Source organism: Podarcis gaigeae (genome assembly GCF_964106915.1).
Source record: "Podarcis gaigeae genome assembly, chromosome: 8".
In the NCBI taxonomy this organism is placed as follows: Eukaryota; Metazoa; Chordata; class Lepidosauria; order Squamata; family Lacertidae; genus Podarcis; species Podarcis gaigeae.
The window spans coordinates 83896053-84022939 of record NC_139684.1 but is presented as its reverse complement, the minus strand read 5'-3'; the positions used below and the strand labels follow the sequence as shown (position 1 = coordinate 84022939).

General features: G+C 48.5%; 4 protein-coding genes across 7 annotated transcripts in view; 3 read left to right on the top strand and 1 right to left on the bottom strand.

Annotated features, from left to right (window-relative positions):
- Positions 1-5774: 5774 nt before the first annotated feature.
- Positions 5775-40018, top strand: LOC310851492 (gastric inhibitory polypeptide receptor-like). The gene is made up of 15 exons (XM_083753981.1): positions 5775-6096; positions 14692-14872; positions 17579-17678; positions 19376-19483; positions 22005-22126; positions 26393-26496; positions 29316-29472; positions 31683-31842; positions 32072-32132; positions 33567-33636; positions 34580-34668; positions 36106-36244; positions 36769-36810; positions 38504-39427; positions 39794-40018. The coding sequence occupies exons 2-14, from the start codon at positions 14816-14818 to the stop codon at positions 38831-38833; spliced, it is 1539 nt and encodes a 512-aa protein (XP_083610107.1). The 5' UTR covers positions 5775-6096; positions 14692-14815; the 3' UTR covers positions 38834-39427; positions 39794-40018.
- A 7429-nt stretch (positions 40019-47447) lies between these two features.
- FBXO46 (F-box protein 46) lies at positions 47448-71461 on the top strand. 3 transcript variants are annotated; one of them, XM_083753858.1, is made up of 3 exons: positions 47461-47576; positions 53928-54012; positions 65733-71461. In XM_083753858.1, exon 3 carries the CDS (start codon positions 65822-65824, stop codon positions 67832-67834), a length of 2013 nt encoding a protein of 670 aa, XP_083609984.1. In that variant the 5' UTR covers positions 47461-47576; positions 53928-54012; positions 65733-65821; the 3' UTR covers positions 67835-71461. The 3 variants fall into 3 exon arrangements, with proteins under 3 accessions (XP_083609985.1, XP_083609984.1, XP_083609983.1); XM_083753859.1 differs by lacking the exon at positions 53928-54012 and having other exon boundaries at positions 47448-47576; XM_083753857.1 differs by lacking the exon at positions 47461-47576 and having other exon boundaries at positions 53567-54012.
- A 9674-nt stretch (positions 71462-81135) lies between these two features.
- QPCTL (glutaminyl-peptide cyclotransferase like) lies at positions 81136-99572 on the top strand. Its single transcript, XM_083754097.1, has 7 exons — positions 81136-81411; positions 86505-86651; positions 87466-87753; positions 90344-90496; positions 92924-93023; positions 94975-95091; positions 98015-99572. The coding sequence occupies exons 1-7, from the start codon at positions 81169-81171 to the stop codon at positions 98158-98160; spliced, it is 1194 nt and encodes a 397-aa protein (XP_083610223.1). The 5' UTR covers positions 81136-81168; the 3' UTR covers positions 98161-99572.
- A 9629-nt stretch (positions 99573-109201) lies between these two features.
- The window catches only part of CCDC61 (coiled-coil domain containing 61), a 20381-nt gene continuing 2695 nt past the window's right edge, over positions 109202-126887 (bottom strand). For both annotated transcript variants that reach the window (XM_083753968.1, XM_083753969.1), the window contains 12 exons: positions 126599-126681; positions 125258-125418; positions 123884-124036; positions 122040-122256; positions 119804-119886; positions 119448-119689; positions 117470-117548; positions 117224-117351; positions 115300-115378; positions 113362-113428; positions 113133-113205; positions 109202-110456 (listed from right to left, as the gene is read on the bottom strand). In XM_083753968.1, the coding sequence (XP_083610094.1) occupies positions 110359-110456; positions 113133-113205; positions 113362-113428; positions 115300-115378; positions 117224-117351; positions 117470-117548; positions 119448-119689; positions 119804-119886; positions 122040-122256; positions 123884-124036; positions 125258-125418; positions 126599-126681 (1463 nt within the window). In that variant the 3' untranslated portion in view covers positions 109202-110358. The remainder of the gene's footprint in view (positions 110457-113132; positions 113206-113361; positions 113429-115299; positions 115379-117223; positions 117352-117469; positions 117549-119447; positions 119690-119803; positions 119887-122039; positions 122257-123883; positions 124037-125257; positions 125419-126598; positions 126682-126887) is intronic.

The following is a 126887-nucleotide window of genomic DNA, read 5'->3' as shown; positions in this document are numbered from 1 at the left end:
CTTCCGGGTCATGAGGCCAGCATGACTAAGCCGCTTCTGGCGAACCAGAGCAGCGCACGGAAACGCTGTTTACCTTCCCACCAGTGTGGTACCTACTTATCTACTTGCACTTTGACGTGCTTTCGAACTGCTAGGTTGGCAGGAGCAGGGACCGAGCAACGGGAGCTCACCCCGTCGTGGGGATTCGAACTGCTGACCTTCTGATCAGCAAGCCCTAAGCTCTGTGGTTTAACCCATAGCGCCACCCGCGTCCCTTACAATGTAGACGAGCCTGTACAGCAACTCTGTATGATAGGTCATTATTATTTTCTCACAAGGGAGAATGAGAAAAACTTATCTAGTGCCCACACAACTATCCACCAGAGGTCCTGACCACCTTCCCCACACATTCCCTTGCCATTTTTCCTGTTACTGTTATTATCCACCTGAGGGGTTTACCCGTTTCTCAGAAATTAAGTGCTGAGGGCTCAGTTCTGCATAGAAGTGAATTATTTCTACCCGGAACCTCAAACTTAATTGCCAAATGTTTAAGGGAGCGGGTTTGGTGGTTGTCTGGTAGAAATGATTTAATTTAAGCCCAAAGTGCAGACGTCATTCGACACAGGGGAGAAAAATTGTTCCACTTATATATTATCGTGTGAGCTTGGATTACGGTTCCGTGGGACTTTGCCCGAAGATGGTTTTCCAATCTGATTTGATGGTTTTCCGATCCGATTTGAAACATGCAAGCCTAGGAACAAACATCATGCTAAAACAAAGTAGTGTTTAATTTTGGTTTTTCTCCCTGATGAGGAAATTGCCCTGAGTGTTTCTAACCCAGTTTTGTCTCCTGGGACCCTTTCTGTTACTCCACAAAACTCCTGACATTTCCAAACCCGAGTCCGTAAATAGATGCGAAAGCATCTGCAATTTTGTCATTTTCTGTAAAAACCAGCCATTTTATTAATGTGTTTACGACTTGTGCTTCGCGTCGTTTACTCCCTCAAGAGTGTTCCCTGACTCTGCAGTTCTGCCGCCCGTCTTTAGGCTTCCCGTTCTGCTCCTTTGAGTTTCTTCCTTCTCAAACTTTCCTCAAAACGTGACGCTCATTTTCTGACTAGTATGCCACAGAGGTGGGAAACATTCATAGGCTGAATACATTGGAAGATGATTAAGAAACTTGTTCCGATCGTCGCAAAGAATCCTCGGAAGATCTTTTATTCCGGGGTGGGCGAAGCTACCTCAAAAGAAGCACAACGTGTGTCCCCCCCACACACCCTATACATCCCATTGACATAGTAGAGCAGGCATCCCCAACCTTCGGCCCTCCAGATGTTTTCGACTACAACTCCCATCATCCCTGACCACTGGTCCTGTTAGCTAGGGATCATGGGAATTGTAGTCCCAAAACATCTGGAGGGCCAAGGTTGCCTATGCCTGCTATAGAGTAACATCTGTGATCCCTGGGAGCTCTCCGGGGTCCTGCAGCTCCTGCTATCTTACACAGGCTGCTCAATTTCCTGCGATCTGCTGCTTGCTTGCTTGCATACATGTTCTGTTCACGAACCGTTACTCTGACTTTGTAGGCTTGATCCATCCTGGTATAAGGCACTTCGCTACTCTAGAACCCAGTGCAGAGCCCAGCATTATTACTTTAGAGTAAAGCTCTCTGGGTGGTGACTCCACCCTTCTCAGGACTTTTCTGTTTCTTGCACCCAACTGCCGGCCCTAGAGACCCAAAGCGAGAGAGGGAGGTTTCTCCATTCAGCAAACCCTTTCAAGGGCCAGCTCCTTTTCATCGTTGGTTGCCAGGTACTAATCCGCAGCAGTTCCTAGACAGATAAAGGGCCTGGGAAGTGCCTTTCAGACAGCCCTGAGAGCCAGTGTGGTGTAGTGGTTAAGAGCAGTAGTCTCGTAATCTGGTGAACCTGGTTCGCTTCCCCGCTCCTCCACATGCAGCTGCTGGGTGACCTTGGGCCAGTCACACTTCCTTGAAGTCTCTCAGCCCCACTCACCTCACAGAGTGTTTGTTGTGGGGGAGGAAGGGAAAGGAGAATGTTAGCCGCTTTGAGACTCCTTAAAGGGAGTGAAAGGCGGGTTATCAAATCCAAACTACTCCTCCTCCTCCTCCTCCTCCTCCTCCTCTTCTTCTTTTCTTCTTCTTCTTCTTCTTCTTCTTCTTCTTCTTCTTCTTCTTCTTCTTCTTCTTCCCTCTGGTAGCTAGGGATCACGGGAGTTGTAGGTGAAAACACAGGGCCGTCTTAGCCATAGAGGCTAGTGGCGCAGGGTGCCAGGGCACCAAATTCTGGAGGGCACCAGGGAAAAGGCAAAGGCTGGACGCGGCGCCTCCTGACATCAGCTTGCCACCCTTAGAATCATAGAATCGTAGAGTTGGAAGAGACCACAAGGGCCATCGAGTCCAACCCCCTGCCAAGCAGGAAACACCATCAGAGCACTCCTGACATATGGCTGTCAAGCCTCTGCTTAAAGACCTCCAAAGGAGACTCCACCACACTCCTGGGCAGCAAATTCCACTGTTGAACAGCTCTTACTGTCAGGAACTTCTTCCTAATGTTTAGGTGGAATCTTCTTTCTTGTAGTTTGGAGCCATTGCTCCGTGTCCGCTTCTCTGGAGCAGCAGAAAACAACCTTTCTCCCTCCTCTATGTGACATCCTTTTATATATTTGAACATGGCTATCATATCACCCCTTAACCTCCTCTTCTCCAGGCTAAACATGCCCAGCTCCCTTAGCCGTTCCTCATAAGGCATCGTTTCCAGGCCTTTGACCATTTTGGTTGCCCTCCTCTGGACACGTTCCAGTTTGTCAGTGTCCTTCTTGAACTGTGGTGCCCAGAACTGGACACAGTACTCCAGGTGAGGTCTGACCAGAGCAGAATACAGTGGCACTATTACTTCCCTTGATCTAGATGCTATACTCCTATTGAGGTAGCCCAGAATTGCATTGGCTTTTTTAGCTGCCGCGTCACACTGTTGGCTCATGTCAAGTTTATGGTCAACCAAGACTCCTAGATCCTTTTCACATGTACTGCTCTCAAGCCAGGTGTCACCCATCTTGTATTTGTGCCTCTCATTTTTTTTTTTTTTGCCCAAGTGCAATACTTTACATTTCTCCCTGTTAAAATTCATCTTGTTTGTTTTGAAGGTGAAGGTGTCTTCTTCTACTTGTCCCCGTGTCAGTTTCAGTTTATTGGTTAATTTATTGGTTAATTTTAGCTGCTGCGTCACACTGTTGGCTCATGTCAAGTTTGTGGTCAACCAAGACTCCTAGATCCTTTTCACATGTACTGCTCTCAAGCCAGGTGTCACCCATCTTGCCCGCCTCCACCATGCCGAATCAGTGCCATGCCCGGAGCCTCCACTTGCCATGGCCACCATGGCACAAAGCAGCCAGCTGAGCCAGGAGCCGCCATGCCTAGACTCCGCCTCTTCCTCGCTGGAGGAGCTGCCCTCCAGCTGCTGCCCGCCTCCTCCAGCCCCGGCAGCGCCGTCCTCCCTAAAAAAGGTTGGCAACTCTGGGAAAGGAGGGGCACCACACCGGACGGATCTTTGCACCAGGGTGCAGGATATGCTTAAGACGGACATGCCAAAACACAGATAACGTCAATATGCTCATGAGCCAGCTAACTCCTGAAGACAAAAAGACTTTTAATTTTGATGTTCGACAACTACACTGGGCAGAATATATGGGAAACAGAAGGGGAAGAAATGGAGGCAGTGAGAGATTTTACTTTCTTGGGCTCCACAATCACTGCAGATGGTGACAGCAGCCACGAAATTAAAAGATGCCTGCTTCTTGGGAGAAAAGCAATGACAAACCTAGACAGCATCTTAAGAAGCAGAGACATCACCTTGCCAACCAAGGTCCGTATAGTTAAAGCTATGGTTTTGCCAGTAGTGATGTATGGAAGTGAGAGTTGGACCATAAAGAAGACTGATCGCCAAAGAATGGATGCTTTTGAATTCTGGTGCTGGAGGAGACTCTTGAGAGTCCCATGGACTGCAAGAAGATCAAACCTCTCCATTCTGAAGGAAATCAGCCCTGAGTGCTCACTGGAAGGACAGATCCTGAAGCTGAGGCTCCAATACTTTGGCCACCTCATGAGAAGAGAAGACTCCCTGGACAAGACCCTGATGTTGGGAAAGATGGAGGGCGCAAGGAGAAGGGGACGACAGAGGACGAGATGGTTGGACAGTGTTCTTGAAGATACCAACATGAGCTTGACCAAACTGGGGGAGGCAGTGGAAGACAGGAGTGCCTGGCGTGCTCTGGTCCAGGGGGTCACGAAGAGTGACACGACTAAACAACAACAGCCAACCCCTTAGCCAACTTCGAAAGCTAAGGCTTAGGTCCTGGATAGCATTGCCAAAAAATTTAAACCATACTCTAATTTAAACATAGCCAGATCTTACTTACCCGAATTTTGCCAGTATCGCCCAGCCTCCTAGGCTGCCATCCATGCTAATGATCCTAATTTTGAGAGCACTCTGTCTGCCTAATTAAAAAGTGCCGTCTTTTCATGGTCATTATAGCTGGGCATCCCTTTAATGCCCCATTACAGTTATACACAATCAGACAACACTCATCATTGGGCAGCTGTTGGGGGGAAACTTCTATTTTAATTGCTGGTTTTGAATCTCTTCTGATGTGTTCTAATTACTGTTTTTAACTAGTTTGTTTTCATCACTCTGTATTTTATAATGATGTTTTTAAGTATCATAAGCCGCCTTCCATCCCAGCTTTGGAGGAAGGTGGAAGATAAGTACAGTGGTACCTCAGGTTAAGTACTTAATTCGTTCCGGAGGTCCGTTCTTAACCTGAAACTGTTCTTAACCTGAAGCACCACTTTAGCTAATGGGGCCTCCTGCAGCTGCTGCCGCACCACCGCTGCACGATTTCTGTTCTCATCCTGAAGCAAAGTTCTTAACCTGAGGTACTATTTCTGGGTTAGTGGAGTCTGTAACCTGAAGTGCCTGTAACCTGAAGCGTATGTAACCCGAGGTACCACTGTACATTAAATCGGTGTAACTTGCAATAATCACACAACCCTTCTGATAATCTTACAGATGTACCTCTTCTAAGACAAAGATAATATGGCGAGTGGCTTTAATAAAACCGTTTTCTCTTTGAATTGTTGTCTGCAGCTTAAAAAAAGGAGGGAAAATAAAACCCAAAATCCTGCCATTGTATCATTTAAATCAGGGGTCAGCAAACTTTTTCAGCAGGGGGCCGGCCCACTGTCCCTCACACCTTGTGAGGGGCCGGACAATATTTTGAAAAATAATAATAAATGAAGGAATTCCTATGCCCCACAAATAACCGAGAGATGCATTTTAAATAAAAGGACACATTCTACTTGTGTAAAAACACGCTGATTCCTGGACCATCCGCGGGCCGGATTGAGAAGGCGATTGGGCTGGATCCGGCCCCCGGGCCTTAGTTTCCCTACCCATGATTTAAATCGTTTTTGTGCACCGCTCTTAGGGAAACACTGCAAAAAAATAAAAATAAAAAACGTCGTTGCTATCTCCATAGGACTTTGAAGAGCGCCAAATGTTTTGTCACCATTTCCCCTGCTTTCTTTCTTTCTTTCTTTTTTATTTTCTCCCCCTGCCCTTTGCAAAGCAAACACCCCCAGCCTGCATCTCCAGCAATGGTAAACACAACAGAGAGCAATAAGGTTTTCCCTAGACGCCACCCATTCCCCCCCCCCTTCCACTGCTGCTGCCTCAAAGTTGCTGGACGAGGCCCAAATTGTGTGTGCATGTCTCCTCAATCCAACGCAGCTGTGGGAACAGCTTCCAAGGGGCACGGTGCGCAGTCAAGCCCTGGGGAGGGCATGGAGCACATCCCACGGTCCCCAGAGAGGAAGAGAAGTCGAGAGGAGCAGCCCACCTTTCTGCAATGATGCTTCTTCGCCCCCATGCTTTCCCTCCCAGCAGCTGTCTCCTCTCTCTCCCCGCTCTTGAATCACCCACTCCTCCTGCCTTGACAAGGCGCCTTTTAACTCCAGAGCATCAGCAGAGAGGACTGCCAGATGCGCTGGGCTGCGGCTGGATGGCACAGGAGCCAGGAAGCAATCGCTCACCTTAACAGGTAAACCTGTCCGCTTTTCATCCTAGTAAACAGAGAGGCGGTTTGGGTTTTCTGGGGTTTTCCTTCCAGCAACGGGGTCCCGGGACTCTTCTGCTTTCTTGTTCGCTCGTCTGGGATCCTTTAATTTAGAGAGGAGGCGACTGGAATAATAACACTGGGATGCATGGAGGCTAAATGTTGGAAGGTTCGGGACTGTTGCAGGAATTTATGTATCGGTTTTTTGGGGGGATTGCCCCTCCAGCAGATATCATGCACATGCAGCCCACTACCAAAACCAGCACAATCGCTTTTGGGACTTTTGTCATTTGTCCCCACAAAACACTTCATCGCAGTTTCTTCCTATCTATTCCAAGGGCCTTTGCTGCACGATACCAAATGTAAGAATTCACTGATAAATGTATCTATGTACTGGCTCACAGGGAAAACTTCAGAAATTCATATAGACCTGTGAGCTCAGCTGCTCAGCAGCCCCTCTGCCTGGGTGATAATCCCTGGCATCCTGATACCTGAGTGCCAGACAGGTAGCCAGTTCCAGAAAGAACAAACCCAGATGAAGACAAAAGGGTGTGATTAACTTGGCTGGGAAACAGGGAAATGTAAATATCTCTTTTGCTTCACTTGATGAGTGTTTGGTGGAGGGCAAGGAGAACCATGGGGCAGGGTCCAGGATGCTCAGATTACGGCCACCAGACCTCCCCTTTCATGATGTAACCGTGATGTATGAGTGATGTAGTTTGGGGGGGGTGTAACATGGGGATGAGCAGCTAATAAAAGTTTGGAGGCTCTTTTGTTTTGGGCTTCCATCTTGTTCCACCTTGTGGCAGGTGGGAGTCCTGCGGACAGTCTTCAATAAAGACCAAGCCTACTGGCTGCTGTTTTGCTCTGGTATTCCTGGCTGGTGTCCTTGTTTTTTTGTCCAAGGGAGCCCTCAGATTTCTCCGTTAACAGGACAAATAAAAGAAAGTTCTTCTTCGCTCAGTGCAGTGTTAAACTGTGGAACTCTCTGCCCCAGGAAGGAGCGAGGGACACTAATTAGGATAGCTTTAAAAGAGAATTAGACAAATTCATAGAGGAGAAAGCTAGCAGTGGCTATGAGCCACAAGGACGATGCAGTCAGAGGCAGAAATAGTTCTGAATACCAGTTGCTGGAGGGGAGAGGGCTTTGGGCTTGAATCCTGCCCTTGAAACCTCAATTACTTATTACTACTGCTTGTGGCGCTGTGGGTTAAACCACAGAGCCTAGGGCTTGCCGATCAGAAGGTCGGCGGTTCGAATCCCCGCAATGGGGTGAGCTCCCGTTGCTCGGTCCCTGCTCCTGCCAACCTAGCAGTTCGAAAGCACGTAAAAGTGCAAGTAGATAAATAGGTACCACTCCGGCGGGAAGGTAAACGGTGTTTCCGTGCTCTGCTCTGGTTTGCCAGAAGTGGCTTAGTCATGCTGCCCACATGACCCGGAAGCTGTACACCGGCTCCCTTGGCTAATAAAGTGAGATGAGCACCGGAACCCCAGAGTCGGTCACGACTGGACCTAATGGTCAGGGGTCCCTTTACCTTTACCTTACTGCTTGGTTCTCTTACATAAGGTTATCTTTAAAACTTTTTTGAGTTTCTGCCCTGTTTTGGGTTTGTTTGAAACGTTAAAACCTCAATTCTTATCACTACTGCTCGATTCTCTCAAATAGGGCTATGTTTAAAACTTGTCATTGAGGTTTGCATACCTTTTTTGTAAACTCAAGGAAGCATTTCCAGCCCGGCTCTTGGGCTTGTTTGATATCACTTAAAATCTTACAATTTCTTCATTTCCTTCTGAGGAAACTGATTAGTTCAGTGAAAGGAGTTTTGTAGCCGGCATCTCGTTAAGTTTCTGTTTAATTCTAGTTTATTTTTTTGTTATTCGATAGACGATTACTTCTCGTTTCAGGGATTTTCACAGGATTTTCTTTTGTTCTGTATAATTTCTTGGTTCTGTGGCTGTCTTTTTTTCACTGAATCCTGCCCTTGGCCTGATTCAGCATCCCCTCCTTCTGTTCTCATGTTAGTTCTTTGCTGTAGACCAATGTTTCCCAAACTTGTGTCTCTTAACTGTTTTTGGACCACAACTCCCATCACCTTTAGGTAGCAGGACCAGTGGTCAGGGGTGATGGGAAATGTAGTTCAAAAACAGCTGGAGACCCAAGTCTGCTCTAGACCAGCTTGGAACTGGGGTTTTTATAAAGGCCCTTTTGGCGTGGGGTTGCCAACTTTCTTGAAGCCAGCTGTTCCTATGCCTTGAACTGCAGCAACTTCATTTCACAGGTGGTAAGAGAGATTTGCTCTTCTCTGGGACGCGGGTGGCGCTGTGGGTTAAACCACAGAGTCTAGGGCTTGCTGATCAGAAGGTCGGCGGTTCGAATCCCCGCGACGGGGTGAGCTCCCGTTGCTCGGTCCCTGCTCCTGCCAACCTAGCAGTTCGAAAGCACATCAAAGTGCAAGTAGATAAATAGGTACCACTCTGGCGGGAAGGTAAACGGCGTTTCCGTGCGCTGCTCTGGTTCGCCAGAAGCGGCTTAGTCATGCTGGCCACATGACCCGGAAGCTGTACACCGGCTCCCTCGGCCAATAAAGCGAGATGAGCGCCGCAACCCTATGGCCTGAAAGGTTTCTGAAGATCTATTAGAGCAGGCATAGGCAAACTCAGCCCTCCAGATGTTTTTTGAGACTACAACTCCCATCATCCCTGACCACTGGTCCTGTTAGCTAGGGATGATGGGAGTTGTAGTCTCAAAACATCTGGAGGGCTGAGTTTGCCTATGCCTGGATTAGAGAAAGAAGAGGGTGGTTGTTGTTTTTTCCTGATTGTCAAGCAATCTTTTGTTTTGTGTGGCAGAGGAAATACAATTTTGGGAGGAGGGTGTGAAACTACCGCTGACTGGTTGCCAGGCGGAAGGTGCTTTGGGCAGCTTTCATGTTGCAAACTGTTGTCTAGCCCCTGAAGATTTCAAATAGGCACTGTATTGATAATGACAGGCGGACACAAGTTTCAAAACTCCTTTGGATAACAACCTTTGGTTGCTTTCCAGCTCTGAAATTCTATGATTTGATGAAAAAGCTGCAAGGATCAATTGGAACACAATACAGTAATGGAATCTTTGCTATGACCCTGACTTTGATCCTAGAATTTGGAAATAAGTCCTGTTGATTTCTGTGGGGCTTCTCATTATTGAAGGGGCAACCAAGGCGGTTTTTGGGTGGGGGTGTCAAAGGGAAGGCCACAACTTTTATTTATTTTTTAAAATTAATATATGGGAAATGCCTTTAACAGCAGCTGGTTCTGACAGTATAACGAACAGTGGAAGCTTTTCATAGAATATAAAAGGGACTTGGCTGAGATGGCAAAGTTTAGGTGTTTAATTGGAGAAAAATTATTACTGACATTTATTAAGGATTGGAAATTTCTTGTGGACTTTTTGTGTGAAGGAGAAAATGAAGATGAGAAAAATACTGGTTTATAGAAGGTAGAATGGATGGATCTTATGGACTGAATACTATATTTAGCTGCAGGACAGAGAGCTGGAAATCTTTTTCTCTTTCTCTTTTTTTCTCTTTCCTCTTTGGTCTTCCTTTTTCTTGTCTCTTTTCTGCCTTTGTTTTGTTTTTTGTAAACATTAAGTAGCTGTTTTATATCAGTATATTATAAAAATATTCTTTGTCATGTGCGTTCATTTTGAATGACCCACATATCTCCACCCACTACATTCATAAATATATATATAGAGAGAGAGAGAGAGAGAGAGAGAGATTCTGAGGGAGTTGTCATTTCATTATATTTTTATGAGATGGCCCACGATGTGCTCAGGATAACAGAAGCCACCCCTCCATATGACCTGCACTGAATCTCTGAATAACTGACAATGAATAAATGAAGAAGTAGCTTTTCACAGAATGAAGAAAAGCATTCCCATCAAAGAATATCTTTGTGAAGCCAACTGCTATTAAAGGCAGAGGAGCAGGAATAAGGAAAAAGAGTTGGCAACCCTGTGCGAGGGGAGCAGCGGTGTGTGCTTAAGGCTGAAAATACGCCAAATTTTCTCGCAAGCTAAGGCTTGCTCCTGAGTAAAACTGCTGAGGACACACAGGATCATTTCCCTTCCTTCTATTTGGTTCTGCAGATTATCTCCATGTAAAAGAAAGGGCACAGGGCTGTTTCTGATCCTTATAATATCCTGGTGTCTGGCCAGGCCGTCTCTCCTTCTTTTAATCAAATAAAAAGGTATTTTTATTTAGTTTATACATGAGGAGGAGCAGACAGACCAGGTCTGCGTCAGAAGCCTAGGGAGCGGGAAGGGAGAGAGAAGGATGAGGGAAGAGGGAAGAGGAGGTCTGTGGCAAAGTCCTGGTTTGGGACAAGAGAGTTTGACCTCCGAAGTTTCCTGATGGAGAATAGAAGGGAAGAAATGGAGGCAATGAGAGATTTTACTTTCTTGGGCTCCATGATCACTGCAGATGGTAACAGCAGCCACGAAATTCAAAGACGCCTGCTTCTTGGAAGAAAAACAATAACAAACCTAGACAGAATCTTAAAAAGCAGAGACATCACCTTGCCAACAAAGGTCCATATAGTTAAAGCGATGGTTTTGCCAGTAGTGATGTATGGAAGTGAGAGCTGGACCCTAAAGAAGGCTGATCGCCGAAGAATGGATGCTTTTGAATTCTGGTGCTGGAGGAGACTCTTGAGAGTCCCATGGACTGCAAGAAGATCAAACCTCTCCATTCTTGAGGAAATCAGCCCTGAGTGCTCACTGGCAGGACAGATCCTGTAGCTGAGGCTCCAAGACTTTGGCCACCTCATGAGAAGAGAAGACTCCCTGGAAAAGACCCTGATGTTGGGAAAGATGGAGGGCACAAGGAGAATGGACGACAGAGGACAAGATGGTGGGACAGTGTTCTTGAAGCTACCAGCATGAGTTTGACTAAACTGCGGGAGGCAGTGGAAGACAGGAGTGCCTGGCGTGCTCTGGTCCAGGGGGTCACAAAGAGTCGGACACGACTAAACGACTAAACAACAACAACAACATTTTCATCAGAGAAAGACAGGGTGTGACATCTCTGCATCTGGAAGCTTCTCCCGCCTTTTCATCTCCTGCACACATAGATGTCAAATGCACACATCTCACAGCTGTCAACTTTTCTCTTTACTTGCGAGGAATCCTATTCCTTTTTTCTTTTTCCTTTCTCCACCTGTGATGAGGCTGCATTTTAATATTTTAATGTTTCAGTATTTTAATTGTTGTATTTTAATCTTGTTTTCAACTTGTATTCATTCAACTTGTTTTTATTATTGCTTGTTAGCCACCCTGAGCCCGGCCTTGGCTGGGGAGGGCGGGGTATAAATAAAAATTATTATTATTATTATTCGGAATAAGGGAATCTCCCTTAAAAAAAGGCAAATGTTACAGCTATGACACATCTACATCAGTCAACAATGGCAACTTCTCTGCCAAGCCTACCTCACAGGGTCATTGTAAAGAAAAAAAATGTGTGAAGGAAGGGAACGTGTACAAGACCGTCAACAGATAAATGGAATGAAATAAAATTTTAGGGGTAAGCTGCCTTGAGTCCCTGTCATGAAAAAGGTGGGGAAGAAGAAGAAGAAGAAGAAGAAGAAGAAGAAGAAGAAGAAGAAGAAGAAGAAGAAACTGAGGGAATGATCAGGACCATACCAGCGAGTAAAATCTTATTGAACCTAGTGGGACTTACTTCTGAGTAAAATTGCTTGGGATTGCAGTATAAGGCTCCATTGACGATAATAAACAGTCCACAAGAAATGGCTGGCTGCTGAAACATTGCAATGAAATCATTTATCGTGGATTGGTGACATTTTCCTTCAAAATTACAAAATTCGTACGCCATCCTCACCAATTCCTTCATTTGCCACAGGTGTTTAGTTTTCAGGATAAACAGGACTCTCATTTTTTTTACACCTATGCACAGACACACTACTTGTTCTCCAAGACATGGAGGGGAGCAAGAAAAGGAAAAGCGGGACATCCTGGGGTCAAATCAGAAATTGGCATGGCTTCTGTAATTGCGGGACTGTCCCTGGAAAATAGGGACACTTGGAGGGTATGAGAGTAAGGCAGTCTCCGCAGGTGCCAGGGACAAACAGTGAGGCATTGAAAGATGGCACAGCTCTGGTTGTTGTTTAGTCGTGTCCGACTCTTCGTGACCCCCTGGACCAGAGCACGCCAGGCCCTCCTGTCTTCCACTGCCTCCCGCAGTTTGGTCAAACTCTTGCTGGTAGCTTCGAGGACACTGTCCAGCCATCTTGTCCTCTGTCGCCCCCTTCTCCTTGTGCCCTCCATCTTTCCCAACATCAGGGTCTTTTCCAGGGAGTCTTCTCTTCTCATGAGGTGGCCAAAGTATTGGAGCCTCAGCTTCAGGATCTGTCCTTCCAGTGAGCACTCAGGGCTGATTTCCTTCAGAATGGATCGGTTTGATCTTCTTGCAGTCCATGGGACTTTCAAGGGTCTCCTCCAGCACCATAATTCAAAAGCATCAATTCTTTGGCAATCAGCCTTCTTGATGGTCCAGCTCTCAATTCCATACATCACTGCTGGGAAAACCATAGCTTTAACTATATGGACCTTTGTTGGCAAGGTGATGTCTCTGCTTTTTAAGATGCTGTCTAGGTTTGTCATTGCTTTTCTCCCAAGAAGCAGGCGTCTTTTAATTTCGTGGCTGCTGTCACCATCTGCAGTGATCATGGCTCTGATATCGGTGGCCAAATAAGATTCAGTTTCCAGTCAAATCAGCTTCTGTACATGAAACTGGAATGTCAACTTGCCCTTTGCTTCAGGGAGCAAAATGTCTTGAACTTGCTCTGTTTGGAATTACGGGGAGAAGACGACACACGACCTGCCTTGTTGTCCCTTCCCTGTTTCCTCTGTCCTGCTCCTGTGCCCCTAATGTGCCCAGCCGGATGAGACCGGCCCCCTCCTGTTTTAAAGTGCATTGCGGAGAAGTGAGCATCGATTTCCAATTTTTACTTCCTCCTGACAGCTTTTAGCCAAGTAAACATCGCTGAGCGCGGAAACAAGACACTGACAGCTTGTGGATAAATGCCTGAGGGCTTCTTTCGCATCCTGAAAAGCAAAAGGAGGGAGGAAAAGCGGAGTGCGGCCCAGTGGTTAGAGCAGCCTTCTCCAGCCTGCTTTTGGCTGCTTGGGACCACAGCACACAGCCAAAGCTGGCGGAGAGCAACTGGTTGGAGGGAGTCGGTCTCTCAAGGCATCTCACTAAGAACACACTTTTGGCGGGTTCCCGTGAGAACCTTCCGGAACAGCAGCTGACAGAATGAGAAGTCTAGAGCCTATTTTTAGGGCACTTAGTTTTGAACATCCCTCTGTGGCCTAGGAATATAGGGGCAAGGGGACTCGGGCTGGAGGGAAGTGGATTAGCTGCAGAAAAGGACCCAAAAGGAGCCCAGATTTTGGGAACTGGCAATAGCAGCCTGCATAAACCTCTGCCCAACAGGGGAGTGTCGGTTAAATTCCAGGTGACTCATTTATTCTGATCTGTTTGCAGGGAGGTTAGACAAAGCTGAGTCAAGCAAGCATCATCCCACACTTTCTGGTGCATTTCCTTGTCGCTTGTTGTGTTGTTGTTTAGTCGTTTAGTCGTGTCCGACTCTTCATGACCCCATGGACCAGAGCACGCCAGGCACTCCTGTCTTCCACTGCCTCCCGCAGTTTGGTCAAACTCATGTTCACAGCTTTGAGAACTCTGTCCAACCATCTCGTCCTGTGTCGTCCCCTTCTCCTTGTGCCCTCCATCGTTCCCAACATCAGGGTCTTTTCGAGGGAGTCTTTTCTTCTCATGAGGTGGCCAAAGTACTGGAGCCTCAGCTTCAGGATCAGCCACTTCATCAGCTCTGGATCTACTTGTACTTGCCCTCCGCTCTTCCCCAGTAGCATGTTGGACGCCTTCCGACCTGAGGGGCTCATCTTCCAGCGTCATAACTTTTATATGCCTGTTGTCTTTGTCCATGGAGTTTTCTTGGCAGGGATACTGGAGTGGCTTGCCGGTTCCTCCTCCAGGTGGATCACGTTTGGTCAAAACTCTCCACTATGACCTATCCATCTTGGGTGGCCCTGCTCGGCATAGCTCATAGCTTCTCTGAGTTATTCAAGCCCCTTCACCACGGCAAGGCAGTGATCCATGAAGGGGTCCTTGTCGCTTACCTCGCCACAAAAAATATTTGGAGGGAGTCTGTTTGTTGAGCAAGAGCTCCACGTCAATGTGGATTGAGCATCCCGAATTTGCCAGTATGCAGTTGAATCTCATCTAGAAATCGGAGCTGTCAGGAAAGGCTCTGTGGTTTTTCTCTTTTAAATGTTTTTTTTAATTGACTTTTAATTTCAGGTAAGAAACCCTTACAAGGAACATGGAGCTTAGTAGTTCTACAGAGAAGAACGTAAAATGTTTAATAGACTATTTTATTTTAATATTCTGTTGAAAGCAGCCCAGGGTGGCTGGGGAAACCTAGTCAGATGGATGGAATATAAATAAATTATTATTATTATTATTATTATTATTATTATTATTATTTCACCCCCAGAACTCTTCCACCGAACGTGGGTCCAGTGTGGATGGAGGCGGACTTCTACTGCAGAAGGCTGCTAGCCAGAGGAGCCTGAGATGGATGTCCGTCACTGGCCTCGTGTCTGTTCCTCAGCCGAAGCATGCAGGGATCCCTTAATCTCTTCCTTTGGCTTGTCTTGCTCCAAAAGAACGCGGAGGTGAGGCTGGGGGCGAGGAGCAGGGTCTCACCCGCATCCTAAAACAGCCGACACTCGGGTTGCGAACATAATCCGTGCGGGGATGCACATTCGCAACCCTCAGCGGTGCGTCTGCACATGCACAGGTTGTGATTCGGTGCTTCTGCGCATGCGCAAAGCGCGATTTAGCACTTTTGCACATGCGCGACCGCCAAAACCCAGAAGTAACCCTGTTCCGGTACTTCTGGGTTTCGGCGGGTCCGTAACTCCAAAAAATGCATCTGTAAGCATCTGTAAACTGAGGTATGACTGTATCATAGACAGGGCCAAATTTAGGTTTGATGAGGCCCTAAGCTACTGAAGGTAATAATAAATAATAATAATAAATTTTTATTTATACCCTGCCCTTCCCGGTTTAAAAACCGGGCTCAGGGTGGCTCACAGCAAATATAAAACATTGATTAAAATGCGACTATAAAACAGCATAAAATACAGCATAAAACGCAGCATCAATATCAATAAAATTCAAAAATTCAGGGGTCATGGGGGGGGGTACAAAACAAAAAACCCGTCAGTAGACATCAAATGATCACCAGGGCTAACTGGCCAAGTTGGTCCTACTAGGGCCAGCAAGGAGACCAGGGAAGAATTTAAATGTGGGGTCCCAGAAAGGGTTTCTTCATAGAAGAGGACAGGGGGAAAGGGAATAGAGGATCAGGCTAATTCAAATTGAAAGCCAGGCAGTCCTGCAGGGCCCTAGTCTTGTAGGACAAAGCATTCCACCAGGTCGGAGCCATCACTGAAAAGGCCCTGGCCCTGGTGGAGTCTGGCTTCCTTGAGCCCCTTTAGATGTCCAGCTGTCCTTTGTCAACAACAAATGGCCACTGTTTTTTGTGTTGAATATATGCTACAGTACAGTCATACCTCATGTTACATTTGCTTTCTGATATGTTTTTTCAGGTTGCATCCCGCAGCGACCCGGAGGTATTGGAAAAGGTTACTTCCGGGTTTCACTGCTTGCGCATGCGCATAAAATGACTTCACGCGCATGCGCAGAAGTGGCGAATCACGACACACAGGCATGGGTTGCGTTCTATTCATGTTGCGAACGGGCCTCCAGAACAGATCCCGTTCGCAACCAGAGGTACCACTGTACAGGGTAATTTATGGGCCTAATGGGTATCTAAAGCCATTTGTGCATGTTGCCATGCAACATATTAAGTTGTGGGTGAACATATCAGATGACTCAGCGATTTTTCAAACAGCTCTTGTTTATTCACAGGCCAGAACAGAACTGAACTGAAGGGTTCAGCCAACCTGCTTATACAGAGCTCCACTAGAACGCAACAGTAACCATTTTCTATAACTATCCAATCACTGAACGTCACTTTCAATCCCTTATTTGCATATGTGGACCTGAGTGAAAACTATCTACAGTATCCCCCTGCTGGCCCAGGGTGAGAACTTCAGTACATAACACAATCAGTCCATGCAGAATGTAGGCACCCTATATAGGGAACGGAGCAAACCCGTGACATTTTAGGGAGCAGGCTATCAGGCGGGGCCCATGACTTACATCATAGGAACCTACACAACACAAAACACCGTTGCTGTATGTAGGTTTTATTTTATTTCTTTTTTATCTTATATTTTGGAAATGTACATCCAGGGTTTTTTCCCTCTTTAAATTTTTTTTGGGCCCCCAAGAGAGTGGGGCCCTAAGCTATAGCTTGTTTAGCTTCTACGTAAATCCGGCACTGATCGTAGAGTTGGGAGGGTTGCCTAATTCTTTCGGGCTTTGGAGCAACTTTGGGAATCTAAGAAACATGGGCCCCACAGAATCACCCAAATCACAGCAGGAAGGTGGCACCAACCCAAACAACAGGTAAAACAGAAACAAAACCTAATAAAGCACAGGCAGCCCCCCCCCGCCCCAAAGCCCTCAATTTATTTTTTTTAAATGAGAGGGGCAAGGTGGGGGAATGAACCTGCAGGTAAAGTACACACTAAGCAAAATAAATATACGTCCTGCTGCTGTTCAGTGGCCTGACACGCAAAAATGCAAGCAAAGCTTTTTCTTTGGTGTGGTGATGAAGCGATAGAAATTGCTTTCTCTGCTTGCTTTCTGTGGACCAGGCTGCAATTTCAAGGCTCAGGTGCAAGGCTTGCAATAATAATAATAATAATAATAAGTGGGCAACTAACCTAAGTAAACATCAGGCAACTTTGGGAAGAGCTATGTACTCTGGGAAGGGACGCGGGTGGGGCTGTGGGTTAAACCACAGAGCCCAGGACTTGCCAATCAGAAGGTCGGTGGTTCGAATCCCCGCGACGGGGTGAGCTCCTTTGGTCGGTCCCTGCTCCTGCCAACCTAGCAGTTTGAAAGCACGTCAAAGTGCAAGTAGATAAATAGGTACCGCTCCAGCAGGAAGGTAAATGGTGTTTCCATGCGCTGCTCTGGTTTGCCAGAAGCGGCTTAGTCCTGCTGGCCACATGACCCGGAAGCTGTACGCCGGCTCCCTCGGCCATTAAAGCGAGATGAGCGCCGCAACCCCAGAGTCGGCCACGACTGGACCTAATGGTCAGGGGTCCCTTTACCTTTACCTTTAAGTAATCTAACTAAACATCAGGCAACTTTTGGAAGAGCTATGTCCTCTGGACAAAACCTTTAGGTGACTAGCTGATATGTACCTGTTGTTGTTGTTTCATTTCCCTCCCCTGTCGCAGGCAAGCTCCACCGAAAACTCAGCCAAAGAGATGTTTGAGGCGTGGCAGCAGTACCAGGTAGCCTGCTATCGCAAGATCCTGGAGGACCCGCGTCCCACAAGTGAGAGAGAGAGCATGGGATCTTCTTCCCCTTTGGCCCGATCCAACGGAGTTTTTCTTATGCTCTTAGCAGTATAATGAAATCTCTTCCAAACCACTGCTTTATTGAGCATCTATCCTTGTTTGTTTGCACAGTGTCTGCAGAGAGGTTAAACAGCGTTGCGTCAAGTAATTGCTGTCCCATGTTGTAAATAAAAATTGCCCTTTTCCCTTATGGGGTATCCAAGAGCCCATAAAGAGTCCTTACATAGGTTCCCTATTGGTAGGAGAAGATAACAGAGGCCAACCAGAGAATATTGAAAAGCAAAGCAGCTAGTAAGCCTGATCTTTATTGATCTGTTGCAACAGGGTGCTCCCCTCACATGCAGGAGAGAGAAGGGACCCAGAAAAATGGCGCGCAAGGCCTTATAAAGACTTCTGAAATTGCCACCCTGTAGATCAAGACCATCCCCAGAAACATCATACATACATCACAGAAGGGGTGTAACCTAAGACCCCCCTCAGATACATCACACCTACATCACAGAAAAGGCAATCTAAAACAGAAATTTGAATATTGTTTTTCTCCTGTTGTTGCTTATCTCCTGTCTGGCAGGTTCCTTGATTGGATTGCCTGGGAAGCCTGGCCAGTCTTTTGTAGTGATAAATACTTATTTCCTGGGCCAGGTCACAGGCTCACACCCTATACATATCTTAAATGTGCCCTTAAGACAGGATTTGTGAGGAAAGAGACAATGGGGAGGTTTCCCACTTTGACCTTGCAGAGAAAACATTTGCTCAGTTTAGGAATCAAAATGGTTCCAGGTCGGTCTTCCTGTGCTGATCTATGGATGTGCTTGGTTGGTACATTTATGAACATTTCCATATATCTAAGACCATAAAATTCCTATCATACCCACGCTTTCCAGTTCATTCATTTTCCGTATTGCAAAAAGTCTGTTGTGGGGGGCGGGGGGAGAAAAGGATCTGTTATCCAAGGTTGCTGATGAAAGGTGTTGCATGATCAAAGCTGATGAGATACAATCTGATCATGCAACCTGAATTTGACAACATGTGATTGAATCTCCAATAATAGGCACAGCTTTGAAATGTCCCAACTTGCCCAGCCTCCCACCCTCCCTCTCTTTCATCCTGCCTTCTCCAGGAATCCATAATTTTTTAAGTTCAAATGTCACCAAGAAGCGGTATCTTGCAAGTGAAATTTCTTGTGCAAGGCTGTTTGGCCAGTACGCCGAAATTTGCCCAACTTTTCCCGAGAATGGCGTTTCACTTTATTTATTTCTGTTTCGTTTGCTTACTAAATTTGCGTTAACGCCCTTCATCCGTCAATTCCGGGGCGGTTCGCGACACAAAAACACAAAATAAAAAACACGGAATACATAATATAAACCAAAAACAACAAGAAACAAACAAACAAAAAACCCTTTCCCCCGACCCCCTCTCACAAACACATTTCAAAGTGTATAGGTTGGGTGTTTTCCGATACCTGATTTACTTGTTAATGTTCACATACATGGCTCCCCAACAACTGACATTCGGAAGGTAGACTTCTCCTGAAGGCAGAAGCTCTATTATGCCACCATGACCAGCAGTCATTGAGAGATCCCCTTCTTCCTGCTGTTGCTCTGTCCCTTGGCTTAATCCCCCTTTCAAAAGCGTTGAACGACCTCCTCCCCCTTTGCTCTGCCCTTCTTCCAGGTCTGGTGTGCAACCGTACATTTGACATGTACGCCTGCTGGGGCGATGCTCTTCCGAACACCTCTGCCAAGGTCCCTTGCCCCTGGTACCTGCCTTGGCACCAGCAAGGTAAGTAGCTAAAAAAGCCAATGCAATTCTGGGCTGCATCAATAGGAGTATAGCATCTAGATCAAGGGAAGTAATAGTGCCACTGTATTCTGCTCTGGTCAGACCTCACCTGGAGTACTGTGTTCAGTTCTGGACACCACAGTTCAAGAAGGACACTGACAAATTGGAACGTGTCCAGAGGAGGGCAACCAAAATGGTCAAAGGCCTGGAAACGATGTCTTATGAGGAACGGCTAAGGGAGCTGGGCATGTTTAGCCTGGAGAAGAGGAGGTTAAGGGGTGATATGATAGCCATGTTCAAATATATAAAAGGATTTCACATAGAGGAGGGAGAAAGGTTGTTTTCTGCTGCTCCAGAGACGTGGACACGGAGCAATGGTTCCAAACTACAAGAAAGAAGATTCCACCTAAACATTAGGAAGAACTTCCTGACAGTAAGAGCTGTTTGACAGTGGAATTTGCTGCCCAGGAGTGTGGTGGAGTCTCCTTCTTTGGAGGTCTTTAAGCAGAGGCTTGACAACCATATGTCAGGAGTGCTCTGATGGTTCCTGCTTGGCAGGGGGTTGGACTCGATGGCCCTTGTGGTCTCTTCCAACTCTATGAGTCTATGATTCTAGATGCAAAGGCACCCAATACGGTTCATTCATCTTTTAAGTCTTGGAATCAATTTGATTCCTTCCCCCTGTTCCTTTTTCCTTTCTCCTCCTGTGATGGAACTCCTATTTGGGGACTTCCCTGGCTTTTTTCTGGCCCATGTAGGACCAGTCTGGATAGTTAGCCTTGGTGAAGACTTGACGTTTTCATCCCCAAAAAAGTTTTTGATTTGAGTTTCCATTGAAATGAGGCTGCATTTTAATGTTTTAATGTTGTATTTTAATCTTGTTTTTAAGTTGTATTTCAATCAATTTGTTTTTATATCGGGTGTTAGCCACCCTGAGCCCGGTCTTGGCTGGAGAGAGTGGGGTATAAATAAATTTGTTGTTGTTGTTGTTGTTGTTGTTGTTGTTGTTAAGTCTGGGCCCCCAGACTGGTTCCCTTCCAATTCTATGATTCTATATAACAACAGCAACAACAACAACAGCAAACAGCAACAGCAACAGCAGCAACAACATTTATTTATTTATTTATTTATTTATTTATTTATACATACATACATACATACATACATACATACCTCAGACATCTCTGGTCGGCTCCCAACAGAATATTAAAAACACGATGAAACATTGAACATTAAAAACAGGGTTGCCTTCAGATGTCTTCTAAAAGTCAGATACAGTGGTACCCTGGCTGTCGAACTTAATCCGTTCTGGGGGTCTGTTTGACTCCCGGAACTGTTCGAAAACCAAGGTGCGACTTCTGATTGGCTGCAGGAGCTTCCTGCACCCAATTGGAAGCCGTGTCGGACATTTGGCTTCCAAAGAACGTTCGAAAACCGGAACACTTACTTCCATGTTTTCGGCTTTTGAGAGCCAAAGTGTACAAGTACCAAGGCGTTCGAGAACCAAGGTACGACTGTAGTTTTTTATTTCCTTGACATCTGGTGGTAGGGTGTTCCACGGGGCGGGCACCACCACCGAGAAGGCCCTCTCTGCCTGGTTCCCTGTAGCTTTGCTTCTCGCAGGGAAGGAACCGCCAGAAGGCCCTCAGAGCTGGACCTCGGTGTCTGGGCTGAATGATGGAGGTGGAGACGCTCCTTCAGGTATACTGGGCCTTTGGGGCCGTTTAGGGCTTTAAATGTCAGCACCAATGATTCTTCTGAGCACAGCAGAATGGAATACAACTATTAAATCAAATTGTATTGTCATGGATATACGTTACAGTGGTGCCCCACAAGACGAACGCCTCGGAAGACGAAAAACTCGCTAGACGAAGGAGTTTTTCGTTTTCTTAGACGCTTCGCAAGATGCATCTCCCTATGGGCTTGCTTCGCAAAATGAAGCTTGCCCCGCAAGCTCCGGGGATAGCGGGGAAGCGCAGCGCGTCTTCCCCGCTGTCCCCGGACCTCTTTTGAAGCAAGGGGCGGCGGGGAGAAGACCGCTTCTCCCCGTTGCCAGCCCCGCAATCTCCGGGGACAGAGGGGAAGGTGCGCGCGCCTTCCCCTCTCTCCCCGGACCCCTTTTGAACCAAGGGGCGGCAACGGGGAGAAGCGATTCTCCCCGCTGCCCCTTCCCTTGCTTTAAAACAGGTCCGCGCCTTCCCCTCTGTCCCCGGAGATTGCAGGGCAAGCAACGGGGAGAAGCAATCTTCTCCCTGCCGCCCCTTGCTTTAAACAGGTCCGGGGCCGCGCGCCTTCCCCTCTGTCCCCGGACGGTCTCCATAGGAACGCATGGATTGATTTTCAATGCATTCCTATGGGAAACCGTGCTTCACAAGACGAAAAACTCGCAAGAAGAAAAAACTTGCGGAACGAATTAATTTCGTCTTGCGAGGCACCACTGTATTCGTATTTTTATTATTATAATCAAACCATCTGTATCTTCTTGCTGCCTCTTCTTCCTTCCCCAAAACGTCCTCTGCAGTTCGAGGTGGCTTTGTGTTCCAGAAATGCGGCCCAGACGGACAATGGGTGGTTGATGAGTCAGGCCACCCATGGCGAGATCACTCTCAGTGCGAAGCCGTCGACAAAGAGCTCCCCTTCCAGGTAAACTCATTGCACCACAAACTCCACATCTGAAAAGCAGGGAGGAGGGAAAGAAGAGACCTTCCTTAATAAGAGTCGCTCTGAATTCTTAATCCATATTTAATGCGTTTGTGCTTTAAATGTTCAGTCTTTGGTTTCCCCCCCCCCAAAATTTTTTTTTCACAATATTATAAACAAACAAACACACAAAACAGACAAACATAAATCATAGCCTTATTCAAAATTACAGTTCTTAACTTTGTTAAGTGACTTCCTCGCTTCCCCTTGGTTGAATTTCATTGCATGTCCTTTTAATGGTTTTCCAAATCCCAATTTTTATGAGATTTAACTTAAACATCCTTAGATCTTCATCTTATGGAATTAAACATATTAATTCATCACTTAACATAAAGAAAATCCGAAGCCCATTAAGTATCTGCAAGCTGTTTTCCGTTACTTTAACTTAACAAATTTAACTAAATAATCATTAAATTTATTCCACTCTTCCTGATACTCCTCCTCCTTCTGGTCGCGGACTCTTCAGGTTAGGTCGGCTAGCTCCGAAAAATCCATCATCTTCATCTGCCATTCTTCTATTGTTGGTAATTCTTGGGTTTTCCACTTTTTAGCTAACAAAATACGAGCAGCAGTTGTGGCATACAAAAATAATTTAACATCTTTCTTGGGCAATTCCAAACCTGTTATTCCAAGAAGAAAGGCCTCTGGTTTCTTTATAAATGTATATTTCAACATTTTTTTCAATTCATTATAAATCTTTTCCCAGAAGTCTTTCACCTTGGGACATGTCCAAAAATGTTCAGTCTTTGGATAGCATTGCTACTGAGGGCTGCTGCAAGCCATAATCCATCTCACGAGTAGATTAATCGACAAAAACTTAACTAAAGATATCTCCTACCAGTGTACAAAACTTTCTGGATGCTGTGAATATTGTGGACTTGAATTTTGATGATGATGAGTTATACGGACAGATTAATGCTTTTGGTGTGTGTGTGTGTGTGTGTGTGTAATATAATTAATATAATATAATATAATATAATATAATATAATATAATATAATATAATATAGTTTAGGGAAGCTTTTAATGTTTAACAGACCACTGTATTTTAATATTTTGTTGAAAGCTGCCCAGAGTGGCTGGGGAGACCCAGCCAGATGGGCGGGGTATAAATAAATTATTATTATTAATATAATATAATATAATATAATATAATATAATATAATATAATATAATATACAGTGGTGCCCCGCAAGACGAATGCCTCGCAAGACGGAAAACCCGCTAGACGAAAGGGTTTTCCGTTTTGGAGGTGCTTCGCAAAACGAATTTCCTATGGGCTTGCTTCGCAAGACGAAAATGTATTGCAAGTTCCTGCAGGTTTTTTTCCCTCCCCCCCCTTTTTCTAAGCCGCTAAGCCACTTATCTGCTTATCCGCTAAGCCAATAAGCCGCTAAAAGCCGCTAATAGCGCTAATAGCGCTAAGCCGCTAAGCCGTCAATGGGCTTGCTTCGCAAGACGAAAAAACCGCTAGACGAAGAGACTCGTGGAACGGATTCTTTTCGTCTTGCGAGGCACCACTGTAATATAATAATATATTACTTGAGAGTTCATTTGTCTCCTGTACAAGATGAGGAAGGGATTGTTTCATACCCTTAAAACTGTGTTAATTTTTTAAAAAAACCTTTAAAAAGATTAATTGACTAAAGTTATCAAATTATGCGTGACGCAGGCAAAATTTAATCCACTGGTGTTTTTTTCCAGATTGCAGTATAAAATGTAATTCTGTTGGGGGTCTGGTGTTTGACCATAGTAGAAAATTGGGAGAAGAGGAAAGAAGGAATTAAATATGCCTTTCCTTCTAACAAACGGCATCAGTTTTCATCCATTAAACTCTCAGTGATCTTCCACTTTCATCCCCACCTCAAAAAAAGGCAGCTGCACTGAGGTTTTGATTTACACGATAACGTATTTCCATGTACCTGCTGCACCGAGAAAAGGTAGATATTCAATTAGCTAAAAAGCCTTGAATCGCTGGACGGATCTTTTTCCCTTTTGCAAATGAATAATGGCACATATCAGGATTTTGAGAATCATTTTGCCATCAAATTGGAGGTAACTCTGGGCAAACTCTAGGCTTTTTGGATGCAGAAGCATACCCTCTGATATTTCTCTGATGAAAATAGGGATGTCAATAATAATAATAATAATAATAATAATAATAATAATGGTAATAGCCTGCCCATGTGACTGGGTTGCTCCAGCCACTCTGGGTGGCTTCCAACATAATAAAACGTTAAACATTTAAACCTTCCCTATACAGGGCTGCCGTCAGATGTCTTCTAAAGATTGTACAGTTACTTATCTCCTTGGCTTGAGGGTCGCATAACTCCATACCCTCCAACATTCCTCCGATGAAAATAGTGATGTCCTAAGGGAAAGGACGCGGGTGGCGCTGTGGGTTAAACCACAGAGCCTAGGACTTGCCGGTCAGAAGGTCGGTGGTTCGAATCCCCACAACGGGGTGAGCTCCTGTTGCTCGGTCCCTGCTCCTGCCAACCTAGCAGTTCGAAAGCACGTCAAAGTAGATAAATAGGTACCGCTCTGGCAGGAAGGTAAACGGCGTTTCCGTGTGCTGTGCTGGCTCGCCAGAGGAGCTTTGTCACGCTGGCCACGTGACCCGGAAGTGTCTGCGGACAGCGCTGGCTCCCGGCCTCTAGAGTGAGATGAGTGCACAACCCTAGAGTCTGTCAAGACTGGCCCGTACGGGCAGAGGTACCTTTACCTTTAAGGGAAAGGACGTGGATGGCGCTGTGGGATGCGGGTGGCTCTGTGGGTTAAACCACAGAGCCTAGGATTTACCGATCAGAAGGTTGGCGGTTCAAATCCCCGCGACGGGGTGAGCTCCCATTGCTCGGTCCCTGCTCCTGCCAACCTAGCAGTTCGAAAGCACCTCAAAGTCCAAGTAGATAAATAGGTACCGCTCCGGCGGGAAGGTAAACGGCGTTTCCGTGCGCTGCACTGGTTCTGGTTAATAATAATAATAATAAGAAGAAGAATAAGAAGAAGAAGAAGAATTGCTTGTTTGTTTGTTTACACCCCGGCCATCTGGCTGGGTTTCCCCAGCCACTCTGGGCGGCTTCCAACAGGATATTAAAAACACAATAACACATCAAACATGGAAACTTCCCTAAACAAGGCTGCCTTCAGATGTCTTCTAAAAGCCAGAAACAGTGGACGCTCGGGTTGCGAATGTGATCCATGCAGGATTCACATCCGCAACCCGCAGTGGTGCGTCTGCGCATGCGTGGGTTGCGATGCGGCGTTTCTGCGCATGCGTGACTGCTGAAACCCGGAAGTAACTCGTTCCGGTACTTCCGGGTTTCGGCGGTCCGTAACCCAAAAAAACGCAACCTGAAGTGTCTGTAACCCGAGGTATGACTGTAGTTGTTTATTTCCTTGAAATCTGGTGGGAGGGTGTTCCACAGGGCGGGTGCCACCACCGAGAAGGCCCTCTGCCTGGCTCCCTGCAATCTCACTTCTTCTTTTTTTATATATATAGAATATTTATTAAGATTTTCAATAATAATACAATGAAAAAGAAAAAGAAAAAATACAAAAATTACAAAAATAAAAATAATTAAAAACACACAGAGTTTCCATTACTTATTTTCCTTTATTTCCCAGACCTCCTCATACCTCCCTTTTTTGTATTCCAATTCAGATTGTTAGTTCAGCAAATCCTTACCATTAAATTTTTACCTATTTCTAAACCTTTTTTTTTCATATTCTCTTAAGCATTACAGCTGGAAGCCACTTAATTTCTATCCAACATCATTCTAACGTTCATTAATTTTGCAATATTTCTGTAAATAGTCTTTAAATTTCTTCCAATCTTCTTCCGCCGACTCTTCTCCCTGGTCTCGGATTCTGCCAGTCATTTCTGCCAATCCCATATAGTCCATCACCTTCATATGCCACCCTGTAACCTCACTTCTTGCAGGGATGGAACTGCCAGAAGGCCCTCGGAGCTGGACCTCAGTGTCCAGGTGGAACGATGGGGGTGGAGATGCTCCTTCAGGTATACTGGGTCTTTGAGGCCGTTTAGGGCTTTCAAGGTCAGCACCAACACTTTAAACACTCTTTCCTCCCAGACCTTTTGCTGATTAGCCTATTAATAGTATTGCTTTTCCTGTGTCACTTTCAACCTGTGGTGGAGGTGCCCTTTTCCGCTGAGGTGTATTCCAGCTGTGTTCCTGTTTCTCCCCAGAAACATTTGTGGATTCTGGAGCAGTTCCGACTGATGTACACAGTGGGATACTCCCTTTCGTTGGTGGCTCTGCTTGCGGCCTTCATCCTCTTGGCAGCTTTCAGGTATTGAGAAAGACGACAAGGGGCACTGCCATCCCCCAGGTAGCACGCAGGAAAAACGAGAGGTATTTAAAGATGTGGGTGTGTGGTTTGATTAATCACACCTGCCAAGAGAGGCTTCCACTAAGGCAGGGGTCAGCAAACTTTTTCAGCAGGGGGCCAGTCCACTGTCCCTCAGACCTTGTGGGGGGCCGGACTATATTTTGAAGAGGGGAAAAAATGAATGAATTTCTATGCCCAGATGCATTTTAAATAAAAGGACACATTCTACTCACGTAAAAAGACCAGGTGTAAAGGTACCCCTGACCATTAGGTCCAATCGTGAACAACTCTGGGGTTGTGGCACTCATCTCGCTTTACTGGCCGAGGGAGCCGGTGTTTGTCCACAGACAGCTTCCGAGTCATGTGGCCAGCATGACTAAGCCGTTTCTAGTGAACCAGTGCAGGGCACGGAAACGCCGTTTACCTTCCCGCTGGAGTGGTACCTATTTATCTACTTGCACTTTGACGTGCTTTTGAACTGCTAGGTTGGCAGGAGCTGGGACTGAGCAACGGGAGCTCACTCTGTTGCGGGGATTCGAACCGCCGACCTTCTGATCCCAGAGATGCATTTTAAATAAAAGCACACATTCTACTCATGTAAAAACACTAGGCAGGCCCCACAAATAACCCAGAGATGCATTTGAAAGAAAAGGACACATTCTACTCATGTAAAAACATGCTGATTCCCGGACCGTCTGCGGGCTGCATTTAGAATACGATTGGGCTGGATCTGGCCCCCGGGCCTTAGTTTGCCTACCCATGCATTAAGGGATGTCCCTTAGAGCAGAGTAGTGCAACAGCTCCCCCTGCTGACTATTAAAAAGTTAACCACACAGTGCACATCAATGCACTTTGGTGTGGTTCAGTAAACACTAGTGCAAGGATGGGATGTGTGGGGTTCATAAACCCACCTTATATCGAATGTATGTGACTATATTATTATATGAGCACTGTTCCACAGCATTTGATATTTTCATTTACATACATTCATTTGATATAAGATGGTTTTATGAAGCAATTCTATACGGGCTGGCAAAGAATTCTACAAAACAGTAGTCAATATCCGGAATCACTATTCAGTGTCAAACATCATATTTGCAGAATACACAAAGCTTCACAGCTTGTCTTTCATCGTTCAAAGTCTGGTACCTCGCTTCATTTAAAGATTTTCAGAGACTTTGAGGCTAAAGATTCCATTTTGGACTTGTTATGGTTTGAAAGAATTCTATAAAGATTGTCTATGCGTATATACATGGTCATCGTGTTGCCTAGACATTGCTGATGTTCTCTCTGCAACACAGGGGTTTGTTTGGTAACTCCTGCAGCCAAGCTGGTGCCAAACATATTGCTCTGCTTTCCTTTGGACCACATCAGCCAGGCCGTTTCCTGTCGTCTTGGCAACCCAGGACCTCCATACACACTGCCCAGACTCATAGAATCATAGAGTTGGAAGAGACCACAAGGGCCATCGAGTCCAACCCCCTGCCAAGCAGGAAACACCATCAGAGCACTCCTGACATATGGTTGTCAAGCCTCTGCTTAAAGACCTCCAAAGAAGGAGACTCCACCACACTCCTTGGCAGCAAATTCCACTGTTGAACAGCTCTTACTGTCAGGAAGTTCTTCCTAATGTTTAGGTGGAATCTTCTTTCTTGTAGTTTGGAACCATTGCTCCGTGTCCGCTTCTCTGGAGCAGCAGAAAACAACCTTTCTCCCTCCTCTATGTGACATCCTTTTATATATTTGAACATGGCTATCATATCACCCCTTAACCTCCTCTTCTCCAGGCTAAACATGCCCAGCTCCCTTAGCCGTTCCTCATAAGGCATCGTTTCCAGGCCTTTGACCATTTTGGTTGCCCTCCTCTGGACACGTTCCAGTTTGTCAGTGTCCTTCTTGAACTGAGGTGCCCAGAACTGGACACAGAACTCTAGGTGAGGTCTGACCAGAGCAGAATACAGTGGCACTATTACTTCCCTTGATCTAGATGCTATACTCCTATTGATGCAGCCCAGAATTGCATTGGCTTTTTTAGCTGCCGCGTCACACTGTTGGCTCATGTCAAGTTTGTGGTCAACCAAGACTCCTAGATCCTTTTCACATGTACTGCTCTCAAGCCAGGTGTCACCCATCTTGTATTTGTGCCTCTCATTTTTTTTGCCCAAGTGCAATACTTTACATTTCTCCCTGTTTAAATTCATCTTGTTTGTTTTGGCAATCAACTTGATTCCCCCCCTTTCTTTTTTCCTTTCTTCTCCTGTGAAGAGACTGCATCTTAATGTTTTAATGTTGTATTTTAATCTTATTTTTTAAGTTGTATTTTAATCAACTTGTTTTTATTACTGGTTGTTAGCCACCCTGAGACAGGTCTTGGCTGGGGAGGGCAGGGTATAAATAAAATTTATTATTCCAGTGGTACCTCAGGTTACATACACTTCAGGTTACAGACTCCGCTAACCCAGAAATAGTGCTTCAGGTAAAGAACTTTGCTTCAGGATGAGAACAGAAATCGTGCTCCGGCGGCGCGGCGGCAGCAGGAGGCCCCATTAGCTAAAGTGGTGCTTCAGGTTAAGAACAGTTTCAGGTTAAGAACAGACCTCTGGAACGAATTAAGTACTTAACCCGAGGTACCACTGTATGAATAAAACAAAAACAACTAGTGCAAGAATTAGCTTTGGTTTCCGTTAAAACCCTGTCTAGCCGTCTTGCATCCTGGCTCGAGGTGCAGATATGGGGCACAACTGAGTTCTCCCTGCCCATTGTTCTCTGCCCACTTCCAGGAAACTCCGTTGCATCCGCAATTACATCCACATGAATCTCTTCGCATCCTTCATGCTGCGGGCCGTCTCCATCCTCACCCGAGACACCTTCCTGCAGCTGCACTTCCCCAAGGACTTCCAGGACGAAGGGGACCTCTCGCACCTTCCTCTGGGACAGGTATCATTGCAATTGCAGTTTGAGGGAGGGTAGGTGGGAGGGCTCCAGCCGGGATCAGAGGGGGAGCGTGGGCGTAGTGTTGGGAGATCCTGGACAGACAAAAGAAATTAATTCTTCAAGCAAGGCATAATAATAATAATAATAATAATAATAATAATAATAATAATAATTTATTTATACCTCACCCATCTGGCTGGGTTTCCCCAGCCACTCTGGGCGGCTCCCAACAGAATATTAAAATACAATAACCTATTAAACATTAAAAGCTTCCCTAAACAGGGCTGCCTTCAGATGTCTTCTAACAGTCTGGTAGTTATTTTTCTTTTTGACATCTGGTGGGAGGGCGTTCCACAAGGCAGGTGCCACTACCGAGAAGGCCCTCTGCCTGGTTCCCTGTAGCTTGGCTTCTCGCAGCGAGGGAACCACCAGAAGGTGGTCGGAGCTGGACCTCAGTGTCCGGGCAGAATGATGGAGGTGGAGATGTTCCATAAACTATGGAACTTACTCCTGCAGAAGGCGGTTGCTGGAAATCGAGGGAGGGGAGAGGGCGCATAGATCCTGCTGATAGTTTTATCCCGGGCATCTGTTTGTGAGAATTGGATGCTGGACTAAATCGGCCATTGCGTGCCTCTCAACTGTCCCAATTTAAGTGGGACATCCCAGAATTACTGTCAGGCCGCTGCCAGCGACTCCCATGGCCAGTTGCCCAGGAACGGAGAAAGACAATGAAATAATAATAATAATAATAATAATAATAATAATAATAATATCAATTTTTATTTATACCCCACCCTTCCCAGTTCAAAAACCGGGCTCAGGGCGGCTAACAACAAATTTAAAACACTTAATTATAAAAGCAGCATAAAATATAGTATAAAAACATGAATAACAATAAAACTCAAAAATCAATCTAGGGGAAATAAGATAATTCCCAGGGCTAGCTGGCTGAATTGGTCCTACTTGGGCCAGCGAGGAGGCCAGGGGAGAATTAGCTGTGGGGTCTCAGAGCGCATGATCTTCATAAAAGGGGAGGGGGAAGGAAGAGAAGGGAAATAAAAGATCAGGCTGAATTCAAATTAAAGGCCAGGCAGAATAGCTCTGTCTTACAGGCCCGCCAGAAGGAGGTCAAATCCTGAAGGGCCCTAGTCTCATGTTCCTTACCGTCTGCTTTTTATTCAGTATTTACAGAGAGAGTTTATAGAACCCAGCCCCTTGGATAATGGTGTTGTCCCAGGTGATTCTCCACCCCTCGCCTCTCCCACTTCCTCAATCGTCAGTCTCATCGTCTCCCCTATGGGTGCTGATAAGTGCCCCTCTGCCTTTGAGCTCTTTTCTCTCCTACTTTCAAGGCTCGCTGGGTTCTGGGAGAGGGAGGAAGTCTGGAATGCTTTCTAAAGACACTTCCTCTTCCTCCTCTCTCATTATCTCCCAACTTTCCACCTCATCTGCCTCTGAGCTGTGACCTCCCTCAAACCCCTGTTGTAAATCTAAACTGTCTTCCTCTTCCTGGAAGGGTCAGGATGGGGTCTCCACCATTCCTCCTCTGCTCTTCTTGTTGTTTAGTCATTTAGTTGTGTCCGACTCTTCATGACCCCCTGGACCAGAGCATGCCAGGCACTCCTGTCTTCCATTGCCTCCCGTAGTTCTATCAAACTCACATTGGTATCTTCAAGAACACTATCCAGCCATCTTGTCCTCTGTCGTCCCCTTCTCTTTGTGCCCTCCGTCTTTCCCAACATCAGGGTCTTTTCCAGGGAGTCTTCTCCTCTCATGAGGTGGCCAAAGTCTTGGAGCCTCAGCTTCACGATCTGTCCTTCCAGTGAGCACTCAGGGCTGATTTCCTTCAGAATGGAGAGGTTTGATCTTCTTGCAGTCCATGGGACTCTCAAGAGTCTCCTCCAGCACCAGAATTCAAAAGCATCCATTCTTTGGCGATCAGCCTTCTTTATGGTCCAGCTCTCACTTCCATGCATCACTACTGGGAAAACCATAGCTTTAACTATACGGACCTTTGTTGGCAAGGTGATGTCTCTGCTTTTTAATATGCTGTCTAGGTTTGTCATTGCTTTTCTCAGTCCCTGATAATTACAGAAGCTATTTCGGGCTTCTGATTGCATCCCAAAATGTCCAGCTTTGGTGCGAATCGGCCAGCTCCCACTAGAGCTCCGGACCAAAAAAACGAGCGTTCAGATTCTCCTCTTCCTTTTCAGGCTGTGGTCGGCTGCCGGCTGGCACAGATCTTAACCCAATACTGCGTCTGTGCAAACTACTACTGGCTCCTGGTAGAAGGCCTCTATCTACACAACCTACTAGGACCAATGGCCTTTTCGGAAGAAAGCTATTTCTCAGGCTACCTGCTCATCGGATGGGGTGAGTTAGCTGCCCAGCACGAAGTCCTGACGAGAAAAGAGACATTGGGAGAACGTTGGTGGTTGCGAACATTGCGGGAGAGCTTAATTCTGTGGCTGGGATGCTCAGTAATGGAGGCAACAGTGCTCAAAGCTACCTGTAAAACGAAAGGGAATCATGAGAGGTAGAAGGCAATTGTACCCATTATCCAGATACGTTAGTTGAGTCTTCTTAATTATGTCTCTTGCAGGGGCACCAATCCTTTTTGTCATCCCTTGGGTGATTGTGAGATACTTCTATGAAAACAATGAGTAAGTACCTGGGCCAAAAAAATCTTCTACTTCACATCTGATGTATATTTTTCTTAGGGTTATAAAACAGCTTAGGTTGCACTTCTAGAGTAGTGGCTACTGTATTTATCATGCCAGACTTCCTAGTGGAACTTCAACGGTCGAAACCAGTTTACAGGATTGTCAGAGGGTAAAACAGGGGGAGGGAGAGGAAAGCTGTGCTTGTTCTGTAAACTCCTTGGAAAAAGGGTGGTATAAAATTGCTGTCAACGACTTAAAGGTAAAGGGACCCCTGACCACTAGGTCCAGTCATGGCCGACTCTGGGGTTGTGGCGCTCATCTCGCTTTACTGGCCGAGGGAGCCGGCGTACAGCTTCTGGGTCATGTGGCCAGCATGACTAAGCCGCTTCTGGCGAACCAGAGCAGCGCATGGAAACGCTGTTTACCTTCCCGCCGGAGCAGTACCTATTTATCTACCATATTTTTCACTCTATAGGACACAAAAATTGAGGGGAAATGTGTGTGCGTCCTATGGAGTGAATGCAGGCTCCTTGGCTTCAGCGATAGCAACACGAAGCCTCTGAAGCGCAGAGGGTGCGCTCCCTCCGCGCTCCACAGGCTTTGCATTGCTTTCGCTGAAGCCTGGAGAGCGAGAGTGGTCGGTGCGCACCGACCCCTCTCGCTCTCCAGGCTTCAGGGATAGCAGCGCGCAGCCCCTCCGGCAGGGAGAGGCTGCACGTGGCTATGGCTTCTTTAGCCCTGCGCAGCCCCTCCCGGCAGGGAGAGGTTGTGTGGGGCTAAAGAGGAAGCCAAAACTTGTGCCATAGCCGCGCGCAACCCCTCCAGCAGGGAGAGGTTCTGCGCAGCCTGTACGCTGCTCTTTGGGGCTGGGGGGGAAATAAGATTTTCACAAATAATAATGATGATGATGATGATGATGGTGATGATCTAGGCACTGACCCCAACCCCAGCTTGCTTAGCCTCAGCAAGTTGAGGGTCCCAGGCACCTTCAGACCATCCTCTTAGACCAAGGTTCCACCTGCCATTGTCTCTCTGGCTCCACCTAACGTTGGGCTCCCTGTCTTCTGCCTTGCCAGTCCCAATCAGAACCACCCACCATGGACAATAGCTGGGTTATTGTTGTAAGACAACCCCCATTTAAAGCCCAGCTCAGTCGGTAGAGCAGGAGACTTTTAATCCCAGGGTTGTGGGTTTGAATCCCACGCTGGGCAATAGCTTCTGGAATTGCAGGAGGTTGGACAACATGACCCTCATGGTCCCTTTCCAACTTCACAAGGCTGTGATTTAAGGCACTTGGCTTCATCCAAAGAATCCTGGGAGACGTAGTTTGTTAAGGGTACTGGGAATTGTAGCACTGTAAATGGTAGACGGGGGTTGTCATCCCTCCTTCGACCTGCTGACCCCTTTTTAATTGCTCCCTACCTCCTTCTACAGATGCTGGGAGAGAAACGACAACATGGGCTATTGGTGGATCATCCGTTGCCCGATTCTGCTAGCAATCTTTGTAAGTTGCCAAGGAACAGAGAAACTGCCTTATACGCTTTCAGAGCATTGGTGCCTCTCAGTAGGTTAGAAGGATTTACAGTGGTACCTCAGGTTACAGACGCTTCAGGTTACAGACTCCGCTAACCCAGAAATAGTACCTCAGGTTAAGAACTTTGCTTCAGGATGAGAACAGAAATCATGCTCTGGTGGTGCGGCGGCAGCGGGAGGCCCCATTAGCTAAAGTGGTCTTCAGGTTAAGAACAGTTTCAGGTTAAGAACGGACCTCCAGAATGAATTAAGTTCTTAGCCTGAGGTACCACTGGGCGTTTCCACGCGTCCCTTGAAAACACCCCATTTTGTGCACTGTTCAAGGGGGAAAAGCAGCGGAAATCTGATACGAGGCAAGCAATCCAAACACATATTAAGGAGGAAGTGTCATGTGAGTGTATCAAATATCCTTTTTGCACTACAGTGGTACCTCGGGTTACAGACGCTTCAAGTTACAGACTCTGCTAACCCAGAAGTATTACCTTGGGTTAAGAACTTTGCTTCAGGATGAGAACAGAAATTGTGCTCCGATGGCACGGCAGCAGCGGGAGGCCCCATTAGCTAAAATGGTACCTCAGGTTAAGAACAGTTTCAGGTTAAGAACGGACCTCCAGAATGAATTAAGTTCTTAACCGAAGGTACCACTGTACTAGCATAGGAGAAACGTTGGGGTTTTTTGCCCTGGGACATCAGATATATGAACAGAACAGAGGGAATGTCATGTGGTTCTTAAACCCCCAGCCCCAATGAAGGAACACGCAGGCTAAAAAACAATTTTTGAGGACGTGCCCATTGTCTAATGTCGATGTGCCTGTGGCATCGATGACATCGGTGGCAGACATCAGAGGGGTGACACGGCTGGATTGAAGGGGTTACTGCCAATCAGACCCCTTTCCTTCTTTCCCATTTTCCAGGTCAACTTTGTGATCTTCATACGTATCATCAAGATCGTGGTCTCCAAACTCCGGGCGCAACAGATGCGTTACACAGATTACAAATTCAGGTAGGTGAGAAATCGCTGGGGCAGTCGAAAGGCAAGAGATTGCCCGTCACCGAATCAGGCATTTTGTAGAAAGAGTTGACTTCTTGAACTATCTGTTAATAATAATAATAATAATAATAATAATAATAATAATAATATATTTATTTATTATTTATACCCCACCCATCTGGCTGGGTTTCCCCAGCCACTCTGGGCGGCTTCCAACAGAACACTAAAATACAATAGTCTATTAAACATTAAAAGCTTCCCTAAACAGGGCTGCCTTCAGATGTCTTCTAAAAGTCTGGTACAGTGGTACCAGCAAGGTACCTCAGGTTACATATGCTTCAGGTTACATACACTTCAGATTACAGACTCCGCTAACCCAGAAATAGTGCTTCAGGTTAAGAACTTTGCTTCAGGATGAGAACAGAAATCGTGCTCCAGCGGCGCGGTGGCAGCAGGAGGCCCCATTAGCTAAAGTGGTGCTTCAGGTTGAGAACAGTTTCAGGTTAAGTACGGACCTCCGGAATGAATTAAGTACTTAACCTGAGGTAGTTGTTGTTCTCTTTGACATCTGCTGGGAGGGAATTCCACAGGGCGGGTGCCACTACCAAGAAGGCCCTCTGCCTGGTTCCCTGTAGCTTTGCTTCTCGCAGCAAGGGAACCGCCAGAAGGCCCTCAGTGCTGGATCTCAGTGTCTGGGCAGAACGATGGGGGTGGAGATGCTCCTTCAGATATACTGAGCCGAGGCTGTTTAGGGCTTTAAAGGTCAGCACCAACACTTTGAATTGTGCTCGGAAATGTACTGGGAGCCAATGTAGGTCTTTCAAGACCGGTGTTATATGGTCTTGGCGGCCGCTCCCAGTCACCAGTCTAGCTGCCGCATTCTGGATTAGTTGTAGTTTCCGGGTCACCTTCAAAGGCAGCCCCACGTAGAGCGCATTGCAGTAGTCCAGGCAAGAGATAACTAGAGCATGCACCCATTCCACCCATGGCTTATTCCACCCATGGCTTATTAACAATGCACAGCATGATGCAACTGGAATAAAAAAATGACTCCTTTTGGAATAACACATTGCCCAGGCCCATAAGTTGAATTCAAGCTTTACTTGTAGAACTTCCTTCAAAAAAGAACAAAAGCAAGAGAGCTACATCCAGATAAATACTTTGCAACCTTTGGAGCAAAGCTTCCCTGCTTCTTTCCCCAACCCTTGCTTTGGCTAGTGAGCACAAATTCGGGATATGAGATAGTGTCATGGGGGCCAGCCACAAAATGGCTGCCGCGAGGGTGAGGCATGTCACAAAATGGCTTCCATAGGTGTGTGCAGCGCAACACAATCCACTGTGGATTTTTGAGGGGATATTTACAGCGTGCGTGACCAATGTGGCAAAGCCTCTTAGTTCTCTGCTTCGCACATGCCCAGAAACTCACTCCATTTCTTCGCTTCTTTTTAGGTTAGCCAAGTCAACACTGACCCTCATCCCGCTGCTGGGGATTCATGAGGTGGTATTTGTGCTGGTCACTGAGGAACATGCCCAGGGCACCTTGCGCTACGTCAAATTCTTCTTTGAGTTGTTGCTCAACTCCTTACAGGTACTGGGTAGATCTTTGATATCCTTGTTCTTATCATTTAGAGCATGTGCACCCAACTTTTCAATGGGAAGCAGGTGGCGCCGTGGGTTAAACCACAGAGCCTAGGACTTGCCGATCAGAAGGTCGGCGGTTCGAATCCCCGCGACGGGGTGAGCTCCTGTTGCTCGGTCCCTGCTCCTGCCGACCTAGCAGTTCAAAAGCACGTCAAAGTGCAAGTAGATAAATAGGTACCGCTCCAGCGGGAAGGTAAACGGCGTTTCCATGCGCTGCTCTGGTTCGCCAGAAGCGGCTTAGTCATGCTGGTCACATGACCCGGAAGCTGTACGCCGGCTCCCTCGGCCAATAAAGCGAGATGAGCACCGCAACCCCAGAGTCAGCCACGACTGGACCTAATGGTCAGAGGTCCCTTTACCTTTACTTACCTGACTTTTCAGCCTGCTGCAATTATAAGTTTGCAGCGTGTTATCAGTCCTCTGTCCTGTCACATTTTTAAAAAAATAATAAAATTATTATTAATCTTTCAGGGCCTGCTGGTGAGCGTCCTCTACTGCTTTGTCAATAAAGAGGTAGGTCATCGAAAAGGCATTCTGCTCCTCCTTGTGCAAGTGTAGAGCTGGCTGGCTCAAAGTCCGGGAGTGGTTTTTTGTGCAAACTTGGACTACTAAGCTTGTTCCTGGTAATGGTCACAAACTCCTGGGCTAAGCATGTGCTCAGAGGCACCCTCTCCCCTGAATTCTAAGGCAGCGCTGTGTCGTGGTTAGAGTAATGTCCACCAATTTGGATGGCTTTAATTAAAAAAAAAAATTATTTACCATATTTTTTGCTCTATAAGACTTCCTTTTTCCCTCCTAAAAAGTAAGGGGAAATGTGTGCACGTCTTATGGAGTGAATGCAGGCTGCGCAGCTATCCCAGAAGCCAGAACAGCAAGAGGGATTGCTGCTTTCACTGCGCAGCGATCCCTCTTGCTGTTCTGGCTTCTGGGATTCAGAATATTTTTTTTCTTGTTTTCCTCCTCCAAAAACTAGGTGCGTCTTGTGGTCTGGTGCATCTTATAGAGCGAAAAATACGGTATTTGGTTTTTTAAATTAAAGTTTTACAATCACATATGCAACATACAACATAGAAGTAAGATTCCCAAAAATCTCTTGGACTTCCCTCCTCCACTTCGTGGGTCCTATTGTTAGTCATTTCCTCCTGCATCTTTTATAATAATCCAAACCTCTACATCTCCGTAAAAGAGATCCAAAATTCACCATTAAACTACAAGTGCTATTCCAATCCTACTAACGGGTTTAACTGTTTAACTGTTTACAATGGTTTTTAAGATAAATTGTAAATTTTCCCCATTCCCTATTAAAGTTTTGGTCTTCCTCATTTCTAATTCTTCCAATCATTTTTGCCATTTCGGAATCTGCCATTCTTCTCTGCTAGGTTGGCAGGAGCTGGGACCGAACAATGGGAGCTCACCCCGTCACGGGGATTCGAACCACCGACCTTCTGATCAGCAAGCCCTAGGCTCTGTGGTTTAACCTACAGCGCCAGCCGTGTCCCCTATAAGATAATATTTCCAGTCAATTACTTCTCGTTTCACAGTATTTCATTTGTTTTGTGCAATTTCTCGGTTCTGTGACTGTCTTTTTTCTACAGTGGTACCTCGGGTTAAGTACTTAATTCGTTCCGGAGGTCCATTCTTAACCTGAAACTGTTCTTAACCTGAAGCACCGCTTTAGCTAATGGGGCCTCCTGCTGCCACCGCACCGCCAGAGCATGATTTCTGTTCTCATCCTGAAGCAAAGTTCTTAACCTGAAGCACTATTTTTGGGTTAGTGGAGCCTGTAACCTGAAGCGTAGGTAACCCGAAGTACAGTGGTGCCCCGCAAGACGAATGCCTCGCAAGACGGAAAACCCGCTAGACGAAAGGGTTTTCCGTTTTGGAGGTGCTTCGCAAAACAAATTTCCTATGGGCTTGCTTCGCAAGACGAAAATGTCTTGCGAGTTCCTGCGGGGTTTTTTCCCCTTCCCCCTCTTATTCTAAGCCGCTTATCAGCTGATCCGCTAAGCTGCTAATAGCGCTAATCCGCTAAGCCACTAATGGGCTTGCTTCGCAAGACGAAAAAGCCGCAAGACGAAGAGACTCGCGGAACGGAATAATTTCGTCTTGCGGGGCACCACTGTACCACTCTATTGGCTTCTGATGGTCCTAGATAGGCTGCTGTGGCACCACCAATCACCCCCAATTTTCTTTCTTCTCCCTCCAGGTCCAGTCCCAGATCCAAAGGACATGGCAGAGGTGGAAGGTGGGCAGCAGCCTGCTGGATAAGCAAGGCCAGAGCCTCAGCTACTGGGCTTCCTGGCACAGCCGAAGCAGCCGCCGCAAAAAGGTCACTTATCCTCCGCCCCACAGAGACCCGGGAGAAAAGGACCTTCCCGGCAGCCTTGGCAACACAGCAGATGCTCCACAGGTGCACACCAGCACCAAATCTTTTCAGTACGTCCCCGTCAGGATGAAGTCACAGGACAAAGTTGCGGGGTCCGCTGTCGCCAGGCAGACTTTTCCGAGCCCTGGTTGCCCCCCAGTCAGCTGCTGAGCACCCCACCACCACCAGTGTCTTCTGACATCCGAGAGGATATGGAAGAAGATTGTCAGCTTTTCCGAAACATGATATGGTAAGAAAAGACTACCCGGTGCAGCTGTGGATTCCTGGAAGATGCAAAAACCCTCGTAAAACAAGATATGTGAATGGCACATTGCGTGCGGCTGTTTTTACTGACTGTCTGGAAGGACCAGCTGGTGAAAAAGGTTAGCAGCCCATCTTTGGAGAGGCTTGCGAAACTGTTTGTGCCCCTGTGGATGTGTCAATCGCCACTCACCTACTCACCTGTAGTGTGTGTAAGAATCGCCTCGAGGCGACCCAGTATAAGAACCATATTTTTCAATAGTTAAATTTTTTTTGGTACTACAGTGGTACCTCGGGTTACAGACGCTTCAGGTTACAGAAGCTTCAGGTTACAGACTCCGCTAACCCAGAAATAGTACCTCGGGTTAGGAACTTTGCTTCAGGATGAGAACAGAAATCGTGCAGCGGCAGCTGGAGGCTCAATTAGCTAAAGTGGTACCTCAGGTTAATAACAGTTTCAGGTTAAGAACGTACCACCAGAACGAATTAAGTTCTTAACCCAAGGTAAAGGTAAAGGGACCCCTGGCCATTAGGTCCAGTCGTGACCGACTCTGGGGTTGCGGCGCTCATCTCGCTTTATTGGCCGAGGGAGCCGGCGTACAGCTTCCGGGTCATGTGGCCAGGATGACCAAGCCGCTTCTGGCGAACCAGAGCAGCGCACGGAAACACCGTTTACCTTCCCGCCGGAGCGGTACCTATTTATCTACTTGCACTTTGACGTGCTTTCGAACTGCTAGGTTGGCGGGAGCAGGGACTCAGCAATGGGCGCTCATCCCATCGTGGGGATTCGAACCGCCGACCTTCTGATCGGCAAGTCCTAGGCTCTGTGGTTTAACCCACAGCGCCACCTGCGTCCCTTCTTAACCTGAGGTGCCACTGTATTATATTCAAATAGATTGAATGTTACTTTATTTGTTAAAAACCATTCCCTTTTAAAGCTATGTTTTCATTACGACTTTTTGTATTGGATCAGATTCTTATAAAGCGTTTGTTTTTTTGCTGTATATTTTGTTGCTGTCAACCGCCTTGCGTGTAGCAATATAGAAAGGTGGAATACGAATTTAAAGTGAAATGACCTGAAATGAAATATGAACTGGAAAAGAGCTGCTGGTGTTTTTCTTCTGGTGAAGCTTCCAATGCACCACAAATGATTTGTGTCACTGTGTGTGGACATTGGGCAAGATGCCTAGTGGCAGATCGTATAATCATAGAATTGTAGAGTTGGGAGGGACCTAAAGGTCATTTTTGTGAACCACAAGTCTCTTGAATACAGGTACAGTGGTGCCCCGCAAGACGAATGCCTCGCAAGACGAAAAACCCGCTAGACGAAAGGGTTTTCCGTTTTGGAGGCGCTTCGCAAAACGAATTTCCCTAGGGGCTTGCTTCGCAAGACGAAATGTCTTGCGAGTTTTTCCGACTCCCCCCCCCTTTTTCTAAGCCGCTAAGCCGCTTATCCGATAAGCCGATAAGCCGCTAAAAGCCGCTAAACCGCTAATAGCGCTAATCCGCTAAGCCGTCAATGGGCTTGCTTCGCAAGACGAAAAACCGCTAGACGAAGAGAATCGCGGAACAGATTCTTTTCGTCTTGCGAGGTACCACTGTATAGGCAGATGTACACATTTAGCTGACTGACAGGTGTTTGGGGGTCTTTAGCTAAGGGGTGACAGCACTCTGGGCTCCTCTACAAGGGAGGATTGGTGTCAAGGCAAACCAGTGTTTTGAAACGGTGAACACAACAACCAGTTCCATGTACATTGTTCAAACTGAGCTGTCACCTTTGTGACATACGGCATGTGAGATACAAAGAGGACCGACTGCTAGATGTGAGAGGCGACAGCAACAGATCTTGGGTACAAATCAGGTTAGATGAGCCAGAAGCAGAATCTAATTAAACCCTGATCTAATCAATCCCAGAAATCAATACCAAAGCTGACACAAAACAACACCCTCCTTAAATTAATCAAGGGTTCTTTAGTTCTTAGCATGTTGTCCTTCTGTAGGGCGGAGGCCCATTACTCATAGATTGCATTAATCCCAAATACAGCTCCTTTTGTGTTTAGGCACAATGATCCTTATTGAAGTGAGATAGGTCAAGGCAAAGGGACCCTTGACCGTTAGGTCCAGTCGTGGCCGACTTGCGGAGCTCATTTCGCTTTATTGGCTGAGGGAGCCGGCGTACAGCTTCTGGGTCATGTGGCCAGCATGACTAAGCCCCTTCTGGCGAACCAGAGCAGTGCACGGAAACACCGTTTACCTTCCCGCTGCAGTGGTACCTATTTATCTACTTGCACTTTGATGGGCTTTCAAATTGCTAGGTTGGCAGGAGCAGGGACTGAGAAACGGGAGCTCACCCCGTTGCGGGGATTCGATTGGCAAGTCCTAGGCTCTGGTTTAACCCACAGCGCCACCCGCGTCCCTTTGAAGTGAGATAACCCCTTCCTAATCCCATTTTCACCGGGAGCATGGTCTTTGATTCACTCAACTGGGGTGTCCCAGGAATTCCCCGTCCCAATTCCTTCTGCTGAGGAATGTCCCTCACTACTTAATCATTTTTCTGCCCCACATTGTCCTTAATCTCATCATCCTTTGCCTCTAAGACCACCTCCCTCTGCAGTTCTGGCCCTATAAAGGGCAGCTCCCAGTCCTGTAGGTTAGTGCAATCCTTCGGAGAGAAGTTTGCTGCTGCGTGCTCCATGCTTTTTCTCTTCATAGCGGCTCCTTGTCACAGAGGATCTAGACCTCTTCAGCCTTATAGCTGGCTGAGACGGACCACACGAAAACTACTTGTGAAGTATTCCTTGGAATCCATGTTGCATGCTGCCTTGGAACCTCATTAACACCACAGTTGCTGTTCTCTAGAAAAAGGTAACAATTGGGGTTTCGTTCTGTTTTAAACAAAAATTGCCCTTTTTTCCCTTATGGGGTATCCAAGGGCCCACATAGAGTCCTTACATAGGTTCCCTATTGGTAGGAGAGAATAACAGAGGCCAACCAGAGAATATTGAGAAGCAAAGCAGCTAGTAAGCTTGATCTTTATTGATCTGTTGCAACAGGGTGCTCCCCTCACATGCAGGAAAGGAGGAGGACCCAGAAAAATGGCGTGCAAGGCCTTATAAAGACTTTTGAAATTGCCACCCTGTAGATCAAGACCACCCCCAGAAACATCATACATACATCACAGAAGGGGTGTCACCTAAGACCACTCCTCAGATACATCATACCTACATCACAAAAAAGGCGGTCTAAAACAGAAATTTTGAATGTTGTTTTTCTCCTGTTGTTGTGGCAGGTTCCTTGATTGGATTGCCCGGGGAGCCTGGCCAGTCTTTTGTAGAGATAAATACTTAGTTCCTGGGCCAGGTCACAGGCTCACACCCTATTCCTATCTTGAATGTGCCCTTAAGACAGGATTTGTGAGGAAAGATACAATGGGAGGTTTCCCTCTTTGACCTTGCAGAGAAAACATTTGCTCAGTTTAGGAATCAAAATGGTTCCTGGTCGGTCTTACTGTGCTGATCTATGTACGTGCTTGGTTGGTACACTTATGAACATTACCATATATCTAAGACCATAAAATTCCTATCACAGTTCCTTCTTCCTTTTCCCCTCCTGGCATTCCAACCAAATCTGTGCACTATCTGTGCATTAGTCCCGATTCATTTGCAGGGAGTTTAGACAGTGTCAACTGTTTCATGAAGTTAGAGAAATTGTTGGCTCGCATTTTCCACTGCCATTTCCCTTTCCAATATGGGGAGGTGGGACACGTTGAGAGGGGTGCTGAAAAGTTATGATGCAACTAGAGAATTCAAAAGATATTTTGGTTAAATAAAGTGTAAATATAGTTAAATATGGTTAAATTTATATTTGGTTAAATATACTTTAGTTTTGCTTGGAAAGTAAAATGAGTGGAAATTGCACAGAGATCATTAAAAGTGATTGCCAAGTACTTGCAGTTATTATATTTTATCCTTATTCATTATTATTTAGCATTCCCTAACAACTTCAGAAGTTACAATTATTATTTTTCCCCAAAAGCAGTTTATGTGCTTCTTCATCGAATGTCAAGCTAAATGCTGTCTAATCACAAAAATAATAGCAGATTTGAATTCCTCACACCCAAAAACATAAGACCCCCTCACTGATGAAATGTGCAAAAATTAAGTTTCACTGTGTTTTCATTATTTATCTCCTCTGTGTTTCTTATTGTCTATAAATGGTGTACTCTTCTGACAGAGGGGTACTTTGCAAAATGCTGCAAGACTGAGTTGAAAAAAACCAAGCTGCTCCTCTCAGAAGGGAAAACTGCACTCTGTACATGCTTAGGAATACTTTGTCCTTAGGCTCCTAAAAAAAAACCCCAGCTACAACCTCCCAATAAAAAGCATGTCTAGAGTGAGAGATTAGGGTAACCTTCACTATTTCCAGGTGTGAGACTTTTGTGGGTGAGCTGAGAGTTTGTTTGGACCCTGGAGAGGAAGAGGGTGTCAGAAAGAAAAAGAATTGATAGCGATTTTCATATATTCGTAACTTTGTATTTATGTAACCATTTTTATATGCAACTGTGTCTTTATGCAATTATTTTGTCCTAAGTTGCGTCTCGTTGCTTCAGTTTCCCGTACACTGCTTTGGGACATATTTAACATATTAAGCGGTACAGTGGTGCCTCGCAAGACGAAATTAATTCGTTCCGCGAGTTTTTTCGTCTTGCGATTTTTTCGTCTTGCGAAGCACGAACTTTGGAAAAGCTTCAAAAATCACCAAAGTCTTCAAAAACCTCAAAAAAGGCTACCACACTGCGTGCTATGAGTTGCTCCTCGAAGTGAATGCACAGTTTTAAGAAAAAGGAAACAAACTTGCAAGACGTTTTCGTCTTGCGAAGCAAGCCCATAGGGAAATCCGTCTTGCGAAGCAACTCAAAAAATGAAAAACTCTTTCGTTTTGCGAGTTTTCCGTCTTTCGAGGCATTCGTCTTGCGAGGTACCACTGTACAGTCGTAACTTGGTTCTTGAATGCCTTGGTACTCAAACGTTTTGGCTCCCAAACACCAAAAACCTGGAAATCTTCCGGTTTTCGAACGTTTTTCAGAAGCCGAATGTCCAACGCGGCTTCTGCTTGAGCATGCAGGAAGCTCCTGCAGCTAATCAGAAGCTGCGCCTTGGTTTTTGAACGGTTTTGGGAGTTGAATGGACTCCAGGAGCAGATTACGTTCAAGAACCATTGGGGGGGGGGGAATTGGTTTGGTTTGGGTTTTGCTTGCCCAACTCCCCATGGGACTCTTGAGTCCATGATCGGTCAGAGAAGAATGGATGGAGGCAGTGGAAAGCAAGGCAGATATTTATTTTTCTGTTGCAACAGAGAGTTCCCTTCCCTCCTTCTCTCTGAACAAAAGTGTGCAGGAACCTTTAAAGACTTCACATTGCCCAACCCCCTTAGCCAGAGACCACCCCAAAATCATCATACGTACATTATAGGAGGCGGTCTACAGCAGAAATCCTGCCTGCCAGGATACCTGATAATGGTCGCTGATTGCATTACCTGTGCAGCCTGGCCATTCTTTGGTGATGGTTAATACTTTAGCTCCTGAATCCAGGTCACAGGCCCACCCTATTCTTACACAAATATGCCCTTAAAACAGGATTTGTAAGCGGAAATGGCAATGGGAAGGCTTTCCCCATTTGCCTCCCTTACTGTAGAGGAATATTTTAGGTCATTGGGAGAGTCAAAATGGCTTCAGGATTGCTCTCCTGTACTATTTCAAACGCACGGTTTATTTTTTATTTTTTCCATATAATTTTTATTAATCCACAAATAAAACAAAACAACGTGCATAAATTTCACATCTTTTCCATTACTTATTTCTCTTTTGGACTTCCCTCAACTGTTCCGTAAATCATTCATAGTCGTAATTTGATTACACATTTCTCCAATTTGTATTGACATTATTTATCTCTTTTTTTTCCTATTCCCTTTAGACAATACTTCTTACTTTTCTTACAGTGCTTCTTTAAATCCCTTAAGCGTCATCTGTCCTTCACTTAAACATTCCAGATATTCCACAAATTTCCCCCAGTTCTCGATGAATTTTTGGTCTCTTAAGTATCTAATCTTCCCTGTCAATTTGTCTAGCTCTGCGTAATCTAACAGTTTTATTCTCCACTCTTCTATGGTCGGTATTTCTTGCTGTTTCCAACCCTGGGCCAGTAACACTCTTGCGGCTGTGATTGCGTATCTAAAGAATTTGCAGTCTTCCCTTTTTATCTCATTTCCTACCATTCCCAACAGAAAGACTTCTGGTTTTTTCGTAAATGTGTATTTTAAAATCTTCTTTAACTCATTGTATATTTTCTCCCAGAAGTCTTTCACTTTCTTACAGTCCCACCACAAATGGAAGAAACTACCCTCTTTATCCCTGCATTTCCAGCACCGACTGCATGTCTTGTACATTTTTGCCAGTTTTACCGGCGTCATGTACCATCTATAGAACATCATACAAGCAGTGAATTTTAATCTCTCATTCCACAGTTTCTCCCACTCTTCGAATTGTATATTATGACCCACATCCCTGGCCCAGCTGATCATCACCGACTTAACTTCTTCGTCTTCCAAATTCCAATATAACAACAGTTTGTACATTTTAGATAAATTTTTGCCATCATTATCAATAACCTCACTTTGAAAATTCGATTCCTTATCCGCAAAGCCTCGTTCTTTACCGTCTTTCTTAAACATCTCATTTATTTGGAAGTAGTGCAGCCAATCGTATACATGTTCTTTTACCTGCTCATACGGTTTTATTTTCCACTTTCCCCCTTCCTTAAGTAACAGTTGGCCATATGTTGTCCAATTGCTTCTCATATTGGTTCCCTTTACGCTCATAACTTCTAGAGGTGATAGCCAACGTGGCGTTCTAGGTTCTAATAGATTTTTATACCTATCCCAAACCTCAATTAAGGGACCTCGGAAGATGTGGTTCTCAAAGCCTTTATGGACTCTCTTTTTCTCCTGCCATAGATAGGCATGCCATCCAAATTTGTTATCGAACCCCTCTAGGTCCAACAATTTGTTATTCTCTAACTTAATCCACTCCTTCACCCAGCAGAGACATGATGCCTCATAATACAGTTTCAGATCTGGTAGGGCAAAGCCTCCTCTTTCTTTTAAGTCTGTTAATAATTTAAATTTAATTCTCGGTTTTTTGCCCTGCCAGATGTATCTAGAGATCGCTCTCTGCCACTCTTTAAAAATCTTATTCCCCTTGATTACAGGGATAGTCTGAAATAAAAATAATATCTTCGGGAGCACATTCATTTTGATTGTAGAGATCCTTCCCCAAAATGACAATTTCAGCCTCCCCCACACCTCCACACCTCCGCACGGTTTATTTTATATATATTTAGATATGTGTGTACAGTTATACAGTGGTACCTCAGGTTACATACGCTTCAGGTTACATACCGTTCAGGTTACAGACTCCGCTAACCCAGAAATAGTGCCTCAGGTTAAGAACGTTGCTTCAGGATGAGAACAGAAATTGTGCAGAGGCAGTGGGAGGCCCCACTAGCTAAAGTGGTGCTTCAGGTTAAGAACAGTTTCAGGTTAAGAACAGACCTCCAGAACGAATTACGTTCTTAACCCGAGGTACCACTGTACAGGTTACAGACGCATCAGCTTGCGTTTTTTTGGGTTACGGACCCGCCAAAACCTGGAAGTACTGGAATGGGTTACTACCGGGTTTTGGCTAATATGCATGCGCAGAAGGGCTGAATTGCGCTTTGCGCATGCGCAGAAGCGCCGAATCACATGTGTGTGCGCGCACACAGCGCTGTGAGTTGCAACCATGCTTCCTGCACTGATCATGTTCGTCCACTGTATTTATGAATATTGCTTCTATGTTTGAGACTTTAGAACTCTTATAACACCATCAAATAACCAACCCAAATTTTTGTCCCATTTTGGGAGGGAAAGAGAGCGCCACGGGACTGGAAGAAGTTTAAAGTCTACCTACAAAAACATTGTAAAATTTTTGAATGTTGAGGACATTGAAAAGGAAAAGAAGGGGTTCTAGTGACTAAGTTAAATAAGAGTACAAAGGGAGGGACTAAGAATGAAAATGAATAAAGAATGATCTTGCTGAACTAATTATTACATAGAATACAAGATCGGGAGGCGGGTGGAAGTAAGGAAAATAAGGTTTTGAAGGTTATAATTGGAAAGTGAGTTTTTTTATGCTAAAATTTTCTTTTTCTCTTCTATTTTTGTCTATGGTCTTTTTTTTCTTTTGTAATGTTTGCTTTTTTGTGTAAAACTCAATAAAATATTATACAAAAAAAAAAAAAGGAAAGAGAGCGCCACGTGCTCAGAGGAACTCAGAACTAAAGTCCGGGGGGGGGGAAACCTTTCATAATGGTCAGGGACTACAATTCCCAGACACCCCTCTCCGCAGAACGCCAGGCTCTGTGAAGAAAGGGAGGCGGCCAATTAGAGAAGACTACACTTCCCAGGACCCTTTGCGGCAGCGATTAGCGGGAGGGGAGAGGGGCGGAGCGAGAGGCTGGGCGCGGAAGCGGGCGCTCGACGCATGCGCGGCTTCCAACCCGGAAGTCAGAGGACCTGCTGGTGTAAGGAAGGCACCTGAGGTTGTCTACCTGGCCAGGTGTGTTGCGGGGAAGAGGTGGGAGGGGCAAGAAGCGGGGAGGGCCAGAAATGGGGCCAGGTGAAATGAGTTGGTGGGATTTGGGAGATATCTTTGGGGTGGGGAGTAGAAATAGGGTTGCCACATTTTTCTTACCAGTGCTGCGCCTCTGCTTTTTATTTATTTTATTTTATTTAAAAGAAAGCTGCCAGACACGCAGAGTTGAGCAGCTTTTCCTGGCAGGGTGACACGGAGGAAATGTTGCCCTGCTCCCACGTGGTGTGTGGCAGGTTGCTGGTGTCAAAGGCACAGGAGCAGGTGGAGCTGAAAGGAGAGGAAAGGTGGCAACCCTTCTGAGGGGAGGCGAGGGAGCCAGCCCCCAGTGCATGCGGGGCATGCCTAAGCTGTTGGCAATGTTGTGGTCGTTGTTTAAGCTTTTCTCTGTGTGGGTCGGAGTGGGGCTTCTGCAGTGGGGGGTTGACTTTTGATGGGAGAGAGGAATAGGGAAATGGGGGGGGGGAGAGCTGCGAGCTCTGGACAAGGAAGTAGAAAGGAGGCTGAGAGAACGCGAATCAGTTTTTCGCTGGTTGTAAATCAAACATGAAGGCACACTGCGCAGGTGTTGGCTTGGGTTTTTCTCTTGGGTGCAGTCTTACCCTTCGATACTAAGGAAATGGACGGGCCCAGTTGGGAACAGATGCAACTGAAGTCTCAGAACCCAGCTTCTGGAGGAGATCAGTTCTGATCTCGAATAGATGATATGCCAGGAGTGAGCAGGTGGGGGCGGGTCCCATCTGGCACACTGCAATGCAAGGAATCTTTTTGCCCAACGTGGGGCTTGAACCCACAGCCCTGAGGTTGAGAGCCGTGTGCTCTAGTGACTGAGCCATCATGTTGCCAATCCAATAACAAGAAAGGTGTGTGGAAGAAATGGTTGCTGTAGCTAATCCACATGGAGACAAGAGAAATATGTGGTGGCAGTGGTGGAATACCACCCTAAGCCAAAAACTAGTTGGCCTTGCCTCAGATGGAAACAAAATCCCAGCCCCTCATCCACTCTACTTAATCCATCTTCTCCCCTTCCGGAGTTTAGGACAATATCAGGAATTTTGTCTTTTGAACCTTCTTTAGTGCCTTTGGGCTTCACTTCTGCCTGTGATGTGTTGTGAGCGCTGGGCTTTATTTGTTTCCCTCCCCTGTATTTGTTTATTTGTTGCATTTCTGTATCACTTCCTTTTCTAGGGAATTCAAGATGGCTTGCATGGTTCCCACCCCTCCTGTTTAATCCCCACAACAACAACCCTGTGAGGCAGGTTTAGGCGGCGGCGGGGGGGGGGGAGTGATTGGCAGAGAGAAGCAGGGACAAGGTGTCCCCAAGTGAGCATCACATGGCTATTTGGGGATCTGAACCACCCTGGCGTGCTCAAAAAGAGTTGACAGACTCTCTCTGCTGCTTCATTGCGAAAGATGATTGGCACCTCGGAACAGAGCGCCTTGAAAATACTTAAAAAGGCGCACTCCTGAGTCAGGTTGTCTGACAATGCCCCGGAGCGTTCAATTCTGCGTCCCGTGCAGTTATCACCTTCCCTTGCGCAACTGCAGCAGTTTTGCAGCCTCTAAAGTTTTCTCTCTCTGCGTTGGCGAGCTACACAGGTTAATTACATGGTTGCGGATGAAGCGCTTGACAGCTAGATTTAATTTCAAGCATTGCGCTTGGCGAGGAGCCAGAAGCAGAGCACTGCCTTGCGTACGGACGGGAAATGCTTAACCTTTGGCGTTTGTGAGGCTGTGAGCCTTTCTTGGATCTGAGCCTCCTGCAGTCCCTCCTTTTGCAAAATGTTGGCCACAGACCAGCAGATGCCCTTGCTGCTGTTGAGAGCTGTGGTTGCAATCCCATACTCACTTCGTTCCTGGTAGAAGTGTATAAACTGAATTGGAAGCATGTGAACTGGCATGCCTCCAGTTTCACTCTTACCTTGGCTACAAATATCCCAGGTAATTTTAAAGCAATTTTCTCTGTTAGATGGGGACGATGGGAATTGGAATTCAAAACATCTGGACTAAGTTGGCAAAAGCTTCCTCAAGTTAGGCTTCTGTTTTTGCCATAATGTGATAAGAGCAGCCTATCTTACATGGCTGTTCCAAAGATTATTCCAGTGATATATATCTTTTCAATCAACACGTTAGAAAAATTCATGGCAGTGTTTTTGTGTGTTCCACATCCCTGTTTCCTTCTCCAACTGAAACTGAAACAGTTCTAAGAAAGGAACCGAAACTGACACAATTCTAAGAAAGGAACAAAAAAAAAAATTGCTCTCCCAATACGTCATTGATCTTTGGAACTCACTGCCACAGAGATTTGGTAGGGGTGAAAGCATGTTGGCTAAAAAGATGAGACCCATCAGGAAACCATATTGAAGTAGCTCTTGCAAAATCTTCATGTAGACAGAAAAATACCAAGTTAGTGAGATGTTCTACTCTGGCAACCGTTTTGTGAATTGGAGCAGAGGCGCCAAAACGCATTTCAGTGAGCAAAATGAAAAGGGTTCAATAGGAGGCGGTAGCAAAGCTTTCAGGAAGGTAAAGGTAAAGGGACCCCTGATAGTTAAGTCCAGTTGCAAACGACTCTAGGGTTGTGATGCTCATCTTGCTTTATTGGCCGAAGGAGCCGACATTTGTCCGCAGTCAATTTTTCTGGGCCTTGTGGCCAGCATGACTAAGCCGCTTCTGGCAAAACCAGAGCAGAGCACGGAAACACCATTTACCTTCCCGCCAGAGTGGTACCTATTTATCTACTTGCACTTTGACGTGCTTTCAAACTGCTAGGTTGGCAGGAGCAGGGACTGAGCAACGGGAGCTCACCCCGTCACGGGGATTCGAACCGCCGACCTTCTGATCAGCACGTCCTGGCTCTGTGGTTTAGACCACAGCGCCACCCGCGTCCCAGTTCAGGGAGGTAGGTGGCCCCATTTCAGTACAGTTATTGTTGAACTGAATACCCCCACCAAGAAATAGCTGAGGACATTTTAAGAGCATCTGTTGTCATTAGCTTTGTATCTCAGCTACAAACAGGTCAGTCATCATCTGACTAGGACCTTGGAGACCAGAATTCAAATCCTCACTCTGCCACGAAGTTCACTGGGTGACTTGGGTCAGTCACTGCCTCTCAGCCTAAGCCTACCTCACAGGATTGTTGTGAGGCTAAATAATATGAGCAACAGTAATAGCAAAATTTCTCACCTGCCCTTCACCAGCAGGTCCCAGGGCCGGAAATGCAGTATTAAAAACAGTTAAAAGCAAATTATATTCACAGGAATAAGGGGAGAATCCTGTATGTCATCTTTTGTGTCCATGGAGAAAAGCAGCAATATAAATGTAATAAGAAAAATAAAATCCCTCCCCACTTTTATGCAAAAAGGATTGGTGCTTTGGGGGTGATTACCTAGGGCAGGGGGTCCATTGAATTGTTAAAAATTCAGCATCTGGAACCAAAGGAAGTCTCCAGAAATAAAGGATTTTTGTGTGGAGTCGTAATCGCTTGTCATCTGAAACACTACAAGATATTGCTTTTCTGCCGTTTGAATCCAAAACAGCCACCAGGCCTTGGATCTTGTACGTAATACAGCCACTAGAATCTTGAAAGCTAAAACACAAAAAAAGTTCAGGCACTGGGATATTTCTTTAATGGTTGCCTTAACCTTGTGGAGGGTTGTGTGTTTTCAAATGGGCATGAGAGCTAGAAACTTGTGCCCTTCTTCCTCCAAGAAGCTGGCAGAATCTGTTCTTTTCAGTTTAATATCCAGTATCCAAAACAGGACCGTATTTATTGCGTCGGTTTGGGGAGCTGGGAGATGAAATAGGGGCTTGCTCTGTCCACGCCGTGCATGGACCTGGTATTGTAGTACCTCTGAGCGGCAGTGTGGCACAGTGGTTAGAGTCTCGGACTGTGGCCTGGTTAGCCAGGGTTCAAATCCCCCGCTTGGGTGTGAAGCTCACTGAGAGAGACTTTGTCACTGCATCTCTCCGCCTAGCCTGTCTCACAGAGTTCTGGGGATTAAACGAGGAGGGGGAGAACCATGGAGCTCCTTGGGTAGAATTTGGGATTTAAATGCAATAAGTAAATAACCCACCGATGTGTGTGAGAGAGACAACTCCCTCTTCATTGGAGCTGGAATCATGGTCACATAGCTGCCTGTCCACTGTGTGCAAAGTCAGTGGCAGACCTCGGGGTCCAAAATTGCCACGACACCAAAGTTCAGTGCCACCTCTCGCCTAATAATAATAATAATAATACCCTTCCCATCTGGCTGGGCTTCCCCAGCCACTCTGGGCGGCTTCCAAACAAATATTGTTGTTGTTTAGTCGTTTAGTCATGTCTGCCTCTTTGTGACCCCCTGGACCAGAGCACACCAGGCACTCCTGTCTTCCACTGCCTCCCGCAGTTTGGTCAAACTCATGCTGGTAGCTTCAAAAACACTGTCCCACCATCTCGTCCTCTGTCGTCCCCTTCTCCTTGTGCCCTCCATCTTTCCCAACATCAGGGTCTTTTCCAGGGAGTCTCCTCTTCTCATGAGGTGGCCAAAGTCTTTAGCCTCAGCTTCAGGATCTGTCCTTCCAGTGAGCACTCAGGGCAGATTTCCTTCAGAATGGAGAGGTTTGCTCTTTTTGCAGTCCATGGGACTCTCAAGAGTCTCCTCCAGCACCAGAATTCAAAAGCATCCATTCTTTGGCCTTCTTTATGGTCCATCTCTCACTTCCATACATCACTACTGGGAAAACCATAGCTTTAACTATACGGACCTTTGTTGGCAAGATGCCCTCTAGGTTTGTCATTGCTTACAATAAATAAACAAGTTGAGGGGCTCAGGCTTGCTGTGAAAGCTCTCAGGACGCCAGGGAGGCTTTGTTTTGTCAGTGCTGAGAAACTCTGTATGTGCTCAGGGCACTCTTCCTGCTGTTGTTTCGCAGCCCCTTGCTAAACCTGGCATTTAAAAGAAAACATGAGAACATTTTCAGTTACAATGGCAAGGAGGAGAACACCCACAGCACCACAGGGAGGTTAGGCTGGCCTCAACCAGAGCCAGGGCTTTTTCGGTTGTGGCCCCGATCTGGTGGAACGCTCTGTCACAAGAGACTAGGGCCCTGCGGGACTTGACATCTTTCTGCAGGGCCTGCAAGACGGAGCTGTTCCGTCGGGCCTTTGGCCAAGACACAGCCTGACCCCCTCCTTTGGTAATCCTCATAGAACTGTAGCCCAATGGTTGCCATTAATTTGACTCTTGATTTTAGAATGAATGGATTTTAGAATGTATTTCAGTTAAATGATTATGATTTTATGTAAACTGTGTTACTTTTATTGCTGTTAGCCCCTCTGAGCCCGGCTTCAGCTTTAAAAAAACATCAACAGGAGCCCAATGGTTGCCATTAATTTGATTTTGAATTGATTTTAAAATGAATTGATTTTAGAATGCTGTGTTACTTTTATTGTTGTTAGCCACTCTGAGCCCAGCTTTGGCTGGCGAGGGCGGGATATAAATATAATTATTATTATTATTATTTAATATCATCATTATTGCAATTATTATTAATATTTTCTTTTAAATGTGGGGTTTAGCAATGGGCCGTGAGTGTCCCTGAATATATAGAGTTTCCCACCAGCGACAATTCCCCTCCCTGACATCCTGAGAGCTTTGGGCCCCAGAACTTATTTTTTTATCCTAGGTTTCCATTCTTTCTGATGGTTCGGTCAGGCTTGGGAATGATCGCCGCTCCCTTGGAGTCCCCTCCTTATTCTTCCTCCTGCTTTGCATTCTGCACTTTGTAGACGGTCCCTTGCAGGGAGTGGGGATTTAAAAAACACACTCACACAAAACAACAAGCCTGGGTAGGCTGAGACTCTGCTGTCATCCATATATGGGCATGCCCCAAACGCGGCCCTCCGATTGGCTGCCGGGCGCCATGCATATGCCTGTCAACAAATGGCTGAGCCTGGCGGATGGTGCGCGGAGGGGGGGGGCAGGAGGGAGAGTTGCAATATGATGGATTAAAGGTCCCTATTGTATTGCAAGGGGGGGCATGTAGGGGCTGGTGGAATGGGCCTGCTGGCCCTTTAAGGGAGCAGTAACACACACCACACACACACACACACACAGACAGACAGCAAAAGGGGGGGGGGAGCTTTGATTGCTTGCAAAATCCCAATATCTCTCCCTGCTTTTCTTTTTTACAAACTGACCTTCCCCCCCTTTTTCTAAGCAGTGTTTGCAAAAAAACAACAACAAAAGGGGGGGTGGTAAGAAAAAAAAACGGAAGGAAATACATCCTTTGCAACCTGTGGATCTGTTTTGTTTTATTTCATGCTGGTTTTTCCAGGCCCCAAAGCAGGGATGTAGGTTTCAGCGGAGGCCTCCTGCAGATCACACCCACTCCTCCCACCCCCCAGGCTTGGGAGTAACAGGTAAGAACCCTGGAGATGGTGTGTGGTTGTTGCCTTCCCCCCCTCCCCTCTCTTGGGGTGCAGATGGATTCTTGAGCTGAGATCCTGGAGAGGGACTCTTGGCCTGGCGAGGGTTCCCCGCCCCCTTTCCCCCCCAAAATGCATGACTTTCCCCCCTCTCTTCTTTGCAAAGAGCTGTGTTGCGGGTTGCAGCCTTGGCGCTGGGGTGCAAGGGGTGCAGAACTACCCCCTGGGCGCTTGCCCGGGCGAGTTGACACCTTGCATGGGTGGTGTTGTCGCTGCCGGGTTTCCACCCATCCCAAATGCATCGCGTCCTTTTCCTGGAAGCCGCGGGGGGGGGGGGGAGGAGAAGTGGGATGGCGCCCAAGTTTGTCTTCACGGCCCGAGTCAGTGCAGGAGGTGGAGGGTGGGTGTGAAATCTCCCCAGGCGTTTTATGTATGGGTGGGTGGCCAGGAAAGTGGGTGGCACCCCTCAAACCTGTTGACTCTGGTGGCCTTCCTCTTGCAAACCCCTCAAAGGCGGCGCTCGACACCCTGGGGTCCTGGAGAGCCCCAGGTTGGCCAACGCTGCTGCCCCCCACCTTTCCCCCTCGTGGACATCCCCAGGATTTGTTGCAAGAGGGCAGCGGGGAGAGGCAGACATAGAACATAACCTCCATTTGCCTTAAGAAAAGGGGGTTCGGTCTGCTGTTTCGGCTATAAGCCAGGCAGCACTCTTGCGCTTCAGAGGTAGAAGCCAGCCTTGGGCAGTTTGGCAGGTGGGACGGCAAGTTGATCGGTGGTTGGGGGGCCACCTTGGAAGTGTGTGTCTGTGTCTACCTGCCTGTAGTTATTTCACATGATTCCATTCATTCAGTGCTGAACGTTGGGTGCAATTGTCCCAAGCGGTGTTAGAAATTCAGGTGCATCAGCTAATCGACAAATGGCACCTTAGACCTAGGTTATAGGAGTCACAACAGAATGTCTAGGCACCATTCCCTCCCCCACCAGTGGAGTTTGTTGTTGTTGTTGTTCATTTAATTCATCTGTTTATCTATCATCTATCTATATCTATCTATCTATCTATCTATCATCTATCTATCTATCTATCTATCTATCTATCTATCTATCTATCATCTATCTATCTATCATCTATCTATCTATCTATCTATCTATCTATCTATCTATCTATCTATCTATCATCTATCTAAAGTGGTTTCCAAACATTAAAACATCATATAAAACAACCTAGAACAAAATAAATTCAAGCTTCAAGGAAAATATTTCAGATCCTTCTCTAACTGACATTTTGCTTCCCCCATATTGTCATACCTTGTGTTGCGTTTGCTTCAGGTTGAGTGTTTTCAGGGTTACTTCCGGGTTTCGCCGCTCGCGCATACGCAGACACTCAAAATGACGTCATGCGCAGAAGCGGCGAATTGTGACCTGCGCCGACGCGGGTTGCGTTCTGCTCGGGTTGCGAATGGGGCTCCAGACGGATTCCGTTTCCAACCAGAGGTACCACAGTATTTATTTACCTACAGTGGTACCTCTGGTTACGTACTTAATTCGTTCCGGGGGTCCGTTCTTAACCTGAAACTGTTCTTAACCTGAAGCACCACTGTAGCCAATGGGGCCTCCTGCTGCTGCTGCACCGCCGCTGTGTGATGTCTGTTCTCATCCTGAAGCAAAGTTCTTAACCCGAGGTACTATTTCTGGGTTAGCGGAGTCTGTAACCTGAAGCGTATGCAACCTGAAGCGTATGCAGCCCGAGGTACCGCTGTATTTATTTACCTACTTAATTTATATAGCTGCCCCGTAGCAGAAGAGCTGTGGGAAGCCAGTGTGGTGTATTGGTTAGAGTGTCAGGCTAAGACCTGGGAGATCAGGGTTCAAATCCCCACTCAGGAAGCTCGCTGGGTGACCTTGGAGTCAGTCGCAGCCTCTTAGCCTACCTCACAGGGTCGTCGTGGGGACTAACTGGGGTGTGTGTGTGTGTGGAACCATGTACCCCTTGGAGAAAAGGGGGGGATGTAAATGAAATTAATAGGCTCTGGCGCTTACCTGCTCAAGAAAGCCGGAGGGGCCAACAGAGATGTCTTTTGTCAACCTGGCATCCCGAGATCTCCATGGGGGTGCAGTTGGACCCGTGTCAGTTGCAAAACGTGCCTGGCTCCTGCCTAATTTCTAACACTGATGTCGTTTGGGCGTTGCACATAATTCACTCTCCCCTCTGAAGCCTGTTTCGCAAGGGGTCAAACTGTAGTGACGGGAGATATCCCCAAACAGAAAAGTTTCCCGCATAACTGGCCGGTGCTCTTTTTTCCCATGTGGGGGAAACAAAATCCATTTAAGAAGTTTGTTATTAACAGTGCGCCTTAGCCAATGATGTGTCCTATATTAGTAACACATTAGCCAAGTGGTGAAAGAGTTGGGCAAAGTCCTGCAAGACCAGGGTTCAAATCCCTGCGTGGCCATGCAGCTCATCGGCCGACCTTGGGCCTGTCACTGCACCTCTCAGCTTAATCTACCTCACAGGGTTGTTGTTGTTGTTGTTGTTTAGTCATTTAGTCGTGTCCGACTCTTTGTGACCCCCTGGATCAGAGCACGCCAGGCACTCCTGTCTTCCACTGCCTCCCGCAGTTTGGTCAAACTCATGCTGGTAGCTTCGGGAACACTGTCCAACCATCTCGTCTTCTGTCGTCCCCTTCTCCTTGTGCCCTCCATCTTTCCCAACATCAAGGTCTTTTCCAGGGAGTCTTCTCTTCTCATGAGCTGGCCAAAGTATTGGAGCCTCAGCTTCAGGATCTGTCCTTCCAGTGAGCACTCAGGGTTGATTTCCTTCAGAATGGAGAGGTTTGATCTTCTTGCAGTCCATGGGACTCTCAAGAGTCTCCTCCAGGGTTGTAGTGAGGATTAAATGTGGAGATGGAGAACTGCATACTCCGCCTTGAGCTCCGTGGAGCGAAGCAAGTGGGTGATATGCAACAAGTAAGCAAATAATATAGGGACGCGGGTGGCACTGTGGGTTAAATCACAGAGCCTAGGGCTTGCCAATCAGAAGGTCGGCGGTTCGAATCCCCGCGACGGGGTGAGCTCCCATTGTTCGGTCCCTGCTCCTGCCAACCTAGCAGTTCGAAACCACAAAGTACAAGTAGAAGTACAAGTGTTGGTGCTGACCTTTAAAGCCCTAAATGGCCTCAGCCCAGTATACCTGAAGGAGCGTCTAGACCCCCATTGTTCTGCCCGGACACTGAGGTCCAGCTCCAAGGGCCTTCTGGCGGTTCCCTCATTGCGAGAAGCAAAGCTCCAGGGAACCAGGCAGAGGGCCTTCTCGGTAGTGGCGCCCGCCCTGTGGAAGGCCCTTCCAGCAGATGTCAAAGCGATAAACAACTACCTGACATTCAGAAGACATCTTAAGGCAGCCCTGTTCAGGGAAGTTTTTAATGTGTGATGTTTTACTGTATTTTTGGTTTCTATGGAAGCCGCCCAGAGTGGCTAGGGAGGCCCAGCCAGATGGGCGGGGTATAAATAATAAATTATTATTATTATTATTATTATTATTATTATTATAGATAAATAGGTACCGCTCCGGCAGGAAGGTAAACGGTGTTTCCGTGCTCTGCTCTGGTTCGCCAGAAGCGGCTTAGTCATGCTGGCCACATGACCCGGAAGCTGTACGCCGGCTCCCTCAGCCAGTAAAGCGAGATGAGCGCCGCAACCCCAGAGTCGGCCACGACTGGACCTAATGGTCAGGGGTCCCTTTACCTTTACGCAAATAATTATCAAGCGTCAAGTGGATGCCTAGTGCAAAAGCAATGTTAGAACAACTTGAGCGTTGCAATTTTTTAAAGCTTCTTCCAGTAAAATATGCATGCTAAAATGATACCGCTTTCTAAGGTATGGATAAGGAACCTATCAGGGGCCAGATGTGGCCCTCCACGCCTCTCTGAACTCTCCCCAGGCAGCATTCCTCAGCGCCTTGCTTTGCATCCCAAGTGTTTCTTGCTTGGCTAGAAAGTTGCCCTTGAACCCTGACCGTTCTTCTGGCTTGCAAGTGGGGGGATGATGATGGAGAGGGTCGTGGGAGCACCTGCAGAAACTACCTTGCTTTAAGGTAAAGGACCCCTGACCGTTAGGTCCAGTCGTGACCGACTCTGGGGCTGCGGCGCTCATCTCGCTTTATTGGCTGAGGGAGCCGGCGTACAGCTTCCGAGTCATGTGGCCAGCAGGACTAAGCCGTTTCTGGCGAACCAGAGCAGCGCACAGAAACACCGTTTACCTTCCTGCCAGAGCAGGAAGTATTTATCTACTTGTAGATAAAAGTATTTATCTACTTGCACTTTGACGTGCTTTTGAACTGCTAGGTTGGCAGGAGCTGGGACCGAGCAACGGGAGCTCACCCCATCGCAGGGATTCGAACCGCTGACCTTCTGATCGGCAAGTCCTAGGCTCTGTGATTTAACCCACAGCGCCACATGCGTCCCTCTACCTTGCTTTATGAAGGTGAAATTTGCATCGGTTGCTCTGCTCCCTTTGGCCCCCTTCCCCACATCCTCTTTGCACCCTCGGAAGGCCACCCCAAAGGGCATGCTGCCCTCAGGTGGGAAAAGGTGCCCTTTGCCCTGGATGGAGGGGCAGTGGAAAATACTCTGGTGCCAGTTGACTTTTGCAGATTATCTGCATAGGAGTGCATTTTTTGGGGGGGGCATCCAATATCCCTGGCGATGGGGGACCCCGGTTCATGGAATGTGGGCAGGGGGGAATTCCTCTGCAAAAACTCTGGAGAAGTCTTGCATCTGCTTGATTTCCCTGATATGTCCATTTTCTGTGTGCACATAAATTTTTTTTGGGGGGGAAGCATTCAGCCATGAGACACCTCCCCCACACAAAAAAATCCTGCAATCTGGAATGGTCCAGCTACTTTGAGAAGTAGAATTTTGTTAGTCATGTGCTTTTGAGGATGCTTCCCACAATCCTCACCTTACACATACCTAAGGCCTAGGGCAGGCTTCCTCAACCTTGGCCCTCCTGATTTTTTTTTTTGGCCTACAACTCCCATGATCCCTAGCAAGCAGGACCAGTGGTCAGGGATGCTGGGAATTGTAGTCTCAAAAACATCTGGAGGGCCGAGGTTGAGGAAGAAGAAGAGTTTGGATTTGATATCCCGCCTTTCACTCCCCTTCAGGAGTCTCAAAGCGGCTAACATTCTCCTTTCCCTTCCTCCCCCACAACAAACACTCTGTGAGGTGAGTGGGGCTGAGAGACTTCAGAGAAGTGTGACTGGCCCAAGGTCACCCAGCAGCTGCATGTGGAGGAGCAGGGAAGCGAATCCGGTTCACCAGATTATGAGACTACCGCTCTTATTAGCATCCTGTGCCACTGTATTCTGCTCTGGTCAGACCTCACCTGGAGTACTGTGTCCAGTTCTGGGCACCACAGTTCAAGAAGGACACTGACAAACTGGAAGGTGTCCAGAGGAGGGCAACCAAAATGGTCAAAGGCCTGGAAACGATGCCTTATGAGGAACGGCTGAGGGAGCTGGGCATGTTTAGCCTGGAGAAGAGGAGGTTAAGGGGTGATATGATAGCCATGTTCAAATATATAAAAGGATGTCACATAGAGGAGGGAGAAAGGTTGTTTTCTGCTGCTCCAGAGAAGCGGACACGGAGCAATGGTTCCAAACTACAAGAAAGAAGATTCCACCTAAACATTAGGAAGAACTTCCTGACAGTAAGAGCTGTTTGACAGTGGAATTTGCTGCCCAGGAGTGTGGTGGAGTCTCCTTCTTTGGAGGTCTTTAAGCAGAGGCTTGACAACCATATGTCAGGAGTGCTCTGATGGTGTTTCCTGCTTGGCAGGGGGTTGGACTCGATGGCCCTTGTGGTCTCTTCCAACTCTATGATTCTATTATTCTGTTCCGGTGCAATTTTGCTCGCCTGGTTTCTCCTCTGGAATTGCTGCTACATAAGTTTGGCCGGCGCCACCAAAAGGCTTAGGAGGAAGGGAAAAGTGATAGGTGGTCTTGGAGGAAGCTGCAGGCTTTGAGCTGGCAGGCCCCTCCTAGTCTCAAAATGCCTCTAGGGACTGCAGAGATCAGTCTTCACCCACCTGCCTCTCCTAGGCAGTGCTGACTGAGGCTGTCAGGAGTTCTCATCCAAAACATACAGAGGGCACCAGGTTGGGGGAAAGCATCTCACATGGATAAACATCATTGCTTTTGACCTCTGTGGCATTTGCACCGATCCCCGTCCTAATGTCAGACCTATTTGCATGAGCAGCAACCACCTCCGTGTGTCAAAAGCTCAGAAGCAAAAACGATTAAGAGTTAAAGTGCATTGGGCTGGTCAGCGTATTAATATATTGTCCAAAACCAGTTTGAAGTCCATACAGTCATATCTCGGGATATATACGCTCCAGGATAAGTATTTTCGGGTTGCGCTCTGCGGCGACCTGGAAGTAACGGAGCGCGTTATTTCCAGGTTTCAGCGCTCGCGCATGCGCAGACAGTCAAAATGACGTCACGCACGGAAGCGGGGAAACACAACCAGTCTTACGTTCTGTCCAGGATGTGAACGGGGCTCCAGAACAGATCACGTTCTCATCCTGAGGTACCACTGTATTCTGATAATGGTTTCATAGCTTTCGACTTGTCAATATATCACGAATCAGGATGTGTGTTAGGGCTGGGTGATATATTGTCCCAAACCGGTTTCATGACACTGCTTTCATAACTCTTGACCTGGCATTGTATTGCAAATCGTGATGTGTTTGTGTGTGCGATGCAAAAATCACAATGTGGGAAAAGCCGTGAAGCCAGCCAAGGCCTCTCCATAGCTTATTACAGTGGTACCTCCAGTTGCGGGCAGGATCCGTTCCGGAAGCCTGGCCGGATCCCGAGGTTTTTGCAACCGGAGAATCGCTTCTGCTCATGCGCGCACATCAAAACCCAGTAAAATACTTCCGGGTTTGCCGCGCGCGCATCCCGAAGTTTACGTAACCAGAGGGTTACGTAACATTGTGATATATATCACAGTAAGACATTGTGATATATATCACAATGTTTAGCTGGTGATATATCGTGATGTTGAAAACCAGATATCGCCCAGCCCTAAATGTGGACATAACAGAGACGGGCAACAGCCATTGCAGCTGCTCCGGAGGCATTCCTGATATTTGCAGGTTGGTTTGCTAGTCCTGTGGGTACCATCCTCCAGATGTTTTGGACTAGAGTTCCCATCACCCCAGACCATTGGCCCTGGGACACATCTGGAGTTATCTGCCCCTATGCTAGTCTGGCACCACTCTTCTCTTCCCGAATAAAGCACTTGCAAATTGGCAAAGGAGTAAATCCACTTTTTGAATTTGGTTTGTCCCTCCTCTTATCTTTTGCTCTCCTTCAGTTAATTGGGTGAAGAGGAGCGAATATGTAAAGGTAAAGGGACCCCTGACTGTTAGGTCCAGTCGTGGCCGACTCTGGGGTTGCAGCGCTCATCTCGCTTTACTGGCCGAGGGAGCCGACGTACAGCTTCCAGGTCATGTGGCCAGCATGACTAAGCCGCTTCTGGCGAACCAGAGCAGCGCACGGAAATGCCGTTTACCTTCCCGCCGGAGTGGTACCTATTTATCTACTTGCACTTTGACGTGCTTTCGAACTGCTAGGTTGGCAGGAGCAGGGACCGAGCAACGGGAGCTCACCCCGTCGCGGGGATTCAAACTGCCGACCTTCTGATCAGCAAGCCCTAGGCTCTGTAGCTTAGACCACAGCGCCACCCGCGTTAATTAAGATCGGGGGGGGGGGGGAGGAGAACACTATACAGCACTCTGCACAAACCTTTGTACTTTTCTCTGTGCAAATGAATCTGTCGCTCCTGACTCTCTGGGCAAGGGGGTGATTGTGAGCTTTAATACGGGAACCCAGAGGCCTTTAATCCTGTTTCATGCCTCTGATCGTTCCGGTTTTGGGAGGCGGCCCCAACCCACACGAGGTGGGTGGCCAGGGTGAGCTTGCTTGGCGGGCCTTCCTTAAAAGCTCTGGCAAGGTTTCAAAGAAAGAAGGAAATAACTAATATGAGTCCGTGTCTGCAGTCTTGCATCTCTGGGGCTGGAAGGCCCCCCCCCCATCACATGCAAATTTCCTAGGTGGGCACTGATAACATATTTTTATTTTGATTTGTTTGCCTATTGAATTTCTATCCCATCTTCTCCTCCGGTGAGCTCAAGGGTCTATGCGTGGTTCTCCCTCCCTCCCCCCTTGACCCAGATTTCCAGAAGTGCCAAAACACCTCCCAAAGTTTGGGGGAGCCCTGTCCTAGCCCACTGCTTTCTCTCTCTCCTTTTTAATTTATTTGCTCAACACAACAAAAAAGGACAAAATTAACCAAAGTGAAAGTACCATCAGTCGCGCCATACATAGAGAATTAATATAAATTTCATAATCCTTACACTGTCATGGTCTCTTCTTTTTAAACTCGACTTCCCATCTACTCCATAAATCAAATTACCATTCTTTACTGCGAATACATTTTATTACTCAAAACATGTTCAAAATATGTTAAATCGTATAACTAGCAAACGATATTGCCGGAGTTATTCAAATGTCGCTACGGATTTTAGGTCAGTATCATTCATTTCCAAGTATATTTTAAATACTTCCCATTTTGAAACGAATTCTTTCCTTGATTTGTTCATTAATTTTTCGGATAGGCTATCTTAATTCAGCATAAACGATCATTTTTTGGACCCATTTTTGGGGGGTCCAGCCCACCCACTGCTTTCTCAAAGCATTTGTGCGGGGAACCCCGGAAGCTTATAGCGGGAATTGCGACGCTTGTTGTTTTCCGAAGTGACTCTTGGCGTCCGTTGTTGGGAAAGTGGGGTACAAATGCAAAGCGAAAATTAAAAATGCCCCACCGACGAAGTCAGGCGGTAACGGGGGCACCTTCCCTGAAACACTGAACCGCTGTCCCTGAAACACTGAACCCCTGCTGTCGAGCCTCTCTGCCCCATAGCTCCTGCCCCTTCAGCTGCCTCCCCAGCCAGCCAGCCAGCCCCATCTGTGCCGCAGCGGCTGCCTCTGTCCTGCCCTTTACGACACTGTAATAGGATCCGTAATCTTGTCAAGCTTCCCTTCTTGCCTTATAAGCCTGGAGTAAATTATGCAGCAGGAGGCCATGCAGAACCTGAGCTGGCCAGCCAGAGAGCAGGCTCTCGGGGTGGGTGGGGAACAGCCTGCGTTGCCCATAGCTGGTCAGACTGTGGGGTGGGGAAGCAGGTGAGGAAGTCAGGGACAAAGGTGTGCATGGGGTGAGGGACTCAGGTATAATAATAATAATAATAATAATAATTTATTTATTATTTATACCCTGCCCATCTGGCTGAGTTTCCCCAGCCACTATGGGCGGCTCCCAATCAAATGTTAAAAACAGTACAGTGGTGCCTCGCAAGACGAAATTAATCCGTTCCGTGAGGCTCTTCGTCTAGCGGTTTTTTCGTCTTGCGAAGCAAGCCCATTGACAGCTTAGCGGATTAGCGCTATTAGCGGTTTAGCGGCTTTTAGCGGATCAGCTGATAAGCGGCTTAGTGGCTTAGGAAAAGGGGGGGAAAGGGGGGAAACCCGCAGGAACTCGCAAGACATCTCGTCTTGCGAAGCAAGCCCATAGGGAAATTCGTTTTGCGAAGCGCCTCCAAAACGGAAAACCCTTTCGTCTAGCGGGTTTTCCGTCTTGCGAGGTGTTCGTCTTGCGGGGCACCACTGTACAGTGATACCTCAGGTTAAGAACTTAATTCGTTCTGGAGGTCTGTTGTTAACCTGAAACTGTTTTTAACCTGCCTGAAGCACCACTTTAGCTAATGGGGCCTCCTGCTGCCGCCGCGCCGCCGGAGCACGATTTCTGTTCTCATCCTGAAGCAAAGTTATTAACCTGAAGCACTATTTCTGGGTTAGTGGAGTCTGTAACCTCAAGCATATGTGACCTGAGGTAACACTGTACAGTATTAAATATTAAAAACTTCAGATGTCTTTTAAAGATAGGATAGCTGCTTATTTTCTTCACATCTGAGGGGAGGGCGTTCCACAGGGCGGGTGCCACTACCGAGAAGGCCCTCCACCTGGTTCCCTGTAACTTGGCTTCTCGCAGTGAGGGAACCACCAGAAGGCGCTCGGTGCTGGACCTCATTGTTTGGGCTGAACGATGGGGGTGGAGACGCTCCTTCAGGGATACTGGGCCTTTGAGGCCATTTAGGGCTTTAAAGGTCAGCACCAACACTTTGAATTGTGCTCAGAAACATAGGTCTTTCAGGACTGGTGTTATGTGGTCTCAGCGGCCGCTCCCAGTCACCAGTCTAGCTGCCGCATTCTGGATTAATTGCAGTTTCCGGGTCACCTTCAAAGGGAGCCCCACGTAGAGCGCATTGCAGTAGTCCAAGCGGGAGATAACTAGAGCAGGTAGTCGCTGGTGGATGAACGCAGTGGGTGGAGGGGCTCCGAGAAAGCGATTCAGGCCTCCGATGCCGCCCCCCCCAACACTTCTGCATCCATTGCCAGTTCGTTGCCTTTCTTTGCTTCCATCATGAGATCCAGAGACCTGAAACCAAAGCGTTGATTTTCAGTTTGCTGGGGTTGAGGGAATGGCCCCCGTATGTTTGGGCCCCGCAGAACGGGGCCTTTTCCGCAGTGGCTCCTGACTTGTGGAATGCTCACCTGGTACCTTCATTAGGCACCAGTCAAAAAGGGCCCTCTTCAGCCAGGCCTTTGGCTGGTTGAGATCCGATGCCCTTTTAAAATGTGTCATGGAAGGGGGCTGGTATTTGTATTTCGTACACTGTGTTTCTTATATTGCAGTTTTGTGTCATGAAGCGCCCCAAGATCTACGGGTATGGGGCGGTATGCAAATACAGTGGTACCTCAGGTTAAGTACTTAATTCGTTCCGGAGGTCCGTTCTTAACCTGAAACTGTTCTTAACCTGAAGCACCACTTTAGCTAATGGGGCCTCCTGCTGCTGCTGCGCCGCCGGAGCCCAATTTCTGTTCTCATCCTAAAACAAAGTTCTTAACCTGAAGCACTATTTCTGGGTTAGCGGAGTCTGTAACCTTAAGTGTATGTAACCTGAGGTACTACTGTATGATAAATGACAAAATAATAATATTAATAATAATAACTTTTGAGAAATCACCATTTCTAGTGCCACACCCCGTTCTGTGATGGATCTGGGTAGCTAGGTAGCTAGCTAGGTAGGTAGATATACTATGGGCCTGAATTACGGTGTGTGATTAAAATAACAGTAGAATAATAATAATAATAGAATTGCCGAGTTGGAAGGGACCTGAGGAATATCTAGTCCAACCCTCTGAAAGGCAGGCATATGCAGCTATCCCACACAGGGATTGAACCTGCAACCTTGGCATTATCAGCACCACGCTCTAACCAATTGAGCTATCCTGGCGTGGTGTATTCTTATTACGCTGTCCCACAGTTTGGTACTAGGTAAGGAACAATGCAGCGGTCTGTTGTGTGGCTCCTGACATCCTGCTAAAGGTTACCCTCTTGCTTTCACACAATGAGGGCTAGAAACCTGACGGTGCCTTTTCAAAACCGGAAAGCTTATTTCCTCTCCCGCCTGCTGGAAAGCTGAATTCTGCGCCCCTCGTGACAACTTTGCGCGGAAAGAAAGCCCGCGCCCAGTCCTGCCCTGTTGCGATTGCAAGCCGGCTGATGTCTCTTCTTTTCCTCTTCCCCCAGGCACCTCCGAGGCCCCACGAGCTGCGCATCCATGAGCTAGGGGAAAGGAAGGGCCGCCTTCCCCCCTGCCCCCTTGCCATGAGACAGTGATGGATCAGAACACCTTCTCCCACATCCAGCTATGGTGCCCGCGGCCTTTCGGCACATACTCCCAGAACAAGCAGTGCCCTGGAGGCCAGGTGAAGAAGACCTTTGGGGACTTTGCCTGCAAAGCCAAGGAAGAAGAAGAAGGCGGTGGCGAGGCCTGCTCCGAAAACACGCCCCCTGCCCCGCCGCCTCCGCCCCCGCCGCCCCCCACGGTCTCCCCCAGCCCCAGCCAGGTGGAGGAGGGCCGGGTGCTCTTGGACACGTGGTACGTGATCAAGCCGGGAAACACCAAGGAGAAGATCGCCTTCTTTGTGGCCCATCAGTGCAGCAGCGGCAGCCGAGCCAGCGCCATGAAGGTCAAGGGCAACTGGGGGAGTGACAGCTCCAAGGCCAAGCGGCGGCGGAGGTCCCACGACCCCGGCAAGAGCAAGGCCTGCCCGGTCAAGGCGAAGGACGCCGGCAGCAGCAGCAGCAAGGAAGCGGAGGATGTGTGCCTTTGCCCGGAGTCCCACGCCGAGCCGGCGGGCGGAGACTCCACCGACCTGCTCTCGGTGGCTGAGATGGTGGCCTTGGTGGAGCAGCGCACCGCCCTGGCGCTGCAGAACTACCCCAGGCCGAGCGTGCCGGCCGCGCCGCCGTCCCCCATGGTCTTCGTGTCGGCAGAGCAGGAGGGCGAGGAGAAGACGGCGCCTTCTCCGGGCGGCGGCTCGGACTGCAGCCGGGTGGCGGAGGCGGTGGCCCACTTTGAGTCGCAGCAGCGGGAGCGGAGCGTCCTGCGCCCCAACGGCCTGTGCCGGGAGTCTCCCGAATGCGTGGCCAACTCCCAGCACAGCCCCGGCGAGGTGCGCATCGCCTTCCGCATATCCAGCAGCCGCGACCCCCGCTCGCCCACCGAGGGCGGCCAGGGCGCCCGCCCCAACTGCATGTTCATGAGCTGCGGCGGGTCGCCCACGGGCAGCGCCGCCCGCGCCAAGGACAAAATCACCTGCGACCTCTACCAGCTCATCAGCCCCTCGCGGGACACGCTCCCCAACAATGTGGACTTCTTGCTGGCCAACGCTTCCCCGAAAGGGGCAGATGGGGTCACCAGCGAGCCCCCGGACGTGGAGATGACTTGCCGGGAGAGCCCCATCGGCTCCGGCAAGCTGGACGCCATCGCGGAGGGATGCCGGGGCGGCGGGGAGAAGACGGTAGGCCCCGCCACCGCGGTGGCTCGCGACTGCGTCTCCGGCTTCCACGTCGACGTGGTGGTCACCGGCGTGGTGGACCAGTGCGTCTTCTTCGGCAAGGACAGCACCAAGAATATGAAGGAGGAGACGGTCTGCCTGACGGTGGGCTCGCCCACGCAAGAGGGGCTGTGCTCGGCGTGCGACGACCCGCCGCCGGGCCAGCTCTTCTTCCTGCACGCCCAGGTGCCTCGGCAGGAGGACGGCCGCGACGTGGACGGCGCTTTTCTGGACCCTGCCAGCGGTGGCGAGGGCAGCCTAGAGAGAGCCGACGGGCCCGGCCTGGAGCCGACGTCTGCGGACACCTCGCTCTGCCGCCTCTACCGTCACGTCTCGCACGATTTCCTCGAGATCCGCTTCAAGATCCAGCGTCTGCTGGAGCCGCGGCAGTACATGCTGCTCCTCCCGGACCATATCATGGTGAAGATCTTCAGCTACCTGCCGACGCAGTCGCTGGCCGCCTTAAAGTGCTCCTGCCACTACTTCAAGTACATCATCGAGACGTTTGGCGTGCAGGCCACGGACTCGCGCTGGACCCGGGACCCCCTGTACCGCGACGACCCCTGCAAGCAGTGCAAGAAGCACTACGAGAAAGGGGACGTCTCCCTCTGCCGCTGGCACCCCAAGCCCTACCATCACGACCTGCCTTACGGACGCTCCTACTGGATGTGCTGCCGGCGGACGGACAAGGACACGCCGGGCTGCCGGGTGGGACTGCATGACAACAACTGGGTGCAGCCTTGCGACATGCTGAGGGAGAGGGTAGCCCGGAGGGAGGATGGGAGGTGAGGGGCAGAGCCCGGCGGGGGACGGGGGACGAGGCGAAGAAGAAGGATCGCCTCCCCCTCTTCTCCGCTCTCCTCGGGTGTGCAAGAGGGTGTGGTGTGATTGTGTTTTACAGGATTTTTGTTGTGTTGAGGGTTGTTTTTTTCAAAAAAAAATGCATTTGGTTGCGTTTCCCCGTTTGGGTTTGATTTCTTGCCTGCCCCCAGTTACAGAATGGGGGGGGGGGCACCAAAAAGCCAACGTATGTAAAAGTAGAAAATAAAATCTACATCTAAGGAGGCACAGGGCCCTTAGAAATGAAAAGGGAAATCGTGGGTGGCGGGGATTAAACTGACACCTGTTTTCTCTTCCAGCCATTGCAGCTCATCTCCAGGTTTAAGGGAGGGGAAGGGTTAACCTGCAGACCTCCAGGCATTGTGCAACTCCCATCATGCCTTTGGCTCTCTCTGGAGGGCAGCAAGTTTCTGGTCACTGGCGTAGGGAGATGATGTGAAAAATCTTCGAGTTGCCTTCGTCCCACCCCCATTTTTGAAAAATAGGATGTTTTCTAAGCTTCCAGACTTCCATTTGGGGAAATTTGCTCTCCTGACGTCACGTCGCTGGTGGTACCCATGCAAGGCTCGCAGGACCATTTGTATCCATCCTTGTGTCAATCGAGGATGCAGCCTCACGGCTGACTGTAGGAACCAGAGGCAAAGTGTGCTGCGGTTTCCTAGTGGCATACCTGCACTGTCCTTTTTAAAAACCAGCTACTCAAACCCTTTAGGGCAGCAGAGGGATTTCCTCTGTGCCCTTGCAAGAACTCATTCCTAGGGAGGGTATTCTGAGGCAGCCCAGAGAGCAAAACCGGTCCGGTTTCCCCATTGCCACGGGAAAACTGTGCTTGTATCTTTAAAGCATGCTTCCCCAACCTAGTACCCGCTGGACATTTTGGACTACAACTCCCATCAGTCACCGCTGTAGTCCAAAAACAGCTGGAGGGAACCCCTATTGGAGGAAGACTGCTTTTAAGACACAGCTGTTTCCTTACAATGAATAAACCTTGGTTTCCCAAGTTGCAAATCTTGGCTTTGCTTCCTTCTTCCTCCACACCCCGAATCCGGGCCCTTTGCTGCTCAAGTCCAGGCATAGGCAAACTTCGGCCCTCCAGATGTTTTGGACTACGATTCCCATCATCCCTGACCACTGGTCCTGTTAGGTAGGGATCATGGGAGTTGTAGGCCAAAGCATCTGGAAGGCCAAAGTTTGCCAAGTCCATGTTAAGAGCAAACAGGACCCTGCTTCCCTGTTTTGAGGGTCATTTAGGTCAGTGTTTCCCAACGATCTTGGGTTTTTGGACTACAACTCCCATCATCCCTAGCAAGCAGGACCCAGTGGTCAAGGGTGATGGGAATTGTAGTTCCAAAACAGGTTGGAGACCCAAGCTGTTTGGGGAAACACTGATTTAGATCTCTTGACTTTGGCTGCGGTTCCTACAGCCAAACCATCTCTCCTGTGTCTGCCTGTGCCCTCTGCAAACTTGTCGCCTCGCAAAGGGAAGCTCGCACCCCTGCTCCATTAAAGAGAGACCCTCCTTTATCCCCGCCATTTTGAAACCCTTCCAGACACACTGTGCTCTGGGATCCCATGCAACGCTTCCAAATCCCACAAATCAGACCTCCATTCTGCTACCTGGCTGCTCGCTCTGGGGCAGGTGGATAGAACAGCCACAAAATAATCCCGAGTCCTTTTTACGAGTTGGAGAGGAACGGCGCTGAAATTGCATCGTTCTAGGAAGAGGGCAAAGGGAGTCTCTGCCAGAAAGCCCTCTGCATCCTTGTTTGAACCAATCTGGGGGTTCCCTTCACCCCCCCAAGAGCCAGGGAACCACTTTAAAAAAGAGTTACCTTTGTGGCACAGAGGCGGTTTCCAGTCCCAGACACCTGCTTGTGAGCTGCAAAAAAACAAAACATTTGGCTCCGAGAATAGGGGTTTGTTTTAACTGGAATTTCCAACGCGAGGTCTGCTAGCGCTAGGAGAAAACATATCGCCGTCTGCCCGCTGAATTGCGCTAGCAAGCAAGGGGGGGGGGCATGTCGCTTTGCCTAACAGTCAAGCCCAGCAGTGGGGAAGGACGACGGAAGAGGAAGGGCCCCACACCTTGCTACTGTGGTTTATGTTCGCCCGCAATTCGCTGCATGTACGACGACCACACGCCAGGGTGCTTCTGCCCCCCCAACCCCCCAAAAATCAGGAGAGGGTTTAATCGCCCAGACATATCACCTCTGTCTGCCTTGGATGCCCAGTGCATCGTTTTAGGGCTACAAACTCTCACGTTGTCTTAAGGGCTCTGTTCATGACATCTGGGGCTCCACCGGGTTAGGGGGACCTTGTTCTCTGCCAGGGCCTGGGCAGGTAGGTCAGACCCCCTTCCGTACCAAAGAGAGGGCTACTGCCTGCCATTCTGCAGCAAAGGAGTTTTCCCACCCTCCCTGAATCCTGGAAACCACCATTGAGGAGTTTATACTCCACTGTGCAAGGAAATTTGATCCTTGCGGGGCTGCAGCGCTCTCTGTCCTGCACCCCACAGCTCTGTCCAGCTAGAGACCAAGAACTGCCCTGAGACCCCCACCCTGATTCCATTGTTCAATAGATCAGCTTGGGTTTTCTGGAGAAAAGCTGGCGGTTTCCACTGAGCTGTCCAGTCCACAGAAAACAAAAGACTTCCATGCGCCTCCCTAGTCCTCTTTTGAAAGTCTCAGCTGGGCTGTTGGCTCCCGTAAATTTTCCCCAGACTCTTCCCAGATTCCATACAGGGCAGTTCTTGCTGCTTTTAATATTTCCGCAGGGGAGGAAGTCGCCAGAGCCATCGCTTGTCCCCAAAGCTGGCCCGGCAGAAGGGAGAAGGTGCAGCTATGAAAATTCTCCTGCGCAGCTCTGCCGCTTTACGGATTCTGTGTCAACCTGGAATCCACGCAAGAGCTCTGGCCTCCCTAGATCCATCCATCCTTAAGGTGGGGGCCCCTAAAGAGTCGTCCTTCCACATGTTGCCTTTTAAGAGACTTCACTTCCCCCTACCCTCCAAATATGTGTGCACACACACACACTACAACCCAACCCAAATACACACCTGCCCTAAATTTTGGGTGGTTTTTAGCCATCTATCTCATCCTACCCACCCCGCCTCCGCCCACCGAAAAAACCTTGCTCATTTCTCTCCTCCCTACCAGAACTCGATCAGGGCTCGCTCCGTAGTCTTCCCCAACCTCACACTTCGGTCGAAAAGTCTTGCCACCCACACTGCTCCGCTGGCGAAGTGGAGTGCCTTCCTCATCTCCTCCGGTCCTGTTCACACTGATATTTATATGCTTGTTTGTCTCTGTACATGTGTGACATTTTCAAAAATGACTTTTGAGTGGAGGGGGGAGAGAGAGAGAGAGAAAAAAATTAAACAGCAGGAAAAAGAAAAGAGAAAAGAAATAAGCCTTGATTTCTGACAGTGGTTCTGCACTCGTTTTTATTTGCTGACCGAGGGGTTCATAAAGCGAGTCGTTTGGGCTTTCTTTGCACAAACCGCGGAGTTAAATTGCAAAGCCCGATCAGGACTGAGCATGCTCAGGAGCGGCGGAATGTTAAGCGTTGGTTGAAAAATGCAAAATGAGGGGCAGAATGAAGTGGGCTGCTGTCATTACACCCATTGTACAGATGGGATAATAGAGGCGGATGGGGTCATGGCTCGCCTAAGACTACATAGTGAGTTTGCAGCAGAGAAGAGAATACAGTAAAACTGGGACCTGATTCATAGTTCGGCCTCTCTTGCCACCATACTAGAACAGCTCTTAAAAGCCCCAAAGATTTTTATTGTCTCTGCAACTGGTTTCACCTGGTGTCCCTAGAACAAGGAATGAAAGGAAAACTAGGTAGTCCTTTTACCCAGAACAGCAGCTAAAATCAATATCTTCCTAGCTTTCTTTTTCTTCCTCTTCTCCACCTCTCACCTCTTGTTTCATGGTCACATAGCTCAGTTGGTTAGGTAAAGGTAAAGGGACCCCTGACCATTAGGTCCAGTCGTGACCGGCTCTGGGGTTGTGGCGCTCATCTTGCTTTATTGGCCGAGGGAGCCAGCGTACAGCTTCCGGGTCATGTGGCCAGCATGGCTAAGCCGCTTCTGGCGAACCAGAGCAGCGCACAGAAACGCCGTTTACCTTCCCACTGGAATGGTACCTATTCATCTACTTGCACTTTTGATGTGCTTTCGAACTGCTAGGTGGGCAGGAGCAGGGACCAAGCAACAGAAGCTCACCCTGTCGCAGGGATTCGAACCACCGACCTTCTGATTGGCAAGTCCTAGGCTCTGTGGTTTAACCCACAGTGCCACCGGTGTCCCCAGTTGGTTAGAGCATGGTGCTAATAACACCAAGGTTGCAGGTTCGATCCCCATGGGAGACAATGCGTATTCCTGTATTGCAGGGGGTTGGTCTAGATGGTCCTCAGGGTCCCTTCTAACTCTGCAATTCTATGATTCCACAATCTAAAGAGGGAGGCAGAGACGAGAACTGAAACTCGGAGGCACTGCTGCCTCCAACTGTGAAGGCTAAGGTATGAGCCCATTTGGCCATGGTACAGCAATAAGTAACCAAACAAACTCCTCCGTTGCAAAGAGAACGTCAGCAATGTCTAGGCAACACGATGACCATGTATATACGCAAAAGACAATCTTTTATAAAATTCCTTCAAACCATAACAAGTCCAAAATGAAATCTTTAGTCTCAAAGCCTCTGAAAATCTTTAAATGAAGGGAGGCACCAGACTTTGTATGATGAAAGACAAGCTGTGAAGCTTTGTGTATTCAGCAAATTTGTCCAACACTGAACAGTGATTCCAGATATTGACTACTGTTTTCTAGAATTCTTCGCCAGTGTGGTGGGACGATACAGAATTGCTTCATAAACCCATCTTCTATCGAATGAATGTATGTAGATGAAAATATCAAATGCTGCGGAACAGTGCTCATGTAATAATGTAGTCACATACAGTGGTACCTCAGGTTACATACGCTTCAGGTTACATACACTTCAGGTTACAGACTCCGCTAACCCAGAAATATTACCTCAGGTTAAGAACTTTGCTTCAGGATGAGAACAGAAATTGTGTTCCAGCAGCATGGCAGCAGCGGGAGGCCCCATTAGCTAAAGTGGTGCTTCAGGTTAAGAACAGTTTCAGGTTAAGTATGGACCTCCGGAACGAATTAAGTGCTTAACCCAAGGTACCACTGTACATTCATTCGATATCATATTTACATTCATTGGACATCCTATTTGCTGAATACACAAAGCTTCACAGCTTGCCTTTCATCGTTCAAAGTCTGGTACCTCACTTCATTTAAAGATTTCCAGAGGCTTTGAGACTAAAGATTTCATTTTGGACTTGTTATGGTTTGAAGGAAGTCTATAAAAGATTGTCTATTGCGTATGCACATGGTCGTCGTGTTGCCTAGACATTGCTGATGGCCTCCGATTGTGAGGACAGAGCCTCAGGTCTAGTAGACATCCTTAGCCTTATCCCCTTCCATCGATTTGCCCAGTCCTCCTTTAAAGCCATCCAGGTTGATCGCCGTCACAGCTTCTTGCAGCAATGAGTTCCACAGTTTAACGACACTGCATTAAGGCATCCTTTCTGTGCGAAGAAGGAACAGCTGGCAGCTGTCTTCACAGAGGTCCAGCCGTAATGTGTTTCCCCTCCAGAGGCGGCTGCTGTGCAACACGAAACCTGTGAGCACCTGAAAGTACCTGATTTGAATGCCTGCTAGCAACTTCCGGCCTTCGTTTTAAAACTTAACAGGTGTAGCAGCCATGGTTGCCTTGACAAACACCATCTTCTCTCCCTCCCACTCCCATGTTTCGAACATGTAGCCTGGTGGAGAGGTCTGGGTGATCCGAAACCTTGCACCCTTGTTTTCTGGACGTTTTGGTCAACTTAATAAAGGCATTGCCCAGTTATGGACTACTTTGGCATTTTTCTTTCGGGCAAACATGGCCACCTTTTCAACTCCTTTAAGTAAAACAGTGATACTAATATAAGCAGTGTTTTTTGCAAAGCAGCCACAGCCAGATGGAATTGTTCTGAGCAGCTCAGGTGTGTTAAACGGGGGTTAAAAGATGTTGGGGGTGATGCCAGGGGAGGGTTCCCCACAGATGGGGGGCCTCATCACAAAGGATTCCCTCTCCATTAAGAGATGGCAGGGTCGTGTGAGAAAGGGGAGGCTTTTCAATGCCCTGGTCTGAGAATCCGTTTTCATGATAAAAATAAACAGCACACAATTTTCTAGACCTTATGGTTTCAAATATAATGCAGTTTGATTGGCAATCTGATTTTTAAAAGTCCATAGGGCAGAGAGGGTGGCTGAATTAGGACCTAACTAGGCTTGATGTGAGATGGGTCTCTGAATTGTCTACAAAGGAAAATATCAAATATCTGTGTGGTTCGGTTGTGGTTTTTCTGAAGGCTTTCTGGATCACACCAAGTGTGGAGGAGAAATTTAATCAACTCTTTCTGTATAATTATGTATTTGTTTAAAAACCAATACAATATTGGGTTGTTGTTTTTTGAAAAATTAACTCTTTCCTCTCCTGCCCGCAGTTGGAGGAAAACCCCACTTCTGAAGACAGTCTTTGCATTGGGAGTAAATTCCCACATTTGTGGCAGTTGTGTGGTGGGAATTCCCCCACCCTCTGCACAAACAAACACTTGGGTCTGCAGCAGGACTGCAGCAGAAAGAGAATAGGTAAAATTATCTAGGTATAATCTTAAAAAAATGTAGTATAAACACCGACAACTGGGAAACCCTGGCCTGCGGGTGCTCCAGTTGGAGAACAGCCTTTACCAAAGGTGTCATGGACTTTGAATACACTTGAACTCTGGACGCAAGGGAGAAACATGCTAAGAGGAAGGCACGCTTGGCAAATCCACACCGTGATCAACTCCTGCCCGGGAACCAATATCCCCACTGTGGAAGGATGTGTGGGTCCAGAATTGGCCTCCACAGTCACTTAGGGACTCATTGTTAAAACCGTTTTTATCGAAGAAAATCTTACTTGGCTACGAGTGATAGCCAAAGAATAACAATAGGTAACCCCCCCTCCACTGTTGCCGAAAAACCCAATAATCCCCCTCCTTAGCTGATGATAATAGCATTTCTTAAAAACAAAACAAAACTCAACTTAGTTAAATGCATCATGCACATTTAACATTTGAGTCCAGTTTGGGCCTCATTTTCCCATCCTCTTGCAACATGAACTTCAGACTTTTTTGATGGGAGGGGAGGTTTAATTACTCCTGCCAAGCTCTGCACTGCTCCTGGCGACAGAGGGGGTAGGGATGGTGCAGAACGTGCAACCGTGCACAAACTTCGTTGCATTACTCATCTTTGGAACGAGATCGGATTTATTTGTTTTTGTAAGCACTGGGCAGTCTCTGGCTCGGACAATCCCATTGGTCCTCCTGCCAGCAAGCCCACCGTTCGAGAGACAATGCCAATCCCATCCTGGCTGCCCTTAACAGAGCCTCCCCTGCTGCAGAATGCTGGCCTTTTACATAACCACGTTTATGCTTTGTGATTATCTCTTTAGCCGTGGCAGGCGCCCAGCTGGTGCATCTGAGAGCCTCCTCCTTTCAGCTCATTTGGAACACAGCTTACCTTGAGTATCCCATCTCCCGGGAATCAGCTAAAAACACATCTCCCTGAGGTCTCCGGCATTCCGGCCCAATGTTAAGTTCTTTTTGGGACAGGAGCCAGAGAGAGAAGAGGTTCTTTCTGCAACAGAACCTGATGGATTGTCGGAGCTGAGCATCACCACGCTCTGCGCTTTACAAAAACAAGCACATGCGAGTCTGTTCCAAAAAATGAGTAAGGCAATAAAGTTTGCAATCCCACACCATTCTGGCAGCATCAAACAAATCTGCCAGTGCGATATAATAATAATAATAATAATAATAATAATAATAATAATAATAATAATAATAATTTATTTATTTATATCTGGCTGAGTCTCCCCAGCCACTCTGGGCAGCTCCCGATCAAGTGCTAAAACAGTACAGTGTTAAATATTAAAAACTTCCCTGAACAGGGCTGCCTTCAGATGTCTTCAGATAGGATAGCTGCTTATTTCCTTCACATCTGAAGGGAGGGCGTTCCACAGGGAGGGTGCCACTACCGAAAAGGCCCTTTGTCTGGTTCCCTGTAACCTCACTTCTTGCAGGGAGGGAACCGCCAGAAGGCCCTCAGTGCTGGATCTCAGTGTCCGGGCTGAACGATGGGGGTGGAGACGCTCCTTCAGGTATACTGGGCCTTTGAGGCCATTTAGGGCTTTAAAGGTCAGCACCAACACTTTGAATTGTGCTCGGAAACGTACTGGGAGCCAATGCAGATCTCTCAGGACCGGTGTTATGTGGTCCCGGCGGCCACTCCCAGTCACCAGTCTAGCTGCCGCATTCTGGATTAATTGCAGTTTCCGGGTCACCTTCAAAGGTAGCCCCACGTAGAGCGTGTTGCAGTAGTATAGTGCAAGGATTGCTGCACATGCAATTATAACTTCTCTCCCCCGACACGCTTCAAGGCACACCCCACAACCTCCCCAAATCTGCTCCAGTGGGTTGGGGAACCCCAGAAAAGAGGGGCCACACAGGGAGGAGGGAAGGAGAAAGTTCTGTTGCACAAGCAAAAATCCTGGCACGGAAAGAACAAGGTATTTAGCCCTACATTGGATGCAACCCAATACTTTTTTCCCCCGAAGAAGCCGTTTTTCATGCCTGCAAGGGTTTTATTTGGGCTCTGGCTATTTGTCACGTTTCTCCCCTACGTTTCCTCCACAAAGCCCAAGGTGTTCTCTCTCTGTTCTCAAAACAAACTGAGAGTGACTGGCTTACATTAATGGCCCAGAGGTGGCTGGTAAATGAGTGACAGGAGCAAGCCAGCAGTCAATCACACCGTGCAAGTTGGAGTTAACTCTTTAGTAGGATAGGAGTGTGAGGCCTAATGAGCACAGCAACTCATCTCTGGTGGGTCTTGCCCTCATGAAGCGGTTGCTGAGACTTATGCTCTTTACTTCCTCACAGCTAACTAAGTCCCCTCCTCTCCAGGATTCCCCCCCCCCCAAACAAGCAAGCAGAGATTGTGTCCACAAGTCACCAATCTCTCCTCCACCCTATTCAGAGCCAGTGTGGTGTAGTGGTTAAGAGCGATAGACTCGTAATCTGGGGAACCGGGTTCGATTCCCCGCTCCTCCACATGCAGCTGCTGGGTGACCTTGGGCCAGTCACACTTCTCTGAAGTCTCTCAGCCCCACTCACCTCACAGAGTGTTTGTTGTGGGGGAGGAAGGGAAAGGAGAATGTTAGCCGCTTTGAGACTCCTTAGGGTAGTGATAAAGTGGGATATCAAATCCAAACTCCACTTCTTCTTCTTCTTCTTCTTCTTCTTCTTCTTCTTCTTCTTCTTCTTCTTCTTCTTCTTCTTCATGACTCTTGTGGTTCTGGGAGACAAAGGGGAGCTTGTTACAGCAGGAGAGAGAGAGACCTGTATCTCTTCAACAGCCTTACTACTACTACTGCTACTACTATTCTTTTATTTATATCCTGCCCTCCCCGGCCAAAGCCGGGCTCAGAGCAGCTAACAACAATAAAAGTAAGACAGCATTCTAGAATCAATTCATTTTAAAAGCAATTCAAAATCAAATTAATGGCAACCATTGGGCTAGAGTTCTGTGAGGATTACCAAAGGATGGGGTCAGACTGCGCCTTGGCTAAAGGCCTGGTGGAACAGCTCTGTCTTGCAGGCCCTGCGGAAAGATGTCAAGTCCCGCAGGGCCCTAGTCTCTTGTGACAGAGCATTCCACCAGATCGGGGCCACAGCCAAAAAAGCCCTGGCTCTGGTTGAGGCCAGCCTAACCTCCCTGTGGCCCGGGACCTCCAAGATGTTTTTGTTTGAAGACTGTAAGGTCCTCCATGGGGCATACCAGGAGAGGCGGTCCCGTAGGTATGAGGGTCCTAGGCCGTATAGGGCTTTACTCATCTCTGCTTCTTGACCAACCTCCCATTCGCCAGCTTCTGCCTCCAATTGTGGACTGCTCTCTGCCACAGACTCTCCCAGCTCACTAAACCCTGTTACCTCTTCAGCTTCCAACACCTCCTCCTCCCAGTCTACTCCCTCTTCTCCCTCTAACCATTCATCGTCCTCCCACCACTCACCCCCTGGCTCTGAGCCTTCTTCACTTGGTGGTTCCCCAGCTGGTTCCTTCCACCATTCCTCTGCACCCAACCAGTCCATGACATTGGATCTCCCTCAGTTGCAGTCAAATGGCTTTGCCCCTCCATATGAGTGTTAACAGGGGGTAGGTTCACATGTGCATGTTCCAGCTGCACATGTGAACCAGTTCAGCCAACCAGAGGGCATGCAGATCTGCAGGTGGGCGGAGGCGAATTGAATTCATAACAACTAGAACAGAAGTTTGATGCCGGTAACTTCCATAAGTGGTTGTGGCACCTTACAGATTTAACAAATCCATTATAATATAAGCATTGGTGGACTAGAGTCTTATCCAGCCATATGTAGAAGGGGGGAAATGTAAAAGGTTGGGCTGGCTGGCAATGAAATGCAAAATGAACAGTCTCTTACAAATCAATTAAAGCTGAACGGGACAGATCTGGGCAACAGCTGGACTTCATGTTTTTTTAAATGGAGGCTAGCCATTGATTCCTTCTCTGTCCCAAATGCCAAGCTACAACCTCACAGTTGCAGCAGCTAAAAAGGTAAAGGGACCCCTGACCATTAGGTCCAGTCGAGGCCGACTCTGGGGTTGCGGCACTCATCTTGCTTTATTGGCCGAGGGAGCCGGCGTACAGCTTCCAGGTCATGTGGGCAGCAAGACTAAGCCGCTTCTGGCGAACCAGAGCAGTGCACGGAAACGCTGTTTACCTTCCCGCTGGAGAGGTACCTATTTATCTACTTGCACTGGTGTGCTTTCAAACTGCTAGGTTGGCAGGAGCAGGGACCGAGTAACAGGAGCTCACCCCGTCGTGGGGATTCAAACCGCTGACCTTCTAATCAGCAAGTCCTAGGCTCTGTGGTTTAACCCACAGTGCCACCCATGTCCCAGCACCTAGCAGAGACCAATTCAGTCTGCAGTCTCCAACTTGGAACTGTCTGAACTTCAGTTGGTCCAAAATGCTGCAGCCAGATTGCTGGCCGGAGTCCCATTTAGAACTCGCACAACCTGCTCTGAAGCAGCCAAACTGCTTGCCCGTTTGTTCCCAGGCCTAAATTCAAGGTGCTCACATTTGTTTTTAAAGGTCTTTGGCACTTAATGGTATTGTTTTCTGGGATTCACCTCTCTTGCTGAATTCTGCTGCATTTGGAGCAGAACATTTTGGAAGCGTTTTATGTATTAAAAAGACTAGAACTGAAAACATAAATAAAGCCTTGATGACTCAGGCTAGTGACTCTCCATGTCCGGCAATGTTATTCTCATTGCAGCCAACCAGATGCCTGGGCTATAACCCACCTGAGACCTTGTGATGAAGGTGAGTAAGGAATAATATAAAACGAAGGTACCGGGTATTCATGGCTTCAACATGTAGCTGAATTTCTGTACCCCCCCCCCCCGCACCATTTGCACATCTTCTAGGCTGGTGAAGAGTTCTGCATAATTCCAGTATCCCTGAAGGAGCATCTCCACCCCCATCATTCAGCCCAAACACTGAGGTCCAGCTCCAAGGGCCTTCTGGCGGTTCCCTCATTGCGAGAAGCAAAGCTACAGGGAACCAGGCAGAGGGCCTTCTCGGTAGTGGCACCTGCCCTGTGGCACGCCCTCCCATCAGATGTGAAGGAAATAAACAACTACAGTATCTGATGTTTATAAAACATTTGAAGGCAGCCCTGTTTAGGGAAGTTTTTAATGTTTGATGTTTTATTGTGTTTTTAATATTCTGTTGGGAGCCGCCCAGAGTGGTTGTGAAAACTTAGCCAAATGAGTGGGGTATAAATAAATGGGCGGGGTATAATTACAGTGGTACCTCGGGTTACATACGTTTCAGGTTACATACGCTTCAGGTTACAGACTCCACTAACCTAGAAATAGTGCTTCCGGTTAAGAACTTTGCTTCAGGATGAGAACAGAAATCGTGCTGTGGCAGCGCAGTTGCAGCAGGAGGCCCCATTAGCTAAAGTGGTGCTTCAGATTATGAACAGTTTCAGGTTAAGAACGGACCTCCGGAACGAATTAAGTACTTAACCCAAGGTACCACTACAAATTATTATTATTATTATTATTATTATTATTATTAGTGTTTTTTTCTGGGGGGTGCCGATGTTTGCATACCCCTAAACATTTTTTGAATCTGTTTGGCCTCATTGAGAGGCAGAATTTCAATATGAGTAGGAAAATGAGAGTACACCTAAACATTTTTTTTTTTTTACTAAAATGATTATTACTACAGCTTGCCCATAGATTGTGGACCTTTCGGTTATTCCTAATAAAGGCATTCATTGCTCAGCTGCTGATTTCGGTTGTGTGATATATTTTTTAGTTGTTAAGTTGTGTCCGACTCTTCGTGACCCCCTGGACCAGAGCACGCCAGGCACTCCTGTCTTCCACTGCCTCCCACAGTTTGGTCAAACTCATGTTTGTAGCTTCGAGAACACTGTCCAACCATCTCGTCCTCTGTCGTCCCCTTCTCCTTGTGCCCTCCATCTTTCCCAACATCAGGGTCTTTTCCAGGGAGTCTTCTCTTCTCATGAGGTGGCCAGAGTATTGGAGTCTCAGCTTCAGAATCTGTCCTTCCAGTGAGCACTCAGGGTTGATTTCCTTCAGAATGGAGAAGTTTGATCTTCTTGCAGTCCAATTTTAAAAAAAAATACTTTTAAAATACTTTTTAAAATAATTAATAATAATTTAAAAAATTATTTATACCCCGCCCTCCCCAGCTAAGACCGGCCTCAGGGCGGCTAACAACCCATATTTATTGCATCAAACCTTCTTCCGTAATAAACCAGCCGCCCGCCACCTTCCCCTTTCTTTCCCGCGGGTCCTTCTCCTTCCTCTGCCCTCCTCTCCCTCTTTTCCTTTCCGAAAGCGCCGCGTGTCCTTAACCAGCGAGCGGGCGTGGCCCCGCGTCGCCCCGCCCCCTTCGCGCGGGCGCGTCGGATAGGTCCGGGGCTCGGAGGCGTGGCTGGAGCGCGGAAGGTCGAGCGCGTGGCTCCGCCTCCTTCCATTCATGCCTGGCGCGGCCGCGTCCCATTGGCCTTCCCCCGAGAGGGGGCGTGGCCGGCAGGAGCCCGGGGTCCTCAGTCGGAGCGGAGGCGCCATGCGGAAAGGGCCTCGGCGGGGCCGCGCGGGGATGGGGGTCCCGCAGGGCGGCCTGGAGCCCGGAGGCTTCCCCGCCGCGCGGAAGCGGAGCCTGGCGAGCGGCCGCCGCCTCTGGCTGGCCGGGCTGCTGGCCCTGGCCGCCGGCTCCCTGGCGGGGCTTTACCTGCTCTGGCAGGTGGGCGAGGACCCGGCCGTCCAGCCCCGGGAGGCGGCGCAGGAGGAGCTGATCACGGGCGCCCAGGTACCTACAGGTAGGGGTGGGGTGGGGGTCTGGTGCACGCGCGTGAGTTAGCGGGGGGGACGTGGTCGTTTCAAGATCGCCCCCTTCAAGGCGCTGTGGAACTCCCTGCCACTTGACTTGCGGATTCCCCGCTTCCAATGGATCATTTCCTCTCTTATTTTTTTCACTGATTTCCCAAAATTTATAAACAAACAAAACTGTGCAAGCAGGATGCTGATCTACGTAAGCCACTGGCCTGTTCCAGCAAGCTTTTCCTAGATAGATAGTAAAACTTTTTTCGCATTAGACAACGGCCATAGCAACATAAAACAAGCAATGTACAGTGGCACCTCGGGTTACAGACGCTTCAGGTTACAGACTCCGCTAACCCAGAAATAGTACCTTAGGTTAAGAACTTTGCTTCAGGATGAGAACAGAAATCGTGCTCTGGTGGCAGCAGGAGGCCCTATTAGCTAAAGTGGTGCTTCAGGTTAAGAACAGTTTCAGGTTAACAACAGACCTCCGGAACGAATTAAGTACTTAACCCAAGGTACCACAACAACAACAACAACAATAATAATAATATTTTATTTATACCCCACCCATCTGGCTGAGTTTCCCCAGCCACTCCCAATCAAATGTTAAAAACAGTACAGTGGTGCCCCGCAAGACGAAGGCCTCGCAAGACGAAAAACCCGCTAGACGAAAGGGTTTTCCGTTTTGGAGGCGCTTCGCAAAACGAATTTCCCTATGGGCTTGCTTCGCAAGAAGAAAGCCCATAGGGAAATCTCCGGGGACCTCTTTTAAATGCTAGCGTTGGGGAGCAAAGCCTTCCCCCCCCCCTCCGGCCTTCAGAAGAGGTCCAGGAAGGCCGGCGGGGGCCGAAAGGCTTTGCTCCCCACCGCCAGCATTTTAAAAGCAGTCCGGGATAGCAGGGAAGCGCTTCCCGCTATCCCGGATGGCTTTTGAAGGCAGGCGGCGGGGGGGGGGGAGCAAAGACTTTCGCCCCCCACCGGCCTTCAGAAGAGGTCCTGGACCTCTTCTGAAGGCGGGCGGGGGCAAAAGTCTTTGCTCCCCCCTGCCTGCCTTCCGGGAGAGCGGAGAAACGCAGCGCTGCGTTTCTCCGCTCTCCTGGGAAGGCAGGCAGGGGGGACAAAGACTTTTGCCCCCCGCCCGCCTTCAGAAGAGGTCCAGGACCTCTTCTGAAGGCCGGTGGGGGGCGAAAGTCTTTGTCCCCCCTGCCTGCCTTCCCGGGGGCTTTTAAATCGCCCCGGGACAGCGGATAATTCCTCCACTGTCCCGGGGCGATTTTAAAATGCTGGCGGGCAGCAGCGCTGCCGCCCGCCAGCATTTTAAGATCACCCCAGACAGCAGAGACTTCTCCGCTCCCGGGGCGATTTTAAAATGCTGGCGGGCGGCAGCGCTGCTGCCCGCGAAGCCTTCACTGCCGCCCACCAGCATGTTAAAAACCCCGGGACAGCGGAGGACTTCTCCGCTGTCTGGGGTGATCTTAAAATGCTGGCGGGCGGCAGCGCTGCTGCCCGCCAGCATTTTAAAATCGCCCCGGGAAGTCTCCGCTGTCCCAGGGGCTTTTAAAATGCTGGGGGACGGCAGCGAAGGCTTCGCTGCCGCCCGCCAGCATTTTAAGACCGCCCCGGGACAGCGGAGAAGTCTCCGCTGTCCCGGGAAGGCAGGCGGGGAGGAGCAAAGACTTTCGCCCCCCACCGGCCTTCAGAAGAGGTCGGGGGACAGACTGTCCCCGGACCTGGTCTGAAGGCGGTTTCCATAGGAACGCATTAATTGATTTTTAATGCATTCCTATGGGAAACCGTGCTTCGCAAGACGAAAAACTCGCAAGACGAAAAGACTTGCGGAATGAATTAATTTCGTCTTGCGAGGCACCACTGTACAGCATTAAATATTAAAAACTTCCCTAAACAGGACTGCCTTCAGGTGTCTTCTAAAAGTCTCGTAGTTGTTGTTCTCTTTGACATCTGGTGGGAGGGCGTTCCACAGGGCGGGTGCCACCACCGAGAAGGCCCTCTGCCTGGTTCCCTGTAACTTGGCTTCTCACAATGAGGGAACCGCCAGAAGGCCCTCGGCGCTGGACCTCAGCGTCCGGGCAGAATGATGGGGGTGGAGACGCTCCTTCAGGTATACTGGACCGAGGCCATTTAGGGCTTTAAAGGTCAGCACCAACACTTTGAATTGTGCTCGGAAACGTACTGGGAGCCAATGTAGGTCTTTCAAGATCGGTGTTATGTGGTCTCGGCGGCCGCTCCCAGTCACCAGTCTAGCTGCTGCACTCTGGATTAGTTGTAGTTTCCGGGTCACCTTCAAAGGTAGCCCCACGTAGAGCACATTGCAGTAGTCCAAGCGGGAGATAACCAGAGCATGCACCACTCTGGCGAGTCCAAAATGACTCCCAGGCTGCACACCATGGATCCTTTTCGGCGCCTGCCAGTTCTTGTTTAGGCAAAGTGTTTAGAGAACTTGCGAGGGGTTTCTCCGCGCTGCTGCGGTGTCAACTACCTGCACGTTTTTAATTATGCTAGAAAAATGCAACCTGTGCTACTGATAGAAATAGTACGATTTATGCAACACTAATATCCACACAATAATAAAAAAAGAAAAAAAGAAAACTGATTTAAGCACTTGAAAAATCCATTGTAAGTTCATCTCATTTTGGGTAGTTCGCAAGTCTATGCGGCTTTGTACAAGGTTTTGTATTTTTCTCAGACGATTGATAAAGAATGTATAATCATTTTGGTAATTATTGTGTGTCTATTAGTCGCCAACGTGTTGCAGGAGTCGTGCCACTGTTTTCATTATGGCTGCAAGTTGGTTGTGCTGTTTTATCATTTTATTTTGCAAACTGCTCTGAGGTTCCCCTCCACATTACAAGCGAGCAGTGCTGTACATATAAATTTTACGCAGTAAGTGCATCTGTGCTACTGTGCAACACGGATCGAGACAGGACAGATTCCAGGTCGGTGGTGGGTGAATGATCTTTTGGGGTTTTCAGGTTTGGGGTTTGTTGGAGGCAGGCCAGACTGGGTCCCCACCATGGGATCCTGCTGCAAAGGCTTTGCAATGAAAGACTTTTATTTTTTATTTTTATTTATTGAATTAATAATAATGATTTATTTATACCCCGCCCATCTGGCTGAGTTTCCCCAGCCACTCTGGGCGGCTCCCAATCAAATGTTAAAAACAGTACAGCATTAAATATTAAAAACTTCAGATGTCTTTTAAAGAAAGGATAGCTGCTTATTTCCTTCACATCTGAAGGGAGGGCGTTCCACAGCTCGGGTGCCACTACCGAGAAGGCCCTCTGTCTGGTTCCCTGTAACCTCACTTCTCACAATGAGGGAACCACCAGAAGGCCCTCGGCGCTGGACCTCAGTGTCTGGGCTGGACGATTAGGGTGGAGACGCTCCTTCAGGTATTCTGGGCCATTGAGGCCTTTTAGGGCTTTAAAGGTCAGCACCAACACTTTGAATTGTGCTCAGAAATGTCCCGGGAGCCAATGCAGATCTCTCAGGACCGGTGTTATGTGGTCCCGGCGGCCACTCCCAGTCACCAGTCTAGCTGCCGCATTCTGGATTAATTGCAGTTTCCTGGTCACCTTTCAAAGGTAGCCCCACATAGAGCGCATTGCAGTAGTCCAAGCGGGAGATAACCAGAGCATGCACCACTCTGGTGAGACAGTCTGCGGGCAGATAGGGTCTCAGCCTGCGTACCAGATGGAGCTGATAAACAGCTGCCCTGGACACAGAATTGAACTGCACCTCCATGGACAGCTGTGAGTCCAGAATGACTCCCAGGCTGCACATCTGGTCCTTCAGGGGCACAGTTGCCCCATTCAGGACTGCCCTATTCCCCAGGGTGGTCTCTGGGCAGTTCACAGAATCTGCTTCAGAGACTTATGACCGGCAGAATTCAAAGGGGCACCTAGCATAGCCGTCAACTTTTCCCTTTACTTGCGAGGAATCCAATTCAGAATAAGGGAATTTCCCTTTAAAAACGGGAAACGTTGACAGCTATGGCACCTAGTCATTCCCCTTCAACACACAAAAATCCTCTCCTGGTTACCCAAAGCTTTCTTCCTTTCAGCCATATAATTTAGGCTGGAGATGACCAGGTGCACCTATTAGTCCAGACTATATGCAAGCAGGACTGTGCTGGCTGGGGCTGGTGGGAGTTGTAGTCCAAGATGGCCGTGCTGATGGGAGTTGTAGTCCAAGATGGCCGTGCTGATGGGAGTTGTAGTCCAAGATGGCCGTGCTATCTGGGTCTGGTGGGAGTTGTAGTCCAAGATGCCTGGGGCTGGTGGGAGTTTTAGTCCAAGATGGCCGTGCTGGCTGGGGCTGGTGGGAGTTGTAGTCCAAGATGGCCGTGCTGGCTGGGGCTGGTGGGAGTTGTAGTCCAAGATGGCCGTGCTGGCTGGGGCTGGTGGGAGCTGTAGTCCAAGATGGCCGTGCTGGCTGGGGCTGGTGGGAGCTGTAGTCCAAGATGGCCATGCTGGCTGGGGCTGGTGGGAGCTGTAGTCCAAGATGGCCGTGCTGGCTGGGGCTGGTGGGAGCTGTAGTCCAAGATGGCTGTGCTGGCTGGGGCTGGTGGGAGCTGTAGTCCAAGATGGCTGTGCTGGCTGGGGCTGGTGGGAGCTGTAGTCCAAGATGGCTGCGTTGGCTTGGGCTGATGGGAATTGTAGTCCAAAGCTGCTGGATATGTGGGAGAAATATTCACCTGGAGGGAGCCTCGCCACAAGGCCTCAGCTATGGGGAATTTTGATTTTATTGAGCGGGAGAGAGCAGGAGAGACGGTCTGAGCTTGTTGGATTTCTTTCAGTGAGGCTGGACTTGGATAATATGGTGCTCAGAGCGAGGACAAAAATTGCCCCATCCCCCAAAATAATAATTCTTATTTTCACAATGATAAATTTTGGTACGGTTGCTTTTTTTATGTATCTTCTCAGTAGATACACATATAAGTGTTGTTATTTTGCACCTCCTCGACTCTGCACCCAGGGCGACGCAACTGCCTGCGCCACCCTAAATCTGGCGCTGCTGGGGTTGTTTTCTGACAAAGCTTTTCTCTCGCCTTCTTGGCAGCTGAAGCACAAGTCCCAAAACCTGACTAGCAGTCAGCTGAAAGACCTGGCCTCGCAGGTCCAATTGCAGCGCCTTTGGCGTAGCTACCTGCAGCCCATCCTGATCGAGAGGTACTCTGGAAGCCCTGGCAATGAAAAAGTCCGGCAGGTGAGTCCAAACTCTAATCTTGCTGACCGAATACGTCACAGCGAGCCGTAAACTTCAGGTTACGGTCCTCCTTTGTAACCGCTGCATCGTCTCGCCGTTGGGGGCATAGCTGTCAACTAACAGATTTGAAAATAAGGGACCGGCAGCCTTGAAAATAAGGAGCCAAAATAAGGGATTTTCGGAGCGCTGGTATGTTCGACTTCTGAGCCCCTCCGAGCCAAAGGCAGAAAGCCCAGCCAGCAGCCAAATGAAGCCTCAAGTGGTGGTTCCCACAGCGCAGCAACCCGGCAAAGGGGATGCAGCAAGGAAAACCACCGTCACCTCTCCGCTGGGAAGCGCTGAGCAAAGGCGAGTCCCCAGGCAACGCGGCCGATTTGATCGGCACAAGGCATGCAAGCTCCACCCCCCAGTCGTTCTTAGACTCCTTATTGGGTGAGCAACGCAGCCAAGCAACACAGTGGGAGCCTCCCTCCTCCCTGGCGGCAGGGAGAGAGGGAGAGGAGCTGCTTCCTTTGAAACGCGGGAAATTTAAGGGACATCCATCAATAAGGGACAGCAGCGGGACACAGCGCTGGGAGATAAGGGACTGTCCCGCCAAATAAGGGACGGTTGACAGATATGGTTGGGGGACATGGGATGCTCTCGCTGCTGCAGTAGTCGCGTTGAAAAATAAATTCATTTGATATCTGTCCTGAGTCTTCCAGCGCTCTGTCTCCTTGGAAGTCCTTGAGTTTTATGAGAGAGGGTAAAAAACTGAGGACTAGAACCTTGCGTGAGCAACTCAAGTTCTTTTCCTTCTCTTCTTCCTTCTTAGTTCATTGTGGAAAAGCTGAGGGAGCTGGGCGCTTCCTGGCACATAGAGGTGGACGCCTTCAAAGACCGGGCGCCGCACGGCGTTGTCGGCTTCGCCAATGTGGTGGCTACGCTGGACCCCGAAGCCACCTGGCGCCTGGTATTTGCCTGCCACTATGACTCCAAATACTTTCCCCATGACAAGCGTGGCCGGGCCTTCCTGGGGGCGACGGACTCGGCTGTGCCCTGTGCCATCCTGATGGAGCTGGTGACGGTGCTGGACGAGGAGCTGAAGAAATCGAAGGAGAGGGTGAGCTGCTGTCCTTTCCTGGGCAGAAATGCCCTGGTTTCCTTTTGTGTCTCTTGCAGAAAGGGGGAGTATGGGCTAGTGGTTAGAGCAGCCGGTGGGGAACTTTTTAATGTTTCATTTGTCTAAAAGTGTTGTTGTTGTTGTTGTTTAGTCGTGTCCAACTCTTCGTGACCCCCTGGACCAGAGCACGCCAGGCACTCCTGTCTTCCACTGCCTCCCGCAGTTTGGTCAAACTTATGATTGTAGCTTCAAGAACACTGTCCAGCCACCTCGTCCTCTGTCGTCCCCTTCTCCTTGTGCCCTCCATCTTTCCCAACATCAGGGTATTTTCCAGGGAGTCTTCTCTTCTCATGAGGTGGCCAAAGTATTGGAGCCTCAGCTTCAGGATCTGTCCTTCCAGTGAGCACTCAGGGCTGATTTCCTTCAGAATGAAGAGGTTTGAACTTCTTGCAGTCCATGGGACTCTCAAGAGTCTCCTCCAGCACCAGAATTCAAAAGCATCAATTCTTCGGCAATCAGCCTTCTTTATGGTCCAGCTCTCACATCCATACATCACTACTGGTTTTCCCAGTAGTGAGATTATTATTATTAATTAAATGTGTATACTTGCCTTCATCCATAGATCTCAAGGCAGTTCACAGCATAAAAATGCAAGATAAAAAAACCACAAAATACACTGAAAACAAGAAGAGAACAAAATAATAACCCCCTCTCCCATCTACAAACATATTTTAAAGGATATAGGATGTTAGCCAGCCAAAATCCTGGTGGCAGTTGCTGTTTTAGCTGCCAAGATCATGCAGAAGACCAGTTCTTTCGACAACATCACTATCATCCAAAAATAAATATTAATCTATGACAAAAAGAGGAACCGCTGATCAAGCGCATGGCTGTAATTGCCTTGAGGTTGTCAACATGGGGCATGATCAACTTGTTGTATTCATTACTCATTTTAGGACATGCGGCAGCTGTAATCGTGTCGTTATCTTCTTTTTTTTAATCATTTTTATTAATTTTCCAATTGTTGTTTAGTCGTTTAGTCGTGTCCGACTCTTCGTGACCCCATGGACCAGAGCACGCCAGGCAATTTTCCAATAAAAACATCCAATTAATATATCCAATCATAATATTCCAATTAAAATAAAAAAGACCAAATTATAATCCAAATGATAATTATTGATTTTTCGGAGCTCCCCACGGTCTGGACCTCTGAAGCATAGCTCCACATCTCAGTCCTACCTCTCCTCCTTGTTTCCGTATTTCCACATCTTGATTTTAACGCTTTAATATTCTCCGTCCCTGGTTCCACGATTCTCAATCATGTCAAACATATATCCTTTCATCTGTCGAATGCAGCTTTATTTGTATGTATATATTTTTCCAACTGATTTTTTACCGGCGTGGCTTCTGTTAACGGAAAAATCTGAGGGCTCCCTTGGACAAAAACAAAGATACCAACCCGGATAACTTGGAGCAAAACAGCAGCCTGGAGGCTTGGCCTTTATTGGATACTGTCGTGACAGGACTCCCACCCGCAACAAGATGAAGCAAGATGGAAGTCCAGAACAAAAGAAGACCCCAACTTTTATTAGTTACTAATCCCCCAAACTAGGGACGTGGGTGGCGCTGTGGGTAAAACCTCAGTGCCTAGGACTTGCCGATCGCATGGTCGGTGGTTCGAATCTCCGCGACGGGGTGAGCTCCCGTTGCTCGGTCCCTGCTCCTGCCAACCTAGCAGTTCGAAAGCACCCCTAAGTGCAAGTAGATAAATAGGTACCGCTTTATAGCGGGAAGGTAAACGGCGTTTCCATGTGCTGCGCTGGTGCTGGCTCGCCAGAGCAGCTTTGTCACGCTGGCCACGTGACCCGGAAGTGTCTCCGGACAGCGCTGGCCCCCGGCCTCTTAAGTGAGATGAGCGCACAACCCTAGAGTCGGACTCGACTGGCCCGTACGGGCAGGGGTACCTTTACCTTTAATCCCCCAAACTACACCCCTAAGACTACATCACAACTACATCACAAAAAGGAGGGGTTGAGGGAGGAGTTGTGGTGGTAACCTGAGTGTCTTGTCACCTGTCCGGTTCCTCCTTTCGCCCTCCCCATGAGTACTTTCCAGGTGACAAAGGGGAGCTGGCAGTTTTCTGCTCCCAGAGGGAAGAGCTGATCATTGTCCTTTGTTCCAGTCCATGCTGAATCCACTCCCATTTGCAAGTCCTTTGTGACCTTGATGGTCTTCTGTCTAGGACCATCAGGGTTGGCATAGCAACTGGGCAGGGCTCCTGTGGATGTGCTGGGATGGTGAAGGGATTATGGATGCCCTGTATCAAACCTTCCCCATTTTGTAGTCCTTCCTTCATTGAGTAAAATAAAAGTGGAACAGTGCAGATCCGATGTATGGTTGATTTTCTATGAATTTATAACAGAAGTGTTGTGTGTGTGTGTGTGTGTGTGTGTGTGTGTGTGTGTGTGAAGTTATCCAAATCTGTTATCAATAGTGCCGTCATCTTCTAATGCATCAACGGCAACTTTGCAACCTGTTTTGAAGTTGAACAACCGAAGGAGGTCTAAAACAGCACATCTCTGTGTTTTAGGGCTCCAAGGTGACGTTGCAGCTGCTGTTCTTCGACGGGGAGGAGGCCTTCCAGGAGTGGACGGATCAGGACTCCTTGTACGGCGCACGACATTTGGCTGATCGCATGGCAAAGGCGCCACATCGCTCGGGCCTCAGCCAGCTCCAGGCTATCGTGAGTGCTTCTCTGAGCCAGCTGCCTGAGACACGGCTGGCTTTTTCTTCCAGAAAGGGAAGTGCAGGCCTTTGCGACGTTGAAAGGGTGGGGGCTTCCTCTCTGATCTCTCCCTGTTCGGTTTGAAACCACATTAAGCACCACGGAAGCAGCCAGAGCTCAGTGGAAAAGCATGCTGCCTCGTGCGTGAGAAGGTTCCTGGTTCAGTCTTCAGGTGGGATCTGGGAATGCCCTGGAGAGTCACTGCCAGTCAATGTCTTCTTCCTTGGTGATCACTCGTAATAATAATAATAATAATAATAATAATAATAATAATAATAATAATAATAATAATAAATTATTTATTTATTTATACATACATACATACATACATACCCCGCCCTCCCCAGCCAAAGCTGGGCTCAGGGCGGCTAACAAGCAATAATAAAAACAAGTTGAATGAATACAACTTAAAAACAAGGTTAAAATACAACATTAAAATATTGAAACGTTGAAATGCAGCCTCATCACAGGAGGAGAAAGGAAAAAGAAAGAGGGGGAGGGAATCAAATTGGCTCCAAGCCAAAGGCCAGGCGGAACAGCTCTGTCTTACAGGCCCTGCAGAAAGAAATCAGACCCTGCAGGGCCCCCGTCTCATGAGGCAGAGCATTCCACCAGGCTGGAGCCAGTGTTGAAAAGGCCCTGGCTCTGGTTGAAGCTAATCTAACTTCCTTAGGGCCCGGGACCACTAGCGTGTTGCTGTTTATGGACTCGTAGCCGAGTAAGATTGTCTTCCATAAACACGGTTTTAACAGTGAGTCCGTAAGTGACTGTGGAGGCCAATTCTGGATCCACCCGTCCTTCTACAAGGGGGACATAGGTTTCCGGGTGGGAGTTGATCACGGTGAGGGTTTGCTTTGGTAAATACTGTTCTCCAATTAGAGCGCTCGCAGGCCAGTGTTTCCCAGTTGTCAGTGTTTATACTACATTTTTTTAAATTTGCCTTGAGACAGTCTTTAAACCTCTTTTGTTGACCACCAGCATTACACTTTCCATTTTTATGTTTGGAATAGAGTAATTGTTTTGGAAGACAGTCATCAGGCATACGAACAACACGACCAGTCCAACGAAGTTGATGCGGAAGAATCATTGCTTCAACACTGGTGATCTTTGCTTCTTCCAGTACACTGGCATTTGTTTGCCTGTCTTCCCAAGTGATGTGTACAAATTTCCGGAGACACCGTTGATGGAGTCTTTTGAGGTGTTGGAGATGGCGTTTATAAGTGGTCCATGTTTCACAAGCATACAGTAGGGTTGGTAGTACAATAGCTTTGCAAACAAGCATTTTGATTTCCCTGCGAATCTCCTGGTCCTCAAACACTCTGCACTTCAGTCGGGAGAAAGCCGCACTCGCAGAGCTCAGGCGATGCTGGATTTCGGCATCAATGTCGGCCCTTGTGAAAAAAATAACTGCCCAGGTAGGAGAAGTGATCAACATTTTCCAACATTACTGTAGACAGTACTGGGCTAGATGGAACAATAATCTAGAGAAGGCAGCTTTCTAAGTCCCTGTGAAACAAGGGACTCCTGAGCCCACCTGAGCCTCAAACGACAGCAGAGGCCCTGGGAGTACCTGTGTGTGTCATTTTAAAAATTTTAATTAAACAATTTCAACATAAAAAATTATCACTCCTTTTAATCAATTGCAATATTTTTCCCCTTCCCCCCCATCCCTCCCTCTCCCTCCCACCAAAGACTTCTCTCAGGTCCCCTCTCTGATTTCTTTACACATATCATTCTCTGCATATTATAAAATTGTACATAAAAAGGTAAAGGGACCCCTGAGCAACTCTGGGGTTGCGGCGCTCATCTCGCTTTATTGGCCGAGAGAGCTGGCTTACAAATTCCAGGTCATGTGGCCAGCATGACTAAGCCGCTTCTGGCAAACCAGAGCAGCGCATGGACACGCCGTTTACCTTCCCACCGGAGCGGTACCTATTTATCTACTTGCACTTTGACGTGCTTTCAAACTGCTAGGTGGGCAGGAGCAGGGACCGAGCAACGGGAGCTCACCCCGTCGCGGGGATTCGAACCGCCGACCTTCTGATCGGCAAGTCCTAGGCTCTGTGGTTTAACCCACAGCGCCACCCGCATCCCCAAAAGTTGTACATATGTTCACCTAATAAATTTGTGGATGTTTATTCAAAACCTGCCAAGGAGTCCCGTTCTTTTTGTTGTCTTTTTAGATAATTTGCAAAAAGCTCCCATTCTTCCTTAAAGTCACAATTGTCCTTATCACGCAGTTTGTATGTCAGCTTAGCCAACTCTGCATAGTTCATCAACTTTTCTTGCCATTGTTCTTTCGTTGGGATTTCCTCATTCTTCCATCCTTGTGCTGTTGTGGCACGGGAGCACCTGTGTTTTTGACTCTGCATTTTCCTCTTTCAGTCTCTCTTTGTTCTGCTGGACCTTTTGGGCGCCCGCCAGCCGACCATCCAGAACCATTTCCGCAACACAGCCCTCTGGTTCGAAAGGCTCGTTGGCCTCGGTGAGCGTCACTCTTCGCGCCGGGGAGCCAATCGGGAAAGGAGGGGGCGGGACTCCAGGGTTGATCGGCAATTCAGACCCTGCCTCCCAGGGATGAGCAGCAAGTGTGGGCCTGGGGATGTAAAGTTCTGTCCGATAGATCCACCTTCGCCAACCCGGCCCCCTCCAAGTGGACTGCAAGTCCTGAAACCCTACAGAACAGCTGCTGCACAGTGTTGGCAGTACTGAGGTGGATGGACCCATGATCTGACAGGTTCCTGCGTCCCTTTAAGTTGAAGTCCATCAATTTTGGGGGGTCCGCAGGTGCCCCTTCCATCCCTGCTTTAGACCTTTCTTCTACCTGTGCCACAGATGTGGGGTGAGGCGTTCCCAAAGCAAAGGAAGGAATGGACTCTGATACACACAGAGGCTTGACCAGTAAGACTCGGGGAGGGGTGCGTATAATAATAATTCCTGTCCACCCCTCGGCCCAGGTCATTTTATTCACAAAAGAACTTTTTACACGGCGTCTGTAAGAACCAATCCTCTGAACATTTAAAAAAAAACCACGTGGGACAGAGTTAAAGATTAAAACTACAGCGAGCTAATTTCCTACTTGACCATGCATATGCAGTTCAAAGTACCGTATTTTTTGCTCTATAAGACTCACCTTTTTCCCTCCTAAAAAGTAAGGGGAAATGTGTGTGCATCTTATGGAGCGAATGCAGGCTGCACAGCTATCCCAGAAGCCAGAACAGCAAGAGGGATTGCTGCTTTCATTGCGCAGCGATCCCTCTTGCTGTTCTGGCTTCTGGGATTCAGAATATTTTTTTTCTTGTTTTCCTCCTCCAAAAACTAGGTGCGTCTTGTGATCTGGTGCATCTTATAGAGCGAAAAACACGGTAAATAAAATAGGAAGCAATGCTTTTAGGAAAACCCAGAGGTCGTAAACAAGTGGTAAACAGGAGAGGAAGGATGGCAAGGAGGTAGGGATCTTTATCACCTTCCTGTGAAACTATTTCCAGGCCCTAAGATGAACAAAACCAAGGAAGGGTACAACAAAAAAACCACCTATCTTTTATGACCCAAGTTGCATGCCTGGCCAAGCAACTGGCAACTGTGTCCTATGGTTCTTATATGTGCTTGTCAGACAGAGAGAAATGGGCAGTAGAGAAAATGGCCAGAAATGCAGAGGCTTGTGAGATTTGATCAGAAGTTATTGTCAATGAATTAAACCCGGTCAGCGCCATGCTTTCATAGCGGACACAATGGCTTGATGCATATTTTAGAATTCCTCATAGTAACCCCATCTGATCCTCACACTCTGGATATTTGCACTCCTACATCGGGGCTGGTGTTTTCCTCCAGTACTGTGGTACCTCTGGTTACGCACTTACCATATTTTTCGCTCTATAAGAGGCACCAGACCACAAGACGCACCTAGTTTTTGGAGGAGGAAAACAAGAAAACAAGAAAAAAAATATTCTGAATCTCACACGCCAGAACAGCAAGAGGGATCGCTGCGCAGTGAAAGCAGCAATCCCTCTTGCTGTTCTGGCTTCTAGGATAGCTGTGCAGCCTGCATTCGCTCCATAAGACGCGCACACATTTCCCCTTACTTTTTAGGAGGGAAAAAGTGAGTCTTATAGAGCAAAAAATACGGTAATTCGTTCCGGAGGTCCGTTCTTAACCTGAAACTGTTCTTAACCTGAAGCACCACTTTAGCAAACGGGGCCTTCGGCTGCTGCCGCGCTGCCTCCGCGCAATTTCTGTTCTCGTCCTGAAGCAAAGTTCTTAACCCGAGTTAATATTTCTGGGTTAGCGGAGTCTGTAATCTGAAGCGTATGTAACCTGAAGTGTATGTAACCTGAGGTATCACTGTATTTGCTGGAAGTGCTTAGGGAGCCTGGAGATAATTCTCAGTTGGAACATGGCTCCTACGCTGCGCCTAATCCCACTCTTTCGTTCTCTAGAGAAGAGACTGCACCGGCTCGGCCTTCTGGAGTCTCACGCAAAGGAGCAGCTCTATTTCCAGCAACGCTCCTACTATGACCCCATCGAAGATGACCACGCTCCCTTCCTCCGGAGAGGTAATTCTCTCCCGCTTTCCCCCAGTTGCCCTGAGGCCTTTTCGTTGCTGGTTCGATCCAGTGTTTGCTCTTTGCAGTCTGCTCTCTTACCAAACGGGGGTTGGGATAGATTATCCTGGGGGGGGGTGGTCCCTTCAGCTCTACAATTCTATAAAATGCTCCTCTCGAGGAATAAAGCAAGATTTTTCAAAACGGCAGGGGAGAGTCTCGCAGTGTGCTGCAAGCTTGAAAACAGAGTCCGAAAGCTCACAGAGCAGATTTCTAAAGCGGCCGCAAGTTTGGGCCGATCTAAGGAGGAAGTGAGGGGAACCATCTGTTTGTACTAATGGCCCAAGAAGAAGAAGAGGAGGAGTTTGGATTTGATATCCCGCCTTTCACTCCCTTTAAGGAGTCTCAAAGCGGCTAATATTCTCCTATCCCTTCCTCCCCCACAACAAACACTCTGTGAGGAGGGTGAGGCTGAGAGACTTCAGAGAAGTGTGACTGGCCCAAGGTCACCCAGCAGCTGCAGGTGGAGGAGCGGGGAAGCGAACCCAGTTCACCAGATTATGAGACTACCGCTCTTAACCACTACACCAACTCCCATCATCCCTGACCACTGGTCCTATTAGCTAGTGTCTGTAAACGGCCATCCAGAGAACTACAAAAGCAACGCTGCTGACTGATTGGGTTGAGGGTTTTTTGAGGGGGTGGTGTTCCTCTTGTGTGGGTTGAATTGTCTGAGTGCACTGCTTGGGGGGAAGAAGGAAAACCAGGTAGAAAATGTGTGCAGCTTCACCTATTCTTGGGTGAGAGACGGCAACCTGTGAGAGTGCCAGATTGCTATTGGAACAGTAGATTTCTGTGAGTCTTGGGCGGTAGTTAGAATGGCTATTTCAATGAATGATAAGTTTCAATGTCTCCTTGGTTTTGCAATAATAATAATAATAATGATGATGATGATGATGATGTTCTTATTTGTACCCCACCCACACCTGGGGAAATAACAGAAGTTTTTGCCTGGTGCTGGAAAAGAGGAAAGCATCAGAGCAACATCCTGTTCTCAAAAGTGGGCAACTAGATACCAACACCAGCCGTCTCCCCCTACCCGAGATTCTCGGCAGCTGTCATTCAGAGGATTATTATGATTATTATTTATTGCATTTATATACTGCCTTTTCTCCCAGGGAATTCAGGATGGTACACATTTTACCCTCACAAGAACCCCGTGAAGTAGGTCAGGCTCAGCTGTTGGGTTGTCTAACCCCCACTTAATCTGCATGATCCTCTTGGCTGTTGGTGTTCACCGTTAGTGATGGTAGCTTTTAAGGAGGTCAATTTAGTCACATTCTGGCCCATATGTGTGGGAATTCAACAACTATGGCTATTATAAACAACTACCAGACTTTTAGAAGACATCTGAAGGCAGCCCTGTTTAGGGAAGCTTTTAAAGTTTGATAGGTTATTGCATTTTAATATTCTGTTGGAAGCCGTCCAGAGTGGCTGGGGAAGCCCGACCCAATGGGTGGGGTATAAATAATAAATTATTATTAGGCTGAGAGACAAACCTAGACAACATCTTAAGAAGCAGAGACATCACCTTGCCAACAAAGGTCCGTATAGTTAAAGCTATGATTTTCCCAGTAGTGATGTATGGAAGTGAGAGCTGGACCATAAAGAAGGCTGATCGCCCAAGAATGGATGTTTTTGAATTCTGGTGCTGGACGAGACTCTTGAGAGTCCCATGGACTGCAAGAAGATCAAACCTATCCATTCTGAAGGAAATCAGCCCTGGGTGCGCACTGGAAGGACAGATCCTGAAGCTGAGGCTCCAGTACTTTGGCCACCTCATGAGAAGAGAAGACTCCCTAGAGAAGACCCTGATGTTGGGAAAGATGGAGGGCACAAGGAGAAGGGGACGACAGAGGACGAGATGGTTGGGCAGTGTTCTCAAAGCTACCAGCATGAGTTTGACCAAACTGCGGGAGGCAGTGGAAGACAGGAGTGCCTGGCGTGCTCTGGTCCATGGGGTCACGAAGAGTCGGACACGACTAAACAACAACATTAGGCTGAGAAGAGGCTGTCGCCCAGTGAGCTCCATGGCTGCATGGGGATTCGAACCCGGGTCTCTCAGGTCGTAGTCCAGCACTCTTACCCATTATGCCACACTGGCGTACTACATCCCTGTCAGAGAACACAGCCCTCATGGCCAGTAGACATGGGCAGCCTTATCCCTCCAATAATTTGTTGTCTCCTCTTTTTACAGCCTTCCAAGCTGATGGCCATTAATCCTACCTCTTGTGGGAGATTCTGAATCAGGGGCCGGTTGGGGTTTTCCATCTGTCATGGGTGCTTTTGTTGAGATTCCTGCATTGTACACAAGCCCTTCTGACTCTAGGAGTCTATCTCTCTTTGTTTTTTAGAGCCAGTGTGGTGTAGTGGTTAAGAGCGGTGGACTCGTAATCTGGTGAACCAGGTTCGCTTCCCCGCTCCTCCACATGCAGCTGCTGGGTGACCTTGGGCCAGTCAAACTCTAGGAGTCTATCTCTCTTTGTTTTTTAGAGCCAGTGTGGTGTAGTGGTTAAGAGCGGTGGACTCGTAATCTGGGGAACCGGGTTCGCTTCCCCGCTCCTCCACATGCAGCTGCTGGGTGACCTTGGGCCAGTCACACTTCTCTGAAGTCTCTCAGCCCCACTCACCTCACAGAGTGTTTGTTGTGGGGGAGGAAGGGAAAGGAGAATGTTAGCCGCTTTGAGACTCCTTTGGGTAGTGATAAAGCGGGATATCAAATCCAAACTCTTCTTCTTCTTCTTTTAAAGAAAGAAAGAAAAAACACCTGTGTTTGAACGATGTCCTCAGTAGAAAATGTATTGCGCCGCGTGGTTTTCAGACAACACTGGGCTCACAGCTTTTAATTCATTCTCTCTCTCTTTCTTTGCCGAAGGTGTTCCAGTCCTTCACCTCATCACCACACCTTTCCCCGCTGTCTGGCACACCTTTGAGGACACAGAGGAAAACCTGCACCCACCTACGGTGCTCAACCTCTGTAAGATTTTGGCAGCTTTCCTGGCGGAATATCTGTGGCTTTAGGGGGAAAGGACTCTCCTGCTGACCCCGAGGCCTTTTGTTTTCGGTCAACCGAGATGTGGAACGGATGGAGGATGTGCCTCGTTTAAGAACCAGCAACCAGCACGATCGCTTGCCAGGGACTCCACCTGCGGCCCTTGCAGAAGCTGCGCTCGTGGTCCAAAGGGATGTGGGGAGAGACAGGCTGTGGAACGGAAGGGTCTCAGACCTTGTGTCTTGGGGTATTAAGCCTTCAAGCCCCTCAGGGAATGGTGACTGGCCAGGCAAGAGGACCCCAGACTGGTCTCCAAGATGGCACAGATCAGGGAAACCAAATTGGAGTGGCAGTAGAGAGAATAATAATAATAAACTTCCTTTCTTCCCAGGGGATTGTAGTACAGTGGGAGCTCGGCTTGCAAACATCCATGCGGGAGGCACGTCCGCGACCCGTGTGTGTCATGATTTGGTGCTTCTGAGCATGTGCAAAGTGCGATTTAGCGATTTGCACAAGCGCTGAAACCCAGAAGTTACCGTTCCGGTATTTCCGGGTTCGGTTCAGTGCGCAACCTGAAATCGCACAACCCGAAGTGTTTGTAACCTGAGGTATGGCTGTAGTTTCTTGTGGGGGGGTGGGACCCCCCAACCCGTCCCTGATCAGCAACCCTACAATGTGCGTTCTTGTTATTAAAAATAGTCTTGAATCCAAGTTCTGCTCTTGAGCCATTTTGGAAACTGAGGCCTGGTTTTTCGAAGTGCCCAGGCTCCTGTCGGTTCCACAGAATGTGGCTATTGACACGTGATAGAGACACGATTCAGGGACAACCGTTTGCACTCTGATCCCAGGTGCTTGAAATGAAATTTTCGTTTCCCCTGAGGCAGCTGTTTAGTCTGTGCTGGGGGTGGGGTGCAGAACAATGTCCAAGTTGTTCAGAGACGCCTACTTCTGCCCCCCGACCTATTCCGTCCTGTACCAAGCAAAAACAGGTTTTTACTCTGTTTTTAATTTAATATTTATTGTTGAGCCTGTGGCAGCTCTGCTGTGTGGAAAAAGCTTGGGTGGGAGGGAGGAATTCTCATGTCACATTCAAGCTAAATCTGGGTTACGCACCTTCCTTATTCCAAAGTGACTCCGAGGCCTGGTTTAGACACACGGCAAAATCCTGAGTTAGGAGAGTGGGATGCCACGTCTGAATGCATCCTCACTTTTTCAAAGCATACCTGCAAGTAAAAAGCTAGCAAATCAACGAGAGATTCCAGTTCAGCCCTCTTCCTGGTGCTCTAGCTTTCTAGTTGCAAGGACTTTTTAAAAAAGTAAAAGTTGGGGAACAATTTGAAGTGTTACAATCCATTATTCCATCTCAGACTATGTCCCCTCCCTCAAATGGTTCATTGACAAGTATTACAATAAAAGTTTCTTGCAACTTTCTGCTCTTTCATCTATGTGTGTGTGTGTGTGTTTTTTTTTGCCTGTTCTGTTATGACAACCAGAATGCAAACTTGGCACCGTGATAAAATTCAGTGGACTTCCTGATATTTGGCACTTGGTTTTCCTACCTGTTTCAAGGTGTTTTCTCAAAAGGGCTGGCCGAGACATTTTGAGGTGAAGCAAGCAGAAAACGGGAGTCCCCATTGAAGGCGCAGAATGTCGTCATTTTAATTTACCTTAAGGTCCCGGGGCAGGTTGCAACAGTTTAAAATGCAAGATTTTAAAGCAGCTCAGCACCCAAGTTACATTCGGCACTTGAGGCAAAAAAAGGAATCCTACAACCCCCCCTCTCTGGCAGTAAAAGTAATAATAATAATCTATTATTTTTGATACCAATGTTATTAATAATAAAAGTATGTTTCTTTATTGTTATCCTTCAACATAAGATCCCCCCTTCACAGTATTAAAAAAGGGTTAAAAAAAGTAATAATAATAGTAATTGTCAGGGGCTCAGGAGCAGAGGCACAGGAGGGGGAGGAAATGGAGAGCGAGGGGGAGGAATCCGAGGGGAGCATAGGAGATGACAGTGGCCCGAGGGATTCCATGAGCCTCTCCAGCGAATCGGAAGATTCACAGAAGGGGGCGCCAGTGGCCAGAGGTAGGGGGTTCCCAAGGGGAACACCCCAGGAGCAAGGGGGGAGCAGGGACTCCCAGAGCAGTAGTTGGAAATCGGGACCAGCTTCCCCACCAGAGCAGAGTGGGGGGGAAGAGTCCCAAGTATCGGGGCCAGTGCATTCCCCACCAGGGAGAGAAGACGCAGAGCTGACCACGCCTCCATCGGAGAGTCGGACAACGGAGGGAAGGTCAGATCCGGCCAGCATCCCGGAAGAGGGAAGCAGTGACAGAAGTAGTGTAACGGTTAGGAGAAAGGTCACTGGGTTGGCGCGAGAGGCAAGTTCAAATGTACAGGAGCGCGGGACAGCAGAGGATGAGGATTGGGAACCGGGTCCTAAAGCCCGCCGGAGGCAGGGGGAGGAGCTAAGCGACTCAGCGTCGGAAGAGTCCAGAAAGGGCAATGCCCCAGCGGGCAGGAGGACCCAGAGGAGGAGAGAGCAGCGGAAAAGGTGGAGCAGGGCTAGGATCTTAAACTGGTGTCAAAGGGGAGGAGACTCAGACGGGACTTCGCCGATCTAGGGTTTAAGACGTAGGGCTGCACGCTGGGGCTTTGAAATGGAAACTGAACTTCAATAAAGACTTTTGTACATTACGACAGCCTAGCGTTGGTCCTCTGTGAGCTGGGACCTAGAAGCAGCTCTGACAGTAATAATAATTTATTTATACCCCGCTCATATGGCTGGGTTCCCCAGCCACTCTGGGGGGCTCCCAAAATAATTAGTGATAATAATAAAAATCAACAAAACATCAGGCTTTCCTAAACAGGGCTGCCTTCAGATGTCTTCTAAAAGTCAGATAGTTGTTTATCTCTGTGACATCTGACGGGAGGACGTTCCACAGGGCAGGTGCCACCACTGAGAAGGCCCTCTGCCTGGTTCCCTGTAACTTCATTTCTCGCAGGGAGGGAACCACCAAAGGCCCTTGGAGCTGGACCTCAGTGTTTGCTGCCCTTTCATGACTCCAAACTTTGAAGCAGCCATCTCTTTCTGCCCATACCTCAGCCTCCCTCTCTGTTCTCTTCAATTTGCTTCCCTCTCGCCTTCTAGATTCCTCCTTTAAGACCAATTGTACGTACGTATGTCAGGGGTCACCCCGGACTGTTGGCCATGCAGTCTGTGGCCAATGAGAGTTTGAGGGGAAGATAACGGGTTCCTCCCCTCTAGTGTCCTTGATCAGAGCTAGAGAGGAGCGAATTCTCTCCACCTTGGACCTTGTAGCCTAAAGTTTTACAGTGGTAGGTAGGCATGATGGGCAGTTATCTTTCCACACGGGTCAACACTGATGCCGAAATCCAACATTGCCTGAGCTCTGCGAGTGCAGCTTTCTCCCGATTGAAGTGCAGAGTGTTTGAGGACTGGGACATTCTCAGGGAAACCAAAATGCTTGTTTACAAAGCTATTGTACTACCAACCTTACTATATGCTTGTGAAGCATGGACCACTTATAAAAGTCACATCCAGCTCTTCGAAAGATTCCATCATGTGGGATGTAAACACAGGAGCAGTCAATGACAACATTCCTAGAGTGTACATGTTAGAACATGGGGAGGGATGTCTGTCTAGCAAGCAGGTAAACTTCCTGGGGACGGACTTCCTCCTTCCACACTTCCTGACCAGAGGTGGGTGTGGCCTCACCTGTGCAGGTAATCATGAAAGCACAGGGCAGGCAGCCATTCTCTCTCTTGCCTCTCTCTCATCTTCATCTTCTGAAGGAGCAACATGCCCTCTTGGCTCTCAGCCAAGAGAGGACAGTACTATCTTCCTATAAGAGATTCTAAGTGTATGTAAATTTTTTTAAAGCTGTATGCCTTCTGGGATCATATCGTGAACAGAACGTGAGTAAACTCTTTTATACTTTTATAAAGACTGTGTCGTGTCTTGTATTTTAAGAGGGAACAAAAAGGGGAAATTACCAGAGTAATTATTATAGAGGTTCTAGCGAACCTGTGCAAGCGTTACCGTTGCGAACTTAAAGGGGAATGTCTATAAACTCTGCTGATATTTTGGGAACTTGTTAGCACAAGTTGGATAAGAATATAATTAGTCAATATATCCTCTCCTGCACCCCAGAACATTCCCGCACATCAAGGGTGTCTCCGAAAAAATTTACAGATCATTTGGGAAGACAGGAGAACTAATGTCAGTATACTGGAAGAAGCAAAGATCACCTGATTCTTCAACAGCAATTTCGTTGGACTAGTCATGTTCTTCGGATGCCTGATTATCATCTTCAAAAGCAGCTACTCTATTCCGAACGTAAAAATGGAAAGTGTAATGTTGGTAGCCAACAAACGATGTTTAAAGACTCTCTCAAGGCAAATCTTTAAAAAATGTAGTATAAACACTGACAACTGGGAAATAGTGGCCTGTGAGCACTCCAGTTGGAGAATAGCCTTTACCAAAGGTGTCGTGGGCTTTGAAGATGCTCAGACTCAGGACAAAAGGGAGAAACATGCTAAGAGGAAGGCATGCTTGGCAAATCCACACTGCGATCAACTCCCACCTGGAAACCTATTTTCCCACTGTGGAAGGACGTGTGGATCCAGAACTGGCCTCCACAGTCACATACTCACTTTATGGAAGACGATTGAATGGAGGAAAATGAGGGCTGGGGCTAGAATCTCAGTTGCAATGCATGCTAAAATGTGCAGAATGTCCTTTACCCACAAGGGTGCAGCAGCAGCCCAGTAATTCTTCCCAGGAAGGCCAGAAGCGAAAATGTTTTGCTGTAGTTCTCTGCCAGGTTTCTACAGATGGGCCCTGGCAACTTTCTCCCAAGCCATGAATGTGTGCACATAGCATAGGCAGCAAAATGCTGGAGGCTGTTTCCTCCAGGGATTTGGGTGTTTGCTGCTGTTTTTGCATACGGATAATTTCGTTCCGTTGCAAAGTCCTCCCACGAGATGTCAAAGCGATAAACAACTACCTGACATTCAGAAGACATCTGAAGGCAGCCCTGTTCAGGGAAGTTTTTAATGTGTGATATTTTACTGTATTTTTGGTTTCCATGGAAGCCGCCCAGAGTGGCTGGGGAAGCCCAGCCAGATGGGTGGGGTATAAATAATAATTTACGGTATTATTATTATAAGTCAACTGGGTTTGTCCCTATTCCTGGCCATTGCTTTAAGACCAGCTTCACCCAGCCACTGGAGAGACCTGTCAGGAGTAAGCATGGACCAATGGTACCAAATAGTATGGGAAACAGCCCTACTAGAAAAATTAGCCAATAAACTGAAACTGACAAATAGAAGAAGACACATTCACCCTGGTATGGCTCCCCTTTATCACATACACAGCCCAACAAGACAACGACAAGAATCCACCAACAGCATACAAATCAATACGGCCAACATGATCTAAAACACCCACCCACCCCACTCACACATGAAAACAAAGACCACCACAGCCAACCACAAATGAACAACCACACCCTAGGCCAACCCCAACCTCTCTCACCACCAAAGGAACACAAGTGAACAGCAAAGAACCTGCACAAGCAACGCTGACACCAAACCCTACATACAGGTGAAACTCGGAAAATTAGAATATCAGTAATTCAACTTAAAAGGTGAAACTAATATATGAGATAGACTCATGACATGCAAAGCGAGATATGTAGCATAGTGAATTTTAAAATGGGGTTTTAGAGTTTTCAGGGGTTTTTGAATGTTTTATGTAGTTTTATGTAGTTTTTTTCAATTTCATTGTTCCGCAAGGGACAATGACAATAAAGATATCGTAATCGTCAAGCCTTTATTTGTTATAATTGTGATGATCATGGCATACAGCTGATGAAAACCCCAAATTAACAATCTCAGAAAATTAAATTTATTAAATGAAACCAGCAAAACAAGGATTGCAAATAGAGCAATATTGGACCTCTGAGAAGCATGCATATCTCACTCAGTACTTGGTTTGGGCCCCTATTGCATCAATTACTGCCTCAATGTGGCGTGGCATGGATGCTATCAGCCTGTGGCACTGCTGAGGTGTTATGGAAGACCAGGATGCTTCAATAGCAGTCTTCAGCTCTTCTGCATTGCTCGGTCTCATGTCTCTCATCTTTCTCTTGGCAATGCCCCATAGATTCTCTATGGAGTTCAGGTCAGGCGAGTTTGCTGGCCAATCAAGCACAGTAATCCCATGGGCATTGAACCAGGTTTTGGTATTTTTGGCAGTGTGGGCAGGTGCCAAAGTCCTGCTGGAAAATGAAGTCAGCATCCCCATAAAGCTCATCTGCGGAAGGAAGCATGAAGTGCTCCAAAATCTCCTGTTAGATGGCTGCGTTGACCCTGGACTTCATGAAGCACAGTGGACCAACACCAGCTGATGACATGGCTCCCCAAATCAACACAGACTGTGGAGACTTCACACTGGACTTCAAGCATCTGTCATTCTGTGCTTTCCCATTCTACCTCCAGACTCTGGGTCCTTGGTTTCCAAATGAGATGCAAAAGCTGCTCTCATATTAGAAAGGTACATTAGAAAATGCGACAGAACCACCAGCATTATAATCGGGGAAGCTAATGCAATGTCCTCTGTGTCTGAATGCCCCGTCCGCCTCTGTTGGTGGGGACAGGGTGAAGGAACAGAAGGTCGAAATCAGAAGGCAGACTCTCCTCTGCTGAGAGCAGGGTGAAATTCAGGGTTTGCAAGTGGCCCCTTGGATGAGCAATGTGGTTGCAACCACCATTTTCAGCACCTTGGACAGCTCCTCCCACCTCACCTCCCAGCATTTATTATTTTAAATACCGTATTTTTTGCTCTATAAGGCTCACTTTTTCCCTCCTAAAAAGTAAGGGGAAATGTGTGTGAGTCTTATGGAGCGAATGCAGGCTGCGCAGCTATCCCAGAAGCCAGAACAGCAAGAGGGATCACTGCTTTCACTGTGCAGCGATCCCTCTTGCTGTTCTGGCTTCTGAGATTCAGAATATTTTTTTTCTTGTTTTCCTCCTCCAAAAACTAGGTGCGTCTTGTGATCTGGTGCATCTTGTAGAGTGAAAAATACGGTAACTGCTTTGACATTTCAAAGCGGTATAGAAATGAACTGAATAAAATGATGATGACAATGTCCCAGCCACAAACCACAGCACAGTAATTGCTGGATTATCGACGGCTGGGGCCACGATGGCTAGGCTTCGCCTCCACAGATACATCAATGCTTCGGAATCCCAGTTGCTGGAAACCTCAGGAGGGGAGAGTTGCTATTGTATTCGAATCCTGATTGCGGGTTCCCCGCAGGCCCCTGTGAGGACAGGATCCTGGACTGGAAGGGCCACTGGCCGGATCCAGCTAAAGCTCTTTTTAGGGATTAATTGTGGTTGCAGCAGGAGGAGATGCGCCTGTCGCATTCCTTAATGCAGCCTTCACCAGTTTGGTGCCTTTGAGATGCCCTTGCTCGTTGGGGGCTGCATGTGGCAGATTTGACGTTGCCCATCCCCGACCAAAAAAGGCCAGCAAGTAAGGGTGAGGGGTGGTAGGGTGGAGGATAAAAGGTAAGGTAAAGGTAAAGGACCCCTGGAGGGTTAAGTCCAGTCAAAGGCGGCTATGTGTTTGCGGTTCCCTCACTGCGAGAAGCCAAGTTACAGGGAACCAGGCAGAGGGCCTTCTCGGTGGTGGCACCCGCCCTGTGGAATGCCCTCCCACCAGATGTCAAAGAGAACAACAACTACCAGACTTTTAGAAGACATCTGAAGGCAGCCCTGCTCAGGGAAGCTTTTAATGTTTGATGGTTACTGTGTTTTAATATTTTGTTGGAAGCCGCCCAGAGTGGCTGGAGAAACCCAGCCAGATGGGCGGGGTATAAATAAAATAAATCATCATCATCATAATCATCATCTTGCTTTCAGGCCAAGTCAGCTTTCTGAGTCATGTGGCCAGCATGACTAAACTGCTTCTGGCGCAACAGAATACCGTGACGGAAACCAGAGCGCACAGAAATGCCATTAGCCTTCCCGCCGCAGTGGTACCTATTTATCTACTTGCACTGGCGTGCTTTAGAACTGCTAGGTTGGCAGGAGCTAGGACAGAGCCATGGGAGCTTACCCTATCACGGGGATTCGAACCGCTGACCTTCTGATCAGCAAGCCCAAGAGGCTCCATGGATTAGACCACAGCGCCAACCGTGTCCCTTGGTGGTGGTGGTGGATAAATCGCGCCACAGGCACCATTGATTGTCACATCCGTTGCCATATCAACGGCAGTTCTGCAAATAAGCTTAATTGTGGCATTTTGGCATTTTTCTCTCTCTCACAGTGTCTCTCTTTTCTCCCCGGACTCCTCAGCCAGGCCTCTTTTGAGTCAGCTCTCAGGAGGTCTGCGGAAGACAACAATCAAAGTCAGCCAAGCCAGAAATTGCCTTTCTCACATCAGGCAAGAAGCAGGGCCCTCAGTTGCCAGTGCCATTTATCTCCTTGAAGCAGCAGGGAGGAAATCCATGGCTGTTTGTCACGTGGGCTTGAGGCGGCTGTAAAAACAGGGGAGATGATTGCTGGCTGCATCTAGGTAGCCTTTGGGACCTCACTTCACAGGGATGGGGAAACTGTTCCAGACGAGGGCCACGTTGCCCCTTGGATAACCCTTAAGGGGCCGCCTATCGGTGGAGGCAGGACGCCAAAGAGGGCAGAGCAATGAGAGATCCTTAACGCTGACAAGGTGTGCTGGTCCCGGGGGGTTACTGTGCGGCGTGGTCCGAGTCCAGACCGAGGTCGAGGGTGCAGTATGGAGGCTGTCCGTCAAGGCTGAAGTGGGGTCCAAGGCCGGGAGTTGGATGAGGTCAGGAACTCTGGCAGAAGAGCAGGACAGGGTTCAGGCAGGAACAGGCTACCAACAACGTTGCTGCCGCAACCTGGGACTTGGCTGGCTGGCTTTTATCTGTCACTGAGGCATAGGGCGGCCCCGATCCTCAGGTGACTCGCCTCTCCTGGCCTGGAGGCGAGCACTCCTCCTGCGGGAACTTAGTTCCCTCCGCCTCTCTGCCCTGAGCCTCTGCAGCTCAGGAGAGGCTGGAGGGTTACTGGACCCAGAGGCAACCTCGGCTTCCTCTGATGGGGCTGAGAGTGGAGCACCTGCAGGCAATGGGTCCTCCATCACCTCCGGAGCCAGAGCAGACTCAGCTGGTGCCTGCACAGGTGAGGACCCTCCAGGATCAAGCCCCAGCCCCGACTCAGCTGGTTCTGGAGGCGGGGTCTCCTGTGCAGGCTGGGATTCCTCAGGTTCAGCCTCTGAATCCGATTCCTAGGCCATCACACAAGGATGTGAAAAAGGAGCCAGAGGAGCAATGACTGTGGCTCAGTAAGAGAGCATCTTCCTTCTCTGCAGTAGTGCCCTCCCTGTGGAACGTCCACCCCTCAGATGTCAAGGAGATAAGTGTGGGATGTGAAACACAAGAGCAGTCAAGTACAACATTCCTAGAGTGAACATGTTTACACATGGGGAGGAATGTTTTTCCAGCCAGCAGGTCAACTTCCTGTTTCCTTCTGGGCTGGGACAGACTTCCTCTGCATGTGACTAGAGGTGGGCGTGGCCTCACCTGTGCAGGTAACGACAAAAGCACAGGGCAGGGCAGCCATCTCTCTCATTTTGACTACATGCAATGAAGAAGCAACATCTGCTTAGCCAAAGATGCTCTCTTGGCTCTAGCCAAGAGAGGACAAAGGGACTGTCTTCTTATGAGATAGTTTCCAGGTATATGTTACTTTTCTAAGCAAAGTCTGCTGTCTGGGATCCTATTGTGAACAGAATGATGTGTGAGTAAACCTTTTTATACTTTTATAGAAGACTGTGTCGTGTCTTATCTTTTGAGAGGGAATAAGCGAAAAATACCAGAACAGTTATTATAGAGGCTTTAGCGAGCCTGAGCAAACGCATCCGCTGCAAGTTTAAAAGGGGGAATGTTACTCTGCTAAAATTGTGAACTTGCTAACACAAGTTGGAAAGGCTATTATCAGACAATATATCCTCTCCTGCATCCCGGAACATTCCCACAGTAAGTAACACTACAACCTTTAGAAGACATCTGAAGGCAGCCCTGTATAGGGAAGTTCTAAAAATGTATTGTTATATTATTATGTATGTTGAAAGCTGCCCAGAGTGGCTGGGGCAAACTCAGTCAGACTTCCTGGAAGCATCTGAGCTGACCGCCTTGAGAAGCCCTGCAGACGTGCTAGACTAGACGCAGACCCACTTTGGTCCGACCCTGTAGAGCTGTTGTTAAAAATAAGAAGGAAAACGACAAGGTCTGTGAGCTTGAAAAGGACATTGAGTGTTCTCACCATCACAGAAACACAGAGAAAACGTGTTGGAATGGCAGGCATCACACAGTGGCACAGTGCGATGGTGGATCGGTACAGCAGCATTGCCGAAGAGTTGATGTGCAGATTTAGTCGCTCAGCAGTAAGTTTTTTAATAATGGATCCAGTCATCATTATATAGCTTACCTGGGCTAGGAGAACTTCTGCAGGCACTGGGGGGAGCTAGATTCAAATTGAAGAAGTCCTGGTCTAGTGCTTTCCACTTCAAGTTCCTCCCATGTTGCACTTCGCTTCCTTCCAGCCCTCAGATATATTACGCAGCCTGAATTTCAAGAGACTGGCCTTTTCTGTCAATTCCCCCCTCCTCTTCTTGAACAACGGATGCTCTGTAACCCTCGCTTTGCCAGCTGATGCAGCAACAGAAAGAGGACAAACCTATTTTGAAGGTTGGGGCTTGATCCTGGGGGAAGCAGTTTCAGAGTGTTTCCCTCTGAACATGTGCAAAGTGCATTTCACCCTCCACCAGCTTGCTCTCCCATGCCTGGGAGATGTAAGCTGTGATTCCCAAACATGCCTGTGACTGGAGAGTTTGAATTTCCTAGAGTGATCTGGCTGGGCTGGGCAGACGGTTTGTCCGATCTGTTAGGTTCTTCTTAAACTAGCACGGGAACACAACTGTGACAAGATACCAGTGGATCGGACAGAGACTGGTGTGTTAGAAAAGAAGTGTTTATTTACAAAATAGGATCACTGCACACAGCACCACACACTGAGAGACAGGCAGACAGGGAAAACAGACGACCGCCATCCATTAAAAGCTGTCAAGAGAACTTCATGGAATGTTTAGAAGAGACCACACATAAGTTTACGAACCAGCCCGCTAGAGGGTAGACCGACACAACCCAACTGTATTTGCCCCTTGCAAAGGAGACTGGCTCAAGCGAGCAGTCAAAACAGGCCAAAAGGATATGTCACAACTGGGAACAGGCTCCCTGCTGCACAGCCGAGGGAACAAGGATGCTGTTTTAACACACCACCATCTGAACCCAGAAGAGATACCTGGTCTAAACAGGCTGGGCAAAAGCAGTTCTTTAAAAGGAAAATGTTAAAACCAGTGGCTGTGACAGTTCAGCTTCCCTTTGGTGCCTAGCTGAGAAGTAAAACTGGTGAGTGGAACTATTCCCTACTAGGATCTTTCACAGGCAGCCCAAAGATTTTCTGGCTAAGCCTGCAATCTCTCACTCGGCCAGTCCTTTGAGCCAAGAAATTCCTCCCCTCCTCCCCACCCCCGGGAAGAGATCTGAATTTGTGTCCCCAAAGCAGTCAGCACCTCCACGCCGAGACGGGCCTGGAAGCAACTGGAGGGAGAGGGAGCGACTCCGTAAAAGGGAAGGCATTATCTTTGTCTAGGCCTGCCTGAGAGCAAAGAGCGAGGGAGGGCCTGATTTTGATCTCAGGCTGCACACCCTGGTTTTTTAAAGGCTCAGAACTAAAGGGGCGAGAGAGCAGGTGGAATTAGGAGGGGAGTCTTAAAGAAGGATGATCTGATGGCCGAGGGGGGCTCCATTTTCACGTTTTTAAAGGCAAGATTGGGTACAAAAGGGCTAAGTAAGGCTAAAGGGTTCAGTGCCCTGTATCTCAAGCAAGCTACACATCGACCAGGTCCTAAGCAGCATCAGAGCAGCAAGGGGGAAAGAAGCTCTGAAGCTTCTAGTCCCTCAAGGCACCCATGCTTCCCACCACCATCTCTTTCAGGCCCATGCCTCTGTCTAAATAAGCCCAAAGGAGGACTCCAAACCGGGGTGGGTGGGGGAAGGAGGCTCCCTGTATTCTGGCCCAGCGGCCCTCTTAATTTGTTCTACTCCAGGGGTTACGTTCTGGTCTCAAGTTTATTCATGTATTCCTGCAGCGCCTGCAGCCGAGCGTCAATCTCTGAGAGGTCGGCCGATGGCTCGTCGTATAGGTTCTCTGTGGGACAAGACAACTGGGTTACTGCCATGCGAGAGGACTGGGAGACTGGGGCGCAACTTTATTCCCCCCCCCATTTTTTTTTATTCATTTTATAACACAAATAAAGAACACAAACAGAAAAACAAACAATAGAAACAAATTCTTGTCTTATCCTAATTTTTCTAAACATTGTTAGGGGGGCTTCCCCAAGTCCCACCTGATTTTCATTTTACTTCATCTTTAGCAGTTTACATATATCATGATTTCTTTTTTTAAAAAAAATATTTATTACTTTTTAAAAAGGAAAAAGAGACAAGAGAGGGAAAAAAAGAACAAGAAGGACAAGAAAAAATAAAACACTACAATACAATATGTAAATCATACAAAACACAACCTTAACACATTCATGTATCATGATTTCTAACCATTTTTTAAAAATCACACTTACTTTAACCATAAAAACTTCACATTTTATCACTTACGAATAATAGTATTTTTGGAATACATTATCTTCTACTTCTAACCCTACAGCCTATCTCCACTTCCACAGCTATTCTAAAATTTAAATATGAACGTATTTTTTTCAAATATTCCTTAAACTTATTCCAACTGGGGCGTAACTTTCTGGGCAAGGCCTAATGAGGAAGGGCTAGCTATGGCTTGGAGGCAGAGCCCAATTAATAACGAGGTCAAATCTCCAGGGAGGGCTGGGAATGCCCCTTATCTGAAACCCTGGACTGTCACTGCTGCCAGCCAGTGTGGACAATGCAGATGAGCCAATGGGCTGGCTTGGCATAAATAAACAAGCAAGCAAGCAGTAACAGGCCCAGCACTGGTGGCAGCAACAAGCACCTCCATCTCACCCAACCCTACCCATTGCCAGTCCACCACTGCACTTACCTGACCTGGGGTTTTTAGATCACGGTCCCTACTTGTCAAAATGGGAGCCTCAGCGATCGCCCTCTCCCGTCGGAAAAAACACCCAGGAAAACGCACAGGGCAAAAAGGAGCGCTGGGCCCTGGTGGGCCGCCCCCTTAGCTGCTTGTGATTGGCCAAGCAGATAGCCAATCAAGATGTATTTTTAAAAAATATTTCCCCCCTTCACTTCTCACTTCCCTCTGTAGCCCCCTAGCCTCATGCTGTGGCCTCTCATTTATGCATTTTTCACCTGTGGCCCCCTTGGAATATCCTGGGGCCCCCAGTTGGCAAGCACTAGCGTACAGTCATACCTCAGTTAAAGTAGCTTCAGGCTGAGCATTTTCGGGTTGCGCTCCGCAGCGACCAGGAAGTAACAGAGCGCGTTACTTCCGGGTTTTGCCGCTTGCGCATGCGCACTCCAAATGACGTCACGCGCATGCGCGGAAGCGGCAAATTGCAACCCGCGCAGACACAGTTTGCATTCGCTTCAAGATGCGAACGGGGCTCCGGAACGGATCCCGTTCGCATCCAGAGGTACCACTGTACAGTGGTACTTCGGGTTAAGTACTAATTCATTCCCAAGGTCCGTTCTTAACCTGAAACTGTTCTTAACCTGAAGCACCACTTTAGCTAATGGGGCCTCCCGCTACCGCCGCCAGAGCACGATTTCTGTTCTCATCCTGAAGCAAAGTTCTTAACCTGAAGCACTATTTCTGGGTTAGTGGAGTCTGTCACCTGAAGCGTATGTGTCAGGGGTTCAGAAGGAGAGACACAGGAGGGGGAGCAAATGGAGAGTGAGGAGGAGGAGTACGAGGGGGGCGCAGGCAGTGACAGTGGCCAGAGTTATTCCACAAGCCTCTCTAGCGAATCGGAGGACTCACAGAAGGGAGCGCCGGTGGCCAGAGCAAGGGAGATTCCAAGGGAGAAACCTCAAGAGGGAGGGGCCAGCGGGGAGTCCCTGAACAGCAGCTGGAGATCAGGGCCAGCGTCTCCACCAGAGCGCAGTGGGGAGGGGGAGTCCCAGGAGTCGGGACCAGTGTCCTCACCACCAGAGGGAGGAGAGGAGTCAGGTTTGGCAACACCCACATCAGGAAGCGGGGAAACGGTCAGAAGGAAAGTCACCGGCTGGGCGCGCGCGCCAAGTTCAAATGTACAGGAGCGCGGCACAGCGGGGAGCCCGGGAAGGGAGCCAGGTCCTAAAGCCCGCCGGAGGGAGGGGCAAGACTCAGGAGGCTCCGCGTCAGAGGAGTCCAGGAAGGAGGGAACCCCAGAGGGCAGAAGGACCCAACGCAGGAAAGAGCAGCGCAAGAGGTGGAGCCGGGCTAGAATCTTAAACTGGTGTGGGTGGAGCAGTGAGTCAGAGGGGACTTAGCCGGTCTAGCGTTAAGACGTGGGCCTGCGCGCCCAGAGCTTGGAAATGGAAACCAAACTTCAATAAAGACTTTTGTATATAATATCCACTGGGCGTTGGTCCTCTGTGAGCTGGGACCTAGCGGCAGTCCTGACAGTATGTAACCCGAAGTACCACTGTACATGGTTCTTCTATTTGATTCTCACAACCACCCTGTGAGGCAAGTTAAGACGAGAGCCAGGGACTGGCCCAAGGTCACGGCCGAGAGAAGAGTCGGATCCTGGTCTCCCGACACTCTCAGCTGCTACGTCACACTGGCTCTCAAGAGGAGATTACACTTCACTGTGTACCCAGTGAGGTCAACCTACGCCAGTCTCTGCGCCGCCTCAGCTCAAGAGGCCACTGGAGACCCCGGGGGATTTACCTTTGTCCACTCGCAGGCCTGTGGTAGGTGTGCTGGCCAGGTGCTTCCGGTGGCCACCATCCGTGTGGGGAATCTGCAGGGAGAACGAGTGGCACTGGTCAGTTCACCTCTGATAGCTAAAGGAAATCGAAGACCCGCCCCCAGTGCCCAGGAGTCTCGGCAGATGGCGAGCTCAGTTTGCCCAGCACTTTTCTGCCAAAGAGGAGCCTCGACGCGGCTGGCTGCTTACCGTGGTACTGCCATTCCAGGATGAGGAACTTAGAGGCTTTCTGCCCCTCACCGCTCGCTTCCTCCCCCTAAGGGAAAACATACACAACCCATCAGGCCGGATCAGGCCAAGAATGCTCCCATTGCAATCATGTCCCAACCCCAAACTCTGTGTCCGATCCAGGCAAAGCCAATAAATAATAGTAATAATAATAATAATAATAATAATAATAATAATAATAATAATAATAATAAATTTTTTATTTATACCCCACTCATTTGGCTAGGTTTCCCCAACCACTCTGGGCGGCTCCCAACAGAATATTAAAAACACAATAAAATATCAAACATTAAAAACTTCCCTAAACAGGGCTGCCTTCAGATATCTTCTAAACATCAGATACTGTAGTTGTTTATTTCCTTGGCATCTGGTGGGAGGGAGTTCCACAGGGCGGGTGCCACTACTGAGAAGGCCCTCAGCTTGGTTTCCTGTAACCTCACTTCTCGCAGGGAGGGAACCGCCAGAAGGCCCTAGGAGCTGGACCTCAGTGTCTGGGCTGAACGATGGGGGTGGAGATGCACCTACAGGTATACTGGACCGAGGCCGTTCAGGGCTTTAAAGGTCAGCACCAACACTTTGAATTGTGCTTGGAAACGTACTGGGAGCCAATGTAGGTCTTCCAGGACCAGAGTTATATGGTCCCAGTGGCTACTCCCAGTCACCAGTCTAGCTACCGCATTCTGGATTAATTGTACTTTCCAGGTCACCTTTAAAGGTAGCCCCACGTAGAGCGCATTGCAGTAGTCCAAGCGGGAGATACCGTATTTTTCGCCCTATAGGACGCACCGGCCCATAGGACGCACCTAGTTTTTTTGGGGGGGGGGGGAATCAAGGAATTTTTTTTTATTTCCCCCCCAGGTTTGCACAGACATCCCCAAGCTAGAAGAGCCAGCCTCCAGATCAGGTCGGGGAATAGCGGGGTGGCAGCGCTGCGCCTCCCCGCTGTCCCCCGAGCTTTTGGGCTGCAGGCTGCTGCCCGCAAGCCTTGCGAGCCCACGGGACCTCCCGCCGGGCTTGCAAGGCTTGCGGATAGCTTCCTGAAGCCTGGAGAGTGAGTGAAGCTCTCCAGGCTTCAGCGAAAGCCTGTATTCGCCCCATAGGACGCACACACATTTCCCCTTCATTTTTGGAGGGGAAAAAGTGCGTCCTATAGGGCGAAAAATACGGTAACTAGAGCATGCACCACTCTGGCGAGACAGTCTGCAAGTAGGTAGGGTCTGAGGCTGCATACCAAATGGAGCTGGTAGACAGCTGTCCTAGATTCCTAGTCCTGACCTTCCTCGTATGAACGGGGGGGGGGGGGGTGTAACTTGCTTGGCAATGGGAATTTTTGCCGCAGCTTTATCAGATTCGCTTCTGCTCCCATAAGGACTGGAAACTTGCTTTTTAAAGTTAAGTGTGGGGTTTTGGCAGGAAGCGGCTGGGCATTCCAGCACAGCATACAAGGTAGACTGCTTTGCATCAGGCTGGGCCTCCCCCTGCCCCACCTGTCAGGGAAAGAAGTTTCCAGTTTCTCAGAGGGAGAAAGCATTCCCCAAGGGGGGAAGGAGAGCAGTGAATCTAATAGAAGAGAACAGGAGGAACAACAGGGAGGGACCGGCTGTTCCCAGGAAAGCTCAGATTCGGAGGAGGGGAGATACAGGCCAGCTCTAGCCAGGAGGTTAGAAAAAAGAGCGGGGAAAACAAAGGGAAGGGCGGTTCGACATTTTGAGGGTGGCTGGTCACGGAGAAGCAGAGCTCAGAAGGTATCTGAAAGAAGTGACTCTGAGGAATAATAGTTAAGAACCGTTTATAAGATTGTTTTGTTAATACGCAATAAAAAGTTTTATAAAAGAACAAGAAGCGTTTGTGTGGTGATCTGAAGAGGACAAGGACCAGGCCTGACCCCACCTTCCTTACCTTGGGGCAGCAGGCTCAGAGTAATCGTCCAGTTCGCTCCCTGAGCTTGCGGATGAGCGACGGCTGCGGAAGCTTTCCACTGCAGGAAAAGAGCGTAGGGTGAGATCAGGTGAGGCGAAGACCCTTTTGCACCCGCAAAGTCACCCAAACGCTGCGACGTGCCTGTGTAAAGTGGCTCTCGGAACATATAAACCAGGCGTAATGGGGGGAAAGAAAGCAAACTATAAATACCGTTAACTGAAGCACCTACGAGAATCTCTCCTTGCTGATCTACTGTGAAGCCTGCTACAGTGGTGCCTCGCAAGACGAAAATAATCCGTTCCGCGAGTCTCTTCGTCTTGCGGTTTTTTCGTCTTGCGAAGCACCCCTATTAGCGGCTTAGCGGCTATTAGCGGCTTAGCGGCTATTAAAAAGGGGGGGGGGGAGCGAAAAAAATTGCAAGACTCGCAAGACATTTTCGTCTTGCAAAGCAAGCCCATAGGGAAATTCGTCTTGCGAAGCGCCTCGAAAAACGGAAAACCCTTTCGTCTAGCGGGTTTTTCGTCTTGCAGGGCACCACTGTATAATGTCACGGGATGTTCACAGACATTTCAAAGGTTCAGGGCAAAGCAGACAGCAAAAGAGCACAGCTCTTGTAAGGGCAAGGTGGGAGGCAAAAAGAACCTTATACAGGACAGGCTGTGCACTGCAGACAAGGAAGGAGCAGAGAGGAGGCAGGAGCGATGGCGAAGAAAGTGAATTTCCCATTAGGACTAACAAAGCAAGAGGAGAATGGACGGAAACATCTCTGCATGTCAGCTCCAACTCATGTATTCTTTTTTCAACTGCTATTTTATATTTCAAAATATTTATTGCGATTTCAAACTGTTGTGAGCACGTGCAGAAAGAGGGCAGGGCAGGTATGGATGCCGTTGGCGGAAATAAGGCAAGTTTGCATGTACAGGGGTGCGGGGAATGTTCAGAACCGAGTAAAAAGCTAATTTCCCCAAACAAACAAGCATCTCCACACACTGTCACTTTTGCTTGAGCTGTATTCATTTAGCACCAGCCAGGCATCGAAGAGGAGAGCTCACAAGCCACTTTGCTCAATTCGGGAAGCAGCCGCAGAAAGGACTTGGAAGGCTCAAAAAACTCTGGCCTGGGCCCTCTGCCTTTCTCCGCTAGACTCCTGCAATCCCCTCTTCTCTGGCCTTCCCTTGTCTCACCTTTAATCGCCTCCAATCTAGCTGGCAACCTCCTGTTGCTCTAATCCTATGATCACCCTGCTTCATGTACGCTCCGCGGGCTTCCTGTATGCTCCCAGATCCAGCACAAGTTCCTAGTTCCTACCCCCTCTTCAGATCTACTAAGTTGTCCAAAGGTCCCCTGCTCCATTGTTTATAGCCCAGCTTCCCCCCCACCACAAAGAGCTTAAGGTGGCGTACATCGTTCTCCGCCTAGATCAGTTTTATCCCCACAACAATGCTGTGAGGCAGATGAGGTTGAGAGGCAGTGACTGGGCCAGTGTCACCCAGCGAGATTCAATATGGGGGGGGGGGGGCTTGAACCCTGGTCTCTCCCAGGTCCTGGTCTGACACTCTCACTGGTGCAGCACCCCTGGCTCTCTCTAACCAAAGGACCCCTGGCGTTTTCTCCCTTGCAGTCTGCTTCCGTAGAACCTTACTTCACCCATGTCCCACCTTAAAGTGAAGCCTTTGCTGCAACCCCCTAGTTCCCATTCTGCCCTGTAACCCAGCCTAGTATGAAAATATGCGAAATCGATTGCCTGTTCCCCCCACGTACGCCTGCCCACTTCCCTCTCCACCTCCAACTGAGGTTTTGGAAGCTCCTCGAGGCAGGGACCCGACGCCTGGCGCCTCCATGCTGCTGCGTGCGTCATTTGCGCGGCACACGAAACAGGGAGCAAGGTCCCAGCGAGACACACCTGAAGAACTCCTGCCCCGGCTTTTCCCGAGACCGCTGGTGCTGAAAGCCGATGGGCCCCTGGACTGCAGGCGGTGGCACCAACCGCTGGGCGGGGTGTCTCCCATCCCCCGCCGCAGGCATCGCTCTCTGGAGGGAGACAGGACAAATTAGCCCAAACAGCGCCGTTCGCCCTTGCCTGGATCCTGCAGCCGCCAGGGTTGGGGGAGCGGCAGGGAGAGGCAGACCCTGGAGGCAAGCGACTCACTTTTTCTGCTCCGCTTCCTTCTGCTTCCTCTCCTTGGCCTTCACAAAGGCAGTGGGGTCAAAGCGTGGTGCCCGGGGTCCTACAGGGAAGGAGAGAGGGAAAGAGGGTGGTCAAGGAGGAAGGGCACCTTATTGGCAGTTCTGTCCTGCAGAGCAGAAGGGACCTGGTCTGTTTACAGGGCAGAAGTTCCCAGTGCCCAGTTCTGGGTTGACGTCGTGCCCAAGGCAAAGGCAGCCTTGCTGAAAAGGCAAGGATTTGCTTTGCCTGCAGAGAGTTAAGAAGCCCATCATTCTTTGCACAAGGTGGGATGTGGATTCTAGCTTTGGAGACATCACACATAGATAAGGTCCTGAGGTCCTCCATTCCACGGTTGTGGGATTTGAACTCTGGCAGTTCTCGGCTTCAAAAACCGGCAAGCAAGTTTCTAGCCCCTACTGTTGGAAAGTCAAGCATGGCGGCAAGAACGCCTTTGAATATGAGCTACAGTGGTGCCTCGCAAGACGAAATTAATCCGTTCCGTGAGGCTCTTCGTATAGCGGTTTTTTCGTCTTGCGAAGCAAGCCCATTAGCGGCTTAGCGGCTTAGCGCTATTAGCGGTTTAGCGGCTTTTAGCGGATCAGCTTATAAGCGGCTTAGGGCTTAGGAAAAGGGGGAAAAAAGGGAAAAAACCCCGCAGGAACTCGCAAGACATTTTCGTCTTGCGAAGCAAGTCCATAGGGAAATTCGTTTTGCGAAGCGCCTCCAAAACGGAAAACCCTTTCGTCTAGCGGGTTTTCCGTCTTGCAAGGCGTTCGTCTTGCGGGGCACCACTGTACTGGGGAACCCTGATGGGAGCGCGCTCTGCTCTGCTCCTGGGCTGGCCACCATGAGGACAAAGTGCTGGATTAGACGAGCCTTTGACCTGATCATAAATTCACAGAGTTGGAAGGGACCACACGGGTCATCTAGTCCAAGCCTTGGAATGCAGGATTTTTTTGCCCAAGGTAGGGCTTAAACCACAACCTTGAGATCAAGCGTCGCAGGCTCTACCAACTGAGCTATCCCAGGGCTAAGGCTCTTCTAGCATGTAGAGTACCGTATTTTTCACTCTAGAAGACGCACCCGACCATAAGACGCACCTAGTTTTTAGAGGAGGAAAACAAGAAATAAGACGTCTCCTGAACGAAGAGGGAGCGCTCCTCCCTCTTCGCTCAGGAGGTTTTGCAGGGCTACCCCTGAAGCCAGGAGACCAAGCGGGATTGGTGCGCACCGATCCCGCTTGCTCCCCTGGCTTCAGAGAAAGCAAGCCTCCCGGGTTTCCCCCGACCTCCCGCAAGAGCTGCGCGCTCTTTAAAGGGAGCGTGGCTCTTGGAGGCTTTTCTGGGAGGTGAAGGAAGTGACAGAGCTGCACGCTCTGTCCTTTCCCCCACCTCCCGCAAAAGCCAGGGATAGCTCCGCGAAGCCTCTGCAGGGCAGCGGGATGAAGGCTCCCCTACGGAGGCTTCGCGCAGCTAAGCCAGAAGCTTGAACAGCCAGGGAGAGGGAGCGGAGCACTGCGCAGCGCTCCCTCTCGCTGTTCTGGCTTCTGGGATAGCCCGCAAAGCCTGCATTCGCTCCGTAAGATGCATACACATTTCCCCTTACTTTTTAAGAGGGAAAAGTGCGTCTTGTAGAGCGAAAAATACAGTATCTCAGAAGCAAGAGATGCGGTGTCAGAAGAGTAGTTTCGCGAGCTGCAATACTTGACTCCGGCCCTCCCCCTCAGATCTAGCAGATAAAACAAAACATGTGCTGAAAAAGGCGGCTTTACTTGCCTGGCACCTTGAGAAGAAGAAGAAGAAGTTTGGATCTGTTGGTAACTCAGAGGCAGGCAGGGAACGCATAATGTGGCCTGCTCCTTTCTGTGCCCAGCACACCTCCTTCCCAGCAGCCACTTCGCCAGGCAGGCCTGGTGCCAGGGAACGGGGGGTGCATGGTGAGGGTGACCCACCCCTCTCACCTGTAGGAGACGGGGATTGTCGAGGGAGGCGGCCCTGGCTCCCGCTGCGCCCCTCCCTGGAGGTGGACCTCTGCCGGCCAGGCCCCCAGGCGCCGCTGCGCTCCCGGGAGTTCGAGCGCTCCTCCGAGGTGGAGCGGCGGACGTCTCTCTTCTTGGTGCTGCCTCGGGACAGGGTAGGGTGCGCAAAATTGCGAGGGGGTGCAGGGTGGTTCTGGGGAGATGTTCCGGAGGGGGTGAAGCGCCTGGGGAGGGGAGAGAAAGGAACGCCTGCAGCTAGAGGGGTGGGTTTGCGTCCGGCATAGAAAGTGCTGCCTTTGACAGCAAAGCAGAGCAGCCGAGGGGTCAGGAGCGCTCACCCTTTCTTGTACAAGGCCAGCTCGTTGGTCAGGTTCTTCACGCGAATCCGGAGGCTCCGTTCTGTCGCTTTCATCTCCGCCAGCTGCAGGGGGAAGAAAGATCTCTTTTTGGGCCTTGTGTTAAGGCTCAGGCTGTATAATGGGGCTGGGGGGGGCAGGACGGATATTAAAGCAGAATCGGTACCTAGGAGTCCAGGGTGGACATTTGCAGAATGTGATCATTTCACATTTTATGCATTGTGACTTGCTATTTTTGTTGATTATAGTTTAGCAATTATTTATTGTACAGTGGTACCTCGGTTTTCAAATATAATCTGTTCCGGAAATCCGTTCTGAGTTCCAAAACGTCTGAAAACTGAAAGCGGAAGCCTCATAACAGAAGCCACTTTTCTTGTTTGACTTTTGAGGCGCATTCGAAAACCGAGAAACCACAGTAACTGCTAAGAGTGAATTTCTGTTTAATTACTATTTACTGATAATTTGAGAGTAATGCTATCATGTACTATTACGTTCCAATGGATTACTGAATATTACCTTACTTGCTGCAAGTTGTTTAAAGTTATGTTTTTATTATGACTTTGCTGAATAGTGGTAGCTCGGGTTACACACACTTTACTAACCCAGTAGTACCACCTCAGGTTGAGAATTTTGCCCTAGGATGAGAACAGAAATTGTGCGCAGTGGCAATGGGAGGCCCCATTAGTGAAAGCACACCTCAGGTTAAGAATGGACCTCCGAAATGAATTAAGTTTGTAACGTGAGGTACCACTGTATTGAATTTGATTATTCTAAGGCAGGGGTCAGCAATTATATATATATATATATTTTGGGGGGGGGGAATGAACAAATTCCTATGCCCCACAAATAACCCAGAGATGCATTTTAAGTAAAAGGACACATTCTGCTCATGTAAAAACACGCCGATTCCTGGACCGTCCGCGGGCCGGATTTAGAAGGTGACTGGGCCAGATCCGGCCCCCAGGCCTTAGTTTGCCTACCCATGTTCTAAGGTGTGTGATCTTTGTTGCATGTTTTGTCATAAACCTCCTTGCATAGAGTAATATAGAAAGGCAGTATGCAAATAAAAATTGAATGAAATGAAGGAGATGGTGGTTCTAGGGGTTCCTAGTCTTGGAGGAAGGCTGGCCGTCCCTCCCTCTCTCCTCACCCACCAGTCCCACAGCTCTTGTCGGAGGGCAGAGAGGTCTTGCCCTTTCCACCAAGGGTGGACAAATTCCAGGCTTATTCAGTCTTTGGCGTTTTTCTACCTTGGACCCCCAAAATGAAGTGGAAAGGATGCAGTGGGAATTAAAGACCAGGAGGTGCCTCTGAGCACATTCCATGCCTAAGGATTGGTTTTCAGTAGCAGAGCTGAGCTCGGACAAGCGCTTCCGCATTGAGGTCTTTCTCCTTTCAGCAGCCTGATATAGCCCTCTCCCCAACCCGCCCAGTGGAACGAGGATCCTGTAAGTTGGTCCCTTACCTTTCCCGCCCCGACCTGGCCACAGTGATCCATGCGACGGTCACCTCCAGGCTTGACTACTGTAATTCGCTCTATGCAGGGCTGCCCTTGAAGCTGTCCCAGAAACTCCAGCGGGTGCAGAATGCTGCAGCGAGGCTCCTCACGGGGTCTCTGCCATGGGAGCATATTCACCCAGTGCTTTTCCAGCTGCGCTGGCTCCCAGTGGAGTACAGGGTCAGATTTAAGGTGCTGGTTTTGACCTTTAAAGCCCTTCACGGCCTAGGACCCTCATACCTACGGGACTGCCTCTCCCAGTATGCCTCACGGAGAGCCTTAAGGTCCATAAAAGCAACACCCTAGTGGTCCCGGGCCCTAAGGAAGTTAGATTAGCTTCAACCAGTGCCAGGGCCTTTTCAACTCTGGCTCCAGCCCGGTGGAACGCTCTGCCTCATGAGACCAGGGCCCTGCAGGATCGGATTTCTTTCCACAGGGCCTGTAAGACAGAGTTGTTCCACCTGGCCTTTGGCTTGGAGCCAATTTGATTCCCTCCTTCCCTCTCTTTCTTTTTTCTTTTCCGTCCTCCTCCTGTGATGAGGCTACATTTTAATATTTTAATGTTTCAATATTTTAATGTTGTAGTTCAATTTTGTTTTTAAGTTGTAATCATTCAACTTGTTTTTATTATTGCTTGTTAGCCACCCTGAGCCCGGCCTTGGCTGGGGAGGGGGGAGTATAAATAAAAATTATTATTATTATTATTAAGGCCCAGCCCACCTCGTCGGCAAGCTGCCGGCTCTCCTGCAGGCGCTTGTTAGCGATCCGCTGGTGCTTCGCTCTCTCCTTGGTCAGCTCCTCCTCGAGGCTCTGCACGACCTTCTTGAGGATCTTGACCTCCTTCAAGGCGCTGCTCTTGTTGGTGAGCTTCAGCTCCTCCTGAAGGCCCAGCAAGACTGTCTCCACTGACTGTTTCTCCTCCAAGGTGTGCTGGAGCCTGAAAAAGGGAGCGTCGGGACAGGATCAGCGGCAGCCGAGAGAGGATCTCTTCCGTGGAAGGCTTGAGACCTGAGCTTTCCTGCACCTGAGGTTTGCAAAAGGTTGTTTAAGCGCTAAAAGGTGGGTTTGCAAAGCCACTTTTGTCTTTAGACATCTGGCAAAAAAAACACTCCTCTTTTCCCAGGCCTATGGCTATTAAATAATCTAAAGTGGGCAGAGGACTGTTATTATGATGACTATTTTACGTGTCAGCATACTTTTTATTATTGATGTCCTGTAATGTGATTTTAATGTTGTACACACCACTCTGGGATCTTTCGATAAAGGGCGGTATATAAATTGAATTAATCACCATCATTAATTCAAGGAAAGAGCAGCTGCACTCCTGCTGCACTGCATTTCCTGACTGATATTGTAAAATGGCTGGCGTGTCTTTTAAGGAGACACGCCAGAGAACTGTAATAAAAGCTCCTCGCGCTGGGTGTGGTTCCCTCTACGGATGAATGAGAAGCTTAGCTTTGCCTGTCTAGCAAGTTTTAGCTGCTATGCTGAAGTGCTGATCTGCTGTTCATAAATAAATACAACTGTCACAGTTCTCCTGACTCCTGCTGGTTCCTGGTAATAGGGCAGACCTGTTGCACCATTTCCTTGCACAGTGAACCTCCTTCTCAAACCCATGAGATGGTGCAGAGTTTGCTTCACTGCCACTTCAATGCTTGACCTTGTTTGGATTTTCGGGCCGAGGAATTTAGACTTAATTTGGATTGTTTGCTCTTTGTAAGCTGCCTTGAACGTTTTTATAGGGAAGCAACAGATCAACGTGGTAGATTTGAGGGTTGTATTTTAAATCAGCAGGGATCAGTGAGATCAGAACAATGCTTTGAGGAGGAAAACTGACTCCAAAGAAGCATTTACGTGCCCGCGATCACAAATAGCTCCCAAAGATGGGAGATGCAGTTCTTGAGTCATAGCTGTCAACTTTTCCCTTTTCTTGCAAGGAATCCTATTCAGAATAAGGGAATTTCCCTTAAAAAAAGGGAAAGGTTGACAGCTATGCCTTGAGTATCTCTCCCTCCCTACAAAAACCCCAACACCTTCCACTCTCCCTGGTACCTGGGAAAGAACCCAGCAGTTCCAAGAAGCACTTCAAACCCCCATTTCCTGGTGCCACAGATACAGTGGTGCCCCGCAAGACGAACGCCTCGCAAGACGGAAAACCCGCTAGACGAAAGGGTTTTCCGTTTTGGAGGGGCTTCGCAAAACGAATTTCCCTATGGGCTTGCTTCGCAAGACGAAAATGTCTTGCGAGTTCCTGCGGGGTTTTTTTCCCCTTTCCCCCCCTTTTCCTAAACCGCTAAGCCGCTTAACAGCTGATCGCTAAAAGCCGCTAAACCGCTAATAGTGCTAATTCGCTAAGCTGTCAATGGGCTTGCTTCGCAAGACGAAAAAACCGCTAGACGAAGAGCCTCACGGAACGGATTAATTTCGTTTTGCGAGGCACCACTGTATCCAGGTTCCTAAATGCCGGAACAGCAAATTCAGAAGGCCGCATTGATGTCTCCTGCAGAGAGCAGCTGCCTGATATAGCTCAAGTTACACCCCCCACCACCACCTCCCCCACTCACTCGTCACGAAGCCGGCGGATCTCAGCATCTCTGAAATCCTTGCTTGGCTTTGCCTTCAGCAGGGCCAACTCCTCCTTGAGCTCCCGGATCACCTTCTGCAGCACGACAGGATCCGGCTTGCCCATGTAAGGGAGGGGGAGCGGGTAATGGATCCTGCCGGGAAACAAGGAAACGCAAACACAAGTCGTGACCCCCTGCACTGCACCTCGCCGCAGACAGGAGCAAATGTCAAGGGGTTGGTTCTGGTGCTTAACAGGCCAGGCAGACACTCTGTTTGACCAGGAGGGCAGAGGCCCCCGCCCAAGAGCGGATAAGCTAGCAACCCCTGGGGCTTCCTGCCTCCCTGTCCAGAAGAGACAGCCAAAACCAACCCACAAAAAGGGAAAGCAGTTCCCTGTAACTGCTACCAATAAGGTAAAGGTAAAGGGACCCCTGACCATTAGGTTCAGTCGTGGCCGACTCTGGGGTTGCGGCGCTCACCTCGCTTTATTGGCTGAGCGAGCCGGCGTACAGCTTCCTGGTCATGTGGCCAGCATGACTAAGCCGCTTCTGGCAAAACAGAACACCAAAACCAAAACAGCACATGGAAACACCATTTACCTTCCCGCCGGAGTGGTACCTATTTATCTACTTGCACTTTGACGTGTTTTCGAACTGCTAGGTTGGCAGGAGCAAGGACCGAGCAATGGGAGCTCACCCAGTTGCGGGGATTCGAACCGCCGACCTTCTGATCGGCAAGTCCTAGGCTCTGCGGTTTAACCCACAGCGCCACCCGCGTCCCAACTGCTACCAATATTGAATGCTTATTCCTCTGCATGTCCCTGCAGTTCAGCCTTTGCCAAGCTGGGGCCTTCCAGCAGCTTTGAACTACAATTCCCATAAGCCCCAAGTGGGTGTAGTCCAAAACGTCTGGAAGGCCCCAGTTTGGCAAAGACTGCTGTGGTCCTTGATTCCACCCTCTCTTCTTGCTTTGGAAAAAGGGGGGCAGCTCCTGGGCTAAGAGGGAGGAAGGGCCTTTGTTCCTGCCTCGTTGTTTGCTCTTTTCGAAGCCAAAAGGAGGCATGGAAAGCATCCTGGTCTTCCACCTCCTCCTTCCTCCCACACAGCAAAGGGAAGGACTGGTTTCATTAGCTGCTTCCCTCCAAGTTATAAGGTTATGCGGTCTCTCTGGCAGCCTCACAGCTCTTAGAAGATACTTGGGTCTTCCAGAAAGGCCAGGCTCACCTGTCCCCATCGCACCTGCAATAAATCTGTGGCTGGCCATGGGGCCTTTGGGTGAATGTTTAGCTACAAATGAGCTGCCCTCCATCTCCCCAAGCCCCCTTGTCGCCCCAAGGCTCCCTGTGGGTCATGCAGTCGGGATTCCCCTTTCACCTGTCAAATTCCACCGAGTAGATCAAGATGAGGTAGCGCTTGGAGCTCAGCGGGGAGTTTTTGGCAGTCGCCGTGTGCCGGGGACCCACCCCAATCTTCCTGTTCCTCAACAACTCCAGGTCTGTGTAAGTGAGGAGGTCCAGAGTGACCGACTCGCTGCTCTGTAGGGAAAAAGCCCACACAATCAGAACTACATCAAGGACCGTTTACACAGCCAGTCCTTATCCCGGAAGAGACTCTCGGACTGGGGAAGGACAGGAATTCAAGACAGAAAGGAGACCACGGTGCCAGGATTTAAGATGCAGGAAACTGGCAGGGCATGTTGTAGAAACACTGTAAGTTGGCAAAGCGGGGGGGGGGGGGGGGATTCTGGAGGTCCCTTCTCAAACCTGGTGCCTGCCAGATGTTTCAGACTACAACTCCCATCAGCAACAGCCACATTAGATTGACGTCCCCCCCATTATTTACTTATTAATGTGTCGAAACAAAACAAAATAAATAAAATGAATAAAATACCTTCCAGTAGCACGTTAGAGACCATCTAAGTTAGTTATTGGTATGAGCTTTCGTGTACGCTTCTTCACATCTGAAGAAGTGTGCATGCACACGAAAGCTCATACCAATAACTAACTTAGTTGGTCTCTAACGTGCTACTAAGGGACGCAGGTGGCACTGTGGGCTAAACCACAGAGCCTAGGACTTGCCGATCAGAAGGTCGGCAATTCGAATCCCCGTGACGGGGTGAGCTCCCGTTGCTCGGTCCCTGCTCCTGCCAACCTAGCAGTTCGAAAGCACCTCAAAGTGCAAGTAAATAAATAGGTACCGCTCTGGCGGGAAGGTAAACGGCGTTTCCGTTTGCTGCTCTGGTTCGCCAGAAGCGGCTCAGTCATGCTGGCTACATGATCCAGAAGCTGTACGCCAGCTCCCTCGGCCAATAAAGCGAGATGAGCACCGCAACCCCAAAGTCGGTCACGACTGGACCTAATGGTCAGGGGTCCCTTTACCTTTACCGTGCTACTAGAAGGTATTTTTTATTTATTTATATTTTCTTTTGTTTCAGCTACGGCAGACCAACACGGCTACCGACCTGATATTAATGTGTATTTCTGTTTGTTTGTTTTTTAAAGATTGAGGCTTTTATCTGCCGTGTTCACACCCAGGAGAGGACTACAGACGAAGAAATCTCCCAGATGCCCACCTGTGGAATGGATGGCTGGTGGCAGGGGTGAAGGGACCAAAGGGAGAGGAAAGTGGCAATGCTCAAGAAGCCTGAGGAACTCTGCCCGAGACACATTTCCATGGACTTTTCCGTGGTGGCCCCAAAGCCAAACTGAGCCTCACCTGAGAAAGGGCCGACTCTAGCATGCTGCAGAAGATCCCAAACTGCTTGAAATTCCCAGTCTTGTGAGTGAGGTCTTCAATGACTGGAAGAAATGGGAAAACATGAGGGATGCTGATTTTGGCATGTAATGGCTTAACTTGGGAATTTGAGAACAAGAGGGAAATGTAACCAGTATTTTATCATTTGAAAAGACCTGGTGGAATGCTCTGTCCCAGGAGACTAGGGCCCTTCAGGATTTAACCTCCTTCCGTCGGGCCTGTAAGACAGAGCTTTTCCGCCTGGCCTTTA

Coding starts and splice junctions, on each gene's coding strand:
- FBXO46 (XM_083753859.1), top strand. CDS start 65,822: ATGGATCAGAACACCTTCTCCCACATCCAGCTATGGTGCCCGCGGCCT.
- QPCTL (XM_083754097.1), top strand. CDS start 81,169: ATGCGGAAAGGGCCTCGGCGGGGCCGCGCGGGGATGGGGGTCCCGCAG. Junction 90,497..92,923: donor TCAGCCAGCTCCAGGCTATC/GTGAGTGCTTCT, acceptor TTCCTCTTTCAG/TCTCTCTTTGTTCTGCTGGA. Junction 93,024..94,974: donor CGAAAGGCTCGTTGGCCTCG/GTGAGCGTCACT, acceptor TTCGTTCTCTAG/AGAAGAGACTGCACCGGCTC.
- LOC310851492 (XM_083753981.1), top strand. CDS start 14,816: ATGCAGGGATCCCTTAATCTCTTCCTTTGGCTTGTCTTGCTCCAAAAG. Junction 19,484..22,004: donor CCTGCCTTGGCACCAGCAAG/GTAAGTAGCTAA, acceptor CGTCCTCTGCAG/TTCGAGGTGGCTTTGTGTTC. Junction 31,843..32,071: donor CTACCTGCTCATCGGATGGG/GTGAGTTAGCTG, acceptor TGTCTCTTGCAG/GGGCACCAATCCTTTTTGTC.